Raw genomic sequence first — 132,867 nt, forward strand, 5'->3', positions numbered from 1 at the left:
TTAATGACCAACCAATCAAAATTCAGTTAAAGTCTTCAAAGTTTAAGTTGGGTGTCCAAGCTTTTCAACCACTAATTTGTAATCTACAAAAAGGGTGATTTTGTGTATCATCCTTGGAAATGTACATTAATTTATCGACCATTGTCTTATCCCTTTAGATCCCTGGTAAAAGCAAACTCTAATGGGGAATTCTTGTTGCTTTTCCTAATACTGTCAAAGTTTTATATTTTTTCTAAGACTGTAAAGATGCTATATAATTAGATAATTAGGAGCTTAATGCAAGTAATAAGAGAGGTAATTATATCCTGACTTAATGTTCTTATTTTAACTAAACTTTTTTTTCCTTATTTTTTTTAAAAACAGTACAAAGAAAGGTTTATAATTAATTTAATTCAAAGCAAAATTACTATCACCTCAATACAAAAAAAATGAGCACTTCTTTTTGTCTTAACAAGTTACTTCGTCCCTAGCGTCTAGGGAAAGGCAAGGAAAATAAGAATATAAGTTTTTATAAGTATAAAAGGATTGCAAAAGTATCCTTAATAATGGGTCAATTAAATAAGGTTTTTATGTGGATAACCTATCCATATACAGGGTGGGGCAAATAAGACCGGACAAATTCTAACTTCTAAACAAATGAACATAAAATCGTTAATTTTAAAGACTTTATTGAATTTTAAAAACTGGCAAGCAAAATAGGTATATGACTATTATATTATTCACTAAAATTGCCGCCAGCCTTAATCACCGCCTCTACCCGCCTTCTCAACCGCCGGCAGGTCCAGGTCAAAATGTACCTGTCCAAGCTGGCGTAGTTCTCCTTGATAGTGGCAATGAGGAAGGTCTTTGTGGTATGGGCACGTCTATTGGTGCATGCTTTAAAGTAGCCCCAGGTCAAAAAGTCAATTGAATTAAAATCGGGCTGTTAAGAGGCCACATTTCCTTAGGAACGTGAGTAACCGAAGGGTCAAAATTCAACCAACTTTCAAGCTATCCTTATACACGGAGGCTCTTATTTGGACCACAGTTGAGCTAGAACGACGTTCTATACCAATTTGGAAATAGCATGAAGTTTCAGCTAGAGTTGTCAGCGTCAAAATGTCAAAATAAGTTTTAAAGTTCAATATGGGTCCCTGAAGTCAAGAACCGAGAAATTTTCACGAATTTTCACGGTTTTGTGACGTTTTTTACACCTCAAAATCTGCCCCGTTTTACTTTGCTGGAGTACTACGTCCAAGCCATTTGAACATATAACATTTGAACATTTGAACATATAAGCGGCCAGCTCGTTGTACATGACCATCTTTGTCCAAAGATTTTTTTGTGCTAAAAGGTCATTACCTAAGCTTTTTATAGTGGGGTCAAACGTCCTGATTGGTCAAGTAGTTTTGGCGCTATGGCCATTTAAAGTTTGTCCGGTCTTATTTGCCCCACCCTGTATGCTAAGATCCATTTTTAGAGATGTTGGAAATGAGATAACTAATTGATGTACATCTGCAATGATGATACACAAAATTGCCCATTTTGTAGATTACAATTAGTAATTAAAACGTTTGGACACTAAACTTATTGAACCAACCAATCCAGAATCAAGATATTTCCCAAAAGTTTTTGAGACAATGAATATGAAAACATTATTATAAAAACTTTTAGGACCAGTGTAATACACAGCCTAATGTCCCCTCCCTTCCTGTAAAAAATAATTTACCTTTGGTTTCGACTTTATAATCTGCAGGGCCATTCCTGAATCATTCTTTGTACTACACTCAGTATCTGAGGTGTCCTCCTAGGATAGATAGATAGATAGATAAATAGATCTACTTGCGTAACCGTACAGTTATAAATATTATCAAGAAATGCATTAGATAATGTTGAGATAATTTATTTTTTTCTTGGTATAGAATGATAATTAATACGCAAGGTTTCTGTAATCTGAAGCCTTATATAACATTAAGCATCTTATTTCTTGGTCCAGTTTCAAGGTTTTTTTTGCATTGACAGTAACATCATTGTTATGGGCACTTAAGGGTAAAAAATCTACAGTAACCAGCCAATTAAAGAATATGTGGAATGGATTTTTATTGGATAATCTAACCAACAACCAGGGGAGAAAAACTCAGGCATCTAAAGGGATAAGACAATGGACAATAAGTTGATGTACATCCCCAATGTTGATACTCAAAATTACCCCTTTTAAAGACTACAATTAGTGGTTGAAACGTTGGACACTAAATAATGAAAATATTAAAGTCCCAAAACCAATGATTTAGAAAATGTTATTGTATTTTGGGGACTAGTGTATTAATCAGCCCAATGTTCCCTTCATCCCTGGGATAAAAAGTAATAGTAGAAATAATGGACAAACATTAAAATGACAAAAAAATTAATGTTTAAATGATCTTAGAAGCAAAGCCCCTCAAAATTCAATCAAAAAGGTATGTATGTCCTCAAAATCACTATAAAATAAAGCCTAAAAAACTGTGGATGATTTTTTCCTTGTTTGCAAAATGGATTATCCAAATGAACATAATAAGGTCATTGATTGAATTATCATTAGGCTGAAATACGAGAAAATTATATGGAACATGGTTTATCTAAGGAGGGAGGGGACATTGGACTGTAAATTATACTGGTACCCAAAGTTTTATAAATACAGGCTCTCATTTATTGGACAAACATTTTTGATTCAATTGGTTGATTCCAACTAACAAACTCCACAATTTTCTACCTATGATTGTAATATAGAGATAGGTTATTTTGCTAATCATCTTGGCATTGACTTTTTATTTGTTTTGACATTTTAAAAAATACATAAATACAAATATTATAGAGCATATAACTGTTTGTATTCATGGTTTTTTTTTTTTTACACCCCCTTGACAATCTATCTAATTTACCCCCATAACACAGTTAAGGGGGTTATCATGTTAAATCGTCACCCCTTTAATTTATTATAGGATGTAAAAATTTTGCGTGCATCCCATTGGTAAAACCCTTTGCACGCCACAGATTGGGGGTATCACTAATTTTCCTTCATTTACTATGACTACTTATTCAATGCAAAAAAAATTCTGAAAAAATCAAACCTATGCAATACCCAACACCACAAAATTATAAAGAGAGCTTGTTTAGAAGATAATGGTCTTTGTTGAATATATATTAGTTATGTGAGAAGTATAATAATAGAAGACCATGTCATATTATATTAGTTAGATGATATGTACAACATTATAATGGCAATGGAGGTACTAGAATAGATACACTTAAAAAAATGTTTAAGAAGTTCTGAATACAGATATATAAAATTAAGGACAAAAAACTAAATTTTTGAAGAAATAACAGATTTTAAGATTATTCTAAGTTAGGTTAGGTTAAGCAAGGGTTATAAGACCCATTCAGTGATAGTACTCAGTCTGCAATGCATAACATAGACACTACACTGTGGTAATAAAAAAATTTCCATATTTTAATTGTTCTTAAACAGATTTTTATATCGATTGCTAAAAATATAATGAACTGCATAGTAAATGTTTTTTTTTCAAATGTTATGAATATTTAATTTTATAAATTCGAAATTTTAGATCATCAAAATAAAAAATATTTATTGTTTTGCTTTAAATTACTAAGTATGTAACTGACCCTCTATCTGGTATATTTAATATGATATTTCTTAGCCCCTCTTAGCTGTGTATAATATGATTAGATTAATGTATGACATAGAAAAAGCATAAAACACCTAGATGAGCATTGAATACAAATTTAGCTTTCATCTTAGCAGCCATCTTATTATTCTAAACACAGATCTGTACATTCTTTCCAATACTAGATGGAACCCAACAAAAACTGGATTATTAATTTGCTTTTGGCCTCTAAAAAGAAATTAATAATAAGTTGTATTTGCAGAAAATATTTCTACATAAACTTTTTTTCTCAAAAATTTACAGGAAAATCGGATGTAAATTCAATTTTCTAACATTTTTTGACATATATGCCAAAAGAATATTGTTAAAAAAGTACAGAAAAATACATTTGCATACATTTATAAAAAATGATAATATTAAATATCTAAAGTAAAAGTGTATGCTTAAAGGTACCCCCATGTCAGGTAAAATTTCCATAAATCTAAAAAGATAATACAATGGCCGATAAGCTGATGTACATCCCCATAATTATACACAAAACTACCCCTTATATAGATTGCTCCCTTTCTCTCTGTATAATTTCATACATTGTATATATCTTTTAACTTAATCTAGTATAAACAATAGATTTTGTACCCTTTACTGAGAAAATTAATTAAATTTAGTTTAATGTTACAAAAGCTTAAATAACCTTATTGTGGTTAAAGGTTAAACTTGCTCATCTATTGGAGAATCATATTTTCAACGTTTAATAAGATTGTAATATAAGAATAAACTTTGAATGATCAAATATTGCTATACATATCAGAATTGTGGTTAAATAGTTATTATTGCTTTAAGAAAGAGAACTAAACAAACAAATATAAATTTTGGCTTTTCATTGAAATTATTATATTTGTTTATTATATAAAGTGTGTTAGTTTATTTTATGTTTTATTATTATTTGGCCACAACTTGGTCAAAAATGCTCACAAATCAGACATTTTTCGACCAAAGATACTCAAATGGTTCCTTTACAAGCCCAATCAATCAGTTTTAAGATATCTTTATATTTCAAGAAAAATTTATGAAAATACTAAAAAAACAGCAAATTTGGGTGTTACCTTTTATATGCACAGATACCTTAAAATCAACAGAAAAAATACTTATTTTTACTTTTCTGTCATTTTAAAAGTTTGATTCTATTAAATTGGCTATTCTTGAAGGGATTTATGCATTGAAATATACTGAAACATAATATTGGGCAGAAATTAATGTATTTCAAAGAAAGAAAATTTTAAAAATAAGAAATTTGACTTATATAACTTCAGATGACAGCTGCCAACCTCCAGTTGACAGGATATAGTTTAATACTTGTTAGCAATAATAATTAGCCCAAAAAGTAAAACCAAAAAGTTTTTTAATATGGTAAAAAAATGATAATCTAAATCTTAATTTTGGAGATGATGATCTGAAGGACGCTCTTACTGGTGGTGATGATGACCCAGATTGTATCCAAGTACATGAGCATTATGACAACTCATCTATTAAACAATGGTCCATTTTTTGTATTTTTAGCAGCCTCCAATTAAAAGTTGTAACAAGAAATATAACCATCTTTTAAAAACTACTATATTTACCTTATGAATTGGAGAATTTAAAAACCATGATTGTATGTTTTGGGATTTCTCTTGATTGGAGAATGCTACAAATACAAAAATCGGACCATAGTTTAATAGATAAGTTGTCATAATGCTCATGTATTTGGATACCATCTGGGTCATAATCACCAACAGCAAGAGCGTCTTTAAGATCATTATCCCCAAAATTAAGATTTAGATTATCATTTTTTTACCCTATTAAAAAAATTTTTGTTTTACTTTTTGTGCTAATTAGTATTGCTAACAAGTATTTAACTACATCCTGTCAACTGGAAGTTGGCAGCTGTCCTCTGAAGTGATAGAGGTAGAATTTTTTATTTTCCAAAATTTCTTTCTTTGAAATACATTAATTTCTGTCCAATATTATGTTTCAGTATATTTCAATGCATAAATTCCTTCAAGAATAGCCAATTTAACAGAATCAAACTTTAAAAATGACAGAAAAGTAAAAATAAGTATTTTTTCTGTTGATTTTATGGTATCTGTGCATATAAAAGGTAACACCCAAATTTGCCGTTTTTTAGTATTTTCATAAATTTTCCTTGAAATATAAAGATATCTTAAAACTGATTGATTGGGCTTGTAAAGGAACCATTTGAGCATCTTCGGTCGAAAAAGGTCTGATTTGTGAGCATTTTTGACGAAGTTTGGGCCAAATTATAATAAACATAAAAAAAGGTAACACACTTTATATCTGTTTATAATATACTCTAACCCTAACTATTGGATATCAAATAAAGTGACATAAAACAGACAACCAACCCTTTGATTACTGATTCATAGTAATTAGTTGTGCCTGTTTATGGTTAAAAGCATTCTCCCCATTCTCACTATAGGTGGCATGTTTCATTGTTTCAGTATTTATATTTACCTGTTTAGCCAGCAGTGGCTCAGCAAATGCTCCTTCCTCTGCATCTTTACTCTTGGAACCTCCCCCTCCTCCTCCTGAGGCTCCCCCATTCTTCCCAGTAGTTTTACTTGACATTGTCTATGATGTCTGAAATTGAATTAAAAATTATATCCAACAAGCAAAATTTAAAGAAATCAGGAGATATCTGAGGTTAATTCTTAAAAAAACTTTTGCCGCAATAAAAACAGTTTGCCTCACTAAAATTTTAGTGAGGCAAAATTATCCCCTCTAAATTTTTAGTGAGGCAAATTTTTTTTTAAGAATTCACCACTGATTAAATTTTAGTCTGTTGATGGGTACAGCTGGGATTAAAGCCAGTTTTAAACCATTGTAATTAAAATGTAGAGAGTATAGTTTTATAAAAATCAAGAGTGGCTAATTCTTCATTTAACTACCCACTTTTCTGAAACTGCAGGTTTGTATTAAATGCAAGGATGAGATGGTTGCAGTTCCAGTTTCAAAAAAGATAGGCAACTAAAATGGTGCTTTATTAAATGGCTTAAAAAACAATATTTCTGGTGCTTAGCTTTATTGATTGGCTAAGGAAGTCTATGGTTGACTGATGGTATGATTGGAATTTTAATGACTTTGATTTCTTTGCAAGTCATGAAGCTGGCTATTTAGAAATATCTAAGTGATGCTAATGGTGACTTCAACTGCCAATCATTAGATTATATACCTAAGTAGAAAATGTATTCAAAATACATGAATGAAACATAATTCTTTTGACCTTTCATAAATATAGGAATCAAACTAACAATGTACAAGGTAATGTAATTTTCAACTTCTATTCTACAAAAGGTAAACCTACAAAATTTACTTTGTTTGATGAAAATATAAGAAAAGCCATCTATTTTGATTCACTTAATGTGTGCACACAAAAATATAAACTAAAAGTCAATAGAAAGCGAAACCAAAAAATCTAGTAGAAGAAAAAGATTGACTTTTTCTTCTATTTTTTTTCAAATAAACCATTTTTTTTTTAAATATACCCAAAAACTGGACACCATGGAAACTGTCCCAATTTTGTATAACTTTTGCGGAACATGTTCCAGTTACGTCATATTTTTCTTTCCCGAAAAAGAGAAGGGGGAAAGAAAAAAAAGGGAAGGGGGGAAGAAAAAAGAGATGGGAGAAAAGGAGGTTTTCCCCATCTCTTTTGAAGAGATTTTCTTCCCCCCTTCTCTTTTTCGGGAAAGAAAAATATGACGTAACTGGAACATGTTCCGCAAAAGTTATACAAAATTGGGACAGTTTCCATGGTGTCCAAAAACTGTTTTGGTAGCCATTTACATTTACAAAAAGCATAATATATATATAAATCATACAAATTTTAGAAATAAATTCATCTCTCATTTAAAAAAAAAAATATTAAGATAAATTAATATATTATTAAACGTTTCCTTCTAGTTTTGCTATCTCAATTGGCATGTCACTATAAACAACTTTGTTGTTATTAACTTGGCTCATAAATTGGAAGCAGATTATATTGATAAAGAGAACAAAATTATTTCAACATCTGAAGAAAAATATTCCTGAACAAATATATAATATTTTTTGATATTTTTTTCCTGAAAATATGTTTACATGAAAAGAAATCTTGGTTGCATAAAGTTTTTACAATATAAACAGGTTTAGGGATTCTTAGAATAGAATAGCCAATAAATTGATGTACATCTCCAATGAAGATACACAAAATAACCCCTACTGTAGATTACAATGAGTGGTTGTAACTTTTGGACACTCAACTTAATCAACCAACCAATCAAAATTCAATTAAAATACCAAAGGTTGTTAGGTCAAAAAATAAGAAAATGATATTATAAGACTTTGGAAACTAGTGTAATAAGCAGCCCAATGTCTCCTCCCTGCATTTAATTACTGTAGTAAGCAATTAGTCATTATGTAATTATAAGAAAAGTGCTAGGAAAAAAAATTAAGGCCCAAATTAAGAAATATTATCAGTAATTTTTGTAAAATTTAACTCACATGAAATCAAAATATACAGCATGACCCTCGAAAAAGTATTTTTAAGCATCTGCAGCCCTTATTTCTCAATGAATTATTAAAAAATGCATATGTCCTTGTTCTCCATAGTATTCCACGTAAGTAGATATAAAAATATTTTTTTTACCTCCATTAACACCGGAGATTTTTAGAGCTAAAGTTTTGTAAAAGTGACTGAGAAAAAGAATTTTTTTTTGTTTCTCTTATTTTTTGGATGGTTATATTATGTTTTTCTGGCAATTGAATAATGAGACACAAAGAAAAACAAGTTAACTAAATATTTCTTTTTTATTCCACCAAAAATATAAATTTTTAATGGCAAAAAATACTACTGAATGAATTGATTATTTGCAAATTTTAGGTTATTTATTAACCCTTATTTATAGAAAAGGATTAATTATGACAGTTGCTCCGCCTACTTTTCTGACATCTCAATTATTTAATAAGGGGTAAATTAAGCTTTTTAGACTAAAAAATCATTATGTTTTATTTTTATTTTCTTTATAACTTTTTTGTTATTAAAGTTAGGATTGTGAAACAAAAACAATTTTCCTGCTATATTCATAGAGATTTATTTGGTTTTTTAATCTTAAACAATTTTGCCTAATAAGTAAGTTTTTCAAAATATCATTAAACTAAAAAGACTCAAAAAATATGTGTAAAAAAATGCTTTTTACTCAAAAACTAAATTTTTTATTTCATTTTTGTATAAAGTTTCTGCTAGTAACAAAAATAAAAGGATTTCTAGCTTAATTTTGCTAAAAAAGTCGTATCATGTTAAAAGTTACTTTTTCCTCAGTCACTTTTTCAAAACTTTAGCACTAAAAATCTCCGGTGTTAATGGAGGTAAAAAAAATATTTTTATATCTACTTACGTGTAATACTATAGAGAACAAGGACATATGCATTTTTTAATAATTCATTGAGAAATAAGGGCTGCAGATGCTTAAAAATACTTTTTCGAGGGTCATGCTGTAAATATTCTGGAATCTTTATTTTGTTATTTTTGGTGAAGGCTCCTTATAGTGACTATAAAAAAGGGGGATACATATAAAAACTTTTGGCCGAAATATTCCGAAAGACTAATTTTTCTAATATGTTGTCATTCAGAATACTTCAGCCGAAAGTTTTTAAAATTTTCCCTCATTTTTTTATAGGTAGTATAAAGAGTTTTGTTTTGGGCGAATTTTTATTTTTATGGCCAAGGATATCCTTTCATATTTTGATTATTTAATCATTTTTCTTTTCTTCTTTGTTGAGAAAAAAGACTTCAATATTATGACGGTATAAAATATTTTACATGAACAGTTTTGCAGTACAGAAGTGAAAATATCAGAAAGAGATATGTTCGATTACTTTATTTTTGGCTTTGGGGACTTTTAATAGATTTTGATTGGTTGATCCATTAAGTTAACTATCGAAGCGTTTTAACCATTTATTGTAATTAACAGAAGGGGTAATTTTGTGTATCATTATTGGGAATGTACAATGTACATCAATTTATCGACTATTGTCTTATCAATTTAGACCCTAGGTTTTAACATTTCACTATTGGTTGATTTTTAGATTTTCCCAAATTCGTGTACATGTAATGGTAATTCTAATTAAATAAATCTAAAGCTAAAATATTCACAAGCTTTTCAATGTTGTCCTATTCCTGAATCCCTGTATGTGATAGGCATACATACTTAGAAATGCACCACTTCTAAAAATATAGAAAATTTACACCAAAAAAAAGAATATCAGTTATGTAAAAGTGTATAATGGTTCACTGAAGAAATTTATAACATGGATAGATCAATGAAAGAAAAAAAGTGCTTCAATCTAATGAAAAGTTCATAATTATTTTACTTTATTTTACACTAGTGGCTACGCCCCTACCCTCTAAAGGCTAAGCTTGCCCTAAATGCGGTGTCCCCCAACTCTTTTACATGTAAATAGGAAAATTATATAATTTTGTATTATAGTATTTAATGATAATGCTTATATTGATCAGTATACATTCATATTCTATGTACAGTTTTTCATAGCCATAATGATAAAATTAAAGTGAAAGAAAATTCTTTTGGAAATTTCAAAAGGGCCTCTTAAAAACATTTAAATAAAGATTAATAGGAAAGAGAAATTACCATTTTCCAAAAATATCTACCGGTTATTAGTTTATTATTACTGTAAAACAATAGAGGTGGAAGGGGTTAATTAACTTTATCTATCCAACCCCGAGGACTCTGTGCCAACTTTAAGTTAGATATTTGAAAATCAACTAATAGCGTTGAGAAATAAACACAGCCAAGTAGCAGAAAACAATTTGCTAGCAGACAAAAAAGGTTCTTGAAAAAAGGTAGGCAGGTAGTTATCTGTATATATATCTATACTATAGATCTGTTGTATTTTCAATGATGATAAACCAAATTACCCTTGTATTGTATACCCCTTGATCTGTCTATATTCTAGACTTGATTATAATATACTAATCCTATAAAAGTATACTTCTACCGATCATCATGTTGCTTTCACCAAAGATAAGGATTCTGTACAAGACTCATATTAATATTGGCCTTCATAACAACTTAAAATTAAAATAAAATCTATATACTTCATTAAATAAGCAATTCCTAGATTTTATTGATAAATCTAAATAATATGATTAACTGTTAAAAATTGAAAAAAATATATAGGATTGTTTTTCAATCTTTAATAAAGAACAAAATAATGCTTTAGATAGTGGCCAAAAAAGGGGTAACAGGTTAAAAAAAAGGGTTAGAAAGCGGATATAAAAATTCTTTAAATATTTGCAGTATTTTAACTAATAAGTAGTTAAATAGTTACAGACCTAGTGAGGGAATTAAGGCTTTATTGAACATGCTCTGCATGGTGAAAATTACAGAGAGAGAGACAGAGAGAGAGGGGGGACAATGGGGTGATTATTACACTAGTCACCAAAGTTTTAAAATAACGTTTTCATATTTGTTGGCTTAGCAACTTTAGGGACTTCAGTAAAATTTGATTAATTCGTTTATTAAATTGATTATTCATACGTTTCAACCACTAATTTTCATCTACAGAAGGAATAATTTTGTATATCATCATTGGGAATATAGATTAATTTATTGGTCATTATCTTATCCCTTTAGATCCTTAAATATCGAAACTTTCATAAAACATTTTAAAAGAAATATTATCCTGATCCTAAATTGTATCGGATATATAATTTATTATTCAATAGTACAGACCTACACATAATTCCTGCCTTTACTATTAGGGATCTAAAGGGATAAGACAAAGGCCGACTAATTGATGTAAATCCCCAATTATGATTTACATAATTACCCCTCTAAACAATAAAATTAGTGGATGAAACGTTTGAATGCTCAACTTAATGAAGCAATCAATCAAAATTCAATAAAAGTCCCCAAAACTGTAGATCCAACGAGTAAGAAAACATAAATTCAAAACTTTTGGAATTAGTGTATTAAACAGCCCAATGTCCCCCCCCCCCCTCCCTGCGTAATTCCAGCCTGTAATTATATTATTGATTTTTATCAAAGATAATTAAGTTAGTTTTGTTAATGATCCACAATTGTTTTCTACAGGGCCATAACCTTAAAAAATATATGATTCTAATACTTTGGTGATCCATTTTACCCATTTAATATGCCTTAATGTCTCATAGCACAAAATTGCTATCATTAGCTATCATTAAAAATTGCTGAAGCTTTAAAAAGCTTTTTATTTGACTGAATGACTGTTGATCTGTGTGTTTTTCTCCATAAAATGGAATAATACCTTTTAGTGTTAAATAAAAAAAGAGGATGTATGCAGTCTATCTCTATGAAAGCCTTCCTGTTTTTAACGAATGATCTCACTAACCGCTGTAACGAAACGGTTCTCCTTTACCTTATATAAACCTTAAATTGTAGGGCCAGGAATAGTTTTTAACTATTTTGGAGGAGAATAGAGAAAAGATATTTTTTCTTTTTAACTCTAAAATAAAAAATTGGGTTATCGAATTTAACTCCCCCCCCCCCTCTTTCAAGTGCCCCTTACAGGCCTTTAAGTGCGTAGCCGTGCGCTAGAACATAATAATGCAGTAAAAAGTAGAAATTAAAATCTAATTTAAGATATCTCGCATTAGTTGTGTGTATAATGTTTTATGTAATCTCCTTGGTCTATTTATGTTCTTAAACAGATTAACCTAAACTCATATACAGTTGGGGGTTTCAAACAAGAAGCTGTTTATAATGACTTTAAAAAAATGACGTCATAGAATACAAATGACAAATGATATTCCAATAACCAAGACTAAAATACTAATGGGAGGCCAGAATACATTGTGATTGACTAATGGTAGGCCAGTATGACGTCATTTATTATAGGCACTATAAAAAGCCCGACATAAATAGATAGGATAGAAGGAATGCCTTGGCCCAAAACAGGCGCAGAAAAACACCATTTGCAAGTTAGGACTTCTCAGACAAACGTCGTGCAATCAAAGAGTTGGTTGTCTGATGGGTGTTACTCAACTTAATACCCCGGGTGTTGAACAGCAACCCCTACCATGTGAGGTAATGCTATATGAATTATCTAAGAAATTTATTTTAGTTCCCAACTATCAGATAATTTATTTTAGTTCCCAACTGTCAGATAATACACTAAACCCTTTCCTCAGCTTTAATCTTGGCAAAACTAAATCTTTCTTTTAAAATTAACTTTTATTCTCTAAATATTTTTTTGTTGCATTAGGTTTTGTAGATTCAATGCTTAATATTTAGGTCTTAAAGGATGAATGAACAAGCTTGACAACATTCATAAAAGCAAAGCTCTGAAATGGTAGTTTAAACAAATATTAACACTTGTAGAGTGTCAGAACTGAATAATCAGAATATAAATGTATAAAATCTAAACAAAATTGCAAGTAAATTTGTTTAAAAACTAGTTGAATATTTGTTCATACTTACATTTTTAGGACTTGATTATAGATTATAACATTGTACCTTGTTTTAATTGAATGGGATAATGAATTGGATAATTATATCACTTAAAACATTAATATCAAAGAAGTTAAAAATCATTGGGTTTTAAATGGACATACGGACATTTTGGTAATGATTACAGAATTGCTACGCTTTCTAAATTGTACCTAACTATTATATGAATCATCATGCAAAGTTTGAAATTGAAATGACAATTCTAACATGTCTAAATTAGCGAAAAGAACTCACCGTTACGGGCTGACGGACGGGCCGAACCTAATTAAAGAAAAACTTTGCTTTTAAAAAAACATTCTAGGCACTTGAAAGAAGAAGAAAAAAGAGAATTTAAAAGGTTGTAGAAATAGAATAGTAAATGATAATAAATGTTTTTGAAATTACTTTTTTTCCATTTGTTTAAAATGCATTTATTAACAAATTTAATACATAAAGTAACATTTAAGTAACATAAAAAAGACTTCAAATTAACTTGAAAATGCACAAAAAATGACAATTGCAAGCATTTTTACTAAATGTGTGAATAAAAAATACAATTTTCTTAGATAAAAAGTATATTATTTTTTGGATATAAAAGAGAGGAAAAAAATGAGGAAGGGGGGGGGCAGTGTGGCGATAGTTTTACCCCTTTAAAAAAAATATAAAAATATATATAGGAATTACCTTCCTAAAAAAACTTGGACGTCCTTAGGAAGAAGGAGGAGCGGGGGGGAGGGGTAACTTCGTTTCCACATATGTATCCTATCATAAAATCTCAAGAACAACAAATTATTGCAACAGCACAAGATGCCAGAAGGGGAGGGACATTAAACAGTTTATTATGCTAGTCCCCAAAGTTTTATAATAACGTTCTTCTATTTGTTAGCTCAACAACTTTAATTGGATTTTGAATTTGGATTGGGAGGTTCATTACGTTGAGTGTCCAACACTTCAACCACTAATTGTAATTTATGAAGAGGTTATTTTGTGTATCACCACTGGGGATGTATGGACCAATATCTTTTAGATCCCTGTCAAAATGCCCCTTTTTCTTTGCTTTTCTCAAATAATATTTTGCAATGGAACACTGTGCGAATGTGATAATATCTAAAGGGATATGATTGCCGTTAATTTCAATTCCCAATGATGACAAACAAAACTGCTCTCTTATAGATCACAAATAGTGGTTGAAACATTTGGACACTAAACTTAATGCAACAACAAATCAAGATTTACGAAAACTCTCAAAGTTGCCAAGATAACGAATAAGAAAACGTTATTATAAAACTTTGATTAATTATGTAATAAACAGCTCATTGTCCCCTCTCTCTCTACAAAATATTTATCTTATATTTATAATATGCAAATATGATAATATGCAAATATGATAATATGCAAATATGACAATATGCAGAAGTGAAAACACACTGCTACTACGAACTTGCGAATTAATGAGAATTTGGTTAGAAAACTTTTATTTAGTTTTACTTTTAGTGTTTTTAAACACAATACAAACTTTTTTAATGCGCTATTTTTATTTTATATAAGAGGTAGCTAAATTTTTTCCCCACTTTAATTAGGTTTTTTTGGAGGAAAGTTTCTGGCATTTTTACTTCAACCGAAAGTGGTTCGTTTATCCCATCTTATTATAGGCAGTTTTCCGTAGATATTAAAAACAATTGCATGATTAAAACTGAGGTGAATTCTTAAAAAAAAATAAAATCGCTTTGCCCCACTAAAATTTTAATGAGGCAAAATTATACCCTCTAAATTTTAGGCGAGCCTTACGGATTTTAGTGGGGCCAACTGATTTTAGTGAGGCAAAAGTTTTTTAAGAATTCACTCTGGTATTGATTTTATGATTTTTATTTTAATATTTGTGGAAAATTGTGGAAAACGATGGATGATAACCGGTTCTAACCAAGCGGATTTTAATCGGTTTTAAAGCCATACAGAAAACAAATGTTATCCTTGCTTTAGTTTAGCCTGAGTAAGGGTATTGAATGAGTAAAGAGGCTAGAAACACATTGATGCAGTGTTTGATAATAAATAATAATGGGGGGGGGGGGGGTTGATTTGATCCACCTATCGATTTGAGGGAACATGCCAGTTTTTTTGTATTCATTTATATTTTTATACTTCATAAACTCATAATCAAAGACAATAAAATAAATGCATATGATTATCTTAGCAAATCAATATTTAATTGTGTGTCAACTGCAAGATAATGTTTGAATGTTTAAATGAGAAAAGAACAGTAAATTGTTTTCACCAAAATTCTTGTCATATTATATGGATGTAGTTAAAAAGTTATTAGTATATGAACAATTTTTAAAAATTGTTAATGATAAAAATAAAATTTTGAAACTAAATGCTACAAGTATTTATTAATTATCGAGTATCTGCGCAATTTACAAGCATATTCAGAATAAGGAGAAATAATGAATATTGTCATACTTGCACTAAAAAGATAGACAAATCTTTTAAAGGGATTTTTGTAAGATAAATGTTAATTCAAAACACCAAGGAAAATCACTGAAAGAATCTTGATTATAATGTGAATAACTTTTTGTGGCAAAGGCATTACATTATATCTAAAAAGGCGCAACAAAAAATACTATGCTTAAGTAAATAAAACTAAACCATTCCTAAACAGAGCAATGGGAATTTTGTGAGAACTACATGAACATTCCTCACAACAACAAACCTAATCGGTTCAGTGGTTACCGAGATATTATTTTTCAGACTGACAGACATATTGACATTGCTATACTTTGTGTTTTTACTCTATTGGCTATACCCCTAGCATTTAGGGACTGTGTCTTTAAAGGGGCAGAAAAATCGTCTGAAATAATCCCAAGATCATGATATAGAAGTATAATAGTCTAAAACCACCCCAGGACTTATAGCTTTCCTATTAGGGTGAACTCAGACAACAGGCTACAGACAAAAAAATACGTACTACTTTATATAATAGGATAGAAAATATGGTGTTTGTTCTTGTAAAACTATTTCCAGTAAGGCTGTAAAACCGATTATATCCGATGGAACATAAATGGTTCTCAGACATACGGAGAAATCATGTATAGCATCGAATTACAGACAATTTTTCACGGATAAAAATGAAAATCATTGAATTAATGCCAGTTTTGTTCGTACTGGCCCTCGATACTGGCACTGGTCAAAAACCCTGGTTATAATCTAAAATTTTTCATTTCAATATCTGCGGATAGCTGTCTATAGTACGATGCAATAAATAACTGTCAGCTGATCCAAAATTTAACAATTTTGCGGGAACTTTTCAGAGATTGATGTGGATTAATAGAAAGATTAAGACAGCTAACATCAGAATTAGGATTTTTTTTATTTTTAGACCAAAAAAACAAAAAAAAATTAATCAACAAGGCTGTTTATCATATTAGTCCCCCAAGTTTTATAGTAACGTTTTCTAATTTGTTGGCTTGACAACTTTGGTGACTTTTATTGAATTTTCATCGGTTGGTTCATTAAGATAAGTGTCCAAATGTTTCAACCTTTTATTGTGATCTACAGAAGGGTAATCATTGAGGATATCAAAAAAAATTTTGGCCATCGTATTATCCCTTAAGATTCCTAGCTAATATCAGAATTAGTTTATTTTATTTTTAGACAAAATAAACAAAAAACAACAAGTGGAAGCTTCTGCATTCATTTAAATAATTTATTTCATAATTTTGTTGATCTAATTTACCAGATGGGTTTCAAGGCAGGGATGGAGGGGAAACTGTGATATTTATTACAAATTTCCCCAATGTTTTATAATAATGTTTTCTTATTCGTTGGCGTAACAACTTTTGGGGCCTAAATTTTAATTTGTTGTTTTTTTAAGCTCAGTGTCCAAACGTATCAACCATTAATGAAATCTGCAAAAAAAGGGTAATTTTATGTCTCATCATTGAGAAATTACATCAATTCCCATTATCTTAATATCACTGGTTTCAGGGAAAGAGAATTGCATTAATAAATAAATTTTTAGCCGTTTTGTTTAGATTCATTATTTGATTAAAAATATTAAATTTGTTATTTAATGAAATCTATTTTTGAAATTACTAGATTTACAATTTGTCTAATCATAATTCAACTTCAAGTTATTTAAGTAAAAAATACTTTCATTTTTATCTTTTTATAAAATAATATTAATTTGGATTAGTCCTTAAGGGGCGTTTCTTTGTATTTTTACAGTAGCTTTTCTACTATTTCCAGCCCCTGCGTGGGACAATAACCCTGCAGGGCAATCACCTTACCAAATATAATCTAACCTAACCTAAAATAACCTATCAATTGCCATTGTGAAAATACGACGAAACGCCCCTTAAGGGACTGTACTCTTATAATCTATAGAATGGGAAAATTTGTTTAACATTTGTCATAAAATCAAAAAAAAATTTTTAAATACAATAAAAATTACTATAACAATAAACAACCTAAATCCTAATCAGTTCTGCCCGGGTAACCATGAATGTATCTGTCTACTTTGCCCAAAATATATTGAACAAAGTTATCCTGGATCCCTTGATGGTTAAGATCCCTTATAAATATCCTAAATATAACCTAGTAATCCAGGGATCTAATCAGGGATAAGACAATGGACAATGTATCATACATAACATTTTCCCTTCTATAAATTACATTAGTGGTTGAAACGTTTGGACACCCAACTAAATGAATCAACCAATCACAATTCAAGAAAAGTCTCCAAAGTTGATTAATAAGAAAATGTTAATATAAAACTTTGAGGACTAGTGTAATAAACAGCCCATTGTCCCCTCCCTGCCTGTGATAATCAGTAATGAGCATATTCCAATTATATACTGCGGGTAGTTGCCTTAACCCTTAATCAATATCACTTAGGTGTATATATATAGCATAGCTAGAACAGTAACCATCCCCAGGGAGGAAGGGGACAGTGGGCTGGTTATTACACTAGTCCCCAAAGTTTTCTAATGAAGTTTTCTTATTTGTGGGCTTAACAGCTTTGGAGACCTTTAATGCATTTTGATTGGTTGATTTATTAAGTTGAGTGTTCAAACGTTTCAACCACTAAATGTAATATATAGAAGGTGTAATTGTGTTAATCATTATTTTGGATGTACAACAAATTATCGGCCATGGCTTATCCCTTTAGGTCAATGGTTACCCCCTTCCCCCCCCCCCCTCGGCCCTCCCCTAATGTAAAAATTTAGATAATGCAGATATTTTATATTTATCTTTCTATTTTTATCTATAATACAAAAAGTGTACTGTATTTATATTTTTACTACTCTAGTAGTGTATTTTAAAGGTATTAATAGTTTACTGTAATTTTAGCCCCGAAGAGCCGAAGGCCTGGGGCTAAAAAAACAAGATTTAATTTTATAATTTTCATTTTAATATTCAAGGAAAATCGTCTGTAATATACATAATTTTACAGTGTTGCTGAGAATCGGTTCTAATCCAGCAAATACTAATTGGTTTCAAGCCATACTAGAAAAATTATTTATGATAAATCTAAAATAGAATTATAAATCATTGAATATAAGAATAAAAATGCTGACTGTCCGACTTCCTTCAATTACTACTAACTAAGCAAAATAGGACATTTTAGAGCATTTTCCGTGTATAGTACATTTTCATTGAAATTTTTATTGAAACAAGGACAATTAATAAGAGCAGCATTAACAAATTACAAAAATTATAACAATGAACTTTTAAAAAGGTTTAAACAAAATTTTAAGTAAATTTGTTGCAAAAATGATTAATTACAGGATAATGTTTAAGGACAAACTTACATTTTTTGGACTTGATTATAGAGATGGTTTGTATATAACATTGTATTTTGTTGTCCTAGGAATCAGTATTCAAAAAATCAAATCAAGTAGATAATTATATCACATAAAAATTTGTTGTTATAAAGATTAAAAATTAAAATATTTGAAATGATTATAGAGTTGCTACGCTTCTTAAATCATACATAACTTTGATGGAATCAGCATGCAAAGTTTGAAATCGATAGGAAAATTATAACATATTTAAATGAACAAAAAAAGCTAATCAGTTAAAAATGGGATTGGGAAATTTGTATGGACAGACTTATAGATAGACTTAAATTCTAAAGTAGCTGCAAAAAAAACTAAATCTGTATAAAATCTATAGTCACAATTCATTAAAAGTTTCTCAACAGAAAGAAAACTTTCTAACAGGAAAGGTTATAACACATATATTTTATATACCAGTCTAACTATTGCTAGTAGCGAAGCTACTCTATAATTTCAAATGCTCGCCCATTGGTTAGACAAGAGGTGGGGGAAACGTGATTTTCTACTTTTTAAGATAGAAGACTGAAACCAGGGATCGGAAGCCTCACGTAAGCCGCGCATAAGCCTCAGTTTTAAACCTGCTTGTGAGCAGAAAAAAAAAATTTAAGAAAGAAGGATTGTCTGCTAAAGAGCCGTTTTATACATCCAGCTGAATTTTATAGTGATAAAATCACGATTTCACTGAGGCTTACACGCGGCTTACGTGAGGCTTCCGATCCCTGACTGAAACTTCTTGTCAATATTGTTATAATTATGGAGCATAATTAACTATAAAACATCCATGACGATCTACTTGCTTTTAAGCAGGTTTTTCAATATTTTCATATTAACCATAAGAATAAGTGAGAGATGTTTTGATTTTTTTCTCCGAAAATTTATAATTGGTTTCATCAAATACTCTTAAAATCTCCATATTCGTATTCTTATTTATAATTTTTCATGCTTTGCTACTTATGGATGTTGTCATCCTTGTTACTATCTTTCTATCTTTTGTCTGTTGAGTTAACAAAGATAATTAAATCCAATTGTAGGCGCAGCTGTAACAATCTGATATTATTTATCAAATTTTGTTTAATAAAGAGCATCAATTAAGGAAAAAATATTTTTTAAAATTTAAAATAAGAATTATCTATTTTATTACTGTTTTAAGTTTCTTTGGAAGATGTATAAATTCCCAATGATGATACACAAAATTCCCTCTTCTGTATAAAACAATTATTGGCTGTAACGTTTGGACACCCATCTTGAATCAAAAATTATTAAAAGTCCCCCAAGTTGGCAAAACAACGAATAAGATAACTTTATTACAAAACTGTTGGGACTAGTGTAATAAACAGCCAAATTTCTTCTCCCTGCATAATACATACTTATGTACCGATTCACTTTGACTATAGAGTAACAACGCTACCTTGTCTGGATAGCTACGTTTGATTATATAAAGGTATTCAACCAAATCTTTAATTAATCACCAAATAGGAAACAAATTCCTTCAAATATTGTTAGGGTTAATCCTTTCTGTCAATATAAAACCAAGGAAGCAAATTAATCTTATTACAGAACAGACCTTTTATTAGTTCTTGTTGCTTTGCCCCTAGAGTTAGTAAAAACATCTAGTGATCTAATTGGGGCCGATAAATTGGTGTACATCCCCAATGTTGATAAACAAAACTATCTCCTCTGTAGATTACAATTGGTGGTTGAAACGTTTGAACACTCAACTAAATAGACCAACCAATCAAAAATTATTAAAAGTCACCAAAGTTGTTAAGCCAACGGATAAGATAACGTTTTTAAAAACTTTGGGAACTAGTGTAATAAACAGCCCTTCTTTTCTGGGTAACCTTAAGAATTTAGGTTTGGGATGCGAGGGGACGACAGACATCATTTTACTATTATAGATAAAGCTTGACTCTCTAATAATGAAATTACGAGGCTTTTCATCAATCATATTTATCTCACTTGTGTGTTCACAAACAATAGCAAAAAAGTATGTACAATATACGAGGATATTTTAACGAGTGAAAAATTGTCGTCAATTCATAGTGCTAAAAAGTTCAGTTTGTTCATCCAGTAAGAGGAGAGGCGATTGGAAAAAGGGAACAGAAGGGGGGGGGGGGTGTCGTTATTTTAGCCCGATGCGAGTTTCACTTTACTAGAATCGAATTACTGATAAATTTCAACGAATATTAAAATATAAAATTAATACCAGTTTTGTTATCCTGAGCTGTGGGTCCCTCTGGGCTATTAAAACTGGTTTTAATATCATAATTTTATATTTTAAAATCCAAAGAAAGCTGTTTATAATACGATGCGATAAATAACTATTATTGACTATTATTTTGGATTTCTTTAGGTTATTGGTTATAATGTGTAAACATATCTCGTCTACTTTACTAAATGTATTTTGTATGTAATAAATGTTATCAACAAATGTAGATCTAATAAACATAATAAACCCTGCATATATCATTATTAAAATAGCGTAGCATTCTATATTTAGGGTGTTATATAAATATCCATAAATTGTAGTCTAAGCATGTTAAAATTGTCCTATGAATTTTGAACATCTTAAGGCAATTATTTATATAATATAATTCATTTTTTTTAATAGGGATTCCTATGGCAATTAGACACAATGTTATAGGCAAAGTATCTCTATAATTTAAGCCTTATTGTAATTATGTCCATATGTTAGGCATTCTATAATAAAGCAATTTCGGATATTGCCGTCCTTATCATTTGTTGGTTTTCGCGTTTATTGATGGAGGTATCATGCTTATTTGGTCTAGAGTACACCATGAAATCATTATGTACGACCAGTGATCTAAAGGGATAAGGCAATGTCCGATAAATTGATATACATCCCCAATGATGATACATAATATTTGTAGAATACAATTTGTAGTTGAAAAGTTTGGACACCCAACTTATTTAAACAATTAATAAAAATACTATGAAAGTCCCCAAAAATGTCAAGTCAACGAATAAAAAAACATAAGTATAAAACTTTGGGGTCTAGTGTAATAAACAGCCCAATGCCCCGTTCCTCCCTGATATTCGACAATTAAACTTGTCAAAATGATTCAATTACATAAAGATTTACAAAATTGCTTTACTAGTGTCATTATTTTTCGATAAATTTTTCGATAAATTTTACAATGAATAAAAATGTTGTATAGAAAAACTTGAATATTTGGATCAAGTCTGATTTACGAAGAATTTTAAATGCAGCTGTATACCAATCGGCTAGTCACACAGCTGAGGTTTGCTACAAAACAATTTATTGTGCAAGGCAAACGCGCGGCTGGATAAAAATCTCATAAAATTTACCTTTACCGGAAAAAGGCTCTTTCTGTGAACGATTTAATAAAGTATTGCTCACCACTGGCAAAAACAACGATAACCCCTCTTTAACTATTTTACCCCCTTTACTCCATCACCTCTCCTCCGACTTGATGAACGAACCGAAAAATAAATAAGGTCTATATTATCAAGCTAAATTAACGACAATCCTTCCCCTGTCATTATATCCACGTATATCCTATATCCATAACGTCATTCCATTTCGCAATAAAAGTTCTATTTTCGTATTTGCTACAAGATCCACCAAACATGGAAAAGAGATCATCTGAAAATTGATTGCCTATTTCTTCCCTAATTTTCGAAGTTGTACAGTAGATAAATCCAAATAATGCAAAACCTGTTTTTAACTACTCCGGTCAAAGGGAAAGACTTAATAGCTTAATTTGTGAAAACAAAGCAATTTTTACATTACATTTTCGAAATTTTAAGTTTGAAGTTTTTTTTAGCTAGTAGTAAATATTGAGATAAGATGAGGGTGATACGTACAAAATCGGAAACTAAGATTCAGTTGGTCTGAAAAGAAGTAAAGTTTTTACTTTAAAAAGAAAAATTATAAATAATCGCCTTATGTGCCTAAGTTTTCAGTTTTTTTTTATTCGAAAAGAAAATATTCATTCATTTTACAGGAAGGGGAGCGGAGCGGGCAAATTTTTAAGTTCAAAAATCATTTTGGGGTTGATATTGTAAGGTCTTTAAAACTATTTTGTCGGTGTTGGAAGGTGTTGGAAGTCCCTCCACAGATTATGACGTCATACGATGGAATAGCCAATGAGAGGCGAGTATTGACCAATTATAAAATTTATGCTGGCCTCTCATTGGTAAAGTGATTAAATCTTGGATGTATAATTAAAAACAACTTTTACATACAAGCAAAAACAACTTACTAAAAATCCTAAGGATCTTACCATGTTATGGTTTATTTTCAATATAATTGATATCACCATAATTATAGCAATATTAAAGCTGAATGCGCTAATATAATTATTTGAAAAGAAATATTTAATAACAAAGTAATATGGCTTGGCCTTCCATGTTAAAGAATTGTGTCGTTATTATGTTTATGCTATAGGGATAAGACAATGGCCAATAAATTGATGTACATCCGCAATGATTAACGCAATATTTCCCCTTATTTAGATGACAATTAGTGGTTGAAACATTTGGACTAATTGAACCAACCAATCAAAATTCAATAAAGGTCCCCAAAGTTATTGAGCAATGAATTAGAAATTATTCTGTTTGACACATTCATTATTTTCCAAAAACAAGGATGGTAAAAGCAAAGAGCAAAAACATTGTGGAAGGACAAAAGGACTAAGTAACTTCTGGAGCAGCTCAGCTATTCATTGTCATAAAAATAGATTTTAAAAATCACAAAAAGTTACAGCTGTCTATCTTTAATAGCAGCTGGGAAATTTACTATTTCCCCTCACAGTCTCTTACAGACAAACAGACGTGCGGATATTTCAATTTATAGAGTAGCTTCACTAGTTCTACTATAATATAAACAGTGTAAAACACACAATTTTATAATACTACTGAAAAAAGTAATGTTGGAGTATATATTTAGAAAATATGCCAAAACCACTAAATCTCCATTGATTGGTTTATAATAGCATAAACCTAGACATGAGATAAACACATATTATTATATAGTATAAGCTGTATATTTTTTAATTCCCAAGGTTTTAAAGAAAATTGCTTTTATTATAAATAAAGCTTTTATTCAAAGTAAAACTATAAGAAAAAAGGAATAGGCTGGTATCTGAAAGGATAAGACAATGGCCTATAAATTGATATAAATGCCCAGTAATGATAGACAAAATTATCCTTTCTGTAGATTATAGTAAGCGGTTCAAACTTTTGGACATTCACCTTAATAATCAATGACCAATCAAATTTCAATAAAAAACCTAAAGTTGTAAAGCCAAGGAAGAAGAAAAAGTTATTATATAACTTTGTGGACTAGTGTATTAACATTCTATTGACCTCTCCCTCCCTGGTAATTTTTACAATGCTTGCATGAACAAAAGCCAACGAATAAGAAAACAATAGTATAAAACTTTGGGGACTAGTGTAATAAACAGCCCTATGTCCCCTCCCTTCCTGCGAAGTTATACAAACTTGTATGGTACAGTGCTTGCATTTACAGGGTGCGCCACATAAATCCGGACTTTTTTTAAACGGCCATAGCACCAAAACTACTTGACCAATCATGACGTTTGACCACACTATAAAAAGCTTGGGTAGTTATCTTTTTGCCCATAAAAATTTTTAGATGATGGAGGACGTATTCTCCAAGCTGGCAGCGCTTATGTTCAACATGGCAGAATCGAAACGCGCTGATAGTTTAACCTGGATTCTTGACTAGGGCCCACTAAATCTGACCTCAGCCCATCTGTAGGTGAGGTAGAGTTATACAACTTGCTGGGGATACTGTTAGATACATAAGTAAGACACTAAAAAAGACTAGAGCTCTCTATCTGAAATGGCTTGGCCGTAGTACTCCATCAAAGTGAAACGTGGCAGATTTTGAGAGGTCAAAAACGTCAAAAATCGTGAAAATTCGTGAAAATATCTCGGTTCTCGACTACATGGGCCCATTTGTAACCTTAAAACTCGTTTTAGACTATGTGTTGCTATGATAACCCTAGCTTAATCTTCATGCCATTTCCAAAAAAGTATTGCACGTTGTTCTAGCTTAATTGTGGCCCAAATGAGAGCCGCCGTGTCGAAGGGTAGCTTGAAAGATGGGTGAATTTGGATCCTGCAGTTACTCACGTCCCTAAGGAGATATGGCCTCCCAGCAGCCCAGATCTTCATCCAATTGACTTTTGGGCCTGGAGCGCCATTAAAGCATGAACCAATAGACGCGCCCATACCACAAAGACCTCCCTCATTGCCACTATGAAGGAGAACTTCGCCAGCTTGGACAGGGACATGGTGACCAAGGTCTGGGGGCGGTTCAGGGGGCGGGTAGAGGCGGTGATTGAGGCTGGCGGCGATTTTATTGAATAATCTAATAGTCATATAGCTAGTTTGCTTCCCAGTTTTTAAAATTCAATAAAATCTTTGAAATTGACGATTTTATGTTCATTTTTTTTTAAATAAGAAAAAGTCCGGATTTATGTGGCGCACCCTGTATATTAGCACACAATTCAAGAAAAGTTTCTAAAGTTGTTAAGTCAACGAATAAGAAAACATTGGGGACTAGTGTAATAAACAGCCCAATATCTCCTCCCTCCCTAATAAGTTATACAAACTTGTATGGTACAGTGCTTGCATTTATATTAGCACAAAATAAATGGGTAACACAATAATACGACTAGAGGACTAGAGATACATTTTCACTAATTCAAATAATTTTTTGGTAGGTCCGTTAGTCCGTAAAAGTTTGCTCTTTTTGTTAATTAAACATGTTAGTTTTGTCCATTTAAAACTTTACATGATGATTCCTATTATTACAAACTATAACATGCATTTTTCATCATGATTCAGAACTGTTTTAAGCTGGTGAAACTATAAAGTATTTGATCGATTACATTAAAGCCTTTCCATTTAGCGCGAAGAAATTTTTTAGGGATTATTTTTTTGGGGATTGTAAATGAATACCACCTCCTTAATGTTTGGGGGTGCCATAGACACCCCCAAGGTAGGGTTAAATTTTAAATTGGGGGGGGGGGGGGAATTAATTACCCCCCCCCCCTCTTGGACGTCCCTAAATGGGTACCCATATCTGATTTAATTACCGAATAAATGTCCCAAATTTCTCTAAGATACACTAGAACCTAAACTTTATTTTATTTATACCCATACACAAACTTTTACAGAATAAATACATGGACAGTTTAACTCAGGGATCTAAAGGGATAAGACAAAGGCAAATACATTGATATGAAGATACACAAAATACCTCTTCTGAAGATATTAGTTAGTAGTTGAACTTTTTGGACACTCAACTAAATGAACCAAACAATCTAAAATCAATAAAAAGTCTCCATAATAAAAAAATGTTGTTATAAACTTTGGGGACTATTGTAATACAGAGTCCAATTTCCCCTCCCACCCTGCATCCTACCCAGGATAGACTTGGTTATGGCATTATTTTTGCAACTGCAAATTATGTATAAAGAATTAAGGTTAAACAATACAAAAAAAAGGAAAATGTATGGCTTTATTTAGCGCAGCAACAGCAAGGTACATAAATTCATAAAAAAAACTTTATAAAAAAAGATTTATTTAAACTTTTCATTCGAGATTCAAACTCATCACCTCCCCGACGACGAGCGGATGCGCTGCGTGTTAAGCCACGTTTGTTCCATTGTAATAATTTGCTGTTTAATAAATTTGCGGAAAGGAAAGCACAACGCACTTGTGAATACTAAAGTGTTTTGCATTCAAAAAAGATAAAATATCGCAAATTTTCCTCCATGTATAATTTGTTATTTAGTTATTTATCCCATAATATTATAAACAGCTTTCCGCAGTTATAAAAAATGTACAATTGTAAGATTAAAACCAGTTTTGTAAGTTCCCATATGCCGAAGGCAAGGGCAAACAAAACTGGTTTTAATATTATGATTGTACATTTTATATTGGTAAAAAAAACTTGATTTAATATAAAACGATAAATAATTTTTAGAAAAACTTAATTTTTTATTTTAGGTTTAGCGATGGTTGAGAGAACCCCGCAGTATTAGAGCTCTTTGTAGGAGGAAGAAACTTTTACTTTTAAAGGCATCCCGTTGCATTGGTTAATAAAACAGGGAGGGGCAGGACATTGGTCTATTTATTTTACTTGCCAAAGTTTTATGTTAATGTTTTCTTATTTGTTAGTAAACAACTTTAGGAACTTTTTTTGAGTTTTGATTGATTGATTCATTAAGTTGAGTGTAAACAGGTTTCTTTCAAAAATTATAATCTACATAAGGGGTAAGTTTGTGTATTATCATTTAGGATGTTAATCCATTTATTGGTCATTGTCTTATCCCTTTAGATCCCTGCCTTGATGGAGAATAAAAAGTAAACGTTGAGTTAGACAAGAATTATCCAGCATTTATCCTATTAACGAACTAACTAACAGCAATCGAGAAAGATATTAAGATTTTTGAGTAAAATTGGTATTTTTTATCAAAGGAAAAAAAAATAATTGAAATACAATGATAAAAAAACGAGAGACACCCTTTACTTATTCTTCATTTGATAGATTCTTACAATTAACAAGCAAATATAAAAAAAAAACATTAACTTAAAACATAAATAGCTTCACTGTAAAGGAAAACTATATCAGTACAGCGGTCAGCTAGAACCTTCGCCAAAGACAAAAAACTTACTACTTTTATATGTTAGGACAAAATGCATGTTTTTTTGATCTTTATCTTGATTGTTAGTTGTTTTATAATGATGTATAACCTTCCTATCTTATCTAAAGTTACAATAACACTTTTTCTCGTATTCATTCGAATCCGGTGGATAGGAACCGGTTCTCATCCATACGAAAAAACTATGTCTAGCATCGTATTATATCCATCTTTCTACGAATATAAAAATGTACAATCAAAAGATTAAAACTAGTTTTTTTAGCCGGTGCCTCCGGCACCTCGGGGCTAAAAAACTAGTTTTAATCTTTTAATTGTACATTCTATATCCGCGGAAAGCCGTTTATAATACGATGCGAGAAATAACTATACTTGTACTGTACAAAATAATCAAAAATAGAGTATTAATGCATAGTTTAAAGTATAATTATAACTTAAATATAAAATAATTATACAACCTTAAGACAGAAAACACAGATTCAGACTTAAAAATATGATTTAGAATGATAAAATAAACTTTCAATTTTAGATTTAAGCAATTATTATTAGCCAATTTTGACAATCCTAATATTTAAAGTAGTAATCTTATTTGTCTATAGCTTAAGATGTTAAAAATATTGAGTTCTCTATTTCAGGGAAGCCTCACATAGGTCCCTGGATGGTTTCAGGCTTTTTATTTCTTCATTCCTTTCCTACCCCTTAAAAAAAAAGCTCCTCAATGCAAGGGGCGCAGTCGCTAGTTGAATATAATAAACTTAGATATTAACAAAAACTTTGCTATCAAATAGACAATTTAAAGAGTAAAAAAATCGAACAAACTATCTTATCAATTACATTTAAGACCAAATTGAATGATGTTTAATTTTAAGAAACTAATTATATATTAAAAAATATCATTAACTTATGTTTTATTAGCAATTCCTCTTTCTTATGCAATAAGAAAAGCATAAAATAACTTTGTGCAAAAATTTATAACCGCAATGCCTAATATATTTAAGCTATAAAATCTCTTTTTTTACATTATATTACAAAACCGGTGTAAAAATGAAATATGAAAGATTAAATAAAAGATGTATATGTAACTAAAACTATTGACCAAAAACTAATGTATATTTTTTTACATTCAAGACAGTTAAGGTTATGTGTATCTTGATCTAACCAAAGCATTTGATATAGTTTCAATACATCTTAACAAACAAAAAAATATAAATTCAACTAAAAAAGCTTGCTTTTCCAATAACTAATGTTCATTTTGTTTCATACTTACACCATTTAAGACAACTATAGTTATGTGTATATTGACTTAATGAAAGCATTTGATATAGTTTTATATATCTTAACAAACAAAAGATGTAAATCTAACTTAAATAAAAAGCTTGCCTCACCAATAAATAATATTAATTTAGTTTTACATTTATATTATTTAAGACGATTATAGGTTTTGTGTTTCTTGATCTAAGCAAAGCATTTGATATAGTGTAATTTATCCTAACAAACAAAAAAATGTAAATTTAATTGAAAAAGCTTCTTTGACCAAAAAAAATGTTCATTTTGTGTTTTACAATCATTCCATTTCTAGGTAATGTGTTTCTTGATCTAAACAAAGCATTTGATATAGTTTAATATATGGTAACATAATAAAATAATTTTATCTTACATTTATACCATTTGAGACAATTATTGGTTAGGTGTATATGAATCTAAGGTAAGCATTTGATATAATTTAATATATCTCACAATCAAAAAGATGTAAATTTAACTATAAAGCTTGTTTTACTAATAATCAAAGTTCATTTCGTTTTATGTTTATATTGATTAAGACGACTATAAGTTATGTGTTTTTTGATTTAAGCAAAGCATTTGATACCGTTTTATATATCCTAACAAAAAAAAAGATGTAAATTTAACTATGAAGATTGTTTTACTAATAATTCAGGTTCATTTTGTTTTATGTTTATATTAATTAAAACAATTATAGGTTATGTGTATCTTGATCTAACCAAAGCATTTGATATAGTTTTATATATCTTAACAAACAAAAAGATTGAAAATTTATCTATAAAAGCTTGATTACCTAACCAATCATTCATTTTGTCTTACATTTATATTATTTAACACAATATGTGTTTCTTGACTTAAGGAAAGCATTTGATATAGTTTAATATATCTTACCAAACATAAAGATGTAAATTTAACTAAAAAAGCTTGTTTGACCAAAAAAATGTTCATTTTGTGTTTTACAATCATTCAATTTAAGACATTTCTAGGTAATGTGTTTCTTGATCTAAACAAAGCATTTGATATAGTTTAATATATGGTAACATAATAAAATAATTTTATCTTACATCTATACCATTTCAGACAATTATTGGTTATGTGTATCTTGATATAAGCAAAGCATTTGATATAGTTTAATATATCTTACCAAACAAAAGATGTAAATTTAACTATAAAAACTTGTTTTACCAATAAATAATGTTCATTTCATTTCATATTTATATCATTTAAGACAAATATAGTTATGTGTATCTTGATATAAGCAAAGCATTTGATATCGTTTAATATATCTTACCAAACAAAAGATGTAAATTTAACTATAAAAACTTGTTTTACCGATAAATAATGTTCATTCCGTTTCATATTTATATTATTTAAGTCGATTATAGGTTTTGTGTCTTGACTTAAGCAAAGCATTTGATATAGTTTAATATATCTTTACAAACAAAAATATGTAAATTTAACTATGAAAACTTGTTTTACCAATAAATAATGTTTATTTCGTTTCATATTTATACCACTTAAGACAATTATAGTTATGTTTATCTTGATATAAGCAAACATTTGATTTAGTGCTTTTAATAAGTGCTTTGACATAAAATAAATAATTATTGATAGAACAAGCGTTTTTTTTCAATTGGACGAGTAACGACCCACTTAACTGTGATACTTTTAATTTCTTCTGTCAAGAATCTAGACAAACACAAATTGTATACTGTGAGCTCCACATTCGACGGTTTCGAACCTACAACTTTATTTTTAGGTTTGCCACAAGTGTAAGTTGTTGGTAGAGAGGTGGTGGGGAAGGATCCCCCCCCCCCCTCCTACACAACCAAATGATGGTAAAAGCGAGAAAGAAATTCTCATATCCTTTGGGAGAGATGAAAATATTTTTGGTATCTCAACTCCCTTACCTTCTCCTCCCACCTCCTTATGGTTTATATATGAGAGGGGCATAACTGTTGATTTTATTCCCCCCCTAAAAGGCCCCAATCCCTCTCCCTCAGGGGGAGGGGGGGTCATTATGAAGAAGAGATGGAGAATTGATCTTATATTCTTACAAGATGTTTCTGCGGTGTTTTTATAATGAAGTCAAATATCATAACAAATCTAAGATATTACTGTATGATATAGTTTTTATCCAGGGATCTAAAGGGATAAGACAATGGCTGATAATTGATGTGCATCCCCAATGATGATACACAAAATTGCCCCTTTTGTATATTAAGATTAGTGGTTAAAACATTTTTACAATGAACTCAATGAATCAGCCAATGAATCAAAATTCACTAAAGTCCCCAAAGTTGTTAAGCCAACAAATAAGAAAATGTTATAATAAAACTTTGGGAACTAGTGCAAAAAACTTTTTCTATTCTCCCTTTGGTTAAATTGCTATTTTTCTATACATATTATTTACCAAAATGTGTGGACACTAGCACCGCATATTTCGTGAAGGTGTATGGGTCTCTTAGTCTCCGAGAGACCAATAACACTATCTGCGTAGTTACACACTGGCTCCGACAAGTTGCCATACATTGATAGATAGATAGTTAGAGTGTTATAGATAGATAGATAGATAGATAGTTGGTGTGTAATAGGTAGATAGATAGTTAGATAGATAGATGCCCACAGGGAGGGGGGGGACATTAGGCTGTTTATTTCACTTTTATAATAATGTTTTCTTATTTGCTGGCTAAACAACTTTAAATTTTGATTGGTTGATTCATTAAGTTGGACGCTTCAACCATTATTTATAATTTGTAAAAATAGTAATTTTGTGTATCATCATTGGGGATGTTCATCAATTTATGGGCCAATGTCTTATACCTTTAGATTCCTGGATTATGCTGTGTTATTCTCGTTTATTTGAAGGTGGACACACAAAAAGAGAGATAGGTAGAGAAAGAAAGGGAGATATATATATCTATAATACAAAGTAATATGTATAAGGGAGAAAGAAAAAAAGAAAGAAAGAAGAAAGAGAGAGAGAGAGAGAGAGAGAGAGAGAGAGAGAGAGAGAGAGAAAGAATGAGAGAGAGAGAGAAAGATAGATAGAAAAAGAAAGAGAGAGAGAGAGAAAGATAAAATTAGAAAGTGATAACAAATTAAAGGGAAAAAAAGAAGAAAATGTTATAAAGGAAAATTAAAAATAGGATTATCTATAATACAAAATAGCTTGATGTCTGTCCGTCCGTCCGTCCGTCTGAAGCTTAAGATCTCGGTAACCACTAAATCGATCGGATTATACTCTTCAGGGAATATACCTACTATTCCTGTGGTGGTTTAAGGCTATTTTCTTGGGGATGGGGAAAACCCCAACCCCCTAAAAAACCAAAAAAAAATCCTCCCAATTTTTTTTTGTTGTTGAAGATTTCCTTTGTCCTTTTACAAATTTCGCCCTAATTATTTTTGATTACCTCTTGGGGCAAAGCCCCTAGAGGCTAGGGGCGAAGCCTCTAGTAGACAGAAAAAGGAAGAGGAGAAAGAAAATTATTAAAAGGAAATTTCCATTACATCTTGAACAATTCTCTTATTTCATACTCACACCCAGCGGATACGCCCCTAGAGTCTTTTTTGTTTATAGGGGGTGTGGTATCTTTTTGGTGGTTATTAGGGTGGGCCCATTTCCCCCCTTTTTTAGATTTTACTGTTATCATAAGTTGTGGAAGTCATATATATGTATGATAAGCCCCATTCAAGTTTCAAAAGTGACTTGGCTCTTATGGCTGCCAGCGCGCGGGGGGTATAAAAAGTGCCCACCCCCTTATAAAACCAAAAATTTAAATTCCTTCAAATATAGGCATGTTGCATATCAAAATGACCGCATTGAAATGCTGATTACCAATCTGAAAATCATTTTGAAAAATATTGCTCCTTGTTCGAATAAGATCTCTTTAAGTACCTAAAAACAGCTGATTTGGTCAAAATTGTTCATTTTGGTAGGTTATTTGAAAATCATTTCAGACTGAATCAATATTTTTCAAAACGGTTTTCAGATCTGTAATCAGCATTTCAATGCGGTCATTTTGATATGCAACATGCCTGTGTTTGAAGGAATTTCAATTTTTGGTTTTATAGGGGGGCAGGCACATTTTATACCCCCCGCGCGCCCGTTGTTTTTGGATTAAAAAACCTCTTTCAAGTTTCACAGGTTTTTATACTGGCCCAGTAACCCTTGCCAATGTCTACTAATGTAAAATTCCAAAATCGACCCACCCTAGTGGTTATATCTTTTGTGAGGTTGGTGGTATCCTCTCCTAAAATAATTACAAAGCTTACAAGGACCAATAAAAAGCTACTTTGTAAACGGGAGTCATATCGGTTTGGCGATTAACGAGTTTCTTCGGTACAAACATTTTATTTATCTCACTTTCTACTTTTGTTTCCTTTTTAGACAAAGTTGCAATTTCTTCAATTTTTCATCAAAATTTTTGCGTCTTTGGACATATTCGATCTTGTAAATTTATGTCTTTTTATATCAAATTATTTTTATAAGCTTAATCATTAGGGTTGGTTTGTCCTATAACAGTTCACGGTTGGTTTTTTATTAAATGAATAAGTTAGGGTACAGTGTTTGGCACTTTCGATATAAGTAAATGATAATAAAAAACCCATAGAATGCGATAATAACTTCAGAAAAATCGAAGAAAATAGTTTTCATACTTAATTAACGTTTTTAAGTTTTTCTTCAAAAAGTTTAGATAAGATGCCTTTAAAAGTTGTCTATGATTTTGTCAGGGATGAAAATGTAACTTTAAAATAAGAATTACAACATATTTTTTCAATTAGTACAAAGTAAAATTTTGAACATTTTATTGATCAGTATATTTTTTAAAATGTGAAGTAGAAACCTGAATATTTTATCATGAAAATTGTTTTATGATTTGATTGTCTGCTAGATTACAAGAAAAAAGATACTGACAGTACTTGTTGGTTCTTTAAAAAAATTATGTAGATTACTTTCAGAACCCCTCTTTTTGCAACGTTATTTCAATAGAACAGAGCCGTAGTCTTAGTGTACTCAATATCTAGACAGCCAACCATTGTTTTAGAATTGTTCAATTTTTTTAACTTCTGATAAAAACAGAATTAAAGGTATTTTTGTAAATATTATACCTCCAAGAAATGGCTATGCTTCCCAATCATATGTTGTGTGATATTTAAGAGGAATTATTTTGATATAATGTCATTAAAATATTCATTGAAAAAAGTGCTATTCTAGCTTATACTTTACATTTTAATGTGTATGATGATTCAAATAAAAGATAATGAAGATTTATATTATATTTAATTGTTATAATTATAAAGAAAAACCTAGAAACAGTAAAAAACTGACTTTATTTTATTGACGTAGGGAAAATTTTGTCAAATATTTGAATAAAAAAACAATATAAAACAAAATAAATTATTTTTAATATAGTCACAAAAAGGCTTAATGAGTTTAGGAAATATTTCATTCACTAATCATGTCATTTAAACTCTATTACACAGAATACAGTGTAAAAAGATGTTCTCGTTTTAATTTTAAGTAATTTCAAATGCATTTTAATACCTTTTAATGATTTATTTTTTGAAACATCTTTTTATAAAATGTTATTGATTTTTGAAGTTATATGTTAAAATGTTTTTAAATTTTGTTAACATTTTGTTTTAAATGTAGAAAATTGGTAATTCTAAACATTCAAAAAATGATTTTATTAAATTTTCATCACTTAAACTGTTTTTAAACTATTTTTGAATGGGGGGTCAAAAATATACTAGGACACCTATAGAATCAGACTGCAGAGCCCAAATTTGAATTAAGTCCCCAATAACCTTTTTTGGGGGGATTTAAAAATTAATTTTTACTGTTGCTCTGGTCATTTTTACCAGATCAAAGGGTCTTTTTTTACTTCGTGTAATATTGTAACTTAGTGAACAATTTTATATAATTCACTTTATACTGATACAATAAAAAAAACATTACTCTGTTCAATGGAAATAATTTTTTTTCTAAAACAATTAATTTCATTGAAAAATCTGACATAATACAATAAAAAACATAATGCTGAATTTAAACCAATTAGAAATTAGAATTTCCGAAAGAGTGTTTTCACAAAGTGACTTATTTCAAACGTGGTGAAATAATTTTATTTAATAAAAATGAAAAGAATGAAAACCCTACTCATAAAAGATACATACTTTTTAAAAATATTTTTAAAAAATTGTTTGAATAATCTTATTTTATATCATATTTGTATATGTGACAAAAATAAATTTGTTGTATTGCAGAAACATTTGTTGTCATCTTAATTTATTTAACCCTTTACAGCCAATTTTTATGTGTTTTAATGTATAATAAACATGAAACATTTTTATGTTAATTCATTGATATATTGTAAAGAATTAATTTTTAATTAGTATTGACCGATAAAATCAAAAGACCTAACTTTACTGTATACTAGCATACAATATTTACGAAGCAAGACACTTTAAAAGCTGAGTATTTTACCTACAAAGGGAAGAAACATCACGATTCAGTAAAAATTATTTAATCCATAGTAAAAAATAAACTTTAATATCCTAATAAAAATTGATGTGGCTTTGCAGAATGATTCTACAGATGTCAAAGTATATTTTTAATATACCTTTTAAAAATAGTTTAAAAACAGTTTAAATTGCATGTTTGATGAAATTTTCAACTGATAATTCAAGAAAAATCGTTTAAGTTTTATTATATTTTACTTTGAAATGTTAAAAAAATATAATTATTGTCAAAAATGTGGAAGTTATACTTTCCTCAAAAAAAGACCTAAAACATGCAAATTAACACGTGTAATGAGATTTTTTTTCTTTCAGGTTTAATTTTAAGTAATTATTGATATTTTTTGTAAAAAGGATTTTATATAAAAAGTTTTAAAACTCGAGTTATGTAGTGGTTCTAAAAAAGGTTGCGAATTTATGCAATTTTCTTGCGAAAAAATTTTCTAGGATTTTAAAAATAGCAAAGGGTGTTATTAGACGTACTTACAGATACAATTGCTAAGTCATTTTGGCCAAACACTAAAATAAAGTTTTTACATCTGAGGGTCCAACCGTGAGTTATATATTATTTAGGAAGCGTAGCATCTCTATATTTAATAAAAAAGTCCAATTAAAACATGTTGATTTTTTCCCTTTTTTACAACAAAGCAAATCCGAAAAATTTAGTTTTTCCTACATTTAGGCAATTTTGCAACAAATTTATGTAGAATTTTGTTTGGACTTACTTTCTGACACTTTCTTCTTACTGTAGAGTTTCGATAATATAGATGTTATCATTTTTTTTATATTTATGAGAACTGAAAGAACAAGAAAAAATAATATTTACAAGACCTTGAAGAAATGACAATCAAACCTAAGACATAAAAATTATTATTTGTGTACATAAAGACAGGGAGGAAGGGGACAATAGTCCCCAAAGTTTTATGATATCGTTTTCTTATTCGGTGGCTTAACAACTTTGGGAACTTTCATTAAATTTTGATTGTTTAGTTAATTTAGTTGAGTGTCAAAACGTTTCAACCACTAATTGTAATCGACAGAAGGGGTAATTTTGTGTATTATCTTTGGGGATGTATATCAATTTATAGGACATTATCTTATCCCTTTAGCTCCCTGTCATACAGAGATAGACAGGATGGAGACAAAAATACAAGGTTTGGCAGTCGCTTTTAGCGGCTACTTTTCGGCCGTACCTACTAATAATTGTTTCTTTTCTATTACACTGATTTTTGTAATTGCGATCTATATGAAGATTGGGCATAAAAAAACGAAGGTTCTCTATAATCAAGTTTTAAATGTTAGAATACCCAGGCTATGCAATTGAATATACATCCTTTATCTAAGCAAGTCCTGTCAATCTTTATGTGTCCTTGTTATAATATTATTTGGTTTTGCTCCTATAGTTGTTTACATCCTTGTTATGTAAAAGCTCTGGCATTTAAACTAATGTGGGTGTCGAACAAGGAAAAAGGTTTAACCAACAAGCAGGGGGGGCAGCTGAAAAACACGTATAGGTTTCATGATTTTTATTTTATTTTGTTGCTGGTGTCGAACCCTGGACATAAAAAAAAATCTTGACGGAAGGAAGTAGTTGAGAGAATGGAACATAAAAGAAAATGTAAATATACAACATGTATGTGTATATGTTGTCAGCCAAAAGGGACAAACATTCTTAAACAATAAAGTATTTAACCTGTCTGTCTGTCTTTCCGTCTTTGCATCTGTCCGTCTGTCTGACTATAATCCTTCTTTACGCCTGTCTGTCTATTGAGAGAATGGAACATAAAAAATGTAAATATACAACATGTATGTGTATAAGTTGTCAGCCAATAAAGACAAACATTCTTAAACCAGTATTTAGCCTGTCTGTCTGTCTTTCCGTCTTTGCATCTGTCCGTCTGTCTGACTATACTCCTTCTTTACACCTGTCTGTCCGTCTGTCTATTGTGAAAAAAGAACATAAATAAAAATATAAATATACAACATGTACATATGTGTATATGTTTTCAGCCAATAGGAATATTTTTAATAAATTTAGTTGCCATGGTATTCAAAAGTGTCTGTTTGTCCTTCTGTCTGTCTGTTTTACGATTGTCTTTTTTTCTGTTTGTATGCATGTGTGTCCGTCTGTCCCTTTGACTGTCTGTCCGTCTGTCTTTCCGTCCGTCGGTCTGTGTGTCAGTCTGTCCGTTTGTCCGTCTGTATGATCGTCCTACTGTTTTTTTGTCTGTCTGTCTATCCGTCTGTCTGCCCGTCTAACTGTCCGTATGTCCGTTCCTCTACCGTCTGTCGGTAAGTCCGTCTGCCCGTCTGTCTGTCCTTCTGTCTGTCCGTCTGTCTGTCCGTAAGCCTGTCTGTGGGTTGTCCGTCTGTCCTAACATCTGTCTGTCCATCTTTATATCCGTATGTCTGTCTGTCCATCTTTATGTCAGTATGTCTGTCTGTTTGTCTTTTTGTCGGTCCGTCTGTACGTTTGTCCGTCTGTCTGTCTGTCCTTTTGTCTGTCCGTCTGTCTGTCCGTCTGTCTGTTCGTCCTTCTGTCTGTCCGTCTGTCTGTCCGTCCGTCTGTCCGTCTGTCTGTCCGTCTGTCTGTCCGTATGTCTGTCCGTCTGTCTGTCCGTCTGTCTGTCCGTCTGTCTGTCCGTCTGTCTGTCCGTCTGTTTGTCCGTCTGTCTGTCCGTCCTTCTGTCCCTATGTCTGTTCGTCCTTCTGTTTGTCTGTCTGTATGTCCGTATGTCTGTCTTTTTGACTCTCTGTCTGTCCATACGTATGTCTCTCTGTCTGTCTGGCTGTTCTTCTATCATCTGCCTGTCCCTGTCTGTCCATCTATCTTTCCGTCTGTTTGTCTGGCTGTCAGTCTGTCCGCCTGTCTGTCCGTGATTTAAGGGATGTGGCGTTAAAGTCTTAAGTAGACTTTACTTCCAATATCTTATATATTTTTTTATAGAAAAACTGTTCTTGATTACGAAAGAAGAATACATATTGTACACAAAAAGGCACAAATATAAATGTTTTGATAATAATCCCGTCTTGTGAAAATAAGACAATGATTCTATCTGCTTACAACAAAAAAAACCTAAACTGCTATGCTAAAATTTTCCTATGCATTCATTTCAAATAAAAATGCATATAGCATGCACATTCTTGGATATATATATATATATATATATATATATATATACAGGGGAAAATTTGTCGTCACTTTATATTGCAAATATGGACCTCATTTATTGTTCAATGCGTTCATTCGGTAAGAAAGAAGCGGATGGGGGTAAAGCCAGCTATTTTTTCAGTTAATGGATGCTATGAAAATTGACACACCTTCAATGGATGCGGAATATTCGTTGATGTTAGGACAAGATAAAAATTGCTATTGAACCTTGTCATTTATTGGTCAATTCATTCATCCATTAAGAGGGGAGTATAAGAATCAGATGGAAGGGGAAAATCGTTTTTTGAGCCCGGTGCGAGTTTCACTTTATTAGAAAACATTAACATCCGGTTTAAGATCCAAGTAATAATATATCTATTATGAAGTTTAACCTGGTTTTTCTAGTTTAATGCAATTAATAGACAAATTAGTTTAGACAATTTTTAAAAGCGAAGAGAATTCAGGCATTTTAGACTTATAATTTTAAATAGCGAACCAACTATATAATCATTAGCAGAATTCCGTCGTATATTATTTTTAACCTTTTTAATATAATTTTTTTTTTACATGATATAATTATCCAATTATTTGATTTGGAATATTGATTCCTATTACAACAAGATACAATGTTATTTGCGTAGCATCTCCTATAAATGTAAGTAAGCCCTTAAATAGCATCTTTTAATTAAGCAGTTTTGCAACAAATTTACTTACAATTGTTTAAGACTTATGCATTTATATTCTGATCTTTGAATTCTGACACTCTACAATTGTTTATGTTCCTTTGTCTAACTTGTTAATATTACAGGCTTTATGGATAATGTCATCCTTGGTTTTAGATATTTGGCCACACAAATATATATAATAATAATAACCAATGGTAGGTCAGTATGAGTGAGTCAGTGACGTCATTTTATATAGGCACTATAAAAAGCTCTAAAGTACAACCCATTCGAGACAGTAATTTCAGATTAAGACAAAAATATCTTACTACTTTTTATTGCAAGACTAGCGGATGCAACCCTAGGTGCATTTGATGTCGATTTTTTATATACATACATCTACAGTGATCATTAGTTGATCATCAGCAATTGAAATGTTGCTTTTGCGATAGAATTAGCATTAAACCAAGGCCAAGTATTGGTACATGAGATATTACGCTGGTTTTATTAAGTAGGAAGAAAGCAACTTTTGGGTATATTCACAAAACATCTCGACAAACAGAGAAGCAACCAGCAACCTGTTACTTTTATATAAGGATTAATGTCTAAGATTGCACTATACTTTGTTAAAGAATAAAATATTAGAAACTGATTGAAACCTGCTGGATAAGAACCAGTTCTAAGCCATACTGAAAAATCATGAATAACATCGTATTACAGGCAATTTTTTACTAAAAATAAATAAAGCTCAGACCTTAGTCACCTCGGGGCTAACAAAACTGGTTTTATTTATACAATTTTTCATTTTAATAAGCGCGGAAATCTGTCTAAAATACGATGACTTAATGAATATGGTATTATGTATGTATTTATGTAGAAGTAAAGTGGTATTTCTTGATTTCACTGATTAACATCAAAAAGTGTCCACACGCGAACAGCAGGAAAAAAATGGAATTCTAGCTAACATTAAGTGGTTCTACTTTATCGGGTAGATGCTGAGCCCCTAACATCTAGGGGCTCAATATAGGAAGATTGAAAAAAATGGCATAAAATCTTGAAATATACTACTTTGTAACCTTTTTGAAGCTTCCCTAAAAAGGTGAACGGGTTCAATAGTCATTGAAATCTAAAGCTTCAAACAAAAAAAATCTTTACTACTTTATTCTAATGGATTTACTGTAAACAAATATTGCAAAATGGCTATTGTTTTAATACAAAGTAGAACAATGTATGTTCGTATTAAGATTAAGATCTCGGTAACCGCTGAACTGAAGGGTCTCTGTTTTTTTTAGGGAATATGCCTACTAGTTATACTATGATTCAAAGCTTATTTGGGGGGAAGGAAGCATATTTTTGTTTTATGTAGATACTTTGATGGGTGGATCTAAAGGGATAAGACAATGGCCGATAAATTGATGTAAATTTCCACAAAATTGAAAATTGATGTTCAAAAATTCCCTCTTTTGCAGATTAAAATAAGTGGTTGAAACATATTCAATGACTCAACATATTGAATTAATCAATCAAAATACAATAAAAGTCCCCAAAGTTTTTAAGCCAACAAATAAGTTAACGTTAAAACATTGGGAACTATTGTATTAAGCAGCCCATTGTCCCCTCTTTTTCCGATTTCTATCAAAACCATGCAAATGATTCGCTAGTTGTAATAAATTTTTGGTTGTTTTCTAAAATATCTTTTTAAAATCCTGTATTTTGGTGTAAACATATTTATGGATTTTAGTATAGTACTTCAATTAGTATGCACTCGATACTTAGAGATAGAGGTAAAATATATTATCATTTTTCATTTTAGTATCCCCGGAAAACTGTCTATGATACGATACTATACATAACATATTTATATATTTGAGTATAGTACTTCCTTTAGCATGCACTCGAAAAAAATATAAATTCTAATAGCAAAACTTTTATACATTATGGTCGGTACGTCCTTTTTCGTACTAAATATGCAAATTCTGAGTAGCGTAGCAACTCTGCACTATTTCTATTATTTTTGAATATTTTATTTCTATGATTAGTCACATTATTATCTATCTCATAAATTATTGTGTAAAACATATTGACCTCGTATTATGTGGAGATTTCCAAATAGAAATATGTTTCACCAACAGCAAAAGTGCTGTTCTTCTTGTCTTTGGTAATAATCATTTTTTAAATTTAAGCTTTTCTATAATTAGGGTCGGTCGGTCGGTCCGTCCGTACGTCCGTCCGAGATAGTTAGCTTAAATTCGTTACTTTAGGCATGTTAGAAATGTCCTATCGATTTTCAACTTTGCATGGTGATTCCTGTAGTAGTTAGGTAAGATTTAGAAAGCGTAGCAACTCTATAATCATTACCAGAATGTCCGTACGTCCAATTTTAACATGTTGATTTATTTACTTTTTTAATAACAATTTCTTTTATGATAAAAACATCCGATTGATCTGATTTTTTGATTACTGATTCCTATTACAATAAGGTACAATATTATGAGCGAAGCATCTCTATAATCAAGTATTAAAAATGTCAGTATGTCCTTAAACAGAATTCTGTATTTAAGAAGTTTTGCAACAAATTTACGTTGGTATAATTTTGTCAAACCTTATATTTTCATATTTTGTAAATTCAGTTCTCACACTCAACAAAAGTTAATGTTCGTATGTCATATCGTTTCAGAGCTTCGTTTTTATGAATGATGTCATCCTTGTTTGTTGTCATGTATTGGCCTCAAATACCATTGCCAACAAAGAGAACTCTTATATATTTCAATGAAGCTTGTCTTACCAAAAACTTTTTATGGAGTATAAAAAGTCTGGTTTGTTTGACATAATTTAATGTTGAAATTAATTTTAAAAATCAATTATCCCTTTTAGAATCTGATTGGCGTCCTGTGATTTCATTAGAGCAAGGTAAACTTTATTTATTATTTTGTATTTGATTGATTATGTGTTAATTCAGGGATAAGACAAAAACCGATAAATTGATTTACATACCAAATGATTATACGTAAAATTACCCCATTTGTAGATAACAATTAGTGGTTGAAACGGTAGGATGCCAATCATTTAAAATTTAATGAAAGTTTCCAAAGTTGTTGAGCATACGATTAAGAAAACGTTTTCATAAAATTTTGGGGGTTAGTGTAACAAACAGCCAAATGTACCCTCCCTCCCTGAACAGTTCAGTAAGTTTGTAAATTTGGCTATACTCAAAAAACGCCTATCTCAAAAAACGCCCATCTCAGAATTCGCCTATCTCAAAAAACGCCTTTTTCATAAAATGCCTACTACATTTTCAAAAATTATCTTGTAGTGAAACATGTAAGTCTAAGAAGGTATTGTGAATATTATACAATATGTACATTATAAATCTTATTGAAATATCTATCCCTGAAGTATAATGTCACTCTTGTACATTTCTTAGGCACTTTTTTTGTAAGCCTTTTGAGTAACAACATACTAAAGGTTTGCTTTTTGAAAATTGATCACAATTGAATATCAAAAACTTTTACTTAGTCAATTCATCTATTATTTTTCTTCTTCATATATCTACTGCAAACAACTCAGTTTACTTTTCAGTTATTACAATAAGATGAACAACTATGAGCTCTATTAAAACATACTTTTTATTTATTTTCTTTATTATTTTACCTAATGTCTTGAATTAACAGAATATCAGGTTAAAATGTTGTAAATATGACTAAAGCTAGTAAATTTGTTAAGAGATAATCATAAAGATGTTGTGGAATTTTGGTTGAGTGAATTTAAAAATGGGGTTGTGAAATTTGGGTAGAGTGTAATGAATTAAGGAATAAATAGTTTGGAAAACACAAAATTATGTTCTAGTTTTTATTATGCTTGAAATAAATTTTAGATTTATGTTATATAATTATTAACATACACAAATAATATACAAAATATTTATTGAGTACGATATGCTTTAAACTTATCAGAATTAGATTGCTGTTCCTCAAAATAAAAAAAAATAGTTTAGAATACCTAATTATTATAAAATATAAAGCAATTTAACATTTTTTTAGATTCTACTTTCCATAGTTGATGAATTTTGGGATGACCCGAAAATTTAACATAAGTTTCAGATTTAGGGAGGCAGGTTAAAACCAAAAGCCTCCCGCCTCCCCGGATACTAAAAACGAACAAAAATTATGAGAATATATATCTATAATAGCCATTTGTTAAGACATGCCTGTAGAAGAAAGCGTAAAAACTCTTTAATCATTACCAGAACGTGTTTATGTCCATTCAAAACATTCTTATTTTCAACTTTTAATGACGTAATTATCTCATTCATTTGACTTTTATAACAATAATTCCTAGGACAACTAGGTACAATAGTTTAAGCGAAGCATCAAATATCTATTTATATTCATATCAATTTGTTAAGAAATGCCAGTAGAAGACAAATATTCGTATAATTCTGGATTTGGCAATGAGTTTGCCACTGAAGATCCCAGGTACGACTTTCTTCAATTAAACCGATTAGAACCGGTTCTCTGAAAAATCGTGTTACAGACAATTTTGGAGCTAACAAAACTAAGCTAACGAATAAGAAAACTTTATGATAAAACCTTGCGGACTAGTGTAATCAGGGGCTGTGATTCAGCCAATAAATTCCATTTAAAATTACCGAAAAATTTCGTCTAACTTTAATGTAGCTGAAGGGAAGTGGATAAGAAGGATGAAAATCTATCTATTTACCTAACTATCTATATATCTATCTATCTAACTAATTATCTATATATCTATCTATCTATCTATCTATATATATATACATCTAACTATTTATATATCTATCTTTAAATCTATCTATCTATCGAGATGTCCTGGTGCTCTACCCGAGGGGCAAAACAACCCGCAGAAGTGTGCGTACGGCCTGTACGCAGAACAGCTGAGCGGAACTGCGTTTACAGCTCCCAGAGTCAGCAACCAAAGGACCTGGCTGTATAGAATTATTCCAAGTGTTAAGTGAGTATAATTTACTTTCTAGTATTGTTTCGAAACCGATTTATATCCAGTTGATTAGAACTTGTTCTCAGCCGTAATGAAAAATCATTTATAGCACCGTATTACAAAATCTTCCCAAGAATAGTAAAATAAAAATCATAAGATTAATAATAGTTTTGTTAGCCCGAGCCTTTGGTCCTTTAGGGTTAACAAAATTGGTATAAATCTTAAAATCTTATTTGAATTCCGCGGAAAGCTGTCTGCAATTAATAATTATTACTACATTTGATTAATTTTATTAAAAAATCAATTTTCTCGTATTCATTCGAATCTGAAGGATATATAGGAACCGGTTTTCATCCATACGAAAAAACTATGTCTAGCATTATATTATATCCATCTTTCTACTAATATAAAAATGTACAATCATAAGATTAAAACCAGATTTTTTAGCCGGTGCCTTCGGCACCTCGGGGCTAAAAACCTAGTTTTAATCTTATAATTGTCAATTCTATATCCGCGGAAAGCCGTTTATAATACGATGCGAGAAATAACTATTCTAGTATTGCTTCGAAGCCGATTTACATCCAGTTGAATAGAACTTGTTCTCAGCCATACTGAAAAATCATGTATAGCAACGAAATAAATACAATTTTCTACGAATAGTAAAATAAAAATCATAAGATTAATTGCAGTTTTGTTAGCCCAAGCCTTCGGTCCTTTATAAAGGTTAACAAAATTGGTATAAATCATAAAATCTTATTTGAAGTCTGTGGAAAGCTATCTATAATAAGATGCAATTAATAATTCACGGTTGGACCCTCAGATGTCAAAACTTTATTTTAGTGTTTGGCCAAAATGACTTAGCAATTGTATCTGTAAGTACGTCTAATAACACCCTTTGCTATTTTTAAAATCCTAGAAAATTTTTTTTGCAAGAAAATTGCATAAATTCGCAACCTTTTTTAGAACCACTACATAACTCGAGTTTTAAAACTTTTTATATAAAATCCTTTTTACAAAAAATATCAATAATTACTTAAAATTAAACCTGAAAGAAAAAAATTCTCATTACACGTGTTAATTTTCATGTTTTAGGTCTTTTTTTGAGGAAAACATAACTTCTCCTTTTTTGACAATAATATATTTTTTTAACAATTCAAAGTAAAATATAATAAAACTTAAACGATTTTTCTTGAATTATCAGTTGAAAATTTCATCAAACATGCAATTTAAGTGATGAAAATTTAATAAAATCATTTTTTGAATGTTTAGAATTACCAATTTTCTACATTTAAAACAAAATGTTAACAAAATTTAAAAACATTCTAACATATAACTTCAAAAATCAATAACATTTTATAAAAAGATGTTTCAAAAAATAAATCATTAAAAGGTATTAAAATGCATTTGAAATTACTTAAAATTAAAACGAGAACATCTTTTTACACTGTATTCTGTGAAATAGAGTTTAAATGACATGATTAGTGAATGAAATATTTCCTAAACTCATTAAGCCTTTTTGTGACTATATCAAAAATAATTTATTTTGTTTAATATTGTTTTTTTATTCAAATATTTGACAAAATTTTCCCTACGTCAATAAAATAAAGTCAGTTTTTTACTGTTTCCAGGTTTTTCTTTATAATTTTAAGAATTAAATTTAATATAAATCTTCATTATCTTTTATTTGAATTATCATACACATTAAAATGTGAAGTATAAGCTAGAATAGCACTTTTTTCAACGAATATTTTAATGACATTATATCAAAATAATTCCTCTTAAATATCACACAACATATGATTGGGAAGTATAGCCATTTCTTGGAGGTATAATATTTACAAAAATACCATTAATTCTGTTTTTATCAGAAGTTAAAAAAATTGAACAATTCTAAAACAATGGTTGGCTGTCTAGATATTGAGAACACTAAGACTACGGCTCTGTTCTATTGAAATAACGTTGCAAAAAGAGGGGTTCTGAAAGTAATCTACCTAATTTTATTAAAAGAACCAACAAGTACTGTCAGTATCTTTTTTCTTGTAATCTAGCAGACAATCAAATCATAACACAATTTTCATGATAAAATATTCAGGTTTCTACTTCACATTTTAAAAAATATACTGATCAATAAAATGTTCAAAATTTTACGTTGTACTAATTGAAAAAATATGTTGTAATTCTTATTTTAAAGTTACATTTTTATCCCTGACAAAATCATAGACGACTTTTAAAGGCATCTTATCTAAACTTTTTGAAGAAAAACTTAAAAACGTTAATTAAGTATGAAAACTATTTTCTTCGATTTTTCTGAAGTTATTATCGCATTCTATGGGTTTTTTATTATCATTTACTTATATCGAAAGTGCCAAACATTGTACCCCAACTTATTCATTTAATAAAAAACGAAGCGTGAATTATTACTACATTTGATTAGTTTTATTACACATTTAGGCATGTTCCATTTGAAAGATATACAAGCAATCCTCTGATGTCATGTAGTCTTGATGAACAGGTAATAGTTATACTATCAAAGTAATAGGGTGTGTGATTGTTGATGTTTATGATGTCATTTAGTCTGTATAAACAGATAATAATTATACTATCAAAGTAATAGGGATAATAATTATGTTCTCTAAAAAATATAATGTATGTGTCATCATTTTTATAGTAATTTTTATATTCACACCAAAGTTTTTTTTGAATAAGATTTAATAAGTATTAATATTACTTTAGTTTCTTGAAAAAGAAATTTCTTACTTATATTATATTTTACAAATAGCGGCTACGCCCATACAAGGGATAAGGGGAGTAGCTGGACTTTGGAAATATTTTTGGTATTTCTCAGCGATTTTTCTTGGGATGGTCATTTATGAATTTACATTGTAAAGGAGAACCATATAAATTGAGCGGTAAGCAAGACGCACGTAAACATCCTGTTACTTTTATATAAGGATAGAAAAGGATTACTAAACCCTTGATGGGAACACATTGAAAGGTCGATGTCTAAATACTTTATAAAAGAGCCGGTCAAACGGACTGACAAACTTTAAATGTATAAAAGCTTTGTATTAAAAGAAAGTTTGGAAAGTGGACTTATGTGAAGAAAGTAAGAAATACAATTTTATACAATTAAATTCGATGCAAACTTTTTCAATTTTATTGAAAGTTTTCCTCTCTATCCCTCTAAAAGATGGGATATTGTTAGAAAATATCAAAAGACAAAAGGTACCGGATCAGGGAGGGAGGGGACATTGGGTTGTTTATTATACTATTCCCCAAATATTTTCTTATTCGTTGACTAAAAAGCTTAATTAAATTTTGATTGGTTGGTTCATAAAGTTGAGTGTGCAAGCCACTAATTGAAATCTACAGAAGGGGTAATTTTATGTATCATCATTGGGATGTACATCAATTTATCGGTCATTGTCTTATCCCTGTAGATCCCTGCAAAAGGTAAAATTGAAAAAAAGGGCGTGTATTTGGAATTGGAGCGAAGCTATTCAAAATCATAAGCTAAATATTAGGGCTTAAATTAAGAGAAAGGGAGAGAAAAAATGAAAAAAAAAACAAATCATGAAGCTTTTTATAGTGCCTAAAAATGAGTTCATACTGGCCTACCATTGGTCAATTAAAATATATACTTGCCTGCCATTGGTAATTCATTCTGTGTATAAGTGCAATAACTCCCAATAGCTATTGATAAAAAAAATCAATTATCATTTTAAGAAGCACTTCTACTTACTTTATTACTGTACTTTCCTCTGAGAGATAAAGTTCTTCATAGTACCTATAAAAAAAGGGGGTAAATTAAAAACTTTTGGCCGAAAATTCCAGAATCCCAAATGATTATATTGATACCCCGTCTGTAGATTACAACTAGTGGTTAAAACGTTTGGACACTCAACTTAATAAATCACCCAAACAGAATTCAATAAAAGGTTTAAAGCCAATGAATAAGAAAACGTTATTATAAAACTTTGGGGACTAGTGTAATAAACAGCACAATGTCCCCTCTCTCCATAGTTTTTAAACATTCACATTTGCAACCTTACGTAATTGAGCTCTTTGATCCCAAAATTTGTGTGTGTTTTGTATTTGTTCTGTGTGTGTGTGTTTTATGCAAGGAGGGAGGAGACATTGGATTGTTTATTACCGTTGACCCCAAAGTTTAATAATAACGTTTCTTTCATTGTCTTAACACTTTTATTAAAAAATTGATTAGTTGTTCATCAAGTTGAGTGTCCAAACGTTTTTAACCACTAGTTGTAATCTACAGAAATGGTAAATGTTGCATTATTGGTTATCTACATAGATTTATCAGCATTGTCTTATCCCTTTAGATCCCTGTGTTTATGTATATATGCATGTGTCTGAGAATATGAGATGTCGGAGTTAATTTAAACTTTAGGTTTATGTTTAAGGAAAATTTGTTTATGTAAAAGGTTATAAAAAAAACTTTACTGATATCTTTTATATATTTTTTGTACATTATGTACCCAATTCAATTATTTATCTAGGTACCCAATCCAAATCAGCTGAGATGGAAACCATTTGATATTCCCAGGTTAATTTCAATACGTATCTATCAAATCGTATTTTAGACAGGTTTCTGCGGATAGTACAGTGTGTTTTTTTATGAGAACTTTTTTGAAAGCAATTTTACCTCACTTATAGTTATCAGAATTTAATGATTAATGGCCTATTTTCTTCGTTTTTTAAGGCAATTAATAGAACACCAAAAAAATATTTCAGTTTTTATCTAAAAAGTACAGTAAAATCTAAAATTCAAAACTTAGGTGTCAACGTCTAAAAATGGTTTTAGCGCATTTTTCTTATGCTCAAATATTCAACCTTTTGCTAGAATGGCTGCTAAACACTTGAAAGTTGAAATATAGAGCTAAAAATGTATACAGATACTATTAGGGACTAGTACTAGAACATATCAAAGTTTGAAGGTCATATCTCAACCAGGGAGGGAGTACTGGCCCCCCAAAGTCGACTACAGAAAATCCAATTTTTTTTCTTGCAAAGGGTAGAAGATTTAGGCATTAGAAAAATGCGCTAAAACCATTTTTAGATGTTGACACCTAAGTTTTGAATTTTAGATTTTACTGTACTTTTTAGATAAAAACTGATATATTTTTGTTGTTGTTCTATTAATTGCCTTAAAAAACGAAGAAAATAAGCCAATAATCATTAAATTCTGATAACTATAAGTGGAGTAAAATTGCTTTCAAAAAAGTTCTCATAAAAAAACACACTGTAAGATAATAAATTATAAGATTTATAATAGTTTTGTTAGCCCTGTGGGACCTAAGGCTCGGTCTGACAATACTAGTTTTAATTTTATGATTTTTATTTTATTATCCGTGGTAAAGTGTCCGTAATATGATGTTGTACATGATTTTTCAGTATGGCTGAGAACCGGATCTAATCCAATGGATATTAATCATTTTCGGAGCTAAACTAGAAAAATCTAACTTGTTATGAATAGACTTTGGTTAATTTTAAATTCACACTGACATTATGTCAACCCAATTAATTAAGTTTAACTTAGGATGTACACTCACTTTCACATACCCTTGCATTAGCGGTTTCGAAGCCATACTGGAAAAGTCTATTTCAACACTCAAAGTATGTTCTTTAAGGATAAGTTTAATTCACTTCTTTGTAAAACATCTACAAAAACAAGGATGACAACATCCATAAGTAGCGAAGCACAAAAATTGTGGATGGGAATACGTAGAAGTAGATTTAAAGTTTATTTATTAAAATCAATAATAGATTTATTGGAGAAAATAAACATGAAACCTTGTTTTATTTTGTATAATGAAGATGGTTAAAGTAAATTACACACTAGATGCACATAACAATGGGAAAAAATATTTTGAAACTGTTAATGCAAAAAAGTTTTAAAATTGGACCAAAAATGCCAAAGATATGGGGAAATATATCAACATATAAAAATAGCCAAAAACCTGCCGCCATTGTTTCTTTTCTTAAAACGCCAGAAATTTAATTTTAATATCTTTAACTGAAAAATTTATGAAAATTGGACTATAAACACCAAAGATATGGGTAAAAATGTAAAAAAATAAAAATAGCCAAAAACCTGCAAAAAGGCAGTCTGACCGTCATTGTTGTTTTCTTCAAAAGACGGGAAATTTGTTTTGATAACTTTAACTGAAAAAATTTTGAAAATCGGACCATAAACACCAAAGATATGAGGAAAATTTGGAAAATATAAAAAATAGCCTAAAACCTGCAAAAAGGCAGTCTGACTGTCATTGTTGTTTTCTTCAAACAACAGGAAATTTAATTTTGATATCTTTAACTGAAAAAATTTCGAAAATTGGACCATAAACACCAAAGATATGGAGGGAAATGTGAAAAATATAAAAATAGCCAAAAACCTGCAAAAAGGCAGTCTGACCGTCATTGTTGTTTTCTTCAAATGACGGGAAATTTAATTTTGATATCTTTAACTGAAAAAATTTCGAAAATCGGACCATAAACACCAAAGATATGAGGAAAATTTGAAAAATATAAAAAATAGCCTAAAACCTGCTAAAAAGCAGTCCGACCACCATTGATGTTTTATAGTTAATTGTGCTCCTTAATGATGGGAATGTTGTCAAAAAATTTCAGCTCTCTATCTTTTATAGGAGCCGAGAAAATCACGTTTCCCCCAATTCATTAATTACGGACGGACGGACAGACGGACGGACGGACGGACAGACGGACAGACGGACGGACGGACAGACGGACAGACGGACGGACGGACATTGTGAATTATAGAGTAGCTTCGCTACTAAAAACTCAATTTTGTTCAAAAGATGCAAAGTTTTTTGTACATAAAGAAATACAGCTTCTTTACAATGAATATCATATGTCATAATTCACTTTCTAATTTGATTTTTTTTTTAAAGTGTAAGTCTGATCTTATCTCGTCGTATTTAAATGATTTTCAGTCTTTTTGTAACGAAGTAAAATTCTTTTACAGCTGCTTTATTTCTAAAAATATTTAAAATCTATTTTAAGATGTAGGTAAATAAATGTATAATTTAAACAGTTTTAACATAAGTAGAGACAAAAATTCAGTAATTTTAAACCATATATGGATGTCCAACTTAGATATAAAAATTAAATAGCCAAAAACCTTCCAGGGACCTATAAGAAGCTTCCATACAATGAAGAACTCAATCGGTTCAGTAGTTATCAAATTCCTAAGCTACAGACAAAAAAAAGACATAGATTAGTGAAACGGCGTGCTACAAAAGACCTAATTGCAAAAGATCTAAAAACAACAGACCTAATCCTAAAAAATACCTAAATGACAAAAGAACAAATCTGACATACGATGTAACCCTACAAAAGGCATAATCCTAAAAAATTAAGTAAATTTAGATATTTGGATATAACCGAACTTAAACTGTTTTTAACCTATTTTTGAATGGGGGGTCAAAAAGTATACTAGGACACCTATAGAATTAGACTGCAGAGCCAAAATTTGAATTAAGTTCCCAATAAACTTTTTTTGGGGGATTTAAAAATTAATTTTTAGTGTTGCTGTAATCATTTTGACCGCGCAAAAGCTCTTTTTTTACTTCGGGTAATATTGTGGCTTACTGAACATTTTTATATAATTCACTTTATATTGATACAATAAAAAAACATTACTCTGTTCATTGAAAATAATTTTTTTTCCAAAACAATTATTTTCATTGAAAAATCTAACATTTATAATAAAACAAATAATTCTGAAGTCTAACCAATAAGAAGTCTAGTTTTATTTTAATTCCTAACAATTCAAAAAAAGAGTGTTTTCACAAAGTGACTTATTTCCAATGTAGTTAAATAATTTTTATTTAATTAAAATGAAAAGAATGAAAACCATACACATAAAAGATACATTCTTTTTAAAATTATTTTAAAAAATAAGTTTGAATAATCTTATTTTATAACGCATTTGTATATGTGACAAAAATAAATTTGTTGTATTGCATAAACATTTGTTGTCATTTAACCCTTTAAAGCCATTTTTTATGTTTTAAAATAAGTGAGAGAACACAAACATGTTAATGTCAATTCGTTGATATATTATAAAGAATTAACTTTTTAGTGAATTTTTATAGTAAAATCATAAGGCCTAATTTTACTCTATACCAGAATATAATATTTATGAAGCAAAACACTCTAAAAGCTACGAATTTTACCCAAATAAAAAAAGACCTTTTGCTTCGGTCAAAATGATCATGGCAACAGTAAAAATTAATATTTAAATCCCCCCAAAAAAGTTTATTGGGGATTTAATTCAAATTTAGGCTCTTTAGTCTGATTCTACTGGTGTCATAGTATATTTTTTATATACGTTTTAAAAATAGGTTAAAAACAGTTTAACTTAATTTTTGTAGGATTATTTCATTAGGGTCTTTTAGGTCTTTTGCAATTAGGCCTTTGTCGTATTAGGTCTGATGTAATTGGGTCTTTTGTAGCAACGCAGTAAAACAGAATTCCCCATCATTACCAAATCGCATTGAATGGTTAGACAGGGGACAATATTTTCTTGGGAATCTTTCAACTTTTCAAGACCTTTGAAGCTTGAAAATATGTAAAAAAAAAAAGATTACGTAATTAATTTAAATGTTGAAAGCTAGTCTCTGTCTTTGAGCTGTATAAGGAAAGTTTGCTAGAAAAACTGTTGAAGAATGTCAACCCTTGAGATTAAATATGTGTTAGGAATCCGGAAAGGGGGCAGGGATCTAACGGGATAAGACAATGGCCGATAAATTAATGTACATCCCCAATGATGATTTATAAAATTACTCCCTCTGAAGATGAAAATTAGTGTTTAAAACGTTTGATCATTCAACTTAATGAACCAATCAATCAAAATGCACTTAAGTCCCCAAGGTTGTTATGCCAACGAATAAGAAAGCGTTATCATAAAACGTTGGGGACTAGTATAATAAACAGTCCATTCGCCCCCCCCCCCCCACTCGCTGGGAACGGGACCAAAAAATGGATATTTGTTGTAAAATACATTACAATATACAATGAAGACCCTAATTTTAACAAGGATGACAACATCCATAAAAGCGAAGCTCTGAAATGGTAGGACAAACGGACATTAACACTTGTATAATGTCAGAACTGAATAATCAGAATGCGAATGTATAAGAGTCAAAGCAAAATTGTAAGTAAATTTGTTGAAAAACTGCTTGATACAGGATAATGATTATGGACATACTTACATTTTTAGGACTTAATTATAGAGTTGCTTCGCTTATAATATTGTACTTTGTTGTTCCAGGAATCAGTATACCAAAAATCAGACCAATCGGATAATTAGGTCACATACAAATTTGTTGTTAAAAATGTAAAAAAAAACAACATGTTTAAAATGGACGTACGGACATTCAGGTAATGATTATAGAGTTGCTACGCTTTCTAACTCGTACCTAACTATTACAGGAATCACCATGCAAAATTTGAAATCGATAGGACAATTCTAACATGCCTAAATTAACGAAAAAAGCTATTTAAAAAGTAAAAAAAATCAACAGGTTTAAAATGGACGTACGGACATTTTGTTAATGATTATAGAGTTGCTACGCTTTCTAAATCGTACCTAACTACTAAAGGAATCACCATGCAAAATTTGAAATCGATAGGACAATTCTAACATGTCTAAATTAACGAAAAAAGCTATCCGTGACGGACGGACGGACGTACGGACGGACGGACCGACCCTAATTATAGAAAAGCTTCGCTTTTAAAAATCTTGAAATCATATTGTGGACCTAAAAAAGGACAAAGCGTATTTTTGTCTTTTTTATGTGTTCTATATTTATTGTTAATTAATCCAGTAGAGGGTTGTTTTCAGTAATAGCTTAAAACCTGTAAAAATATATTCCTAAAACCCAATTTTACAGATAAAAACTAGAACCGATACTTCCCTCAGAAAGTTTGTAAGTTAAATTGTATTTTACAGTTTCTCCTAGAGGATTTGAATTTAAACTGTTTACACTTTAGCTTTTCATATCAAGGAGGGAGGGGACATTGGGATGTTTATTACACTAGTCCCAAAAGTATTATACTAGCGTTATCTTTTTCGTTGGCTTAACTACTTGGGGACTTTTATTGAATTTTGATAGGTTGGTCCAAACTTTTTAACCACTGAATTGTAATGTACAAGAGGTGTATTATTGTGTATCATCATTGGGGATTTACATCAATTAATCGGCAATTGTCTTATCCCTTTAGATCCCTGATTTCATCTTATATTTGGATTAAATTTCTTATTCAAAACACATAACAATATGCGTAGTAACATATTCTTTTTCAAAACAATGAATTTTATAAATTCTATGTTTATGTGATGTTAAGACTTTGGTATTTTTTTTTAATTCAGGGATCTAAAGGGATAAGAAAATGGCTTATAAATTGATGTATATCCCCAATGATTATACACAAATTTATTTCTTCTGTTGATTGCAATTATTGGTTGAAACGTTTAGACACTCAAATTAATGAACTAAACAGTCATAATTCAACAAAAGTCCCCAAAGTTTTGCGACATTGAATAAGAAAACGTTATTATAAAACTTTGGGGACTTGTTAAGTAAACATTCTAATGTCCTCTAAATCCCTGGATTTTAATTCCTGTTTTGTAAGGGCTAACAAAACCTAAGTATCTATGAACTAATAAATTTTCTTTTGTTTAGTGATCCAACTGATTGGGTTGACGGTCTGCGAACAGTGGCAGGTAATTTAAAATAATATTGTTAAAAATGGAACACAATCAAAAGCCTTTTACATATTTATAAATATAAGACTTTTTGTGCATTAATTTATGTTTCTAAAAAGGGAAAACGTAATTAAGTCTGAGAACGTTTCATATGCTAGAATATACTTTTATATAAAGTTTTTTTTGTCTGTAGAGAAGGATCTTGCTTACTACATAACTCATTTAGTTCTTTCTTTTAGTGATGCTTCATGTATGTTAAGGTATGGTTTTTGGCTTTTTTTACTTTAGATTTTTTGCTATCTTACCCCTTTGAAGACAGAGTCTCTACATGCCAAGATGGTTTTAGGCTATTTTTCCACTCCCACTCCCTTGAAATACGTGCCCCTAGATGATGAAAGCACTACTGATAAGTAGTAACTAAACGTAACAAGAATCTTTTTATTGCTCCTCTACTTTTCTTGTTCTTATTTTGTAGTTATACATAATTGAGTTATAAGAATTATAGTTACGAGGAAAAATAACAATAAAAAGGTTTATCTATATCTAAAATCAAAGTGATGTATCTTTGTCTGTGTATACGCTATACGATATAGTACGATTTATACATTTTATTTAATTGGAAAATCCCCAAAGTGTCAACTTCCTTTTCCATCCTTAACTCATTTGCCCCCTTGATCCCTCTAGGGGCATATGCATATGTTATTTTCATATTATCTAATCTTATCTTTTAGGAGCTGGTGACCCTCGCACAAGAAATGGTCTGTCTGTCCATGTGTTTGTCTGTAACACTTCCATGAAGGACAAAGCTTTCTACTCAAGGTTATTTATAGAACGACGGACGGACGTTACTTGGTTTCAATTGTAGAGAAGCTTTGCTTCTATTCCATATAACACATAGGTTATATATACAAAAGCACAACAATATTTGCAGAATTAGGTTGGGTTAAATATGTTAATGGTAATAGATTTCTTCCCTTTAAAAATTAGTATATATTAGCTTATAAGTCTACAATTCTGTTAAAACACATAAATCTAAATACAAAGGGACAAGATGGCTTTGTGTGTGTTTGTATGTGTGTGTGAGTGTAGCAAAAGATCTCACTAACCGCTGAACTATTATGGTTCTCCTTTCATAGGTCCGGGAAAGGTTTTTCTCGTATTCATTCGAATCCGGTGGATAGGAACCGGTTCTCATCCATACGAAAAAACTATGTCTAGCATCAAATTATATCCAGTTTTCTACGAATATAGAAATGTACAATCATAAGATTAAAACCAGTTTTTTTAGCCGGTGCCTCCGGCATCACGGGGCTAAAAAAATTAGTTTTAATCTTATAATTGTACATTCTATATCCGCGGAAAGCCGTTTATAATACGATACGAGAAATAACTATTAAACTATTTTTACGTAGAAAACCATTTCACCTCAAAGACATTTTTTACATTCTCTTTTTACAATTATAATTCAAAGTAACTCCTAAAACAAACAAAACCGTTGATTGTACGACCTTTGTTTTAAATTTAGATATTTTCAATTTACATGGTAATTAGTTTCGCCTGTTCATGGTTTGAGGTATTATCCCTTCTCTGAGTTAACCTTTCTGCGTTTGTATTTTGATTCTCAAGAAAAATTTAGATCATATCTTGGGTTGAATTTTGAAGATTTTTTTTTATTTTTATAAATAATCTATTAAACAAAACCTCTACCAGAGAGGAAGGGACAATAGGTATATTTATTACACTGGTTCCTATAGTTTTATAATACTGTTGTCTTATTTGTTGCCTTAACAACTTTGGGGACTTTATCGAATAATGATTGGCAGTTTGAGCTGAGTGTTCACACGTTGGTGTAATCTGAATAAGGGGTAATTTTGTGTATCATCATTGGGGATGTGCATCAATTTATTGGCCATATTGTCTTATCCCTTTGGATCCTTGCTAATATATACCATTACATAAGGCATTGATAAAACATTGTTTTCTTTGTTTGGCTCTATGATTGCATTAACCATATCAGAAAGTCTTGTTTACAAAACTCCGACAATCCAATACACCTAAAAATCATAAAAGAAAATTAGCAAAATTATAATATTTTATCATCCCAACCACACCCCCTTTATTTTCAAAATTTTATTAAAGTGTGGGTTATTTTTTACATGCAATGCCCTTACTCTGCGAATCTGCCCTATACACAAAACAAACAAGTGAAAAACATTGAGCCGTTATTTATGATAGAGTAAAAGAAATGTTAAAAAAAGAAAGTATTGTGAGACAAGTTGAAACTATATCTAATATTTTTTACCCTTAGTAATGTTATAATTCAAATTTATCAATGTCAGATAAGGTTATAAGAAAATAAGAAACTATATACATTTTTATCTAAAAAAACGTTCTTAGTAAAATGTATCAGCACCAGTAAAAATAAGGAAACTTGATAACAAAAAGTTAAACTATACCTACATATTGTCAACTAAAAGAAATGTTGTAAGTAAAATGTATCTGTACCAGTAAAAATAAGGAAAGGTGGAAAGAAAAAGCACTGTGCCCCGGCTAATCACAATCAACAATAATATACTTGTATACTGTTAATACACAAGGACTTTCATACAAAGTTCGACAAAGCCCATAGTGACTAAAAATCAGCCTAATAACGTCATAAAATTGAGGGAGATTAGAGGGGAAGTGGGAAAGAATACACCTAAAAAAGAGATGTTTTAAAAAGGTAGGTAAAAAATCCCCCCAACCTATAAAAATAGTTATGAACCTTTCCAGGACCTAAGAGAAACTAAATTGTAAAGGAAAACCATATTGGATAAGTGGTTAGCGAGATCCTTCGGCACAGAAAAAAGATAGACAGACAGCGGTACTGTTACTTTTATATAAAAATGTTTATAAGAAATTAATAAAGGTAAAGCTCTCGTATAACCATGATTAACAGATAATTGTACAGTGTTGTACATACAATATATAATAATGAATTTATTATTACTTGGATCTTACACCAGGTTTTCATGTTATCTAATAAAGTAAACCGTTAAGCGGGCTAAAATGACGATCTTCCCCATCCCAACCCGACCAATAATTGACAGGGAAAAAAACAACCTAAATTGACGTCAATTTTTTCCCTGACATAATATCCACGTATATTCTATTCTACATAATTTTATATAACACTATCGATATTAGATACCTAACAGATGCTTTCATATATCTCATAATTAAAACAAGGGCTCGGCAAAAAGCATAAGCCTTAAAATTAAAACCACTTATGTGCAAAAAAAGAATTAATTTCGAAAAATTTTTTTCTATTTAAAAAATGCTTAGACAATCCGCTGAATTTTAAAGTTATAATAAGGCGATTTCACTGAGTCTTACGCTTGGCTGACACTCTGCTTACGCGCGGCTGCCGAGCCCTTATAAAAAAATCATATACTTCAGTATCGGAAATACAAGGAGTAATTTTATATAATTATAAAAAAAAAGGAATACGTCAGGGAGGAAGGGAGGGGATATTGGGCTGTCTGTTACACTAGTCTCTACAGTATTATAATAACATTATCTAATTTGTAGGATTAACAACATTGGGTACTTTTATTTAATTTTGATCGGTTGGTGCACTAATTGCAATTTACAGAAGGAGTAATTTTGTATATCATTATTGGGGATGTATTATACATAAATTTATCGGCAATTGTCTTATCCATTTAGATCCCTGGATACAACAATATTTGTTCTACGTTTTTTTATATAGTCAACATGAAAATAAAATGAATAATTTTGTCCTAAATTAAATTTTTAAAGTTTTAGTTACTTTGAACTCATCAAAGCATTTATTAACTTTTTTTGCAATAGGGACATGAACTGCTGGTACCTTAAGAGATAAGATAATAGACGATAAATTGATGTACATACACAATGATGACACAAACAATATTTCCTTCTGTAGATTGGAATTAGTGTCTGAAAGGTTAGGACACTCAACTTAATAAATTAATCAATCCAAATTCAATAAAAGTTTCGCCAATGAATAAGAAACCGCTATATTAAAACTTTGGGGAATAGTTTAATAAAATAACGTCATACAATACAAATGACCAATGTTAGGCCAGTATACAATTTAATTGACTAATGGTAGGCCAATATGACATCATTATTAATAGGCACTATAAAAAGCATCGTTTGTGTATTATTTGTTGAGCTTGGCCTTTATGGATGTTGTCCTCCTTGTTTACGTATAAACCGAAAGGGAAAAGTTTACAGTATGTACAAAAAATGACAAATATTCATTATAAAAATAACATGGGATAATTAGTAGAAATACTTCTTACTTATGATATTCAGAATATATCAGGGATGTAAAGGAATAAGACAATGGCCTATAAATTTATGTACATCCCCAATGATGATACACAAAATTTTCTCTTCTGTAGATTACAATTATTGGTTGAAACCATACAAAATGCAATAAAAGTCCCTAAATTTGTTGAGCCAACGTATAAGAAAACTTTAATAATACTTTGGATACTAGTGTCATAAAAATCCCAATGTCCCCTCCCCCTGCATGAAGAAATATTATCATGATATCTGAAATTACTTTTATAATTACTTGTGTAACAAGTATCATTAATTCCATAGAATAGTAAGACATATTTAGCCATGTATTTGGTTATAAGTCCCGAACTATCGAAACTGGTATTAATATTATTATTTTTATTACAATATTCGTGAAAAATTGTCTGAAATACAATGCTATACATGATTTTTTAGGTTTTGAAGCCATACTAGAAAAATATATAAAAATTGACATTAGATAATATTCTGGTTATGAGTGTACTATGACCAAGAATGTGTATAATTAAATTCTTGGGATGCCAAAATATTTTTGTATTTATATTCATGATACACTAAAAAAAATAAGAAAAAATAGCATTTGATGTTGAAAAGGACAATACGGTTTGATTAATAATTTATCGCATCGTATTATAAACAGTTTTAAGCGGATATCAAAATGAAAAATTATAAGATTAAAACTGGTATTAATTTTTTGATTTTATTCTAATAATCGTGGAAAATTGGCTGTGATACAACGCTATACATCATATTTAAGTATTGTGGTAATTATACCACGGAAAACAGACGGTAAATAGTTAGTTATAGAGTAGCAATACTTCATATATATTAATAATCAACACTTTGAATATTCACTTACTGTATTCCAATTATATCTATGTTTAAATCAGATTAGGTTAGGTATATTAAGATAGTTAAAAACTGGGTAAAGCTATGATCAATAAATAGATATATAACGAGCTCTAAACTCGGAGCTCGTTATAATGTCCAGGCCCCACTCTTGGTGACAACCTGGCTAATAAGTCTTATAGTTTTCACTACGTAAGACTTGCAAAACGCAACTGAAGACTCAACTTCTTTTTATCAAACTTATTGCTTACTTTATTTTTCATAGCTTCATACATATAAATCAAAGGTCATTGTCAAACAGATTGAGTCAACTCTACAATTCAGTCATTACGACAGTATGGCTGAGAACCGGTTCTAACCCAGTGGATATTAAGCAATATTGAAAAATGTTTTGGCTATTTATTACTAGAGTTAGCTCAATTTAACTATATCGCTATTGGCTAGTTTTCTATAAGTACATATCTATTTATCTATTTCTCAATAAATCAATTTTCCTCCCCCGCTATTACTATCTAAAAGAAGGAAGTAAATATTTATTAATTTAAATGATTTTAAAAATATTTTTTTAATTATATTTTTTCACATTACCACCACCAAAGGGTTAATATGATTAAAATTTTAGTTTTGATATTTTAACACAAAGGAAGTGTCGCCACAATAGGATTCTTTTAAAATACAGTCTTCTTAGATTTTCTCTATTATGAACGTATATTTTTTATCTAAAAGGATTAAATACTTCAATGTAATTCAAATATCTACATGAAGTGAAAAACTTTATTTATTCCATAAACAAATAGAATAAAGGTCTTATCGCTTTGGTCAATGAGAGTTTAATGAGGATTATTGGAGCACTATGAGTTTGTAAACTCTTTACCATTGGAAGACTCGAGCTCATTTATAGACGTTTATTTCCTATATAGATCTGTCATGGATCTTGATGCAATGAAGCAGGCCGTTTTGTAAATGCTAAAAATTGGAAGATTTCATTAAATAAAAGTAATCGCAAATATAAATACTTAGTAAATGAAAAATATTTCTAATTTTATTTTAGATTGACAAAAATTTTCTTTTTTTTAGCGAAGCTACTCTATAATTCCCTTTGTCTGTCGGTCAGTCCATAACGTTATGAAAGAAACGTGATTTTTTTGGCTTGTATTCAAGATAAACAGCTGAAAGTTTTAGGGATTAAACAATTTCACATTCGTCATATTTCAACCAAGTTTCATCAGGATATACCCAATAATTTGGGTGCTAGATAGATACCTAGATTTTTAGGTTTTTATGATTTTCTAGATTCCTATTCAAGATTGACGGCTAAAATTTTCAGGGATTAAATATGTTTACATTGTACATAATTCCATGAAGTTTCTTAACGATTTGCTTATTGGTTGGGGTGCTAGATCGATTCCTAGAGTTTCAAGTTTTCTTAATTTACTCGACTCCTATTTTAAAGGTTTCGTGATTTTCGTTATTTTTTCCTGATATCCATTAATAATTATTAAGCTTCGCTACTTGTGGACGTTGTCTTCCTTGTTCATAATTAGATCCTTAATAAGAATTCATAACATTTTTGTTACGAAATCTTATTAATATTGGAATTATTAATATTTTTTCTCAAATTATGAATATTACTATTAGATTAAATAATCAAGGAATTTTTAATACAATTTTTAATAAGATGGATATTGTCGTGATTGCCAGGTATCTAAAGGGATAAGACAATGGCTGATAAATGAATGTACGTCCCCGATGATGATATACAATATTACCTTTACTGTAGATTACAATTGATTGTTTAAACGTTTTGACACTCAACTTAATCAACCAGTCAATCAAAATTCAATTAGAGTACCCAAAGTTATTATCCAATGAATTAGAAAATATTATTAATAAATCTTTGAGGACTAGTGTTATAAACAGCCCAATGTCCCCTCCATCCCTGCGTAATTTTAGTCATAGATTAAGAATACAACTTGTATTGTCTAATTGAGTCTTAGACAAAGTATTTGATTAGATTTTCCCCATTATAACCTAACCTAACCTGAACTTATACACCAATAAATAAGCAAACTTAAACATATTTAATTTTTTTCCAAGAAAAATAATCGTGTTTGAATTTCGTTTAACTTTTAGGAAAAGCACAAAATTGGCTTTATTTTTCAAAAATTTAATTTAGTGATGGTGACCTACTGTTAGTACCCCAGCAAGGAAATCTTGACATCACAACGGAAATGGGCCGACTTCTTGTCAAACCTAATCAAATTTGTGTCATCCAGCAGGTATTGTCTTTAAATCTCAATGTTTGGAGAAATTTTGCTGAAATGTGGGAGTAATGCAGCTCAGTGATCTAAAGGGATAAGACAAAGGCCGATTAATTGATGTACATCCCCAATAATAACAAAAATATTCTGAATATTAAAATAAGTGATTGAGTTCGTTTGAACAACCAACTTATTAAGCTTATTAAAATTCAATTGAAGTCCCCAAAGTTGGTAACCAAGCTAACCAGAAAACTTTAAGGACTAGTTTGATAAAACCCTAATGTCCTCGGTCTCCTTCTCTAAATACAGCTTCTTTACAACCGTCAGTAGAGGGTCACTGGATAAATGGCCTCCCAAGCGCCTTCAGTAGTGCCCTTGATTGCACAATATTTATCTAGAAGTCCTTACAAAGACATTCTCCCTGCTCGCCCCCTTTACTCTATCCCCTTATCCCTACCTAATGAATTAACCTATCCATTTTCACTAAAGTCCCCAAAGTTGTAAAGCCAACGAATAAGGAAACTTTAATATAAAGCTTTTGGGACTAGTGTACTAAACAGCCCAATGTTCCCGTCCCTCCCTAAGTAGGTCAGTATGATAAAATTTACCAGATACTTTAATTTTAGATTTAGTTTTAGATTTATTATTCTTAAGTATACATACATATATAAAAAGAACAACAATAATAAATTAATTAAATGAGTATTACATACATTTATAATGATATAGTTATTTGATATGAAGATTTACTTCCCAAACGGCAGTTTCCTAATATGCAGTAATGTATATTCACACATTGTTTTCATGCAGGCCATTTTGTTGTAGGGAATAAGATTTAGTGTGAATGTGACTGGACCCACTCGAGGCTATGTGCTGGAGGTTTTCAACAATCACTTTGTTCTTCCGGATCTTGGTCCTATCGGCGCTAATGGCCTGGCTAATCCAAGGTAAGGTCTACTATGATGTTCTGTTTTAACCACCTTTCTTATATATATATATTTATAGTCATCTAAGACATTGTTATCATTAAGAATTTACTGAGATCATATAATAAAGATGAAGACAGTTTTTTTTACTCGTACAAAATAGTTAAAATATCAGATATAAACCATAAGTCGTGTCGAGTTATTTGTAAAGCATGTCAAGACGCTTCTATAGACAACTTATCATATTAACTGCTCATCTGAGGTCAAATCTAAGGAAGGTAATTAATATGTATGCCTTTTTTCAGGAAACCATCGTCTTTTTACATAAACCAATTACTGTTTATAAGATCGTAGGCAGCTGATAGATTAATATCCTATTTCTTATTAACCATTGCATGGGTCAAATAAATATTAATATATTTTATAAATAATTAAGTAGAGAACATTTTTGCTTCCAAGTTAAGCTGTCAAGCAGACAGACAAACGTCCAACCTCAAGAATATGCATGGATATTAAGGGATCTAAAGGGTTAAAATAATGGCTAACAAATTGATGTACATCCCCAATGATTATACACAAAATTACCCCTTCTGTATATTACAATAACTGGTTGAAACATTTGGACACTTAAATTAATAGACCATCCAATGAAAATTCTCTATAGTCCCCAAAGTTGTAAAGCCAATGATATTAAGACGTTACTATATAACTTTGGGGACTAGTGTAATAAACAGATCAATGTCCTCTCCCCACCTAATGGCTATTTATTTTTAGAGACTTCTTGACACCTGTATCTTGGTTTGAAGATAGAAGAGCTAGATTTGAGATAATTTCTAAATATCAAGGCCACCTTTTCTCTGCTCAACAGGTAACTTGGATCATGGAAAGAAGACCTGGTAACTTTAGTGTATATCCTTATAATAAAGCAACAGGATATCTGTTTGTCTGTCTGTTTGAACCAAAGGATCACACTAACTGCTGAACCGATCGGGTTACCCTTAACAGGGTAGCTTCTCATAGGTCCCGGGAAGGTTTATAACCATTTTGGGGGAAGGTACCACCACCCTCCCATGAGAAATCACAAAAAAATCGAAATTTGTATTTTATGTAGAGACTTGAACGCAACATAGAAAAGTTACATATCATTTTTAAAAGAACATTTAAAGTGCCAATAGAGGCCTCTAAGGGCGTAGCCGCTAGTAATGTATATAATGAAAACAACAAAAAAGTTAATTTTCTTAGAAGCTTTTTAGAAACTTTGGCCATTAAAATCTCCGTTGTCTTATTCTTGAATTGAAATTTTCCTCTGATTCTAGCAGGGTGGGGAAAAACCCAGGTTTTTTTTTAAAAAGCCCAGCCCAACCCAACCCAAAAACCCTTTTTTTAAGGGTTTTTTGGGGGGTTTTATTGTTTTTTTTTTTAAAACCCTGGGTGGGTTTTTTTGGGTGGGTTTTTTTGTATGCCCACCCTGGATTCTAGTGTAATATTGTATAGAGTACAAGAACATATGCTAATTTTGATGCACTAAGAAATAAGGGCTGTTAATCCTTAAAATAACTTTTTTATGAGATTTGTTGTATTAAAATGGACAATTCTATTCTTGTTTTTCTTGGGAATATTTCAGAGAAAAATACACAAAAACTTAAAAGTCACCAAAAATGGAATAATATGTAAATTTATCTAAATCTAATATTCTAGATAGATCTATTTTTGTAATAAACAAGCCTCCATCAAAATTGACTTTGTCCCTTTGTTTGCAACGAAAAAATTATCATTTATTTGGCTGATATTTAAGATAGCTGACTGAAATTTCTGTATCATTGGTTGCAATTTCAATTTGCTTCATATTTCTCTTTGTATACTCCCAATGATGATACACAAAATTACCCCTTTCAACAAGGTCAACAAATAAGAAAACGTTATCATAAGACTATAAGGACTAGTATAATAAACAGCCTAATGTCCCATCCCTCCCTGATTTGTGTCCAGTTAATACATAAATTTATATTTATATTCGCCGCCACTTATGATTGTTAGCATCCTTTGTATCATTTATTCTTGTAAGTAGGAAAATTCCATGAAAAATTCTCTTTCAAATTATCCAAATTGATTGGAGGTTTGTTTGGTTTTTCATATTTTCCTTAACCACAATTTAGCACGGAGGGGAGGACATTGGGCTGACCATTACACTAGTCCACAAAGTCTTATAATAACATTCTCTTATTCGTTTTTGATAGGATGGATCTTTGAGTTAGGTGTCCAAACATTTTTACCACTAAACATAATCAACAGAAGATATAGTTTTGTATACCATCACTGGAAATATCTATTTATCGGCCATTGTCTTATCCCTATAGATCCCTGCTGTTTAGTCCTTATCAACTCCTCATTGTCCTTTTTTATATAGGTTGGGGGGTTTAATGAAAAATATGCCGTTAGTTAAAAGTCAAATCAACGTAATCATATCAAGAGAACATGATACACATTTAACCCCTTATCGGTCGGAGGTGGGGAAGAGGCGTTGAACACCCTCCAGTTCACAAATTATGTTAAACAGTTGTATTTTTAGACTTGTATTTATAAAATGAAACTGAAAAATATTAAATGGCATGGACACTTTCCAGCACTTTAAAAGGATCATTCATTCTTCTCCATTTGATGTAGTAGCTTAGCATGACAACTATGGTCCCTACAAATGTGATTTCGTCAATTTCAAAAAGAACATGACACATATTATAATTAACCATTAACGGTCAAGGGGGGGGGATAATGTCCCCTGACTCCATGAATAGAATGAAGTAAAGAATTTGGCTCATTGCTCCAAAATAACCTCTTTTATATAGGATCATTCACCGTTTGATGTAGTAGCTTGGCATGGCAACTATGCTCCATACAAATATGACCTCGCCAACTTCTGTACGGTCAACTCTGTCAGGTAAGATCTCAGGAACATTGCAGGGATCTTTATGGTTGAGACAATGGCCGATAAATTGGCGTACATCCTCTAGATGATTCTTGTTTGTAGATTACAATTAATGGTTGAATCGTTTGAACATTTTGCAACAAATTCATGTTCAATTTTGTTTAGATTTACGCAGTTATGTTCGGCATGTTAAGTTTTGACACTCTGCAAGAGTTATTGTTCGTTTGTGCATTCCTTACGGTTTCAGAGCTGCGTTTTATGGAAGTTGTCATCCTTGTTTTGTTATGTCATTTAAAGCAAATTTATTAATAAACTGTTATTATTTAATTGTGTATGAGTTAATATGAGTAACAATGTAGACGGGATATATTGACAGGGGAAAATTTGTCGTCAATGTAGTTAGCTAATACATACCTTATTTATTGTTCAGTTTGTTCATCGTGTAAGAAATTTAGCCAGCTGCGAGTATCACTTTATCAGAGTAGATGATAATTAGATGCAACATTATAGTAATAATTTACCGATTTTTGTTTACAATTTTTTTTTCTAGTTTTGATCATATGGATCCGAGTATTTTCACCGTGTTGACTTGTCCCTCAGCCAAGCCTGGAACAGCTGTTGCGGATTTTGTCATTTTCCCGCCAAGATGGTCAGTTGGTAAGTTCCTCTTGAAGTGCCTATAAATGACGTCATACAAATGACCAATGATAGGCCAATACACATACTAAATTACTAATGACAGGCCAGCATCACATTATTTTTTATAGGTACTTTAAAAAGTTTTACTTATATTTATAGAGAAGTAGTTTTTTTTAGTGTTTTACTTCAGGTTAGGTTAGGTTATAATAAATAAAAAAAATGTGTTAAACATCTCTGTGCTAAGGTGAAAAATGCACTATTTACAGATACACGATATATCTAAACTATGTATAAAAGTAACAGGATCTTTGTCTATCTACTGAAGGATCTTGCCAACCGCTGAACTATTGTGGTTCTCCTTTACAGTGAAGCTTTTCGGGGGGAAATCGTTCCTAGATAAAATTTAACCACCCCCTTAGAATTAGAAGACGAAGAAAGTCACTCAATGTGGCGTCATAAAATGAGGGATTATCCATCTCTTTTTTAGGGGTTTTCTTTCCCACTCCTCCTCACCTCTCATTTTTATGACGTCAGATTTTTTTGAGTGACTTTTTTCGTCTTCCAAAATTATTTTTTTACTTTTTATTTTCAAAACTCATATTTATAGTTGGAGAGGGGGGAGGGTCGTGTTTCCCCATCAAGTGACCCCTTTGGACACTAGGGTTGTAGCTGCTAGTCTAAACTAAAGAGTATTTTTCATCACGTCTAATTTTCTAATTTATTCAGCTGATAACACATTCCGTCCACCTTACTACCACAGAAACTGTATGTCTGAATTCATGGGACTCATTCTTGGCAGGTAAACAAAATTACCCCTTCTGTAGATTAAAATTAGTGGTTGGAACGTTTGAACACTCATCCTAATGAACCATACAATTAAAAATCACAATTAAAGTCCCCAAAATTGTTAAGCCAGCGAATAAGAAAACGACAATGGCCGATAAATTGATGATACACTAAATTAATATTTTTGTGGATTGCAGTGAGTGGTTGAAACGTTTGGACACTCAACTTTATGAACCAACCAATGTCTCCAAGGTGAACACAGTAATAGTGTCTGACTGATTATGACGTAACAAAAAAAAATAGCCAATGAGAGGCCGCTATTGACCAATGGTAAAATTTATAGTGGCCTCTCATTGGCTAATTTTTTTTGTTACGTCATAATCAGTCAGACACTATTACTGTGTTCCTCCAAGGTTGTTAAGCTAACAAACAAGAAAAAAAAAGACTTTAGGGACTAGTGTCATAAACAGCCCAATGTCCCCTCCCTCCCTGTGCGGTTTGTCATCTGGATCGGCTGCAAAACCCTAAAGGAAACTATTTATAACAATAAATATCAATATGGTTTTTATTTATCCTTTTTGTTAATTGTAAATAGAATAATAAAAAAGGTTTTATTACACATTTTTTCATATTTTTCATTCATTTTTGATCAAATAAACATGACTTACTTTTTATACAGGGATCTAAAGGGATAAGACAATGGCCGACCAATTGATATAGAAATCAATTAATGCTACACAAAATTACTCTTTCTATAGATTACAATTTGTAGTTGAAATGTTTGAAAACTCAAATAAATGAACCAACCAACTAAATTCAAGTCCCCAATGTTGATAAGCCAACGAAAAAGAAAACGTTGTAGTAAAACTTTGGGACTTTGGTAAAAACAGCTAATTGTCCCCTTCCTTCCTGCTTTTTATCAACAACAGAATTCGAGCCCATAGTTCTAGGGAACTCCTGTTTTCCCTCCATAAACTAAGAGAGAGAGAGGGGACAATGGATTTTAAATTTCCCAAAGTCCCCAAAGTTTTATAGTAAGTTTTCTTATTCGTTAACTCAACAACTTTGGAGACTTTTACTGAATATTGATTTGTTAGTTTATTAAGTAGAGTGTTCTACTAATAATTTTAATCTATGGAAGGGTTAATATTGTGTGTCATCATCGGGGAGTTATCGGCCATTGTCTTATCACATTAGATCCCTGCCATAAACTAGTCTAAACCCTTCTAAAGTTGGGCTCAATATAATTATCTCGCTATTGGCTAGGTTTATTTAATGTTTTGTTTACTTACTTTTTAAAAGTTCCTCTCTCTTACTTCCGTCTTTTTTGAAATTTTATTATTTTTATTTAAAACTTTATGTATAATTTTGCCTCTCTTTCTTTAAAATATTTTTTTATTGTAAAGAACCATGTCGGTTTAACGGTTAGACACACAGACATATATCCTCTTACTTTTATTTAAGGATAAAATAGCTACAAATTTTTTGTGGTGGAATTTTTGTTATTTGGCTAATATTTCTGAAATGAGATGGTTCAACCCCCGGAAAGCTGTCTATGATAATTTTTATTAATTTAAGATATGAAGCCAAGGAAAGCGGATTTAACCCAGGTTAGTAGTTAAAGAGTTGGAAATTTCATGTGTGACGTCATAAAAGTACGTCTATTATCCATCTCTTGTGTAATAGGAATTATTTTTTTTTCAAAATCAGATGATAAGTATAATTATATGATAAAAAATGTTGTCAAAAAGATTAAAAATCAACTTGTCTCAAATGGACTTTTAGAGTTGCTAAGCTTTCTTACTTGTACCTAACTGTTATAGGAATCATCCGGCAAAGTTTGGAATCGGGAGGATAATTCTATCATGTCTAAATTAACGAAATGAGCTAACTGTTACGCACGGACGGAACGACCCTTATTATTGAAAAGCTTTGCTTTTGAAAATAGTTTACTTTAAGAAAATTTAGTTTGAATTGTCTTACCTAGGTGGAGCTACTCTCCACTCAATGATGACCCCTCATGGACCAGATGCAGAATGTTTTGAACAATGGACTCAAAAAGAACTTGGACCCATCAAGGTAATACTGTTTGTCTGAACCGAAGGATCTCGCTAACTGCTGAACCGATATGGTTCTCCATTACAGGGTTGCTTCTCATAAATTGGGAAGGCTTATAACCACTTTTTCTTTGTTTAGGGATTAGACAATGGCCAATAATTTGAAGTACATTCCACATGATCATAAATAGAATTACCCCTTCTGTAGATTAAAATAAGTTAACGTTTGAACATTCAACTAAATGAACCAACCTTTCCAATTTTAATAAAAGTCCCCAAAAATATTCAGTCAACGAATAAGAAAATTTTCAAACTTTGGGGACTAAATTATTAAAAACAGCCCAATGTCCCCTCTTACCCTGGTATGTTACCATTCTTGTTGATTTAGGTTGCCGAAGGGACGCAGGCATTCATGTTCGAGACAAGCTTCCAGCTGGCCCTCACCAAGTGGGGAGAAGAAACTTGTGAAAAAGTTGACAAAGATTATTACAAATGCTGGCAGAGACTTGAGAAACATTTCAAAATTTAATCGGTATTTCATTAATATATAAAAGTGTAACATATATTCCAGAGCTGGATCTTTAAATCATTTTGATGGTGCGCTATATCGGGGTGCGCCAAATTTCAGCCAATCACAGCGCGGCATTTCACACAATGCTGTGCTCTCATTGGTGGGAGGTTGGATCGCCCCGATATGGCGCACCATCAAAATGATTTAAAGATCCAGCTGGCTTCGAAGCTGATTAATAACGGCTAGAATAGAACTGGCCACATGCTTTTTTCAACTCTGTGTACAAAATCAAATTACATTTGTTTATATGCCCTATTGTGCATTAATGTAAAACCAATTATTGACTTTTTAAATGTTTATTTTTACACATAAATAAATTTGACTAATTTTACATTTATTTTTATATTTTGAAAATAAAGCTTTTCTGTATATTAGATGTGCTTGTAACTGATCGTAATTTTGAGAATTTTTGATAGTTTCTTATTGTTAAACTTTGTAAAATGATGACTGTAACAAAAAGGTATAATGAAGAAACACTTTTTACATCAATGATAATTAACTTAGAATTATTACAACGTTTGAACAGCAGATTTCTGTTATTTTTTTTGTAAAGAATCCTTTTATTGGAATAGTGTATATTTCTCATATGTTATCACAGATAGTTGCAAAAGTTTCTGAGCAGATTATGAAAATCATTGAGCATCTACTCTTTAACTCTTTTGTCTATAAAAGTATTGTTGGCAATTTCCTTGGCTACAATTAAAGATAGTTGTCTTAAATTCGGACAATTAATTAGCATCTAGTAATTATCTCCACGTTTATATCATTTTAAATAGATTACTTTTTATTGCTTCCTTTTTAAGGATTTTCTCATCCTTGTTTCTTGTTAAATATGTTAAAATGTCCCCGTAATAGTAAGATTAAACAGGGAGGGAGGGGACATCTCAATGTTTATTACACTAGTCCTCAAATATAATAGTGTTTTCTTATTTGTTGGCCCAACAATTTGGGGACTTTTGCTGAATTTTGTTTTTTAGTTTAATGAGTTGTGTGTCTAAACGTTTTAACCACTAATTGTGATCTACAGAAGGGGTAATTTTGTGTAAAATCTATCAGGATGTACATGAATTTATAAGCCATTGTCTTATCCCTGGAGATTAAACCTCACCTAAATTGAATTTGAGATGCATTTTTTCCAAGAAGTAAATATGTAAATGGAATGTGTAATGCGGTGCCAATAAGCATATTCAAAACCTTTTACACAATTAAAGATTCATTATTCTAAAAGGATAAGACATCAAACGATACATTGATGTGTATCTCCAAAAATATCCTTTCTGTTAATTATAATAAGTGGTTGAAAATTTGGGACACTTAGATTAATGAACCAACCAACCAAATTCAATAATAGTCCCCAAAGTTGTTAAGCCAACAAATAGGAAAACGTTATAATAAAACTTTGGGGACTAGTGTAAGAACAGTCCAATGTCCCCACCCTTCCTGTTAAACCTGGAAGTTTCCTGTTGACCTACAGTTTCATATTCATGTCATGTATATATAATTAACAAAGTGGCATTGACATAATTAGGATTTACTGCTAGAAACCCTGTCTTAGTCATGAAAAATGTCACTGTAACTTAGAAATCTTAGGGGATAATACAAGTTTTAAATTCTAAATTATTCTGCTTATATTTAAAGTGCATGGATTTTTGTGTCTGCTCTGAAGGATATCACTAACCGCTGAACCGATATAGTTCTCCTTTACAGTGTAGCTTCTCAAAGGTCTGGGAATGTTTGTGGAGAGTGCCACCACTCTCCCAATTAAGAAAAATCCCACCTAGAAAAAAAAACCAACATTCAACAGTTTAAATTAAAAATGGAAATAGTTTAAGAGTAGAACTGACTTTCCCTCCCCCCTAATGAGTCTTAAAAGGCCTCATAAAGGTGTAGCAGCTATTTTTGGTCTGTAAATTAAGAAAAAAGTTTTTCATTTTGGATAGCTCTTGTTGGCTAAGGATATAACCCTTAAATAATTATTGTTTAAATAAGAAGGCTAATTTATTTAATATTTATGACGTTTTTTACCAAACCTTTATTTTCTAATTTCATTATTGTAAATCTATTTTAAAACAAAATTGTTCTAAATATCAAATTATTGTGTGTAACAACAAAAAGAAAAATTGTCCAAAACAGTAGAAAAGTACAGTAAAATCTAAAATTCAAAACTTAGGTGACATCTAAAAATGCGCTAAAACCATTTTTAGATGTTGACACATAATTTTTGAATTTTAGATTTTACTGTACTTTTTAAATAAAAACTGAAATATCTTTTTAATGGTTTATTAATTGCCTTAAAAATCTAAGAAAATAAGCCATTAATCATTAAATTCTTATATCTATAAGTGGGGCAAAATTGCTTTCAAAAAAGTTCTCATGAAAAAACACACTGTACAAATGTTATTTTGGGGGGTGGGATATTATTTTTAGGGGCAATTACCTTGAGAGGTTGAAGGTTGAAATATTTTTTTCAAATCCCTTCCATAACTAATAAGATGGGGTTAATTCTGATCATAATTTAAGTTATTTAATTCTTTAAATTGCAGATTTTACTTATCCCGTATATATGTAATGTTATATAACAGCATTCACCAATTAAAGTTTTTTTTTAAATAACAACCACAGCCACAATGGTTATTTATCTTAATCGACAGATTTCCGCGGATATTGATATGAAATATTATAAGATTAAAACCAGTTTTGTTAGGCCAGAGGGGCCGAAGTCTATGGCTATCAAAATTGGTATTAATTTTATGATTTCTTTTTAATATTCAAGGTCAACTGTTTATAATACGATGCTATACATGAATTTTTCAAATGGCTGAAAACCGGTTCTAATACAGCGAATATTAATCGGTTTCGAAGCCATACAGCAAAGTGATATGCAGGTGCGCTAAAGAACCACCGACGAAAATGGCTCTACGAAATCCAGTCCTCTACTCTAACAAAATATGGAATGAGCCAGACCTAAAAATGTACTTCTGCCCAAAGTAACTACTAAAGTAACAGGATGTTTGTACCAAAGGATCTCGCTAACCGCTGAACCGATCGGGTTCTCCTTAACAGGGTAGCTTCTCCTGGTAAGGGTTATAACTATTTTGGGGGAGGGTACCACCAGCATCCCAAGAGAAATTGCCCCTAGAAGAAAATCATCCCCCCAAAAAACAAAATGAAAAATGTGCCCCCCCCCCTCCAAAAAAAAATAAATTCCCTTCCCCCCCAAAAAAATTTTTCTACTTTTTCTTTAAAAATCTAGAATAATAAATTAGGATATCAATTCGACTCTCCCCTCCTCAAGTGCCCCTAGAGGCCTCTAGGGCGTAGCCGCTAGTTGTATATATAGACATAAAATGGTGGATAGATAGATACTATCGGACCATAAATAATGTATATGAAACATATTGTAAAATATTGCTATCTCATATTCAATTCAACATTCAATGCGTGATAAAAATTGACAAGAACCGAATACATCCATAACTCAAAATATATATCACGCCAGAAAGAGAGCGGGGGGGATAATAGGATATAACACTAGTCCCCAAAGTTTTATAATAACATTTTTACTATTTGTTGGCTGAACAACTTTAAGGACTTTTAATGATTTTTGATTGGTTGAGTATCCAAACGTTTCAATTATTAATTGTAAACTACAGTAGGGGTAAATATATGTAATATCATTGGGGATTTACATCAAATTATCGGCCATTGCTTTGTCCCTTTAGATCTCTGTGTTTTGGTCTACTTTTTTTGCTTTACCTATGACTTTATGGTAGTTAAAATTCACTTATGTTCTTGTAATAGCAGCTAGCAGCAAATATCAATCTTATATTCTTTAGATTAGGGGGGTAATTTGGTTTGTCATAATTGAGGGTGTGTTCATCAAATTATAGTGCAGCTTCGCACCAATCTGTCTATACAATGTTTTTAAAACTTAAAGTTGTTATTTCATATGTGAAAGAAATATTTTTCTATTTTGTTCAATTTTACGTTATGAATATTTAATAGAGAAAGATATCTTTTTAATGGTTCTGGGAGCGCAACTACTCTGTATGTGACCATAATGGGGACGTATGTCACTAATTTACTAGGATCTATAGTGATTTCTTTTTTGTAGCGTAGCTACTCTTCAACTGCCTTGTCCATGCGCCCGTGTTGAACTTACTGAAAGATAGTTTACAAATACACAGCCTTGATTTTTAATAACTTTCCTCATTTTTTTTGTATTATTCCTGTATATCAATCTATTGATTTTCTTTCCATTTAGATTTAGTACTTTACCAAATGCTGCGTGCTACTTTTGTAGTTTTACAAAAATGGAAGTCTTTTTTTTTATAAAATTTGCTGCTCTTGACCATGATATCTTTTTTTGCTTGTAACAGCTTATCTATAAACATCATATTTCTTATTTTCATGTTCTTGACCGTAGATCCTTCTGTCTAACATTCACTTTAAAAATGTTTACTAAAACTTCTATGATTATGAGCAGACAATACAAATTATAAAAAGCTTTACTCCTAAAATATAAAGGTTTTTTATTGTCTGAAACTAAAGATCTCAGGTCCGAAAGAGTTGTACTCCTTAAGGAAGATTTATGGGGGGTATTTTTAGGCTATTTTCTGACTTTTTTACCCTTAGGAGTAAGGGGGTAAGTAACTAGTTACTATATTCTAAATGATTCATAAAAATGTCACATATTGTGATTTATTATTGACTTTATCTGCTAAAATTCAAAATGTGCACCATCTATTAAATTTATAATCAATATCATAACATAAAGTTTCATCCAATAGAAGTATACTTTACTTTTTTATATTGTTTTCTTGTTTTACTTGTTATTGCATCGCTACCAATGGCTGTTATTTTCCTTGTAAATTTGATATAATATTTTTATACACTTTTGTTAATAAGAAATATAGACATGTTATTTCAGGCAAACTGTTAACTTATAGCTTGTCATCATATTTAAAAGTTTAGATTTTATAATGCAGTAGCCGCTGAGCCCTAGAACCTAAAAGACAAGAAGCGGTAAAAATAGCCTAAAACCAACCCAAATCTAAAACTATAACGGGTTCTACTTCTTTAAAAAGAAGAAATCAATACCATCAGTAGCTATTAAATCTTAAGCTTCAGAAAAAAAAATACTACTAATATATAATATAAGATGCGGAGTAGCAAAAAATAGCTTAGATATTCTTTTCCTAGCGTCTACGCCCCTAGAGGCCTCTAGTGGCACTTTAAATGTTTGGTTAAAAAAATACGTTACCTATCTATATTGCGTTCAAGTCTCTATGATACGTCTATCTACGTTGCGTTCAAGTCTATATAAGTACAAAAAATTTCTCTTGGAAAAGTGGTGGTATCCTCCCCCAAAATAGACATAAACCTTCCCTGACCTATGAAAAGCTATCCTGTTAAGGAGAACCTAATCGGTTGAGCTGTTAGCGAGATCCTACGGTACAGACAAACAGACAGACAGACAAACAGCCTTTTACTTTATTATAAGGATTGTAATCAAGTAAAAATATTTTACAAGCATTACACTTTTAAAATGTTAAATTAAATAACTCACTAAGAGATATTGACTGTCATGATTTCAAGATTGTAACCAAAAACTTTATTAGTACATACTATTGCCACTAGGTTTAAAACAGCATATATGAATACTATTTAAACATTATTTTTAATTAGATTTAGACATAAAATTAATTAATTACATTATTTAGAGGTTTAATATGAAATTATAATTGAAAAAAAAGTATATCAACAGTAAAAATTAATTAAGCAGAGTTTTCTGGAAAAAATGACAAATTATTAAAAAAACTAATATTTTTATGTCATCCACGTACAGAATAGTTACATTAAAATCTGCATATTTTGGAAAGGTTATTCCTCTATCAAATCTAAGTCATGATCAATCTATACTTGTCTAAGCGAAGTTTTTTTTATAACTAGGGTCGGTCCGTCCGGAACAGTTAGTTCTTTTCGTTGGACAAACTTTGAATGGTGATTCCTGTAACAAATATTTACGATTTAGAAAGCGTAGCAACTCTATGATTGTTATCAAAATTTTCGTACGTAATTAAGTAATTATCTTATTTACTTGATTTTTGGAATACTGATTCCCGGGACTATAAAGTACAATTTAAGACGTGAAGCATTTTTATAATCAAGTCCTAAAAATGTAAGAATAGAATGATTTTATATACTTAGTTCTCTTCTTCTGCCCTGAATATTATCAGAGCTGGATCTTTAAATCATTTTAGTTGTGAGCCAGATCGGGGTGAGCAAACTTTCCAACAATGAGAGCAAAGCATTTTATGAAATGCCGCGCTGTAATTGGCTGAAATTCGGCTCACCCCGATCTGGCTCACAACTAAAATGATTTAAGTATTCAGCTCTGGTTTTAGTGTTGTTAAAATCCTAGAACAAAGTAAATTATACACTTGGTGCTTATTGGTACAGGGAATATTCACCAAAAGAAATTAGCCTTCTATCTTCAATAGCACAGCCAAGAAAATCACATAGCTGGCAATACAATCAGTGAATTATAGAGTAGCTTCGCCACTAATAAATAGATGACAAGATTGAAAGTTGTTATGAACAAGTTGACACCTAATTACTTTTGCTAATACAAAATGTGTCAACTCCAGGGATCTAAAGGGATAGGACAATGGCCGATAAATTGATATTCATCCCCTCAGATGATACTCTCTTGTAGATTGCAATTGTTGGTTGAAACGTTTGGACTGGATACCAACCAATCAAAATTCAATAAAAGTCTCCAAAGTCGATAAGCTACAATTTAAATAGAAACGTTATTATGAAACTTTGGGGACTAGTGTAATAAACAGCCCAATGTCCCCTCCCTCCCTGGTCACCTTTTACTTCTTCCTGGTAAATTTAACAGAAAGGATAAACTTTCTTTTTAATACAACTATCCATGACGACGCAACCATAGCGTGATACGTAGCGCATCTGCTCGTCGTGAAAATATTGACGTCAAAATAAAATTAAACATATAGGGGGTAGTTGCACGAAGTGCATTTAAACTTGAACTGCATAATTTTTTCTGTTCAATAGTTTAAACTTCATCTATTTAAAAATATTTTAAAATGACTTGAAATTCATATTTTTTAGATATTTGCAACCTATATGACTGTCTTGTTTTCATAAACTTAGCATTATGACTATTTTGGTGGTTCCTAATTGATTGCTATTTATTGTATAATACAAAATAATGGCATTCTTGTAAATTATGCTTGCAATCAGACTCTTTAAATGCACTTAATGCAACTATCCCTTTGTTACAATATTGCGTACTATAGCTTAAAGTAATAAACTCGCAATTCATAAAAAAAAAATATTTAAAGTCCAGTAGCGGTTTATATTATACATTTTTACGAAAACCAAAATTGCACATAAAAATAGGTACAGGAGAAAAATAGTTTTGCAATTCACATCTTTTACATATCAAATGATATATATCCATAATATATATATTCATTGCAGCGAAGCTCAATAAATATAATCAAGGATGACAACATCCATAAGTAGCGAAGCTTAAAAATTATGGATGGATATACGGAAAAATTAACTAAAGAGCAGGTCATAAAAGATAAACTTTAATTTAAAATAAGTCAAAAAACGTTTTTGAAATTTAGAACGTGAAATCTGGTAATCGATCTAGCAAAAAAATTAGCAAATCTTAATGAAACTTTGTGGAAATGTGTAAAATTCAAATTTTCAGCCGTATATCTTAAATAGGTGTTGAGAAAATCATGAAAACTTAAAAATCTAAGACATTTCAAATTATAAAGTAACTTTGCTACTAATAAGGCAGTTGGGACAAACTAACCTATTAAATATTTAAATACAAAGCGCGCTTTTAAATATAGAAAAAATGGAACATATAAGTCTAATAAAAACACATTTTAAAAAATATAGAAAAGCTATACATAAAGAAAAATGCATTGACATAAAAATTGCAAATTCATGATATTTGAAAAAAATGGACATTTTCAATTTTACACCTGAAGAGTCATCATATAAAATATGTGTGCTCATCTAAAGCTGCAGAATTGGGGGGAAAAAGTACTGTAGATTTACCTATAAATAGGAGAGCAAAATCTCTTATTTTCTGTCCAAACACCGCGGTTAACACCCATCAGACATCCAACTCTTTGATTGCACGACCCTTGCCGGGAAGTCCTAATTGTGCATGGTAATAAGTTGCGATTGTTTTTGGGCCAAGGCATTTTCCCTACTCCAACAACATATTTTATGTCGCGCTCCTGACAAAGCAGCAGTAGGAACTATTCTTAACATCTAACGCAATGTTATGCCGAGATTCGAACCTAAGACCTCCCCGACTTTAAAAACTTAGACAAAATGAATACACACTAGAATATGTTACATCTTCTGCTGACAAGATTTACTCACACGTACGGATATTTGAATGGATATAGAACACGTGGATATTGTGACAGGGTATTGTTTGCGTCAATTTAGGTTGCTTGCATGGTCCTCATGGTCAGGGGAGGGGATGGGTTCACCAGTTGTGAGAAACATTTTATCAAGGTATACAAAAATCTCTTATAATATCCACGTATTCTTTATCCATTGGAAATATGTATTCTTTGTTGGTGTACCTTTCTATTAGCATAGCTATTCATCAAATATGGTTTATGTCCAATAGGAAGTTTTAACAATAGGGTATAGTCTAAAGGGTTTGGTAATGAAGTTAATATATTGTTGATTTAGTGTGGTATTCGGCAACCGTGAGCCATGCCTATGGCACCCCTGATCTGGGGTTCGGTGGAGGGTCAATGGCCCTCCCCCGAGTCCTGGGGAAGGGGTCTAGTGACCCCCTCCCTACGCTTAGAATTAATGATTGAATCTGTCATGTTTATTATGGTTAACTGTATTCTTAATTCTCCCCCACCCTTTTCAGGGATGGGGGATCATTATTGCCCAAACTGACCATTGTATATGTATTATTGATGCTTTTATGTTATGATTATTTATTCCTATCCATGTAATTATTGTTTGTTGTATATAGCTTTAGTATCTTTTAAACCTTCAATAAAGTGACAACTGAAAATAGATGTTGATCATTATCTAGTGAAAGCTAGAGAAGCGTAGCTTCTCTATAGTAAGGTGTCCACGTCTGTTACACTGCCGTAATCTAATTGAACTCCGGTGTCTGCCATTTATCCTCGGCGGATACCACATTAGCATTTAGAATGGTTATAACTAATACAATTAGGCTTAATATACAATATATATATGTATTAAATAAGTATACAATGCAGTAGTTTGAATTCAATGTATATTCAATATCTAAATTTGTATAGCTTTGATTCTATGAATCTTGGTTTATATACTACTAGCGGATACGCCCCCTAGAGGCCTCTAGTGGCACTTTAAATGTTTGGTTTTTTGGTTTAAGTCTCTACGATACTGATGCTTTCAAGTCTCTTTGCAAGTTACTAAGTTACCATGCAATGTTGCGTAGGAGTCTCTATACTTAAAATTAAAATTTCGATTTATTGTGATTTCTCTTGGGAGGTTGGTGGTACCCTCCCCCAAAATAGTTATAAACCTTCCCGGGACCTATGAGAAGCTACCCTGTTAAGGAGAGCTCGATCGGTTCAGCTGTTAGCGAGATCCTTCGGTACACACAAACAGACAAACAAACAGACAGACAAACATCCTGTTACTTTATTATAAGGATTATATTATAGGATTTAACATAAAAGGTTTCTTGCTGTTTGTACTTTAAATTTTGTCTTGAGAGTCTAAACGTCGTTCTAATAACAGCAGTTAGATGTGGAATTTAGACTTTAAAACGGTGTTTGATATGATAATCAAATTATATCAGAAAATTATGATCATGGAAAGAAAACGAAGTTGCCGGTTTCATCGTATTTTCACAGTAGCTTTTGAAGGGTTATTTTAGGTTAGGTTAGGTTAAGTAAATATTAATGTCTTTCCCGCAGGGCTAGAGACCCCGCAGGGGCTAGAAATAGGAGAAAGGCTACTGTGAAAAAACGACGAAACCGGCAACTTCGTTTTCTTTCCATGATCCGAAAATTTTGTTAATCAGTGCAGTAATTGTAGATATTAAGTGTTTAAAAAAACCGATGATATTATAATAAATAAAAGAAAATTGCAAAATAAATTGAAGAGAAAAGTTGAAGAGAAACTCACAAACGATTATAATTGAGAAGGCTTCAATAAAGCAAAAAATATTTTTTTATTGAAGAAGTTTGTTCAGGTTCTTATTTGTGTAGTATAGCTATATGATAACGCGTTTTTTTGAGAATATGACAAGTCGTGATTTTAGCAAGACCTCGACGGACTAAGTAAGTTGTATATTTGATGTTCTTTGATTTGTTTAAATAAAAATTCAGCAGTCTGCTTTAAATCCTGTAAGTGGCATGGAAAAAAGTGAATTACAGAAAAGCTTCGATTGACATTTTACATGTGTTAATTTTATATTGTTCTACTATTTCAAAGCTTCGTTTTAATGGATGTTATCATCCTTGTTGGTTACATAGAGACATGGATGGAAAATTTGTGCCAAGTGGAAAAATGTGTGTCATTAAGAATTTTAAACTTTACTACTTTACTAGCTCTAACTACTCCAGGCAAACAAAATCTCATACTTTTAAAACAAAATATCCGTCATGTATACCATTAAATACATTACTTACATAAACTGTAAACTACTTGAACAAACTATTCTCATCAAGGTTATTTTTAAGGTGCGAAGCTTTGCTGCAATTCTAGGTATATTCGTAGCGGAGAGTTCTTATCCACAATTTATGCATCATAATTAAGTCCCATAAGGTATTAAATTTGGACATATAAAGCATGTTTTTTCTTCAATCATAGCAATTTTAAAATCTGATAATGTCTGTTTGATATAATTTTTTAAAGCTATTTTGAAATATTGATTCCTATTACAACATAATAAAATTTTATACGTAAAAGTTCTCTATAATCAAGTCCTAAAAAGTAAGTATTTTTATAAACATTTTCCAACAAATTTACTTACATTTACATATAATTTTGATTATTCAGTTGAGACAATCTATTCGTTTGTCCTACTATTTCAAAGCTCTTCTTTTACGGATGTTGTGGAACCCGGTATTAGTGTCTTAGAAATTATCTTAGTGACGTAAAAAAAATAGGATGTGTCGATACTACTAGGATTTTTAAGAATTGTTAACATAGGCCTGAAATCAAGATTTTTGTGCTTTTAAAAAATATTAAAAATATTTCTAAAAATTCTACATTATTTTTGCTCACTTTTAAAAAACAAAATCAACTTTTTTTTATTTTTTTTTTATAAAATTGTCTTTCAAAATTGAAATAAGATCTATCAGCTGATATTGTACTTCTTACATAACTCAAGAGTTGACTTACAATGTGTAAATATTCTATAGATTATTTAGCAAAATAATAAAAAACCTATATGTAATTTCGTGATTAATAATTGGCTTAATCTTACATTAAACATTGAATGATTTTAAATAATTTTCAAATATTTGCTTTAATAATTATACTTATTGTATAAACCCCTCATAAGTTAGCGCAAAATGCCATATATTTTATCACATATGAGCTATTTTTTAAGCCAGCTTTTTAGTCAAAATTTCAAACCAATAACAATTAAATCAAAAGATATTAGGTTAAAACTATATATAAACGAGAGTAAAGAAATAAGATATTGCTATCAACAACAACAAAAAAGGGTTTTGTCTAGTTTTTGGTAAAAATAACGCATATTTATCATTTTAAATTAAAGCTATCTTTTCAAGATTATATCTATAAATTTGTCTGTATTTTATAACTTATACCTGTTACCATGAAAAATCAATTGATTTTCCATAATAATTTTATTTCTATATTAAATTTAGAGACAGCTAATTTTTCTTTAAATATAATGAGATGTTTATCAGAAATTTTTAATTAAGCATAATAATGTATATATAAAAAAGACAATTACGAATAAAAACAAAACAATCAATTATTAGATTATTTATATCAATAAATTTAACGGAATTTGAACATAATTGTTAAAAAAGCTAGCTTAAACAGTTTTGCCATTAAAAAATAACCTTCTTTATGAATGGTACATTCTAACAAGGGTAATGATATCCAGTAGAGCAACATATTTAACAAATATGTCTTTAAATAATCAGTCTATTTAACAAATATCTTTTTAAAATGCATAAGTTATATTACCTCTCACAAGATTGTTTAGTCCTTTGACACTGTACATAATTATTATTTGATTGATCTATCCTTAATTTTTATTCATATTCAATTTTATTGTTTGTATATAAATATTTAATACCTGTATTATAATACGGTTATTATTTTTTTTGCTATGTTTTTATAAAATAAATATCTAAGCAAATGTTACCAATTCTTATAATTATCTGGAATTGAAAAGAATTACTTTCATTCGGTTGCTAAAAAGAGGAGAAAAAGAAATGTATTGAGTCAGATAGTAGCCTTAACCTGTACAGCTTTACATTTATTTCATAGATAAATTGAAATTGAAATTAGATAAAATTATTAATTGATTTTAGATTATTAAACAAGACATGTTAGAATTATCCTATCAATTTCAAACTCTTCATGATGATTCCTATGACAGTTAGGTATAATTTAGAAAGCAACTCTATCATTGTTAACAGAAAGTCAGTACGTCCATTTAAAACATGCTTTGTGTGTTTTTTGGCTGCTATTGAAGAAAGACAACTGAAATTTTAAGTGAAAAGGTCTTTTAAGAGGTGTTTTAATGTATTTTTTTTTACAGTAGCTTTTGATGGATTATTTTAGGTTAGGTTAGGTGATTGCCCTGCAGGGTTAGGAAAATGGCCCCGCATGGATAGAGCCCCCCCCCCCGCAGTGGCTAGAAATAGGATAAAATCTACTGTGAAAATACCAAGAAACGTCCCTTAAGAGGCATTGTCATGAAAGGGACTATACCCAAGATATATGTGCATCTACTTAACGACTTCCAAAATTTGAGGGTGCCCTCAAGTAATCACCCTTTCCCCCCCCCCCCTACATCTACTCTATACATTATTTTGTCTGTCTGACTGTCGGTCATGCTTAAAAAACCTTATTGTTGGAGAAATGTTATTTTCACGACTGCTTTTTTAGATAGCCAGCTGTAAGTTTTAGTCAAGATACCTTATATTTATACAGATCTGCTCCATATATTTATTGTCTGTCTGTCTGACAGATATACTTAAAAGGACAATTTAGTTTTAAAAGAAAAAAAATTAAAAAATGTTGGTGGTTTTTTTTCTAAGCGCGTGAGGGTTCAGGTACCCTATCCTAAAATAGTTATAAACCTTCCCATGACCTATGACCTATGTCCCTGCAAAGGAGAAGCATATTAGTTTGAAGATCCTTCCATATAAATAGACACACACACACAAACATTCTTTTACTTTGATATAAGGATTAGCATTTTGTTACTGTATCCTATTACTAGCGGCTACGCCTTAGAGGCCTCTTGGGGCACTTGAGGAGGAGAGAGTCCAATTTAATAAACCAATTTATTTTTCTAGATTTTAAAAGAAAAAGACAAACTAACAAACAAAGAGACAGACAAACAGACATCCTGTTACTTTATTATATCCTATTATATAAATTAGTAAGCTAAGCTTTTTTTGACTGTAGCAACGGATCTTGTTAACCGCTGAACCTAAAGGGTTCTTCTTTACAGTGAAGCTTATTATAGGTATAGAGAAGTTTATAACTATTTAGGAAGAGGGCTCTCCACTCTCCAAAAAAATAACACCTAGAAAAAAAGTACCATCTCCGCAATTTTACTTCTTTGTTTTAAAACTTAAATTGAAAATTGGAAGAATGAACTTTCCCCCTTACCACCCTAAAAGCTTCTAGTGATGTTACTGCTAGTGATAATATATTATAGTTTATATCAACATAATATGCGGATTTTAAGAAAAATTTAATCAAATATGCGGACTTTTTTCAACCTTTTTTTGACAACATTTATTAGACATATTAGAATTATACTATTGATTTCAAATTTTGCACGGAAGTATTTCCTTTTACTGTATGCTATATTTACGCAATTTTGCAACAAATTTATGTGCAATTTCATTTAGACTTCAAAATTAATATTCTGCTTTATTAAGTTCTGACACTCTAGCTATTGTGCGTTTGTTCTACCTTCTGATTTTTGTGCTTCGTTTTTATGGATGTTGTCATCCTTGTCTAGAAAATACAAATTAATTAATCTATGGTAGAAAGTACAGAGAGTATAAATTATCTCCTACATTTTCTTTATCAATTATCAATTATCAATCACCTCTATTATCCATCTCTTTTTTAGGGGTTAGCTTTCCCACCTCCCCTCTAATCCCTCGTTTTTAGTTACGTCACTAAGATAATTTCTAAGACACTAATACCGGGTTCGATGTTGTGTCATCCTTGTTATAACAACAATCTCCAACTTAATCTTTGCAAGGCAACTTTAGAAAGAAAAGTGAAAGGGGAACTTGTCTAAAAAAGGTTGTTGAACTTGTACATATGATGAAACTGGATTAAAAAGTATGAAAAGTTTTTTAATACGATCAACGAGAAGATGCTTTTTATATTGCCTAAAAAAAGGGGACATATTTAAAAACGTGGGCAGATGTATCCCGTATGACATCATATTTATATAAAGGACTATTTTAAAATTACTTCATTATGGATGTTTCTGCCAAAAGTTCTTAAATTTATCCCCTTTTTATGGGTACTTTAAATAGATTCTAAGAGAAGTCATATTAATCTTTCCCTCAATTACATTGAAGAGAAAAATAAGGAAGACCAACGCATAAATTATAAGTTTAATACTTGATGCTTATTGGTATTGGAAAACTTAATTTTGTGGGAACGCCTTCCTGATTACCTCCCCCCTCACGCGCTAGTTTTAGAAAATTACTAAATATTTATTTGTGTAATGATTTGTATTCTATTTATATGTTTTTCATGGAATTTTCCTCCAAGCTGATTAAAATTCTTGCAGGATATTGATAGTGTCTACGGAATACAGTTTATGCAGACAAATTTAATTTAAACAAATTCTATATTGCAAGAAGTGTGAGGACATTTTGATTAGTTGGTTTATTTTACTGAGAGTCCAAACAGTTCAACCCCTAATTGTAATCTACAGAAGGAGTAGTTTTGTGAATCATCATTTGAGTTGTACACCAGATTATCAGTCATTGTCTTATAACTTTAGATCCCTGTATATATTATTTAGAAATAACTGATAAAAAATCTAGTTTTTAGCCAACGAAAAAGAGTACTAGAATATACAACTTTGGGTACCTGTGTCATTTGTGTAACTTTATTTACTGTTCTGCACCTCTAGCCTCTTTTTTACCAGAACAATTTTGGGATTCATCAAAAAGGTTTCAATATTTTTTCAACCAGGTTTTTAAGACTTGAATATTATTTTAAAATAAACTTTGATAAAGTAATAGGATGTCTCTCTGTTCGTCTGTCTGTTTGTACCGCTAAACCGATTAGGTTCTTCGTTACAGGGTAGCTTCTCAAAGGTCCTGAGAAGGTTTATAACTATTTATGGGGAAAGTACCCTAGAAAAAAATAACCCCCCCCCCAAAAAAAAAAATTATTTACATTTTCTTTTTAAATCTAAAATAAAATCGAACTCAACATACCATAAGAGCCCCTAGAGGCCTCTCTGGGCGTATCCGCTTGTATGTTATATATTATTATATTAATTTAAAAGAAAATTGTCTACGCAAAAATATTGTTGTTATACATTAGTGAATTGAATTTTTAGGACTTGATAATAGAGATGCTTTGCTTATAACATTGTACCATATTGTAATAGAAATCAGTCTTCCAAAAATCAGATGGATAGGATAATTATTTAACATAATAAATTGTTTTTAAGAGGTTAAAAAACAACATGTTTTAAATGGACGTACGGACTTTCTGGTAACGATTATAGATTTGCTATGATTTTCTATCCAACTGTTATAAGAATCATCATGCAGAATTTAAAATCTATAGGAGAATTCCAACATGTCTAAGTAAACGAAAAGAGCTAACCATTCCGGACTGACCTAATTAGAAAAAGCTTCTTGGATGACTTTAACTTTTAGTTTTAAAAAAAGTGAGCAATTCAATAGAAGAAGAAAATTGTTAAAAGTTTAAAAACAGGTCAAGATTTCAGGGAGGGAGGGGACATTGGGCTGGTTATTACACTAGTCCCCATAGTTTTATAATAATGTTTTCTTATTCGTTGGCTTAATAACTTTGGGGACTTTTCTTGAAAAGGGGACTTTGCTATGTTGGTCTATTAAGTTGAGTGTACAAACATTTCAACCACAAATTGTAACCTACAGAAGAGGTAATTTTGTGAATTGGTAATTTTGTGTCCCTTTAGATCCCTGTTAAGATTTTCTATTGACACATGAAAGATAAAAATAACATTCCTAAAAGGGAAATAGAATATTTTTAGAATAATTTAAAATATAAGTAGTTTTTTTACCTTTTTTAGGATCAACTTTTTGAACATCACAATAAGGAACTATGTTTATCTAGAATTTCTAGAATAAGTAAGGGAAGGGTAGACCCAATACCTCCCAAGTTGGAGGTCTAGAAAAGTAATTTTTTCAAGTTTTTAGGTCGACCATCCTAATTGATTAAAGTGTCTAAAAAATCAGCCATGTGACGTCATAACAATGAGGGAGATGAGAGAAGAAGTGATAAATAAACCCTAAAAAAGAGATGGATAATCCCTAATTTTTATGTGTTACATGGCTGATTTTTAGACTCTTTGTCCAGTTTTCAATCATCCACTTTCTATTTTTTTTTTCAAAGTAGGCGTTATGCTCTTAGAAATATTTTTTTTAAAATTTTTAAAATTTTTATCAAATTAAAGATCTTACTATTTTTGTTCATAATGGCAATTGACTTCTTTCTTTGTTGCGTTTTAGAACCCTTAAAACCAACTTAATTTAAAAAAAAAGAATTAAATTACTGCAAAAATAAGAGGTCTACGATAAAAACCTATTGCATATCTAAATTCTATGGGTCATTATACATCTACTAATCACCGAAAGCAAAGAAAAGCTGTTTTAATAAAATATCACAAAATTTAGGACACCTTCTTTTAAAAAATTGAAAAAAAATATTTCTAAGAGGTTAATACCGAAAAATAAATAAAATTTTAGTGGGATATTTTTTTCTATGGATGATTTCTCTTAAGAGGTTGAAGGTTCCCTTCACCAAAATATTTATAGACCTTGCCTAGATCTATACAAAGTTCATTGCAATGGAGAACCAGATCGGTCCAGCGGTTAGCAAAATCTTAACTTAAGACATAGACATATAGTCATCCTTTTACTTTTATATAAGAAAATACCATAATCAATAATCAGAGTTTAACAATAGAGGGGGAAGGGTTTAAATAACTGTATGTCCCTACCCCGTACCGACTTACAATTGAGTCTTTGAATATTAGCCAATAGCATTGTTAATATCAACACAGCCAAGTCGCTACAAAAGAGTAGAATGCTAACAGACAAAAAAGGTTCCAAAGACTGGGACCAGTTAGTTGTCTGGGTTATATATCTATACTTACTACATTTATTGTATAATATTTTGTGTCCACGTAATTTATGTTGGGTCTACATTAAGCCCGTCTACTTAAAAGTGTTCACAATAAACAGCGATTTTCTGGATGTTGTGATCCTTGTTTTTGTTTATATAGACTTCAGCTTGATTAAAAAAATTAATGTTTTTTACAAAAAAAAAATAGGAAGTTTGTAAATTAATATAAATTGTATATGGATATACTATAAAAATCACCTTGTAAGTTATAGTTTTTTTTACCTCCTTGACATATTTAAAGGGGGTCTTTAGTGGCTTGTTAACAAAAGAATTAGAGTTTGGGCCTATACAGGAAAGCTTTTGCAACTTACCACTTGGTTAGTGAACGCCAATTGGGGTCTATGCACCCCCCTAAAATTAAAAATACACCCCTCTTGTTGTCTGTAATACACCCCCTTCGATTTCCGATCAAGAGGGGGATCAAAAATTGGAAAGGGGCTTTGCGCATCCCCCTGGCAAAATCCTCTACACGCCATTTGTTGTAAAAGACTGAAATAGGTATATTTCCTAATTATATAGTTGCCGCGCTAATATCATATAGTTATATTATATACACAAGTCTTTTAATAACGGTTTCTTATTCGTTTGCTTAACGTCTTTGAGGACTTTGTTGAATTTTGATTGGTTGGTCTATTAAGTGAAGTATCCAATCATATCAACCACTAATTGTAAACTACAAGAGAGGTAATTTTGTGTATCATACTTGGGGATGTACATCAATTCAAAAGCCATTGTCTTATCCCTTTAAATCCCTGTGTATTAAGAAAAACAAGGATGACAAAGCAAAATTGTGAGTAAATTTGTTGAAAAACTTCTTGATACAGGATAATATTTATGGTCAATGGACAAGACATACTTACATTTTTAGGACTTGATTATAGAGTTGCTTTTCTTATAATATTGTACTTTGTTGTCCCAGTATACCAAAGTATACCAAAAATCAGAATTATCGGATAATAAGATCACATAAAAATTTGTTGTTAAAAAAGTAAAAATAACATTTTTAAAATGTACGTTTGGACATTCCGGGAATAATATATAGAATTGCTACGCTGTCTAACTCGTACCTAAATACTACAGGAATAACCATGCAAAGTTTGAAATCGATATGACAATTCTAACATGCCTAAATTTACGGAAAAAGGCTATTCGTCTCGCACGTACGGATGTACGTACGTACGGACGGACCGACACTAATTATAGAAAAGCTTCGCTTTTAAAAATACTCTGATAGTGTTTGTGTAGAAAATTAATTCCTGAAATTTCATCATGATTGTATGAACATTATACTCTAAAGCCTTCATGGCCTTAGTTTGTTCTAAACTAATTAACAAGGAAAGGACCTGCTACCCATTAATCTACAAATTATGCTTTTAGAAAGTTATTTTTTTTTTGCTTTAAACCTATGGAATTCAAGTAATTCATGTATTAACGGTAAACTAGTCTTTACTGCAATCTCGTTTACTTTAATTATGTATGAATATAATCATAATTAAACATCACCTGCAAAGTATTTTTTTTTAATTGCAAAAATAAGCCATGCAAAACCACTAAATTCTCCTTTAGGTAATTAAATTTAAAATACTTATTAAAAAGGCTTGATGTCTGTTTAGCTTATTAGATCTTATAACAACTAAAGAATTTCCTTCCCAGTATGGCTTCCGAACCAACGTGGTTCTCCATTACAATTAAGCTTCTTATGTGTCCTTATGGCTTACTAAACTGGTTTTAATCTTATAAGTTTTCATTTTAATATCAATGCAAACCTGTCTAAAATAAAATGCAATAAATAACCATTAACCAAATAAAATTATACTTTCTTGTAGTAAAAAATTGTCTTTTTGTTTAAAAAGTTTAGCAACCTATTAGCATCAATTGAATAATGTGGCTGTTTTATTAGAATTTACCCAGGGATCTAAAGGGATAAGCCAATGGCCGATACATTTTTGTACATCATCAATGATGTTACACAAAATTACCCCTTTTGTAGATTAAAATTAATGGTTGAAACGTTTGAAAAATCAACTTTATAATCCAACCAATAAAGATAAAAAAGTTCCCAAGGTTGTTAAGCCAACGAATAAGAAAACTTTATTATAAAACTTTGGGGAATAGTATAACAATCAGAAATTGTCTCCTCCTTATTTGGCTGTTTTATTTGAATTTACCAGTTTCTTGGAATAGTATGTTTATATAATATAATTAAACCTTAATAATAATTTATATTTTGATGTGGATATTGCATCTTGACAAATTTATTTATGTTCACTAAGTTAGACATAGGAACCGATCAGCCTATATGCTATCTATAATACAAAGTACAACTTGCTAACCGCTGGGCAGATCGGGTTCTAATTAACAGGGTAACTTCTCATAGATCCCGGGAAGGTTTATAACTATTTTAGGGGAGGGTATCCCACCCTCTCAAGAGAAATTGCCTCTAGAAAAAAATTACCCCCCAGAAAAAAATTACCCCCCTGAAAATAAATTTCTTTTAAAAATCTAGATTTAAAGAAATTGGTTTTGAGATTCAACTCCCCCCTCCTCAAGTGACCCTAGAGGCCTCTAGGGGCGAAGGCACTATTCTTATTATATACAGAACTAAGGGTTTTTGTCTAAAGCTTAAGATCTCAATAACTACTAAACCTGTTCTATATTTTAGGTAAGTTCCACATAGGTTCTGTAATGGTTTTGGGCTATTTTGTTTTCAGATTTAAATGCTATGGACGTTCCCGTTATTGCATTAAAAACAAGCCCATGCATTTATTTGTCTAAAGTTATTTTATTACTTGAGATGAGAAGAGAAGTCTCCCCCTCAACCATTTTGAATTTTAGTTGTAAAAGCTATTTTTGTTGGGTGTGGGAGGGGATATTTTTCTGGGGACGAGTTATCTTGCGAGAGTGACTTAAACACAGAATTTATTCTACTAAAATATCCTATGATAGTAATATGAAATATAGGTCTCCAAGTCAGTTTCAGGTTTCAGGTATAGTCCTGCAGGTCCTTATCCTCTCGGTCTCCAGCAATGGCTCCTGCAATGGCTCCTGTAATGGCGTCCGACTTATAGGGGTAATTGGCACGACTAAATTACATACATAGGTTTCTTTTATGGTATACATATATGCAATATTAGACAACTTTCTAACAGAAATGACAAAGTTACCAGCTTTCTGAAGCAATTAATCTTAAACCTGACATGAATTTCATATCTAGTGTACACTAGGTATTTATATTCAGGGAGGCAGGGGACATTAGGCTGTTTATTACACTAGTCCCCAAAGTTTTATAATCACCAGGTATCTATTTTTGAAGAGAGAGACGAATTTAATTATAAAAATTTTAAAACATTATGGAAGTAAATAAAAGAAAAAGAACTTTCTTCTTTTTCTCTTGGAAGGGTGGTGGTACACTCCCCCAATTTTTGTCTATTTTTTCATAGCATGTTTTGGTTGTAGCTTATATCATTATTCTAAATATTTAGTTTACATATTTTGTTTTCTTCCTTCTGTCAATTACAATTATTGGTTGTAACATTTGAACACTCAACTTAATGATCTAACTAATTAAAATTCAAAGTTGTTAAGCCAACGAATAAGAAACGCTTAATCTATAAAACTTTGGGGACCAGTGTAATAAACAGCCCATTGGACCCTCCCTCTTTTTTTTTCAAACCTTCATCATCCTTTAACTGTCACCATTTCAATTAAGTTACATAACATAACAAGGTGAACATAACGCATCAAAATTTTGCACAAAAAAATTTGTATCAGCACAATTGAGATAATCTAGAAACATGCTCTTTAAGTTAGCCAATAGGAAAACAGTAGAGGTACAATACAGACAGGTCATTGGTTGTGTCAAACTGATATTTTCTACTTTTAATTTGTACTTGAATCAAGTCCATCACATCAAGTCCTGCCTTCATTTGTTGTTTAACATTTATGTTTTATCTGTCCTTGATGGTTAACCAGGTTTGGAGTATTTATAGGGGGTGGAAAAGGTGGACATTTAGCCGCTTCCCTCACTCCCCCCCCCCCTCTCACCTACCTATAAATAATGAACTCGCCGATGGACCAATCCTTTTAGATTAATTGTATTTAAATGTGCCTGATTGCAAGCACTTTATTTTATTTCTAGCGGCTATGCCCCTAGAGGCCTCTGCTAACAAATTACCAAATTATTTTATGGTTTCTTTAAATTATTTCTCTTGTTAAATAAAATCATCTTTTATAATTTTAAATAATTTATTTTTTTCTAATTTAAACATACATAATATAATATTTTTCTCATATTAAATAGAAATGATGATAAATTGAGACATAAGTAGAGGTAAGGAAGAAAAACTCAGAGACCTTAAGGGATGAGACAATGGACATTTTTTTACATGATAATCTGTAGTTCAAAAGATTTAACACTAATAGCATATACGTCCAAGGGTCTGAGTAAAGGGGTATCCCCCCCCCCCCCAAACTATAAAACCCATAGCTATACCCTACTTAAGATCTTTAGAAAATACAAAACCTTAGAAACCCCTCATTATACCCCCCTCAAAATAAAAAGCTTGGACGTCCCTGGCTAACAGTTTTAGAGCCAACGAATAAGATGACATGTTTACCAGTGCAATTTGCAGTCCAATTTCCCCTCCCTGCCCAAGAAAAACTACATAAGATCTATTACATTAAATTGTCCCATTTCCAGAACTACCCACTCAGAAAAATGATAGTTTATTATCGAAAATAATAATTTGTTTTCCTACTTATCTACAAGATTACACACATCATGGAGGAAGGGGGCTGTTTATAACACTAGTCCCCATAGTTTTGCAATAACGTTTTCTTATTCGTTGGCATAACAACTTCAGGTTCTTTTCATGAATTTGATTGGTTAGTTTATTAAGTTGACTTATTGTTATTACACATTTCAACCATTAATTGATATCTTTAATAGGGGTAATTTTGTTTAAAATCAGGATGTACATCAATTTATTGGTCATTTTTATTGCTATATTCCTTTAGATCCCTCTGATATATATAAAGATCTTATTGGATTGACACCCATTGTGAACCCTTCTTTTGAAAACCTAAAAAGTATTTCCTTTTCAATTAAAACCCTATCCTTTGGCTTTACATAATAAAGGCGTAGAATCAACAAACTAATTTTCTTCAGTTTTGCTTTTCTCCCTCTTTGGTCTGTTCCTAATTCTGAAGACACTGGGGTCCAGCTCGTTCATTGGGAACTCCTGAAATTTAAACAAGAATAAAAACACTCATCGCTGGAGGTACAGAAAATCAAAAAAAAAGTTTGAGAACAGTTAATTTAGAAAGGGTTTGTTAAAAATTCACAAATTGTTGATAGTAAAAAAGATATCATGCATACCGTTAAAATCCTGCTGAACTCTAGTTTTTAGAAGTATCAATATTATCTTTGTGCTGTTTGTACTTCGGAATTGTGGGGAAGGTTGGAAAATGCATATTGCATGTAAATTAAAAGAATTTATAATAATATCCAGTCTCATGTAGCAGCTTTATTATAATTTTTCTCAGTATTGTCATGGACAGACAGCTAAATGGATAATGATATAGTTTTGATACATTTTGATATTTGATAGTAGAATCAACACAAGATTTTATTCCTTTATCTCTAAATGCTGCTGTGAATGTTTATAATAGTTTTGGATATGGAGATGTGACAATCGATCTAACCTTTATTTTCTTGGCTGACTTAGACTTTGAGTACTTAAACTAATGCAACTGAGCAATAGCACACATAATGCCGTTGAATTTGTTATGATCCTAGCAGACAAAAGTCAATGTAAATAATTATAATTTCTAGCAGACAAAAAAATCATAAAAAAACAAAATTGATTGGGTTGGTATTGCTATAGTCAGACAAACAAATGCCATTGAATAAAGCCTAGAGCAAAAAAAATATTCTTGCTACCTAACTCAACTTACTATGACATACAAATCTTTATAGAAAATTACAAAAAAAATTCATTAGTTTTGTTATATTTATTTCATAAATTACAATAGTTACACCAGTATGATAATAATTACAGAAATAATAAAATTTATAGGATACACTTGAGCCTGTGATCATAGGTTTGATAGGGAATTCTGAACTCCATGCTACCAAAGCAGAATGGTTCAATAATATCTGCACATTCTTCATATTCAACTGTAGCACATTCTTGTTTAGTAGTAGTAGTACATTCAGCATAAGCAGCAGCGGCACATTTAGTAACATAACCAGGAACTTGAACCTCCTTCAACACAGGGACGTTGTAGTAGATAGTTTCACTATCAACACAGTTCCATACAGGTACCTCAATAGTTTCAAAATGATCCTCCAGATGGCATTCCTCCCAGGTCTTGGTTTGACAGTTTTCATTACCGGCCCACACTTTCTCTCCAGCAGCATTCAGCACCCATTTAGAATCACAATGCTCCTTGGTTACATTCTGACATTTGGGTACAGGATGGTTCTCTTCCAGGTATTTAAATCCATTCTCGTGACAGTCCTTGCCAGTAAAGGGAAGCTTCTCTGTAATATCATCATGGAAAGTCTTGACAAACTCATCAGAAACACAGTTAGCATATCCAACAACTTTACAAGTCTGATATGGGATGGCTACACAAGCTGAGTTGACCTTCTTTGTGCACACTCTTGATGTTCTATAGGCACACAGATCTGCCACTGTTATATTATACTGGATCTCAGAATACTTGGAGATATCAACACAATGGTCATCATGACCGTCTCCATGATGGTCACCACCTCCTGGGAAGGCAGACACCACCAGAGGGAGCATGAGTAGCAGGTCTAGATATGAAAACATTGTGTAGTTGTTCAGTTGATTGATTCTATGACTGAATGATTTTCTAGTGGTTCAAGCTCTTTTTATACAAAAGTTACAAAATCCTACACCTTCCCTAATTTTCTTCTCCCTTAATAGATAATTAAATCCTACTTCATTATTTAAGATTTTGCCATCTATTTTTAGGTCATCTTGAGAATAGGCTTGGGAAATCCCCCAACTACTTCATTTCCCACTTTATATAATCACCCTCCCCTCACTTATTTCCCTCAAAATTATCCTCCCCCCCCCCCTCTTAACAAAGAAGAAATGGTCGATGACAAATTAATTCCACGCTGTATCACGGGATGGGGGCGTGATTGAAATATGTAGTATACTCCTTTGATTAAACTCAATTTACGGGTTTTTATATAATTGCAACGTAGTTATAAGACTTTTGGTAGCAATAAATTGAGACGTTGGGTATCCCTCTAACTGAACCGATTTTTGATTAGTCAACGGTCTAAATTTGTCTCGGCCAGGATATGATTAAAAGCCTAAATCGGCCAAGGAATAGCCGAGTACAATATTTTTAAACTTAAAAAATTAAAAATAAAGAGCTAAATGATTTATTGTGTCTTTCTCTTTTTATCGACAGACGCACTTGGATATATTATTTTCATAATTAATTATATGTATTTCCCATGTTAACGTCACCTTATGTGTAAATTTGGTGAGCCACAGTATTGAGTAGCGTTGTTAAGTTAGGATGGAAGAATTTTGTAATGAAAGCAAAAGTGGGGTAGAGGATAAGGGATGGGGTAAAACAGGTTATCATAATGTTTTATTTTCTTGACTTTAAGTTAAACTCTATCGAAGAAATATCCTTCCCTTCCCCTTTTATAATTCATCATTTTATTTCTTCTTTGTACTCTACCCCTACCCTTCCCCTTTTATAAAAAACCCAAAATATTATTGTGTTAATTATTTTTAGGTCATCTTGACCGCTGGTTGCGCGTTTTGATTCTATTTATAAATATTTAAAGATTCTGAAACCTTAAAGCTATACATAATTCAAAATAAAATATTAAGCAACTTAGTAAATAATTTTTTACAAGTATTAATGTTCGTATGGCATACTTTCTGATTTTTAAACATCGATTATATGGATGTTGTCATCCTTGTTCTATTTACATCTTTAATCTGAATTAAAGGTTCTAGCAACCAATGATCTATAGGATAAGTAATGATAAATTGATGTACAATGTACATCCCCAATAATGATACACAAAGTTACCCCTACTGTAAATTACATTTAGTGGTTGGAACGTTTAAACACTCAACTTAATCAATCAACCAAAATTTACGAAAGTCCCCAAAGTTGTTAAGCAAGCGAAGAAAACGCTATTATAAAACTTTGGGGACTAGTGTAATAAACAGCCCATTGTCCCTTGACCTTCTCTCACTTTCTGCTTAGCAACTCTTTCTATAAGAAACCCTCCCCCCTTTTTAGTAGCGAAGCTTTTCTATAATTCGAAATGTCCGTTTGTCCGTCCGTCCGTCCGTCCGTCCGTCCGTCTGTCCGTCCGTTCGTCCGTCTGTCCGTCCGTCTGAGACAGAATAGGGGAAACGTGATTTTCTCGGCTCCTATTAAAGATAGACAGCTGAAATTTTTTGACAACATTCCCATTATTAAGGAGTACAATTAACTATGAAACATCAAGGGCGGTCGGACTGCTTTTTAGCAGGTTTTAGGCTATTTTTGTATTTTTCACATTTTTCTCTATATCTTCAGTGTTTATGGTCCGATTTTCAAAATTTTTTCAGTTATTGATATCAAAATTAAATTTCCTGTCGATTACAGAAAACAACCATGACGGCCACACTGCCATTTTGCAGGTTTTAGGCTATTTTTGTATTTTTCACATTTTTCTCCATATCTTCAGCGTTTATGGTCCGATTTTCAAAATTTTTTCAGTTATTGATATCAAAATTAAATTTCCTGTCGTTTACAGAAAACAACCATGACGGCCACACCATCATTTTGCAGGTTTTAGGCTATTTTTGTATTTTTCACATTATTCTCCATATCTTCAGTGTTTATGGTCCGATTTTCAAAATTTTTTCAGTTATAGATATCAAAATTAAATTTCCCGTCGTTTAAAGAAAACAACCATGGCGGTCAGACTGCCTTTTATCAGGTTTTTGGCTATTTTTATATGTTTTACATATTTCCCTATATATTTGGTGTTTTTGGTCCAATTTCTAAACTTTTTTTGGGATATCAGTATTAAAATAATTTTTCCCATTGTTATGAGAATCTTTTATGTAATCTACTTTGACCTTCGTCATCATTAAAAATAAAACAAGGTTTCGTGTTTATTTTCTCCAATAAATCTATTCTTGATTTTAATAAATACACTTAAAATCTACTTTTACGTATTTCCATCCACGATTTTTTGTGCTTCGCTACTTATGGATGTTGTCATCCTTGTTTCTTTCTTAAACCTTACAGCAATCTTAAAAGTACACACTTAATCCATTTCATACTGCTTTAAAAAATATACTGCGACCATTTATGTATATGAAAACAAGGATGACAACATACAAAAAATGATAGCTCTGAAAAGGTTGGACAAACAAACATTAACATTTGTAGAGTGTCAAAACTAAATAAACAGAGCAGAATTTCAATTTATACGTCTTAAAAATTGTATGTAAACTTCCCAATATTGATTAAACAGCGGATTATAATTAAATGTTTAAAATGGACGTACAGACATTCTGGTAACGATTACAGAGTTGCTTCGATTTCTAAATCGTAATCAAAAATGAGATCAATCGGATGATTATATCCAATAAAAAAAATTTTGTTAGAAAAGTTAAAAAATCAACATGTTTAAATGAGTTGCTACGCTTTCTAAATCGTAATTAATTACTACAGTAATCATCATGCAAAGTTTGAAATCGATAGGACAATTCTAACATGCCTAAATAAACGAATAATGCTATCCGTTACGTGCAGGCGTACGGACGGACTAACGTACGGACCAACCCTAATTATAGAAAAGCTTCACTTTTCAAAACCTTAAGTAACTGATTTTTAAAGAATGAAAAAGACAATTTTTATCTATAGAATTTTAACAGGGTAAAGAAAGTTATTTATAAACTTTTGGTTTTCAAGAAATTTATTTATAGATGTTGGTTATTTAAAGATTTGATTGATAATAGTTTTAGATTGCAATTATTACTTCAGGTGCATCTTTCTATTTTAAGATTTCATGGTTGGTATCCAGGGATCTAAGGGATAAGCCAATTTATGTACATCCCATTCCCCAATGATGATACACAAAATTATTTCTTCTGTAGATTACAATTAGTGGTTTAAACGTTGGGACACTCAATTAAATAAACAAAGCAATCAAAATTCAATAAAAGTCCCCAAGGTTGTTAAGTCTGCGAATAAGAAAATATTATTTTAGGAATTTTGGGACTAGTGTAATAAGAAGCCCAATGTCCCCTCCCTCCCTGATTGTTATCGGTCAACTTATTTGGGGGTGGGTGGTTGGAGGGGGGATTGGTTGGATGAGATAATAAGAGTGAGGGGGGAGTTGGTGATAACCATCTTCAAGAAAGTTCAAATAAGGTCATATAATTGACAATTGAGCTAAATTAGACCCATGCAAATTCATTGTAAGGGAGTTATTGTAATTTTAAAAATTACGGAATGGGATCAATTTTTCGGTATATCCATCCAAAAAAAGCCAACCTCTATAATCAGACGTTAGTCAAACGTCATTATAACCTTTGGATTGTCAGAACTTACAAGTTTAAACAAAATTGTATCTACATTTGTTTTAAAATAGCTGCAATATGATACTTTTACATACTTGCATTTTTAGGACTTAATAATACAAATGCTTCATTTTTTACATTGCATCACATTTTCCGAGGAATTTTAATTTCAGAAAGAGGACTATTGTATCATATCTAAAATTTCAAAAAGTTTTACGGTCAACCTTTTTAAAGATATAGTCCCTTTCGTGACATCGCACCTTAAGGGGCGATTCTTCATATTTTTCACAGTAGGTTTTCTCCTATTTCTAGCCCCTGCAGGGTGCTCTAACCCTGCGGGGCCAATTACCTAACCCTGTGGGGCAATCGCCTAACCAAATATATAACCTAACCTAACCTATAATAAGCCATTTTAAAAATACGACAAATCGCCCCTTAAGGTACGATGTCACGAAAGGGACTATTCCCTTAAGTTCTTTTATTAGTCATAGAATTGCTTAGCTTTTTAATAGTTTTTGTTTTGATTATATATTCTTATTTGTTTCATTTAAATCCTAATTTTTTTCTTAAATTTATGGTCACTCTAAATTTGCTCTACACGGTTGTTGAGACCTTTAAATTTAGTGGGAGGGGGGGGGGGGGGGAGAGGGGTAACTATGCTTTAATTTCCTATCGGTTATCAAGAAAGTTATTTTTAGAAAATTTTATTGTTTGGATATTTTAAGATTTTTTAGAATCTAGGACAATTGCTAGATCTTTGATAAAATCTTTAATTTCGTCCTATTTAGCTAAATTATTCTTGGAATAATTATTTTTCGCATCGTATTACAGACAGCTTCCCGCGAAACTTAAAATGAAAATTTTGAGATTAAAACTAGTTTTGTGATTCCCGAGGGGCGAAGGCCTCAGCTTACAAAACCGGTATCAATTTTATTATTTTTATCTTAATATTCGTGGAAAAGTTGCTAATAAGAGGCTATACATGATTTTTAGCATAGCTGAGAATCGGTTCTAATCTACCGGATTTAAATCGGTTTCGAAGCCATATATACAGTAAAATGCATTCTTATTAAAATCAACAAATGCATTAAATTCGCTGAACCAAGTATTATAATTTTTACAATTAACCAAATTTATAATCTATAAAGTTTGCAAAACAATTTCATCAAATCCTTATAATAAAGTAACAGGATGTTTGTTTGTTTGTACCGAAGGATCTCGCGAACCGCTGAATCGATCAGGGTTATAACTATTTTTTGGGAGGGTACCACCACCCTCCCCAGAGAAATCGACAAAAAAATACGCCGCCCTGCGGACTTTTTTGCAAAACATAACTATAAAATATTTTTGGTAAATAGCTGATATTAAAATATAGATTGAAAAGAAACAATTTTACGTGTCCCTAGAGGCTTCTCTAGGCGTATCCGCTAGTTATAAATATCGGACTAACAAAGCTGTTATTAAACCTTAAGTTTTCATTTTACTATCCGATAGATATTGTATAATAACATTAACATTTTCACAACAAAGCACTTGTTGAGCACTGATAACCCCACACACCTTATTTTGAATCATTTTACATTTGTTTGTTTATTAGGTCAGGTAACATTACAGGGTAGACACTAATGGTTAGGGCACCACTGATTTAGGCCTCGCAGGATAAACTTATCCTGTTTATTTTTAATTTATTTCATATTTACCTATGGAATGGTATATTATCATTTTTTAAGGAATCTTCTTACCCATTTAAATATTGATCCCCCTAGAAGCTCTATGAACTAGTTATCACATACAATATCATCTTATCATGAAAATAAAGATAACATTTCCTGCTAAATAAATTAGAAACTATTTTATTACTTACTTTGTCCGTCTGACAGTCCGTCTTTGTATGGCTAATGGAAACCATGATTTTCTCTCCATATATTTGAGAAAAAAAGCTAAAATTTAAGTGAAGTATCAATGACTTAAGTGCTGCACAAGTCTATTCATTGTTTTGTCGTCTGTTTGTCAGTAAACTTACGAAATATGTACATTTGATTTTTGAAAAATTTGATTTACAAATACTTCTAAAGATAGAAGACTGATTTTTAAGAATAATTTAATATTTATAACAATTAGGCAGCTAATCTCTTACTTACTTTGTTTGAATGTATGTTTTATGGAGATTTTAATCAAATTTGGAAAATGTAATTGTCTCAACCTATATAATTAATCGGATTATGAAATTTCTGAGAAAAAAAATTTAAATAGTGCCCAATAGACTATAAAAGTTTTAAAGATTTTTAATCAATATAATAGATTTGAAATCTGCATAAAATTTTAAGGATTTTTTATAAAATTAGTTTTTTATATAATTCTTTATTTAAAGGCGCAAATACAAATTAAGTTAAATAATTTTGAGATCTGTGATTGGTGGATTGAAAACTATCTGCGCTCTGATTGGAGAAGCTTTAGTGACGTACATCATTCAACTAATTAGAGCGTAGGTAGTTTCCAATCCAGCTATCCTATTGGTCAAAATTTATTAACTTAAATCGTATTTGCGCCTTTAAATAAAGAATTATATAAAAAACGAATTTTATAAAAAAAATCCTTAAAATGTTATGCAGATTTCAAATCTATTATATTGATTAAAAATCTTTTAAACTTTTATAGTCTAGTGCCCAATTAATTTTCTAGGTGTTGGTTTTACCTTGTCAATTCGAAAAAAAGTATATATATTCGGTTCTGAGCTATTATAAAAACCATGTATCGTATCGTATTATGGACAACTTTCTTCAAATAATAAAATTAAAATCATACAATCATCTGTTTCGTTGGCCTTGGGGGGAATCAATCTTAAGAATTAAGATTATTTATTTTACCATACGCTGTCTATTATACTTTGTGTTTTATCGCATCGCAATTTAGGAGGTAAAATTATAATTACAAAACTAGTATAAATTAAGTAAAATAATTTCTATTACCTTTACCAAACGATACATGATTTTTTCAGAATGGCTATGAATCGGCTGTGGATATCAAAAGGTTTTGAAACCATACTTTAAAGACTTTCAAATTTTATTTAAATTTTTACTGTACATTTCTTTTTTTCACAAATTTAAAGTTCATAATTAGGGATTTTCATCAATTTATCATCCATTGTCTTACCCCTTTAGACCCATGAAAAAATCCATCCCTTTGTATGAACACCAAGCACGCGCGCGCGCAGCGCAACCAGCGGTCAAGGTGACCTATAAATAGACCTAGTCGCCTCAAAAAAATAGTGGGTGAAATTTGATATTTCATCAATAGAAAGAAAGGGGAGGGACTTCTGGTTGGGGGTGCAATTGATGATGAAAGGGTAGGGCATATTTCTTTGATAATTATTTCCAAAAATAGCTGACATAATCTTGAAGCATAATTATTATAGATTTAAGGAGGAGGAGGAAGGGGAGGGGTGAAGTTAATCAAAGATGTTGTAATTTTTGTATAAAAAGAGCTTGAACCACTAGAAAATCATTCAGTCATAGAATCACAATCAACTGATCAACTGTACAATGTTTTCATATCTAGGCCTGCTACTCATGCTTCCCCTTGTGGTGTCTGCCTTCCCTGGAGGTGGTGACCATCATGGAGACGGTCATGATGACCATTGTGTTGATATCTCCAAGTATTCTGAGATCCAGTATAATATAACAGTGGCAGATCTGTGTGCCTATAGAACCTCAAGAGTGTGCACAAAGAAAGTCAACTCAGCTTGTGTAGCCATCCCATATCAGACTTGTAAAGTGGTTGGTTATGCTAACTGTGTTTCTGATGAGTTTGTCAAGACTTTCCATGATGATATTACAGAGAAGCTTCCCTTTACTGGCAAGGATTGTCACCAGAATGGATTTAAATACCTGGAAGAGAACCATCCTGTACCCAAATGTCAGAATGTAACCAAGGAGCATTGTGATTCTAAATGGGTGTTGAATGCTGCTGGAGAGAAAGTGTGGGCCGGTAATGAAAACTGTCAAACCAAGACCTGGGAGGAATGCTATCTGGAGGATCATTTTGAAACTATTGAGGTACCCGTATGGAACTGTGTTGATAGTGAAACTATCTACTACAATGTTCCTGTGTTGAAGGAGGTTCAAGTTCCTGGTTATGTTACTAAATGTACTGCTGCTGCTTATGCTGAATGTACTACTACTACTAAACAAGAATGTGCTACAGTTGAATATGAAGAATGTGCAGATATTATTGAACCATTCTGCTTTGGTAGCATGGAGTTCAGAATTCCCTATCAAACCTATGATCACAGGCTCAAGTGTATCCTATAAATTTTATTCAATCTGTAATTATTATCATACTGGTGTAACTAATGTAAATTTATGCAATAAATTTGATAAAACAACTTAAATTTTTTTCACTTATTATTAGTTTTTTTCTGATAATATGAACTAATTGAATATAATATTTTCAAAAGGAAAGATTTTTCTAAACTTAAGGTCTGTCCGTCCGAAACGGTTAGCTCTTTCTGTTAATTTTGACATGTTATTGTTGTCCTATAAAATTCTAACTTAACATGGTGATTCTAGTAGTTAGGTATAAAAAACGATAAAAATCGTAGCATAACTCTAATATCGTTCTACAATGTACTAGTAAGTTCTTAAACAGTATCCTGTATTTAAGTAGTTTTGCAACAATTTTACTTTCAATTTAGTTTAGACTTAAACATTTACATGCTGCTGATTCAGTTCTTGCAATCTCTGCAAGTGTTTATGTCCTACAGTTTCAAAGCTTCACTTTTATGGATGTTGTCATCCTTTTTATTTTGATACCTTCTTAGCTTTAATAGGAATAGTTAGATGGTGTGCCAGCAAGGTATTGAGACTTGCAGCCCAAGGTGCTGGTCCCAGGGTAGTAAAGGATAGCTGCCATTGAGGTATACCCATGTGTACTAACATCATTCTAAAATTTCAAAAATAGTTATTTATCGCATATTTATCAAACTTTCAACTTAAATATTATGTGTCATAATTAGAACTAGAGGTTTCTATCGCATCGTATTTTAGACAGCTTTCCGCGGATATAAAAATGTACAACCAGTTTTGTTAGTCAATGCCTTTAGCACTTTTTAGAAAACTGGATACAATACTATGATATAACTAGAGTTGGCTCGATATAATTATCTCCCTATTGGCTAGTTTTCTATATGCATATCTATTTCTCAATAAATCTATTTTCCTCACCCGGCATTACTATCTAAAAGAAAGTAAATATTTAATAATTTAAATGATTTTAAAAAGATTTTTTAAATTATATTTTTTTCTTTACATTACCATCACCAAAGGGTTAATGATGATGATTACAATTTTAGTTTAATATTTGAACACACAAAATGTCGCCACAATCGAATTCTTTTAAAACAGAGTTTTCTTAAATTTATTATATTATAAATTTAAATTTTCTTTTTTATGATTAGAAATTAAATACATCAATATAAGGTAAATAGCAACATGAAATGAAAAAAATGAATTTATTTTTAATAAAGTAAAATAATGGGTCTTATCGTTCTGGGCAATGAGAGTTTATTATGGATTATTGGAGCACTATGAGTTTTAATCATATATTCCTTGGAAAACTTGAGCTCGTTTATAGACATTTATTTCCTATATAGATCTGACATGGATCTTGAAGCAATTAAGCAGGCCGTTTTGTACATGTTAAAAATTGGAAGATTTCATTAAATAAAAGTTATCGCAAATATACTTAGTAAATAATACAATACAAACATGATTTTTAGTATGGCTTAGAACTGGTTCTAATCCAGCGTATATTAATCGGTTTCGGAGCAATTCTGGAAAATCATATACAGATTACTTAGAAATATACATTGCTGGACAAACTTTATTTGATTGTTGGATAATATTGGCTTTGTTGCCAAATTATCTTTGCATAGTTTTGAACTGATTGGTTATAAACAAATAAAAATAAAAGTCATAATTTTTCATAGTCAATAGAAAAATTTAATGTAGGCTTTAACAATTCAGGAATTCGACAATGTATAGTTTATCAATTTGCTGCAAGAGTAATTCAAATGCCCTAATAAAGTACGATTTGAAGAGTGTTGGATGTATATATCAATGTAGGAGGTGAAACCTTTATTACTCCTTCTGATGGTTTTACACCTGCCTTGTAAAAAGTAGTGGAAAAGATCAAATTTTTACCTAAAATAAGTAGAGAAGTCTGCTGCCAAGAAATGCCAATCAAATGCACGGTCTAGGAACCAAATCTAGATAGGATAGGTTATTATTTAATCATTATGCATACATTATTCTGTGTTATAATCAAGATGCTACACTCCTAGAAGCCTCCAGAGGCACTTGAAAAAGGGCAAGCTGACCCCTCCCCATTTTGATTTTGTTTTTAAAACAAAAAGTTAAAAACAATTTTGGGATTGGTAATTTTTTTCTACACGCGATATCTCTTAGAAGATGGTAGTACCCTGTCACAAAATAGTTATAGATCTTCCAATGACATATAAAAGCTACATTGTAAAGGAGAACCATATCGATTCAGCGGTTAGCAATATCCAAAGCAAGACACATACACAGACATCTTATAACTTTTATATAAGCATTCTAAACTATACCTTGGGTGAAGGGGCTTGATAATCTGATGTTTCATTACCATCTACAAAAATATATTATTATTATTCAAAATAATTTCTATAAGTTATATGTTATGCTCAAATATTCGTGTTGAAATTGTTTATTGTCTTACTTATCAATTTTCACGATATTAATCTAATTAATTCTTTAAACTAGCAGCTATTCCTCTTAACCCTTACAGATCGGGCCTCAATTCCCACCAGATTGGGGGGGGGGGGGGGACATATTGACCCTCCCTCTATCTCGGCTCCTGTTACAGTTAGAGACATAATTTTTTTTCTGGTGGTTCATGTGTATTTTTAGAGAAAATTACTTTTTCTAGTCATAGCGGTCAGACCGCTTTTTAGCCGCTAAAAATTAAAACAGCTGTAGAGCGGCCAATTTTGCAGCTAGGATGACCAAATTTTAGGACGAACTCTTATTTTTTCATAACACAAAAATTACTTTTTCTGATCATCAACATGACCCCCCCCCCCCTCTGTAAGGGTTAAGGCCTCTAGGGGCCTTTGTAGAAATAAAAATAATGTAAGTATACAGTAGCGCTGCCTGGTGGGAATTTGAAATTATTTTTGGTATTATTTGCGATTTTTCTTGTTGGTGATACTGTCCGCAAAAATAGATATAATTCTTCCCAGGACCTATGCAAATCTGCACTTTAAAGGAGAACCATGTCAGTTCAGTGATTAGAGAGATCCTTTGGTACAGACAGACAGAGAGACATCCAGTTAATTTTATATAGGAGTTACAGTTATTAATTTGATAAAAGTCACCTTCAGATCTTGGGGCATAAACTAAACAAACCTAAAATAAGATTTTAATTAAAGTTGATAATTGTTAATTACTTGGATGTTGCACCAGAATCAAATGTACTCTAATAAAGTAATATTCCTAGCTGGATAAAGTAACAATACCCCCAGCCCATCCCTCCAACTGGATGAATGATTTTTATTTCAATATTTATGGGAAACTGTCTGTAATACTGTGCTATATGTGCTATATATTGCTGAGAACCGGTTCTAATCCAGCGGATATAAATCGGTTTCGAGGCCATATTGGATTTATTTACCTTGCCAACACCTTCACAAGAATCCAATTCAAAGACTTTCCATTTTACTCCAAACTGGGGTTTTGCATCCTTGATGAGAATTAATTCGTTTTAATTTGAACTAGCTGCGATGCCCATAGAGGCCTCTAGGGGCACGTAAAATGTTATCTTTTTAATCTATGTCAAGATCAGCTATTCACAAAAAAAGAAGTTTGGTGCCAGATGGGATAGTTATTATTTTTGTGTTTTTTTGCGATATCTCTTGGGAGGGTTGTGGTCCCCTCATCTAAAATAGCTATAAACCTTCCCAAGACCAATGAAAAGCTGCACTGTAAAGTAGAACCATATCGGTTCAGCGGTTAGCGAGATACTTTGGTGCAAATAGACAGACAAACATAAAGAGATCATGTTACTTTATTAGGATAGTCAGATATTTTTACAGGGAAATGTTAGTTTTTTACTAAATCTATGGAAACCAAAGCTACAATTAATTCCCTTAAAATTTGTATTTATAGATATATCGCAGAACTGTCTTTTAAATTCTTTGTAGAGATATAAAGAGTTTACAAAACTTAAATTCTTGCTAAACTTTTTAAGAACCATTAAACAATTCTTAAAATTTTGGCGCGTCTTTTTGGGTGTGTTGACCTAGAATTAACTCTTCTTTTTAGTAGCGAAGCTACTCTATAATTACCTTTGTCCGCCCGTCCGTCCGTCAATTTGTTCGCCGGTCTGTCAGTCTTGCTACAAAACAAAAAATATGTGAGAAAGGCTTCGTGATTCTTGATTTTACCAATGTCCGTATTACCATTCATGCTTTTTTTGTGCTGCGCTACTTATTAATTTTATCATATAAATTTAAATAAATAATGCATAAAGTAAATAGAGAATTTTTCATCAAAAGAAAAACAACTAAAAAGACTGATTGCTACTATAAACTATTTTTTGAACCAGGTGCAAATAAACCATATTTACAGTTGTAGCAATAACAATTTTAGATCATGAAAAGAAGACAAAGTTTTTTCCGAAAAAAATGGCAGAAATTACCTTTCTTTGATTTGACTTTGAAAAGGCTAGGTATGAGCTAGAATCACTGTTGGGGTATTTTTTTGCACATTCGCTTGGTTTTAGCAGTGTGGTGCGCTTTGCAATATTTTTTGCAAAGAAGCAAATATTTTTGCAACACTTTACAATTACATATAATTCGACACAACTTAGGTTCTATTTCTTATTTGTTATTTGTAAAGCATGCCACGACGCTTCTATATACGCACCTTTTTCTCGTTTCTAGTTTGAATCTTAGGAAGGTAATTTCGGCCCTTTTTTTGCAAGCAACTTTTTTTATTTTCATGACCCAAAATTTGTAATCATAAACAATATATCAACATCCATAAAAGCGAAGCTAAACAAAAAATCACCCCAATAAAAATAAGGGCGGGGTACTTTTTATTCATTTCATAGATCAGATTAGAACAGGTTAAACTGTAGTACAATGGAAAGCCTCTCATGGACTATTTATAGGCCCTTCAGAGATTAGGCATTTTCCCTTTTTTTTTTACAAAAGTAAGGGGGAATGGAGGTGGGGGGGTTGTAACAGTGCTCAAAAAGCACTGTGTATGAAAGCCCCGAATTATGTTACAGACAGACAGACACAATCTAAATAAAGAAAAGCTAAGCTCCTCTTTAACAACCTGTTGCGTCCACGACTTGTAGAGCTAATATAAATAATAACTTTCAACTATATATTATGTGTCATTAATAGAACTAGAGGTTCGCATCGTATTAAAGACAGCTTTCCGCGATTATTAAACAAAAAATTATAAGATTGAAACCGGATCTGTTGGCCCCGAGGGGCAAAACAACACTGGTGTTAATTCTATAATTTTTATTTTAATATTCATGAATAATTGTCTGTAATACTAAACTATACATGGTATTTCAGTATGGCTGAGAACCGGTTCCAATCCAGCGGTTTGGAAGCCATACTGGAATAGTATACCTGATCTGGTTTGAGTAAATATGCCTATGTAAGGAACAAGGTTTGTTATTTTTTTTAAATCAAAGCTGTTCTATAATTATGTTCGGTCCGTTCGTAACGTTTGGCTCTTTTCGTTAATTTAAAATTGTTTTTATCGATTTCAAACTCTACATGATGATTCCTTTAATATGTAGATACTATTAAGAAAGTGTAGCAACTCTAAAATTGTTACAAGAAAGTCCTTACGTCCATTTAAAACATTCTGATTTAATTTTTTTTCAACATTTTTTTCATTTAAAAATAGTTATTTACCGCTTACAGACAGCTTTCCGCAAATATCAATATAAAAGATATAAAATTAAAACCCCGAGGGACCGAAATCCTGATCTAACAAAACTGGTTTTAATATTCGTGGAAACTTGTCTGTATTACGATGCTTTGAATAATTTTTCAGAATGCGTTTCGAAGCCAAACTGGAAAAAGGCTTACCAAATCCGGGGTACACCCGACAGGTTGAAATTATTTACCGTATTATAGACAGCTTTCCGTTGATATTAATATATAAAAAATATGAGATTAACCAGTTTTGTTAGTCCTTTGGGGCCAAGTCCCGGACTAGCAATAAGGTATCAATTTTATGATTTTTATTTAAATATTTTTGGAAAATTGTTTGTAATAGAATACTTTAAATGACTAAAAACCGGTTCTAATCCAGCGGATATTAATCGGTTTCGAAGCCATACTAGAAATTAAAGGCTTACCAAATCCGGGGTACACCCGACAGGTTGAAATTCCAGATCCAATAAGCTTGGTGCATCACTAAAATAAAAAGGTTAAAATTGTCCTATTAATTTCAAAATTAGCATAAATATTATCCCAGCTATGTCCCAGAATTGTAGCATATAAGTATAAGTTGCCTAATTTGTTTAAATAAGAGCTTTTAATGAAGGAGCATAGAGCCACAACATTTTGTTGTCTTTACGAAGCTTGGTGCATCACTGTAATATAAATGAATAAAGAATACATGGATATATTGACAAAGGAAAATTTGTTATTTAGAATAAGGTTGCTAAATAGGGACCTCATTTATTGGTCAGTTTGTTTTTTGAAATGGAGGAGAAGGGATGGAGTAAAGGGGTTGGCTCACTTTTTTAGAGTACATGAAAGTCTGGTGCAACATCAAAGCAATGATATATCGATTCCATTAAACAAGCATTAACGTGCTGTAGCTTAAAATGACCATTACACATTTTTTTGTATATATTTTTAGGAAAATTTTGTATTACATAAAAAATACATATACATACAATATTTGTGAATATTTTTCAATGGGTTTTCCATTGTTGTTGTAAAATTTACTTTAAAAGTTTTCTTATAAATTATACATTTTTTGTACTACACAAAAATATGCAATAAAAAATGCACTAAAAATATAACAGAATTATTTATCACATCGCATTTTAGACAATTTTCCGCTGATAGAAAAAAAAATAATTCTAGTTTTGTTAGCCTAAAGGGATCGAAGGCCCAGTTTAACAAAACTAGTATTAATAGTTTGATTTTTATTTTACCGTTTCTAGAAAGTTGTCTATAATGCGATGCTTTACATATTTTTTTAACATGGATGAGAACCGGTTCTAATCCACTGGATATTAATCGGTTTCGAAGCCTTACTGGAAAAATCTTTGGAATAGGGAAGTTGTGGACGGTATTTATCTCAGTGTATAGCAAATATTTTAGGGGGGTATAGACATCCACATTTTCTAAAGAAGGGAAATAATTGATAGTTTCACATTTTTCCGTACGTCCAGTAAAAAAACATTCTGTTTTTATTTACTTTATTGACAATATTTTTTTTAAACAAACGATTATGATCCTATTTAGCTTATTTTTGGAAAACTGATTCCTATTACAACAAGGTACATTATATTCCACCTATTCAGTTCTGACACTCGATAAGTGTTAATGTTTGTTTGTTCTACCCTTTCAGAGAATCGCTTTTATAGATGTTGTCATCCTTGTTTAATGAAGAAATACCTTTCAAAATTGTATCTAATTCCTGCTAACCTTCTTAGATCACCAATCCTACAACAATTATACTATATAATAGTTATTTATATAGTTAAAGCATTAAATACAGCTTTCCACGGATAATAAAATAAAATGGTATCATTTTTATACTTTTATTTTAATCTTCGTTGACAAGACTATATATGATTTTTCCGTATCAGTCTAAACAAAATAAAAAAAATGTTGTCAAAAAGTTAAAAATCAACATGTTTTAAAGGAACGTACATTGGTAACGATAAAACAGTGGCTAAGCATTCTATAGCATATCCAACTTCTAAGTATCTTGTTTAGAAAAGCTTTACTTTTAAAAATTATGTAGATTCATAAAGATTCTAATTTTAGGCTTAAAGATATTATTTTCATAGAGTAATGAAACTATTATTTTTAATGCAATTTTTGAAGAAAAACTTGCAATTTCATATAAACCTAAAGCGAAAAAAAACACTTTAGAAAAACAAAATTTTTATTATTCTATGTTTGATTGATTAGGTCAAGGTTAAAGGAATCCCATGGAGGTTAGAATTAACCATAGAAAGTAAACTTTCCATAGATATTAACCCTTAACGGTCGGGGAAGAGGGGGGGGGATAAGGTGCGGCAAGGGGCCAGACTGTTAAGGGTTAAACTTTAGGAGGACAATTTCTTTGACTCACTTATCGGTTGCAAGGATTTTACCTAAAAACTGCGTCTAAAATTCCAAAAACTAATATTCTCTATTAATAGATATAGAATACGTGGATATATTGACAGGGAAAAATTTGTCGTAAATTTAGGTTGCTTATATGAACCTTATTAATTCGTCCATCTAGGATGGCATAAATGGGGTGGATGCCTGGTATCGTTATGTTAGCTAGCTGGGAATATCACTTTATTAGATAATTAAAATCTGGTGCAACATCCAAGTAGTTATATATCGATTTCTCTATGAATTTTCAAGACTATTTTCATTTTAAGCATTATTCAAAGTTATTCCTTTGAATTTTTAGAATAGTTTTCTTATGTAACTGAGAGTGTGTTTTATAAAAAAGCTTCTAAAGAACGTGTCCTAACTTTTGTGATTTTTAAAAAATAGCTAGTCGGTGTTTTTAGTAAGTAGCAGATGTAAAATGATATGCAATCGTTTTTTTTTTGTAGACCTCTTGTTTTTGTAGTAATAAATTTTTTTAAAAATTTTGTTTGATCTTTGTTAGCTCCTCACGAATGGGTTAAAACAAAATCACAAAAGTTAGGACACGTTCTTTATAAAGACAAGTATTAAGGAAGCCTGTAACAACGAACTGCTGAAAGACCGCCACAAGTAGAGAGTAGAGACCCAATACTCCTAATATGAAACCTTTAGCTTTAATAACAAAATAGTTTTAGGCATTTTAAAATGACAATTTAGGTAGATGAAAACTTTGAAAGTTCAATATTATATTACGTCAGCAAATTATAAGTTATTTTGGCATAAATAATAAGTCATATTTATTCAAAAATTTCTTTTAAGTTTGCAGTGTAGTAAGGTCAAATTTTACAATAGCTAATAATATATGTGTATTTTAAAATAAAAAAATAAAAACATGTATATAATGTTGTATTTAAACTATTTCTCAAAAGAAATTCATATCATTTATAAAAGGAAATAAATTTTCATAAACATGACAGTATTTTGTGTTTTGAATATAGAAACAAATGAAACATTATTCTACTAAGGGATCTAAAGGGATAAGACTATGGCTGATAAATTGATGTACCATTGTACATCCCTAATTATGATACACAAGAAAAACTTCTGTAGATTTCAATTAGTGGTTGGTATGTTTGACGCTAAACATAATGAAACAACCAATCAAAATCAAATATTAGTACCCAAAATTTGGAATTTGAAAGCAATAATGAGGTATCGTAGAGACTTGAACAAAAAAAATATTTAAAGTGCCACTAGATGCCTCTAGGGGCCTAGCTGCTAGTGGAAGATAAAGTAGCGAAGCAAAAATATAATCTAGTATATCATAGTATCAAGAAAACCTGAACAAACTGTCTGCCCGACAGACTAAAAAACTGTGTGTCACAAAAAAAATCATCACAAATCAGACATTATCTTAACATCTTTTTTTGTCAAAATAACACGAAGCGTCGCCAAAATACTGACAGACAGACAAACACACATCATTTAACTTTACCCAGGGATCTAAAGGGATAAGACACTGGCCGATAAATAAATGTACATCTCCAATGATGATACACAAATTACCCATTTTGTAGAGTAAAATTAGTGAAACGTTGGGAACCAACCAATAAAAAATCAAATGTCCCCAAGGCTATTGCCAAAGAATAAGAAAGCGTTATAATAAAACTTTGAGGACTAGTGTAAGAAACAGCCCAGTGTCCCCTCCTTTTCTGGTGGTACCTTACCCCTGGCGTCCTACAGATAAGGATGTATTACCATCAAATCACAAAGAGTGAAAAAGAGAAATCAATTTTGCGCTATTCAACAGATTTTTCACAAAACAACATAAAAATTTGTTTTATGCTGCAGGGATCTAAAGGGATAAGACAATAGCAGATAATTTGTTGTACATCCTCAATGATGATAAACTAAATTATATCTTCAGTAGATTGTTCTTGAAGTAAGTGGTTAAAACGTTTGAACATTCAATTTAATGATCAAACAAGAACCAATCAATATTCACAAATTCAAAAGTCCCATAGTTGTTAAGGCAAAAAATACGAAAATATTTTTATAAAACTTTGCGGACTCTGATTTTTTATTATCAATTGAAAACAATGTTTTTTTAAAACTACATGGATATTTCACAGGGTACCATCTCTGAAGGGCTTTTAAATACACTGTTTTGTATGATAACTACAAGAAGAAATAAAGGTAAAATATATATTTTTATTTCATTTTCTTACATTTTTCTTTGTCTAACAGACGTGTTGTTGATTTATTATCTTTTTCTACCTATGTATTTAACAATACTCTGTCTCCACTTAAAAATTAAAATTTTCAATGAAACTTTAACAAAAAAATAAGAAGCTTTTTATAATGCCTATAAAAATGACTGGCCTACCATTGGTAAATTAAAATGTTTACTGGCCTGTCATTGGTAAATTAGTCTGTGTATTGGCCTATCATCAGTAATTTTTATTAATTTGTATTACGTGATTTTTTATGGGCACTATAAAGAGATTCATAAGAAAACCAACAAAAAACTCTATCTACCAATTTGTTTCTATATTTGTATAATTTAAGGATGATGTTAAAGCATATGGATAATATAACCCAATGACATCTTTCCTTCTTAAGCCTAGGAAAATTGAGGTCTATTCCTACCTAACCTAAAAAGCTAACAAATAAAAAATACTAATTTGTATTTTCTTTTGCTGAAATAAAAATTCATGTTCTTCTTCCCCAACTTTCTTTTCCCCCAACAAGATAATTATATCCTTCATCATGATTTAAGATTATGCCATCTATTTTTAGACCATTTTGAGAAAAGGCTTGGGAAACCCCCCTACCCTCCTTTTTTTATATTCATAATAATAAATATTTCTTCCCCTCTCTCCTCTTATAATTACCCCTCCCACTTGTACTACCTCCCCCACTTATTTACTCCTCCCTTTATCTTACTCCAATAGAAAGGTAGTAAGTAGGTGGTATTAAATTTTGGTTACCCCCCCCCCCCCACACCCTCCCCCACTTTATCCTTTCCTTTTATTATTATTACACAGCCCAACAATTTTAAGATCATCTTGACCGCTGGTTGCGCATCTTAATTCTAATTACAGAAACTCAACATATATCTAAACTCTCAAATAAATTGTTGAATGTAGCAAAATATTTTCTTTAATATTTAATAAATCTTCCAAATAAGAAATGGATATTTTTATTCTTGTTTGCACTCCAAAAAAGTACATGATAGCAAGAATAGTAATCGTATCGTATTTAAGACAGCTTTACGCGGATAATTAAATGAAAAATTATAAGGGTAAAACCAGTTTTGGTAAATCCGAAGGGCCAACGGCCCGGGCTAACAAAACTGTAATTTTATTATTTTATTTCAATATTGAAAATTTGTCTGTGATACAATACTAAACATGGTTTTTAAGTATGACTGAGAACCGGTTCTAATCCAGAGGATTTTAATCGGTTTCGGAGCCATACTGGATATTATTTTTTCTTATTGTGAGTGATACCAGACAATATAAATTGGTTTATTTTTGCAACCTCATTAGAGGGGGAAAAAGGAAAAAAACAAATAGATTTCATTGCAAGTAAAAATTAGGGAGGGGACATTGAGCTGTATATTACACTAGTCCCCAAGGTTTTATAATACCACTTTCTTATTAGTTGACTTCACAACTTTGGGGACTTTTATAGAATTTAGATTGGTTGGTTAATTAAGTTGAGTTTCAAATATTTCAACAACTAATTCAAATATACAGGAGGGATAATTTTATATAACATTATTGGTTATGTAAATCAATGTATCAGCCATTGTCTTATCCCTTTAGATCCTAGAGCAAAAATACAATAAACTCATATATAATAGTTTTTAGTATTGGATCTATCAGTGACATTTTGTTAGAAATAATCCCTATTATTTCAACTACAAACAAGGATGACAACATCCATAAAAGCGAAGCTCTGAAATGGAAGGACAAACGAACATTAACACTTGTAGATTGTCAGAACTGAATTAGCAGAATATCAATGCATCAGTACAAACAATATTGTGAGTAAATTTGTTACAAAACTGCATAAATAGATTATACTGTTTAAGGCCATACTTACATTTTTGGGACTTGTATATAGAGATGCTTCGCTAATAACATTGTACCTTGTTGTAATAGAAATCAGTTTTTAAAAAACCAGAAGAATCGGATAAATACAACATACAAAAATTTGTTGTAAAAAAAGTTAAAAATCGACATGTTTATTGTTTAAAGTGGACATACGGACATTCTGGTATTGATTATAGAGTTGCTACGCTTTCTAAATTGTACCTAACTACTACAGGAATCATCATGCAAAGTTTGGAATCGATAGGACAACTCTAACCTGTTTAAATTAACGAAAAGAGCTATCTGTGACGGACGGACCGACCTTAATTATAGAAAAGCTTCGCTTTTAAAAATAATAATATTTGTTTATGACATAGAATAGCGGCTACGCCCGTAGGAGAGTTTTAGGTATGGGAGGGGTTGAGTGAAAGTCGACCATCCATTTTCAAAGTTTTAAAAAGGTAATGGGTATCCTTTCCAAAATTAGATATAAACCTTTTCTGAAAGTTTACCTGTTTATACTCATTGATCCAACTGGCAACGTTTGACCACTCTAAATAGAATTAGTCATTAAAATTTTAATACGTTTTATGAATAGTTTTTTTTCATCACATCGTATTACAGACAGCTTCCCGCGGATCTTAAAATGAAAAGTTATTAAATTAAAACTGGTCTTATTAGTCCCCAATGTTTTTTTACCCCCCACCCCCCCTTGTGCGTCCATGATAGGGTTAATGTTATCTATAATACAAAGTAGAATGATGTCTGTCCGTCAGTACGTCCATCTTTCTGTCCATTAAGATCTCGGTAACCACCAAACCGATCGGATTATACTCTTCAGGGAATATACCTTATGGTCCCGTAGTGGTATTGGGTTATTTTCTTGGGGGTTGGGACATCCCGAACCTCCCTCCCCCCCCCCCCAAAAAAAAAATAATCCCTCTTAAATTTTTTTGCTGCTAGGTAATTAAAACATTGGTGCTGCACCTCTACTTTTTTTTAAATTTACCTCTTGGGGCATAGCCCCTAGAGGCTAGGGGCGAAACCGCTATTTGAGTATATAAACTACTCAATAATATCAAACTTCTCTGCAGAGGTTGCGTGAATATAAGAATGTGCTTCTGAGACTAAAAAATTTCAAACCTTCCGACTCCTAGCATCTAGGGGTTTTGGATTTAAAGGGTTATGGAAGGGCATTAAAAATAGCTAAAAAACTAAGACTTAAACTTTAAAATAAAATAGACTATAATTATCCCAGTTCTTATGTGAAGCTTTCATTCAATGGTAAACTCAATTTGTTTAGTAGGGAAAGCTAAAGATACAGACAAAAAAAAACTTTACTACGTTATTTATATTACGAGCGACTGAGCCCCTAGCATATAGGGGCTCTATATGAAAGGGATAGGGAAGGGCATTAGTAGCCTAAAACAATACCCATTCTTATTATAGAAATAAAATAGCATAAAACCACCCCAAGAGCTATAATAAGCTGCACTGTAAAGGAGAACCATATCGGTTCAGCGATTAAGATCCTTCGCTACACACAAAAAAGTTTATTACTTTATAGAGGATTAGGATAGTTTTTAGTTATACCTGTATATAACTCCAAGTCAATTTGAATCCATCTGTGCTTAAGTAAAAGTTCTTCAAATCCTAAAATGAATAATATACTAGTATTAAAGTAAGATAATAGAGGGGGAAAGGGTTAAGTACAAATAAGTCCCTACCACGAGACCCTGTACCGACTTTCAATTGCTAGCAGACGAAAAAGGTCTCCAATGGTGGATACAGGTAGTTGGGAATTATACATCTATAATTATACATTTATTATACTAGTTTCATATTACTAATATTGTTTTATTCTTTTTGTTCTCAGAAATATATAAAATTTCTATATAAACTATCTAGCTGTATAAATAGAAATAAAAGGTAAATAAACAATCTTCTCTTATATATTCAGACATTTACTTTTTGCAATTCCAAAGAATTCCATCTTAAACATCTAAAACAAGGATGACAACATCCATAAAAGCGAAGCACTGAAACGGTAGTACAAACGGACATTAACAATTGTATAGTGTCTAAACTGAATAATCAGAATTTAAAAGTGAAAGATTCGAAGCAAAACTTTTTGAAAAACTACTTGATACAGGATACTGTTTATTGACACACTTACATTTTTGGACTTGATTATAGAGTTGCTTTGCTTATAATATTGTTCTTTGTTGTTCCAGGAATCAATATACCAAAAATCAGATCAAACGGATATTTAGATCACATAAAAATTTGTTGTTAAAAAAGTAAAAAATCAACATGTTTAAAATGGACATACGGACATTCTGGTAATGATTATAGAGTTGCCATGCTTTCTAAATCGTACCTAACTCCTACAGGAATCATCATGCAAAGTTTGAAATCGATAGGACAATTCTAACATGCCTAAATTAACGAATAAATGCTATATATCTCGGACGGACCCTAATTATAGAAAAGCTTCGCTTATAAAAACATGTATAAGTTTAAAATTCTAAACCAGTAATCTTATCTTGCTAATATGTTTGTATTAACATGGATATGCAAAGGCGTGCAGATTGAGTTTAGGGGGAGGGCGGGTGTATCCATCCCAACTGGCAAATGTTACGGAGTTTAATACAACTCCCCAACACCCCTTTGTCTATATCCCCCTAAAACAGCCAAGGATGTAAAAAAGAGGGGTGTGAAAATTTGCGCGCCAATAGAAGACCTTTAATAACCCCCTAAAGCTTCCATCCTCCTACACAATCATGAATTTGGTACAAGGGGTTGTCAAAAATCGTAAGGACATCCTAGTCAAGGTAAACTTATTTTTTTGTAATTTCACTCATAATCTTTAACTTTGCAATATAAAACGTTTGCAATGATAGAAAACTGCTTAATATTCTGTACCATTTACATTTCCATGATAGATAGATACAAAGATTGAATCAGGGCTCGGCAGCTGCGAATAAGGCTTAATTTTCAACCCTTTTAGATCAGTGGTCTAAAGGTATAAGACAATGGTCAATAAATTCATGTACATCCACGTTTGAACACTCAATGTAATTAAACATCCAACCAAGTTTTAATAAAAGTCCCCAAAGCTGTTGAGCCAACAAAGTAGAAAACGTTATTATTAAACTTTGGGGACTAGAGTAATAAACAGAACATTGTACCCTCTCTTTCTGCGTTTGGATACTTCGAAAAAGTGCGCGACTGCCGAGCACTGGATTAAGTAATGAATAGAAAGATACAACATATTTATAATTCAGCTGGTGTAATTTCTCCCATTTCTAATTGTTTTCCTAAGTAGGTCTAGGCAACAGAATCATAGAAAAATGGTGACAGAATTTGCAAGGATCTAAATGGATAAGACAATATCCGATAAACTGAGTTTGAACACTTAATAAAGCAATCAATCAAAATTCGATAAAAGTCCCAAAGTTGTTAAGCCGAAAAAAAAGAAAACGTAAAAAACTATATGGACTAGTGTAATAAACAGCCAATTCTCCCCCCTCTCTCTAGGTCCTAGTGGCCCCTTGCATAATCTACAGCCAGCAAGCATAAACAATATTTTTTTCCTTTTTATTGTTCTATGTGTACTAAATATCCAGCTAAAGTATTGTCCATTTATAAATTATGTGTTTATTATTCTATATATACTAAATATCCAGCTAAAGTATTGCCCATATATAAATTATGTGTTTATTATTCTATGTATACTAAATATCCAACTAAAGTATTGACCATATATAAATTCTGTGTTTATTATTCTATGTATACTAAATATCCAACTAAAGTATTGTCCATATATAAATTCTGTGTTTATTATTCTATGTATACTAAATATCCAACTAAAGTATTGACCATATATAAATTCTGTGTTTATTATTCTATGTATACTAAATATCCAACTAAAGTATTGACCATATATAAATTCTGTGTTTATTATTCTATGTATACTAAATATCCAGCTAAAGTATTGACCATATATAAATTCTGTGTTTATTATTCTATGTATACTAAATATCCAGCTAAAGTATTGTCCATATATAAATTCTGTATTTATTATTCTATGTATACTAAATATCCAGCTAAAGCATTGCCCATATATAAATTCTGTCCCAGATTTACAAGACCTTAATTTTGAACCATTTTTCTTCATGATTCTAAAAATATCTCATTACTGTATATGTATTAAAAAGATGTATAATAATCCGTTTATCTATCTATCTACCTGAGGTAAATTTACAGAGTATCTTTGCTCCCAAGCTGTGATATGAAGAGGATCGCATTGTGGAAATTCTTTCATAAAAATATCCTGAATATTAATTATTTTTTTTTTACAGAATATTAAGTTTCATAAAAAAATATTATACATACTAAGCATTTTTCTGATATTTTATCTCAATCTTATTGTCATTAGTTGTACAGTCGTACATTAAGATATATACGTAAACTGTAAAGTATATATATGTTAAAGTTTTAAAGAGGATATTTGACACCCCATTTACACCTCCCTTTCGCACGTTTATAGATAGAACAGGCGCTTTAACTTATTTACAGTCGTCATATAAGAATTGGGTCAAATATTTGTCTACAGAAATAAGATCATGTTACCGAAAATAAATTTGTATAGTAGCTTCTTACACAGTTTTCCGTACTAATGTGTTCTTTGTGGATTATGTATATAGTGTAAAAAGTGACAATAGTAAACTTCATTTGTCAGTGGATAAATATCCACAATAAATGAGGAAATTTGAATCTAGCTGCTAAAACTTTAACCTCTATCATCCAATAACTATTATATCATGATATTAACCATATTATAACCTATGTGTCATTATATTATATATGTTATAACATTATGTTGCTAATAATCTCATAATTAACTTATCATATTTATCGTTTTTGAACCTATCTAACTCACTGTGAGATTGTTAAACATTGTTCTTAACTTACTGTACTAATGATTATTTGCTATCTGTGTATCATTTTGTTAGTTAATTGTTTGTATTTTTCCTATTATTTTTTATGATTTTTTCCATAAGTTGAATAAATCATTTTAACAACAACTTTTTAGGCAAGCTCCTTATTTAACAACTAGCCAAAGTGCCCCTAGCATTGAGTGGCTCTGTGTTGGAAAGAGTTTGAAAACAGGGAAACAAACCCCTAAAGCAAAACTTAGATATTATAAACTAATTTGCCTTAAACTATTCAGGGACCTATTAGAAGTTTCCATGAAATTGAGAACGCAATAGTTATCGAAATATTAAGCTAAGAAAAATAAAACCTTACTACTTTATATAATCTATAATACAAAGTAGAACGATGTCTGTCTGTCCGTCTGTCCGTCTGTCTGTCCGTCTGAAGCTTAAGATCTCGGTAACCACTGAACCGAATGGGCTCTACTCTTCAGGGAATATACCTACTGGTCCTGTGGTGGTTTTAAGATATTAAAACCCCCCCAAAAAACAAAAAAATCCCCCCCTTAGGGGAGACTTCAACGTCAAATAAGGTGGTATCGTACATAAAAAATTAAATTTAACAAACAAAAACATTTAAAGTGCCACTAGAGGTCTCTAGGGGCGTAGCCGCTAGTAGTATTATATAGTAACTAGTTCAGGTAGGGAGGGGACATGTGGTTGTTTATTCCACTAGACCCCCAAAGTTTTATAATAACGTTTTCTTATTCGATGGCTCTACCACTTTGGGAACTTTTATTGAATTTATATTGGATGTTTATTTAAGTCGAGTGTCCAAACATTTTAACAACTACTTTATATAATAGTATTATATAGTAACTAGTTCAGGTAGGGAGGGGAAATGTGATTGTTTATTCCACTACATCCCCAAAGTTTTATAATAACGTTTTCTTATTCGATGGCTCTACCACTTTGGGAATTTTTATTGAATTTATATTGGATGTTTATTTTAGTCGAGTGTCCAAACGTTTTAACAACTAATTGTAATCAAAAGATGGGGTTTGTGTGTTATCATTGGGGTGTTTATCAATTTATCGGCCATAATCTAATCCCTGTAGATACCTGACCTGAATTCCTTTTAAAGATCTGAGCTTGTGAATAACTCCGAGAGTAAGGCTGGAGTAAAATGTATCTGCACCAGTCCAACCCTCCATTTTAATTGATTTCTAAAAAACATAATGTCCGCTGGATTAGAAAAGCTGTCTATAATACGATGATATAAATAACTATTCTAGTATGGCTTTGAAACCGTTTAAATTTGTTGGATTAGAAACAGTTTTCAGCCATACTTAATAAATTATTTATAGAATCGTATCATAGACAATTTTCCATGAATATTAAAAAAAAATTGTCAAATTAAAAGCATAATACCTTTAATAACTTTCATTTTTAGCTGTCTTTAATACTATGGGAAAAATAACTATTCTTTTACATAGCTTTTTGTTGTATTTTGAAGATTTTTTTGCAAATTTGATTTTATATTTTAAAAAGTAATGGGTTTATGCATTTTGTATTTGTTGGTTCTTAGATCTATTGTAGCTCCGCAACTTAGGGACATAATTTTCTTTTTTTTAAAGCGAAGCTTTTCTATAATTAGGGTCGGTCCGTCCGTCACAGAGAGTTAGCTCTTTTCGTTAATTTAAACAGGTTAGAATTGTTCTATCGATTCCAAACTTTGCATGATGATTCCTATAGTAGTTAGGTACAATTTAGAAAGCGTAGCAACTCTATAAACAATACCAGAATGTCCGTATGTCGATTTTTAACTTTTTGACAACAAATTTTTGTATGTTAAATTATCCGATTCTTCTGATTTTTTGAAAACTGATTCCTATTACAACAAGGTACAATGTTATAAGCGAAGCATCTCTATAAACAAGTCCCAAAAATGTAAGTATGTCCTTAAACATTATCATCTATTTATGCAGTTTTGCAACAAATTTTCTTAAAATATTGTTTGTACTGATGCATTAATATTCTGCTAATTCAGTTCTGACAATCTACAAGTGTTAATGTTCGTTTGTCCTTCCATATTAGAGCTTCGCTTATATGGATGTTGTCATCCTTGTTTTATTCTGATTTCGACCTTTATGTGTAAAAACAAGGATGGCAACATCCTTAAGTAGCGCAGAAGAAACAAATCATGGTTAAGAATACGGATAAGTTATCCATAAACTTTAAGAGCATTTGTTGAAAATAGAATAGATTTATTGGAGAAAAAATCACAAAACACTTTTTTTTACGTTTTTTACGATTTTACGATGACTAATAGACAGACGTGGCGGTCAAAATAATTTAAATATTAGATGTCTAGATCAACGAGAATTTAATTTAAAAATTACTATAGTATCCACAAAAACCTTAAAAATCAAACCAAAAAACATCAAAGATATGGGGAAATATCTAAAGAAAAAAGGTCCATTTATCTTTGAGCTCAAAAATCTCTTGGTACAATTTGATTTTTATATTGTCATCCAAAAAACTTCTATGAATTATAGTTTGGTTTTAGGAGTCCTATAAGGAGAAGGCACACAATATCTTAACGGGACAAAAATATTCTGTATCATGAATATCAGAAGATAAGTTTTTTTTTTAATAAAACCAAAACAATTTTCTCAAAAGACAGAAAAAGTAAGGTTGGTTGTTTTTCTGGTTTTGCAATAATTTTGTAATCACACACTTTTAATTTTTTTAAAAATAGAAAGGAGAACAAGAAAAGTTATGTTCAATTGTAGTAGAGCCAATGAATCTGAAATCCTATTATATAAAGTACTCACGGCTTCGCCCCTAGCATCTAGGGGCTTTGCCCCAAGAGGTTTGATCAAACCAATTTATCGTATTTTAGATTTAAAGAAAATTTTTAAAAATTTTTGGGGGAGAGGAAAATTTTTTTTGAACACAGTAATAGTGTCTGACTGATTATGACGTAACAAAAAAAATTAGCCAATGAGAGGCCACTATAAATTTTACCATTGGTCAATAACGGCCTCTCATTGCCTAATTTTTTTTGTTACGTCATAATCAGTCAGACACTATTACTGTGTTCTTTTTTTTTGGGGGGGGGGGGGAAGGGTAGTCGATCCCACTATTTTAATTTAAGTTTTAAAAGAAATTTTTTTTCTTTTTTGGGGGGGATATATTTTTCATTTTTTAAGGGGGTTGGGGATGTCCCACCCACCAAGAAAATAGTTATAAACATTCCCAGGACCTATGAGAAGCTACCCTGTAAAGAAAAACCCGATCGGTTCAGCGGTTAGCGAGATCCTTCGCTACAAACAAACAAACAGACAGACAAACAAACAGACAGACAGACATCGTTCTACTTTGTATTATAGATATATATATATTTTTTGTCTGTAGATCAAGATTTCGATGACTACTGAACCGATTCAGTTCTCCATTTAAGGTAGGCCTCACATGGTCTGAGATAGTGATAGGCTATTTTAACTTAAGATTTAAGTCTTTGTATGGTTTTAGGCTATTTTATGCCCTATCCTATCCATTCGGATAAAGAGCCTCAAGATGCTAGGGTACAGCTGCTAGTATATAAATATTGGCGATAAAGAAAAAAAACTAGATGCACATACTTTTGATAAGCTGCTAATCACTAAATTTGACTCCGCCCATTTATAAAGAAAAATCATCTTTTTTTCAGAATAGATACCATCCATAAACATTTAGAGTCTTTTTTCATAATTCCTCATCCCCTCCCCCTTACCCCTCCTCAAAAGTATTATCACAAAAGCCCCTTCCCCTTTACTTCTCCTCCTAGGAAAATTAGGCACCTGAAACCTCCGCCCATTTCCTAAAACCAAAATCGTTAGGTACTACTTCAGAACTTCAACCAACAAAAAATTTAAAAAATTTAAAACAATTCTTAATTTCAACCAAGTTTGTCATTAAGCCGAGTTTTTACCTAAACCGCTTCATAATTTCAGACAGTAACTTACATCTTGACTTTCATTAGTTTCGATCAATTAATTAAAGAACATCTATTTTTGACAATTTAAACTAATTTGAATTTTAAAAGCTTGAACGTTTTTGGATGTTGTCATCCTTGCTGATATCAAAACCACCTGGAAATATACTTGTGGTTTGTCTTTAATCAGGAAAACGGAAAATCTTATTTAGTTTTATTCATTGTAATTGTATAAATATATACCTATAATAAAGTAATAGGATGTTTTCTATCTGCCTGTACCAAAGGATCTCGCTAACCGCTGAACCAATATGGTTCTCCCTTAGGTACTGAGAAGGTTTATAACTATTTTCGGGGAGGTTACCACCACCCTCCCAAGGTTTTTTTTTCGCCTTGAGGCCTCAAGGGGTGTAGCCACTAGTAGAAGATAATGTATATATTTTTGTGTCACAAGTCTTTGGATAGGTTGGGGGGGGGGGGGGGGGGGGCTATCTTTTTTGTTTACAGGTTTTAAAAGTATTCCAATTATTGCTTTATTATCATTTTCTTTTCTTTAGGACTCGGCAGTCGCCTTAAATTTTGGAAGCTTTAAAAATTTGTCTGAAAAGAGGTATTGCCATATTTGGGTGATGTTTAGACTCCAAGCTGAATATTAAAATTTCAAAAGGTTGATTTCCTTAAGTCTTGCAGTCGGCAGTCGGCCACAAACCATTTGTATCGTTTAAAGAACATTTATCTTAATCTTATAATATTTCATATTAATATCCGAGGAAAGCTGTCTATAATATGATGCGATAAATACCTATTACAAATAAACAAATATCACTAATGTGATTCCTGAAATAAACCACTGAAATGAAAGATAGGAAAAAATATTGATCAAACATTTTCCAAGATACTCCAAACAATGACGACATTTAGACATTAGCCAACTTTTTATATTTGGTTTTACTTAATAGTAATACTTTAGGGATCTAAAGAGATATGACAATGGTGGATAAATTTAAGTACAATGTACATCCCCTGCTGTAGATTAAAATTAGTGTTTGGAACGTTTGAACATTCAACTTAACAAACCAACTAATCAAAATTCAGTACAAATGTTCCCAAAGTTGTTAAGCCATAGAGTAGAAAAACGTTGGGGACTAGTGTAATAAATAGCCTATTGCCTCATCTCTTGCTACTTCCTACTCCACAATTAATGCATTCTTTTCAATGAATATTAAAATAAAAAAATTAAATGAAGTTCTAGGGGGGGGGGGGGCGGTTTGGGGCCAAGAGAGAAATACCCATCCCGAAAATTCTGAGGGAGGTGTAGATACCTGCACCTTATTCCCTAAAAAACATTTGGTTTGGTTTAACAAATATGGTAATTTTTAATATTTCATACGTCAAACCAAATTTTACACCGCCCCTCCCCCCCCCCCCCCACCAAAAAAAATAATAGGGAAAATAGCCTCCGAATATCTCTTTTTTATGAGGAGGGTGCGTAATACATAGGAGAAAAAAAATTGTGGAAAATAAAAGTACAATATTCTTACAACATGACTATAAAATAAAGTTTACTTAATTGTCATAGAAATCAGCATGCACGGTTTGAAACTATAATGAAACATGTCTAAATTTTGAAAATCATCTCTTTGAATAATATTTTTGCAACTTAATTAAAATGATTATCTTCTCTGTTGACATATCAGTTTCAATTTAGTTTAGAAGCGAAGCTACTCTATAATTCACTTTGTCTGTCCGTCTGTCAGTCCATAGCGCTACCGGGAAACATGATTTTCTCGGCTGCTATTGAAGATAGACGGCTGAAATTTTTGGTGAAGATTCCATTTATCAATGAGCATAAAGTATATAATTTACTTTGTCCGTCAGTCTGTCGGTCATGCATAAAAGACTTAAATAATATTTTTTCTCGTATTCATTCGAATCCGGTGAATAGGAACCGGTTCTCATCCATACGAAAAAACTATGTCTAGCATCGCATTATATCCAGCTTTCTACGAATATAAAAATGTACAATCATAAGATTAAAACCATTTTTTTTAGCCCATGCTATCGGCACCTTGGGGCTAAAAAAACTTGTTTAAATCTTATAATTGTACATTCTATATCCGCGGAAAGTCGTTTATAATACGATGCGAGAAATAACTATTATCAATATTTCAGAAAGGTTTCTAAAAATTATTGCACATTTATCAACAGAACATCTTCGCTACTTATGGATTAAGACATATCAGTTTAAATTTTTTATATCCAAAGTAAATATTTATTTACGACTATATTGTGTTGGCTGGTTAAAAGATTAAATTTAAACTACAGGGATGCAGGCATAAGACAATGGACACCATATCGTGCATCAAGTCAAATAACTAACACTTTAATTCTTATTTTTTCTGATATTTTACATCTAAGCAGTTCTGCAATTAAAGCTTCAATTCAATTAAACTTTTCTTCTTGATTAATCTAATTGAATGATAGTAAAGATTGAAACACTATTAAATTATAATAAAAACTTTTATTAGCAATACAGATTTTTAAAACAAAATACTCAGCAAAATTTTAATTATTTTAAAAATCATCATTTTTTTTAAAATTAGCTTTTGATCTAATTTAATTGAGACGAAATAATTATTTGTATATTCAATCAATCATTAGTATTAATTTACTGTTAAACTTGGAAGTTTAAATTGACATGCTCATAATTTTACTGTGTTGGCGGTAATACATTTAAATGCTCCATAATTCAAATTTAATATTTTTACAATACAGTTTTATCAATAATTAACTTTAATTTCAAATAAAATATTTTGATTGTAAAAAGATAAAAAACTCAAAGTCTTTCTCAATGGCCATGATGAGAAAACTAGAAAATACAAGGATGACAACATCCATAATTAACGAAGCTCAAAAATTGGAAAAAAATTACTATAGAGCAGTGTCATACTAAATATAAACATTTAACATGATAAAATAGGTAAAACAGGAAAATTAAATTAATAGAAAAATCTTAATGAAACTTGATGGATATATGTATTATGTATAACATAAGCATATTCAATCCCTTATAATTTCAGCCGTCAATCCTGAATAGGAATCAAGAAATTCAAGAAAAACTAAAAATCTGGGAATCGATCTAGCACCCCAATTAATAGACAAATCTTACAAAACTAGTGAAAATAAGTAAAATCTAAAATTGATTGAACCCTGAAAATTTCAGCCCTCTATCTTGAAAAGGAATAGAGAAAATAATAATAAAAAAATAGGAATCGATCTAGCACCTCAAATAACAGACAGATGGACAAAACAATGTATAGATTAGATGGACATATGCCATAGGAATCTTCACTAAAAATTGCAGCTGTCTATCTTGTATAGAAGACGAGAAAATCACGTTTCCCCCATAGCGTTACGGACTGACTGACGGACAAAGAGAATTATAGAGTAGCTTCGCTACTAAAAATTGGTGATACTAGTAATTTACTAATTGAATTTATTTGCTTGGCAAAGGATTTATTATTTTTAGGATATTACACCAGATTATCATGTACTCTAATAAAGCAAACGACAGTTTTTCCTCTGTAAAATTACCACGTATAATTTACATCCATTGGCTTGGCTCAATCAAAAACGTCCAAGCTTTTTTATTATGGGGGGCCTAAACCCCAATTATGATGAATGGAAAACCCACGTCTGTGGCGTATCCGCTAGAAGTCGGGAAATGTTATTACTTCGAAACTCGGCCAAACACTGCGTCATTTCTGAAGACATTGAAAACAGACGCAACTGCCATGCAAAGTTTTAACCTTAGAAGTTTCATTCATCAGACAATGTATCAATCTTGTACAAGGGATAAGCCAAAAAATGATATATTTATATATATCCCCATTGATTATAAATATAATTATATCTTCCATGAGTGACAATGGTTGGTTGAAAAATTTTGACACTTATAGTTTAGAACCATCAAAGCAAAATTTAATAAAAGGAAAAGGTTTTGTGCCAACGAATAAGATAACGAGGTTATAAAACTTTACAGTCCAATGTTCACTACCTCCCTGAACTGTTAAAATTGGATGTGCTGAATTTTAATTTCCAACTGTGTACGCAGTTTCCACGGTGTTTCCTCATCCTATCTCAATATTTACTACTAGCTAAAAAAAGCTTCAAACTTTCAAAATTTTAAACGTATAATTGATTTATATATTCAAAACTTTAATTTTCAAAATTTTTATCTTTTTAGAAGTTTGAAGCTTTTTAGCTAGTAGTAAAAATTGAGATAGGATGAGGAAACACCGCGGAAACTACGTACACATTTGGAAATTAGAATTCAGCACATATAAAATTGACAAGCAGATAATAAGTTAATCAGTAGGGATAAAAAATTTGTCAGTAAAAATTTGAACACAAAGTAAACATTGTTTTATTACTATTTTTAAATATTTGTGATTAACAGTTCAATTAATTAAGTGTTATTTATAATAGTTATTATAATAGACATTTTTTCGCGGATAAATTGCCTTGAAGAAAAAATAATCGGGTATAGTCCCTTTCGTAGCCTTAAGGGGCGTTTTTTGTATTTTCACAGTAGCTTTTCTTCTATTTCTTGCCCCTGCGGGGGGCACTAACCCTGCGTGGCAATCACCCAACCCAATATTACCTAACCTAACCTAAAATAACCTAGCAAAAGCCATATTGAAAATACGACAAATCGCGCCTTAAGGGGCGTTGCCACGAAAGGGACTAAACCCAAATAATCTAATCCAAAGAAGAGAGGGCTTGTATATTATATTTGGAGATGTTTATTGATTTATCGTCCATTGTCGTATCTCTAAGATTATGGTTAATTTTTTGACACAATTTCTTTAATTAAAGGTTTCCTTGTTCGGACATATAATTGTTAACTTAAATACCTAAATGAAAATGGATGATCAATTGTAAATTGTTTTCACAATTATGACATTCAAAATTACCCTTTTGTACTAAATTATTGATTGCATGTTTAAACAATTTTTTTAAGTTTTAAGATATTAAGCCAACGAATTAAAGAACTTGATTATCAAACTTTGGGTAACAGTATAATTCACCGCCCATTGTCCCCTCCCTCCCTGCTTAAACGCCCTTGATACATTTAATGTTTAAATACACAGAGAACCTGGCTCAATATCGAGGTGTCTACAAATAAACAAAAAAATTATTCATGAAAAATTATTCATAAAACATTTAAAAACAATTTCACCATTTACAATCCATATAATAAAGTAACAGGGTGTGTGTTTGTCTGTCTGTGTGGCTGTCTGTTTGTCTGTCTGTTTATTTGTACCAAGTGAACTCGCTAACCACTGAACCGATATGGTTCTCCTTTACAGGATGTCTTCTCATAGGTCCTGAGAGGGTTTATTTTCGGGAAGGGTACCCTCAGCCTTCAAACAAAAATCGCCACTAGAAAAAATTACCCCCCTACTCTATAACTAACTTTGTCAGCTTGTCTGCCTATAAAAGCAAAGGAAGATAGATTAGACTTCTACAACAATGAAAAAAACTTCTGGGGTTTCTTAACATTTCTGTTTTTAGACTAGTTTAGAGATACTTCGCTTATACATGGAACCAAATCGTTCTTAGAATCATCATTTTAAAATCTTGTTAACAGGAAGGACTTTTTAGCATAGAGATTGTACGCTTGTAAATTTGACCCTAGCTGATTCAGGAATCAACATGCAAAGTTTGACATTAATAGAACAATTTCAACTTTTCTAAAATAACAAACAGAGCATTCATTTCGGACAGACCTATCCTCAATAACGAACAGCTGTAAAATTTGCCAATTGTCAAAATTAATGGTAAAACTCAATTATTCGCAGGAAGGAAGGGGACAATGGGCTGTTTATTACACTAGTCCCCAAAGTTTTATAATAACACTTTCTTATTCTTTGACTTAACAACTTTGGGGACTTTTTTGAATTATAATTGGTTGTTTTTTTATGTTGGGTGTACAAACGTTTCAATCACTGATTGTAATCTACAGAGGAGGTGACTTTGTGTATCATCATTGGGAAATTGATTTTGCTATTTTTGGATATTTGTTACCATTGCTACAATGGAAGCACACTACAAAGCTGAATATTGGTAGAGTAAAGATAGCTCTGTTGACATTATAAACACAGGCATATAAAGGGATAAGACAATGTCCGATGAATTGATATTCATCACCAACGATAATTCACAAAATTACCCCTTTCATAGATTAAAATTAGTGGGTGAAACGTTTGAACACTGAACTTAATGAACCAACTAATCAAAGTTAAATAAAAGTTCCCAAAGTTGTTTTGTAAAAAATAAGAAAATGTTATGATAAAACTTTGGGGACGAGTATAAAGATAGCTCTGTTGACAAAAGGGATATAAAGGGATAAGACAATGGCCGATAATTGATGTTCATAATTAAAATTTTTAGACAAAATTACCCCTTGTGAAGATTAAAATTAGTGGGTGAAACGTTTGAGCACTCAACTTAATGAACCAACCAATCAAATTTCAATAAAGTCGCCACTTTACGAATAAGAAATAGTTATTTCTCGCATCGTATTATAAACGGCTTTCCTCGGATATAAAATGTACAATTATAAGATTAAAACCAGATTTTTTTCAGCCCTGAGATGCCGATGTGCTTGACATAGTTTTTTCGTATGGATGATAACCGGTTCCTATCCACCGGATTCGAATGAATACGAGAAACATTATTATAAAACTTTGGGGACTGGTAAAAAGATAGATCTGTTGACATTATAAACACAGAGATTTAAAGGGATAAGACAATGGCAGATAGATTTATGTACATAATTAAAATTTTTAAACAAAATTGTATGTAAATTTGTTGCAATATTACTTGAATACAGGATACTAATTGAAGACATACTTACATTTTTAAACTTTAATATAGAAATTATTCGCTTATTGCATTGTGCCTTGTTGTTATAGGAATTATCATTCCAAAAATCAGATGGATAGGATATTAATATCATATAAAAAAATTTTATCAAAAAACAATAATCAATATTCTTAAAATTGGACTTTCTGGTAGTGAATATAGAGTTGCTATGCTTTCTACATTGTACCTTACTGTTGTAGAAATCATACCGCCTTGTTTGAAAACGTTAGAACAATTCTAACATGCCTGAACTAACGAAAAGAGGTAACTTTACAAAGTTATTTATCCTATTTCCGCGGATTTTAAAATGAAAAACTGGTATTCATTATAGGATTTTTAATTTTTTTTTCATGTAAAATAGTCTATAAAAAAAATGCTACACATAATTTTTCAGTATGGCTGAGAACCGGTTCTAATCCAGCGGCTATTTATCGGTTTCGAAGCCATACTGGAAAAATTATTTCTATCATCTTGGGTAAATGCTCATCTTAAGCTAAACTAATTGCATACGTTGAAATACAAAACAGGGGCATGGTTCAGTGCCCAAAAGGCTTTTTGAAAGGGAAAGCACCAACACAACGCATTCTTTGATAAACGATATTTTACTCTTTCTCTGGATTGCTCTCTCATACATACACACACATATTTTACTTTCTATGACTTGTATACCTCTCTTTCTCTATTTTTTTGTTGCTTTTTTCATGAATATCGTTCTCTTTCTCAATTTTTGTATACCTCTTTTTCTCTCTCTCTCTTTCTCTCTCTCTCTCACTATCTCCTTCTCTCTCATTTCTCTATTTTTTTCTGTTGCTCCGTCATATTTTAATATTTACTTGTCGGAGTCATTTTAGTTTCTCGGAAGTGGTTATAGTACTCCGTCGTAGACCCCAAATTATATACTCTGGACCCAAATAATGAATAAAGCGCCTATAACCTGTTGCTTTCTATGTATTTTGTCATAGAGATGAGGATGCAATTGGCTGTTTATTACACTAGTCTCCAAAGTTTTATATTAACTTTTCTTATTCGTTGGATTCACAACTGTGGGGACTTTTGATTTTGATTGGTTGAGTTGAGTGTTTAAACGTTCCAACCACTATATGTAATATACATAATGGGTAATTTTGTGTATAAACATTGGGGATGTACATCAATTTATCGGTCATTGTCTTATCCCTTTAGATAACAGCAGTTTACCTCCATCTATCTAGTTGTTTTATATATTTTATTTTTGTTATCTCTGTACAAAAAAAGCATTATTGTTTTATGACACCAAGCCATCATTTCTGCATAAACATCAAATTGATTTTACCGCCAAAAATAAAATTGAAGTTAGATGGTACCTTTTCGGATGTAGCCATTAGTTTTGAGTAGCAAAAAGCTACTCTATAAATTGACATGTCAGTCTGTCCGTATGTCTGTCTAAAACGTTTTGCTGGAAACGTTATTTTTCTCGGCTTCTATAAAAGATAGACGGCTGAAATTTCAGGGCAACATTACCATCAAAATGGACCATAATTAATTATAAAACATCCTTGGCGGCTAGACTGCTTTAAGGCAGGTTTTTAGCTACTTTTATGTTTGTCACATATTTCCCCATATCTTTGTTTTTTTTTGTTTGATTTTCCTTAATATAGATTTAATTTTTAACAAATGTTTTCTAAAACTCCTTGTAATGTTTCATTAAATAAATTACTATTATATGTCTAAAAATTAAATTTTTGCGATTTTTTAAAACCGGTTTTTCTTGCGGCAATGATGGCAACCCCTGCATAGTATTTGTGTATGTATACCAGGAGGGATTTGTGTAAATCCTAAAATATCCATGGCAAATATGATTAACAATAAATTACATACTAGCG

General features: G+C 31.1%; 3 protein-coding genes across 3 annotated transcripts in view; 1 reads left to right on the plus strand and 2 right to left on the minus strand.

Moving 5' to 3' along the window:
• The window catches only part of LOC145331580 (potassium voltage-gated channel protein Shab-like), a 133,290-nt gene extending 127,010 nt beyond the window's left edge, over window positions 1-6,280 (minus strand). The window contains exons 1-2 of the mRNA XM_080176325.1: window positions 6,153-6,280; window positions 1,709-1,786 (exon numbers count right to left, since the gene is read on the minus strand). Of these exons, the coding sequence (XP_080032451.1) occupies window positions 1,709-1,786; window positions 6,153-6,266 (192 nt within the window). The 5' untranslated portion in view covers window positions 6,267-6,280. The remainder of the gene's footprint in view (window positions 1-1,708; window positions 1,787-6,152) is intronic.
• A 34,758-nt stretch (window positions 6,281-41,038) lies between these two features.
• On the plus strand, window positions 41,039-70,707 carry hgo (homogentisate 1,2-dioxygenase). Its single transcript, XM_080177905.1, has 17 exons — window positions 41,039-41,077; window positions 42,168-42,203; window positions 43,699-43,768; window positions 44,133-44,279; window positions 46,716-46,776; window positions 48,782-48,828; window positions 54,992-55,032; window positions 55,746-55,833; window positions 62,390-62,492; window positions 63,300-63,421; window positions 64,175-64,268; window positions 66,244-66,335; window positions 66,874-66,980; window positions 67,689-67,761; window positions 69,327-69,358; window positions 69,736-69,827; window positions 70,194-70,707. The coding sequence occupies exons 1-17, from the start codon at window positions 41,053-41,055 to the stop codon at window positions 70,332-70,334; spliced, it is 1,371 nt and encodes a 456-aa protein (XP_080034031.1). The 5' UTR covers window positions 41,039-41,052; the 3' UTR covers window positions 70,335-70,707.
• A 21,835-nt stretch (window positions 70,708-92,542) lies between these two features.
• LOC145331714 (tubulin polyglutamylase complex subunit 2) lies at window positions 92,543-121,561 on the minus strand. The gene is made up of 13 exons (XM_080176528.1): window positions 121,528-121,561; window positions 121,224-121,322; window positions 119,409-119,492; window positions 116,750-116,809; window positions 115,669-115,709; window positions 110,358-110,405; window positions 109,082-109,139; window positions 106,364-106,432; window positions 106,068-106,098; window positions 105,279-105,319; window positions 104,854-104,918; window positions 103,465-103,594; window positions 92,543-93,301 (listed from the first exon to the last, which is right to left on the minus strand). The coding sequence occupies exons 2-13, from the start codon at window positions 121,308-121,310 to the stop codon at window positions 93,215-93,217; spliced, it is 801 nt and encodes a 266-aa protein (XP_080032654.1). The 5' UTR covers window positions 121,311-121,322; window positions 121,528-121,561; the 3' UTR covers window positions 92,543-93,214.
• Between the last annotated feature and the right edge of the window lie 11,306 nt (window positions 121,562-132,867).

The sequence above is a fragment of the Acartia tonsa genome, chromosome 11 (genome assembly GCF_053477335.1).
Source record: "Acartia tonsa isolate MP-2025a chromosome 11, ASM5347733v1, whole genome shotgun sequence".
Lineage (NCBI taxonomy): Eukaryota > Metazoa > Arthropoda > Copepoda > Calanoida > Acartiidae > Acartia > Acartia tonsa.

Bases quoted from the DNA above. Each gene is read 5' to 3' on its own strand.
- hgo (XM_080177905.1), top strand. From the start codon at position 41,053: ATGCACTCGATACTTAGAGATAGAG. The intron at 48,829-54,991 runs GTTAATTTCAAT...TCTTTTGTTTAG, and splicing joins AAACCATTTGATATTCCCAG to TGATCCAACTGATTGGGTTG. The intron at 62,493-63,299 runs GTATTGTCTTTA...ATTTTGTTGTAG, and splicing joins AAATTTGTGTCATCCAGCAG to GGAATAAGATTTAGTGTGAA.
- LOC145331714 (XM_080176528.1), bottom strand. From the start codon at position 121,310: ATGGAGGGTTGGACTGGTGCAGATACATTTTACTCCAGCCTTACTCTC. The intron at 106,433-109,081 runs GTAAGCCTTTAA...ATTCTCATCAAG, and splicing joins TCGGGTGTACCCCGGATTTG to GATGCAAAACCCCAGTTTGG. The intron at 106,099-106,363 runs GTAAATAAATCC...ATCTTATTTTAG, and splicing joins CTTGTGAAGGTGTTGGCAAG to GTTTGTTTAGTTTATGCCCC.